We start from the raw sequence: 111,032 nt of genomic DNA, 5'->3' as shown, positions 1-111,032 counted from the left end.
TTATAATTATCATGAATAAATAGAATTTTATCAAGATTAGTGGGACATAAAGACGTCCTTTTTGCATTGAGTATTAATCCAGCAATGGAAAAAATTCTTTCGCTGGGTGTACTGGTTGCAGGTATACAAAGAACTTTCCTAGCTAAATTAGCAAGCCTAGGAAGTTCCAGTTGCTTTTTCTTCCAGAAGGTTAATGCATCCTCTTCTGGGATATTATTTTGGCTTAGCAAAATATGGCATTCTTGTTCTAAATTACTTATATTGTTATAATCACTGCCTGGAATGGAATGTTTACGAGCTATTTTGGCGATATAAGAACTGGAAGTTTCCCCATTATCTTCAACTTGGATTTCACTTTGTGCATTTTTATCATTTTCTAAAAGTTTTAAATGTCTTGTTAAAAATTGCAATGATATAGTAGAATTTGAATTTAAATATTCTGACACAATTTTCAGATTTTGAAATCTGGGATCAAGGAGAGTCGCTAATATCTAATGTTCAAAATATAATTTTATTAATAAAAATATAAAATAACTTGAAGTTCAGTAATGGGAAACCTATGGTCAAGCTTTTTTTGCATATTTTCTTTTAAACAAATAATATCTGAGGAATCAGATATATTGATCTGTATGTGGGTTTCTATTTCACGGCGAAATAATAACCCTAGATTTATAGTCGATCCCTTTTGGGAGGAAAGAAATTCCCGACTCTCAGAATGGAATTAATACGGCATAAAGCTCGTCAATCACATCCCATTCATTATTAAAAAGTTTTAAACATTGTTTTCCTATTTTATTCAAAACATTATTAATAGGATTTTTGTTCACGCTACGAACACTTTCTAGCATAATTAATATGCTATGCCAGCGGGTAGGGCAATTTAATTTTAACGTTTTTGTATTATATAGATTGGTTGGTGTAATGACATTTCTATTATCCTTCGTTATCAAAATGGTCATCAAGGTATGGATCAGAATCATCAATATCCAAGATATGACCTGTCTCATAAATTGACTGGAGACATTTACGATGCTCATCTTCAATTTCACATTCCAAATCAGCTACTCGATATCTGAGGGCTGAAATAATTTCTCTAATTTTTTTAAGGAGATTAACAATTCTGGCAACTTTTTTTATGCCATCAACTGTAACCAAATTATGTAGTCCATGGCCTAAGCATAAATGATGCTCATAATCCCCCAATCTGACGCTTCTTTTGACATTTGCCCCTGCATCAGTTACCATTTGTATTATTTTGGCTTTTAAATGAAACTCCTCTTCGATACCATCAATCTCCGATAATATGGTTTACCCAGTATGCTTTTGAGTCACATTTCGGGTTGCCAGGGTAAAATATTTTAAATCATAAATGTAATATAATTTCGTCGCTTTAAATGATCGGTCCATAAATCAAAAGTAATGGAACAGAATTTTGGACCAGCATCAATCAGGTTTAAAACATGTGCCTTTATAGAACAATAAACATCATCAAGTGCTCCCCGACTAATAGTTGTCCTATTAGGCAATTCTGATGAGGAATCAATTATCTTATATTTCTATTTTTTTAGTCAATTTATTTTTTAATAATAATTTTATTTAAATTTTAAACCTTTAGAAAATCTGTCATCCCATTATTGCTTATAGAATCAAATGGCAATAAATCTAAGCAGCACATCAAAACATAATTTCGCCCTATTAGAAAAAAGATATTTAAAAAAGAGAAACAAATAAAAAATTTGATTTAGTTTTGATAGTTTATTCATTAAAAAGATCTCAAAATAGAGCTGACAATAAACAAACTAAAAATTTAGTTGTTTTAAAATTTTACATAATTATTTTAATAAATTATATATTAAGTTTATACATTAAAAAGATCTCAAAATAGAGCTGACAATAAACAAACTAAAAATTTAGTTGTTTTAAAGTTTTACATAATTATTTTATTAATTTAAATTATACATAAGTTTATGCATTGGATCTCAAAATAGAACTGACAATAAACAAACTAAAAATTTAGTTGTTTTAAAGTTTTACATAATTATTTTAATAAATTATATATTAAGTTTGTACATTAAAAAGTTCTCAAAATAAGAGCTGACAAAACAAACTAAAAAATTTAGTTGTTTTGAACAAATAGAGCTTAATAAAATTAATTTAACAAACCAGTTAAAAATTTAAAATGAATATTAATAAACATTAATACTAACCTAAGAGCCATTTTTTATCTTTTATATTCTTGCTACATGTTGGCGTTGGCTTTAGAAACATTTTTAGAGTTTGAATGGATTTATTATTATTAGTTTTTTCTGATATTTATGCACATTAAGTAAGTGACGAGAAAGGTTACTCGTACTTATATTTTTGCTATAACATTTGATATCATAACTAAAATATAAATTATATATATATAAGTCTAAAATTAAAATAAATTACTCTGAAAATGGATTATTTTTATCCGAATCTTCCTCATCTTTTTTCCCCAATTTTAAACAAGGTTCACAATAAATATAATCAGGCATTATCGTGCTTTTCTTATTCTCATTCTTCAAAATAAGATTTCCAAAGTACTTCCACACATAACTTGATTTTTGATTAGTAGAGAGAGTTGGGTGGTTTAAAACGCGCAAATTCATAAAAATAATTAATATAGCCGAAATGAATATGGTGTATGAATGAATGTAAATGATATACACTATTCTCTTATATAAAGCAATAGAATACAATTCATGTTTTATTATATTAATTTTAATATTCAAATTTAAATAATAATAATTTAATATATAAACATAATTAAACAATATTCTAAGTATTATACACGCCACGCCGCCGCCATAAGAAAAATCGGCGGCTAGCCGGCTCACGCCGCTGATCTCAATCGGCGGCTGTTCCGGCGTGAATAAAATTGCCGGCGTGAGCCGGCTGCGCACAGGTCTACGTATAATACTATTCTATTTTTTACTAAAAATGTATTTTACTCATAATCAATCAAAATTTGATAATAAAATCTTTATTTATAAATAATTTTCAGAAAATATTTTATTTAATGTACATATATCAATTTTTCATTAAATAAAAAATTGAAATTAAATATCAAATAATTTGTAATTCTAATTTTACGTAATATTATTGGAAAAAAAATATATTTACTAGCTTATTACAAATCAAATTTTATTTTTCATTTTTAAAATTTAACAAATATAAATCCATATGAGGGCGTTAAATGCATAAATATGAAAATATATTCTTAGGAAACCAGAATAATTATTGGATAGCGCTTTTAATATATTTGGGTGTAAATACATGTGAAAAACCTAAAAAAAATTTTAAAAATATAGGTTTCTTTGACATTTAATGAGTAGGTTTAGAATCGAAAAATAATAGAAAATTTGTAAGGCACATATTGCTGGCGTTATTGATCAATACGTGTATATATATGTGTTAAGCATTATCCTGAAAAATATTTTGAAAATATTGTGATTGACCGAATGCCCGAGCTCAAAACCGACCACTTACTAAATATTCGAATTACCAAATTTGGTAGTAATATTAAATGGAAAATGTTCATTCTTGGTTTATATATCTATAAATACGTATAAAACATTATCCCAAAGAACATTTTAAAAATATCGTGATTTAACCGATAACCGATTTGAAACCGAAATACTGGATTGCTGGCGTTATCCATGGAAAATTTTTTATTTTTGGTTTATACATGTATATTAACGTGATAAGCATTATCCCAAAAAATATTTTGAAAATATTCTGATTTAACATAATGCCGAGTTCATAACCGACCACTTATTAAATATTCGATCGACCAAATTTTATAGTAATATTAATTGGAAAAAGTTCATTTTTGGTTTATTTATCTATAAATACATGTAAAACAATATCCCAAAAAATATTTTTAAATCGTGATTTGACCGATAACCGATTTGAAACCGGGCCAATGACTAAATACTTCATTGCTGGCGTTATCTATCAAAAATTATTCATTTTTGATTTATACGTGTACAACGTGTTAAGCATTCAAAAAATATTAAAAATATTATTTGACCGAATGCTGAGCTCAAAACCGACCATTATCAAATATTCTGGTAGTAATATTATTTGAAAAATTTTTGGTTTATTTATCTATAAATACGTGTAAAACATTATCCGATAAAATATTTAAAAATATCGTGATTTGACCGATAACCGATTTGAAACCGAAATACTACTTTGCTGGCGTTATTCATGAAAAATTCTTTATTTTTGGTTTATACATATGCCTATTATTTAATCGATATGTTGCATCGACACATATAACTTCAGAATATTTTTAAAAAATTTACTGCATTTGATGAGTTTGATAATATATACCAATTAGATTCCCATCTACAGTATATAATTCCATATTAGCATCATTATCTTCCTTAACTTTATCTATCATTGTAATTAAATCATTATCATAAGCTTTTTTTGTATTTTTGTCTATATTATGCAAATCTCTTAGGGTTATAAACATTCCTTCAGAAAATAGTTTATTTTTTATTTTGGATTTATTTCCTCCTGTAGTTATAGCTTCAACTACAAATTTATACTGTGCTTCATTAAGCTTTCTGTCTGGGTAATGATTGGTATAAATTTTCATCTAAAATTAGATAGTATTTTTATAATCAAAAAATTGATTTTTCATTTGTTTTAAAAACATTATTTCATACTTTTATCTTAAATATATTATCAAAATTTAATAAATTAACCCTATAAGCCTATCCATATCACTAAGTTAAATTATATATTTATCCTTATAATTTCAAGATTATGTGCCTTTACCATGGGGATGATTGTGATTTTCATGCATATTCTTGACAAATAATTTGTTTTTCATGAATGTAATTTGCAAATGGAATTGATATCCTTGTTTTATAGACATGGAATTGCTTGACCTATCCATTTTGTATTGTACTTTCCACCAAATATACAAAGAAATTTTATGCTTTTATATCTAAATTTTTCAAAAAGAAGTGATTTTAAAATTTTTGAATCTGATATATAGAGATTTATGTAATTTAAATTTTCATATTGCTTTATAGCATCTTGTAAATCTTTATAGGATAAAAATATATCTCCTTCTTTCATATTTAAAAGAAGAGTTTTTAAATCTATACGTTTATAAATTTGTCTATATCAACAATTTATCTTTGGTACGAACTACTAAATATTGGGAAATAAGTAAGGTATTACTATGGTAGTACTTTTTGGTGACATTCTAAAATCTGATATATAAAGATTTATACAATTTAAATTTTCATATTGCTTTATAGCATCTTGTAAATCTTTATAGGATAAAAATATAACTCCTTCTTTCATATTTAAAAGAAGAGTTTTTAAATCTATTAAAAAGGTTTATAAATTTGTCTAACAATTTACCTTTGGTATGAACTATTTTTGAGTCAACTAAATATTGGGAAATAAGTAAGGTATTACTATAGTACTTTTTGGTGACATTCTAAAATCTGGTATATAAAGATTTATGTATTTTAAATTTTCATATTGCTTTATAGTTTACTAAATTTCGTTCACGTTATTATTTATACATCCATTTTATTATAAATAAAAATTTTAAATAATTCGTTAAATTTTCGTAACTTTTTTATTGATTCGGAAAATGCGTATAAATAAGAAAAAATATAACTTTTATTTTTTGCTAATACGCCATTTGGCGTAAGTCTATCATCTCCATTTTTTTTATAGTTTATATAGTTAACCTACAGGAAACGTTAATATATTGGAATATTCAAGTCTTTTAAAATTGGCTTCAAAGAAATTTAAACTTCAAACTGGGTAGAATAAAGGAGAGTTTTAATGTCACAGTTTGTCTCTAGGAATTTAGGGGTAAAACAATTTTATTATCAAAACTATTTTTAAAATATACTTTGATAAACATTTGGAATATTTTAATTTTTTTAAAACTTAATTTTTTTTAAAACTTAAATGTGTCCAAAGTGTTGTTATTAATTTGGGAAAATTTTAAGGATTTTTTAAAACATTTTGGATGCAGCTTAACATAAAATTTTAGTTAATTATTATTCAATAAATTTTTTGGGCTTAAAGAAAAGTTATTTGGAGAATATAATAATATTTCTTAAAATAATAAAAATAAAATTTGGTATCTATTCTATCTCCAGTTTTAAAATAATAATAAAAATGACATGAATTTCATATAAAATCTACACTTATCATAAAAAATTATTTAAATGCTTTTAAGACCTTCATAAATACTCTTTTAAACAAAGACCTCCTATCATAGATTTAAATCAAATATAAGGTCAACCTGATTGTCTCACAAAAACTCTGTGGTGGTATCCATTGGCTATTTAGAAGATTATTGTCAAGGGTCAAAATCCAGGGTCTTAATTTATTAGGTATACATAGCAATTAAGATTGATTGTTAAGGGAGAAATTAAAAGAGTATTTATGAAGGTCTTAAAAGCATTTAAATAATTTTTTATGATAAATGAAAAGAACGAAGGATGCTATACCTGCGAGTATGTAAAAATATATTTTATTATTAACTAACTTCTTTTTCTCTTTATACACATGCTATATATATACTATATAAAATTATAATATATATGATTAAACAAAAAGTAAGGTTACGAAAAATAAAAAGTAATATAAGTTGAATTTGAATTCATAACAAAAGAATATACGTTATATAAATTAAAATATATTACTATTCAATAACCAATATTTTAATTTATTAATTCCTATAATGTAACATTCTCCCTCTTCTACAAGCCTTCCCATAATTTCATCTAAGAAGTCATAGAGAGTTTGTTGTTCAAATGGTTTATCGTTTTGGTTGTCAATGTTGCATAAGTCATTAATCGTTGCCTTGTCCAAATCGTTGGTTTGTTCGTTTTTGCACGTTTTTGTTTAAATCATGAGTTTGATATCCATATCAAATGTTGTCCTTACAAATCGTGACTTCATGTAGCTTGCTCGTAGTGCTCAGTTGTTATTATTATCATTTTTCAAAATCGTTATTATCAATAAGTTACGAATAATATTTTTTTTCGCGTTTTAGTGTTTAATTAATTTTTGCGTTTTAGTATTTAATTTATTTTTATTTAGTTTCAATCTCCGAGGTTAAGATATGCAAATAAAATATTATTTACATTTCCCTCTCTTTAAATAAAAAATTTAAATTTCACACCCTAGTTTTAATTCAAAAAGTGTTATTTTTAATAAAAATTCTTCATAAGAAAATTTTTAGAAAATGATCTCATCACATCATTTAAATATTTATCTAAAATGAAGATGTAACACTTGTCTTCAAAAGCTTTATTTCAAAAACATTTTTATCATATTAAGTATTACTTATAAGGGTTATTTAAATCAATCATGTGATTTAAACCTTTTAATTCATATGTTTTAATTACATTTTAATATATTTAAAATTAAAGTTTTATCTTCTTGTTTAGGATTTTTAACGGTTTATTTTTAATTATATCTAAGAATTCATCTTTAGGTTTAGTTAATTTACAACAATTGGTCATCATACAAGAAATCAAAAAATATCAATATTTCACTAAGAAATTAAGTAAATAATTTTTTAAAGGCTTTTTGTGTGTTCAAATATATCCATTATGATTTTACATTTAAGTTATTTTAATAAGTAAATTTACAATATGCCTTTATCTCGGCATAAAATTTTAATTTATAATAACTTTTCTTCTTACGTGGATTAGAATAATAAGTAATCATCATTGGTCTCACAATATAGAATTCATAACCTAACGTCCAACTTTCATATTGGTTCTTTCTAGGTTGTCACATTAGGTTAGGTGCTGATATATTCCAGTCCAACATCCAGAGCCAGGACACCATGAAGAAATAAGCTTTTTGCATGAAAGAACGTGCTAAGGTTTGATTCTTGGTCATCTCAATAGATTAGGCATTGGTCATATCAATAAATTAGGCAGTCATATCAATAGATAAGGTAGTCATCTCAATAGGTAGTCATCTCAATAGGTAGTCAACTCAATAGGTAGTCATCTCAATAGGTTAAGCAGTCATCAATAGATTAGGTATTGATCATGTCAATAAATTAGGTAGTCATCTCAATAGATTAGGCAGTCATATCAATAAATAAGGTAGTCATCTCAATAGGTTAAGCAGTCATCTCAATAGGTTAGGTAGTGATCTCATTCTAGTCCACCACCCAGAGCCAGGGCACCATGCAAAGAAAGAAGGAATGGCTATACCTGCGAGTATGTAAAAATATATTTTATTATTATTAACTAACTTCTTTTTCTCTTTATACACATGCTATATATATACTATATAAAATTATAATATATATGATTAAACAAAAAGTAAGGTTACGAAAAATAAAAAGTAATATAAGTTGAATTTGAATTCGTAACAAAAAATAAAAATATTATTTGAATAAATATAATGAATGTACGTTATATAAATTAAAATATATTACTATTCAATAACCAATATTTTAATTTATTAATTCCTATAATGTAACAATAAATGTAGGTTTTATAGGAAATTCATGTGTATATTTTTAATATTTCCTTTCTAAAATAATCATTTTTATTATTATTCCAAAACTGAAGATAGAATAGATACCAAATTTTATTTTTATAATTTAAGAAACATTATTCTATTCTCCAAATAACTTTTCTTTAAATCCAAAAAATTTATTGAATAATAATTAACTAAAATTTTATTCTAAGCTGCGTCCAAAATGTTTTAAAAAAAATCCTCAAAATTCACAAATTAATAACAACATTTTGGACACATTTAAGTTTTAAAAAAATTAAAATATTCAAAATATTTGATATGATTCAATTATTAGTTATTTATTAAAAGATATGTAAATATTTAATTGTATTTATTATTATATATTACCTTTCAGTTATTAATATATGAACTTATTATTTGATAATGGTTATTGTTGTAAATATTGTATCAATATTTAATAAACAGTTGGAAAACCAATAATAACTTTTATTTTGAAAGATAATTTTTCCATAAAATATATATAAATTATTATATTTGAGTTATATAATAAAATTATAATAGAAATGATATAATATCTTTTAAGAGTAGGAATAGGAATATTTTTATTAATAACTATAGGGTTTATTTTCTTTGTTGGCATTATCTTGATCTAGATATTATTCAATAATAAATAACAAATAATAGTAACATAATGTACAGTATCATTAGACATAGGGATAGCAATTTCATTAAGGTATGATGCAGTTAATTTTATATACATATATAAAATAATACTGTTCCGAGATGTCAATTTTTAGATTCCTAAAATAAAAAACTATTTTATATTTTTGCCTTTTAATATTTTACATTTGTCTGTCAATTTTAAAATTGACTCAGAATATTTGGTAATATCATCAATATTTTTTTTAACCATATATATTGTTTGACATATAGTAGATCCTTATTTTCCAGCACCTTTTAATGTTACGATCTGAGTTATTGTAATATATTTATTGTATGGTTTAAGAGATAAGATATTCCAAGAGAAATTGCAGAGATTATTAGCAGTGTAATATTTTGAAGAATAAAATAAAGAATTAAATAATTTTGTAAAAATTGTTCATTTACTAATATTTCAAATACCATTAAATAATTCAATCTATTATAATATAGTGTTGTATATTTTCTCATAACTTCATAATTGTAGAAAGAATGTATGTTATTCATAACTTATTATAAGATTTTTGATGAAATGTATAACATTTTTGATGAAATGTATAACATTTTTGATGAAATGTATAACATTTTTGATGAAATGTATAACATTTTTGATGAAATGTATAACATTTTTGATGAAATGTATAATATTTTTGATGAAATGTATAACATTTTTGATGAAATGTATAACATTTTTGATGAAATGTATAACATTTTTGATAAAATGTATAACATTTTTGATGAAATGTATAACATTTTTGATGAAATGTATAACATTATTGTTTTACTTATATATAATTTGACTACGATTGTAGTTAGCCTACTATTATTTGATAACTTAAAATATCTTTTTATTTTTTCTATTGTAATTTAATATCAATTTCTTAAATTAAATTTAATTTTATAATTTGTACAGCGTCTACATGACAGGATTTTCACTGGATGCAAACCCCCTTCAAAAACCTTTGCCTACCCCCCTAAAAAATCCCCGCCACCTTCGGCGGCGATGTCTCTTTATCATTATTTTTACCTATTTATTTATTGATACTCTTTTCAAATAATTTATAAAGGATAACTTAAATTAATCTATCTCTACTACTAACTATCGATATTTTGTGAATATAAAGAATTTATTTTTTAGATAATAAATTTAATTAAAATCTCCATTATTTACAATGAATTAATTATTATGGCATTATGAGCTTGCTGAAACATCTAAACCTTTTAAATTATATTTATAAGGATAGTTTATTTGGAAAACAATGTGTATGATTGTTTGCAATATATAGATTTGGTCGATTAATTGTATTACAATAATCAGAGACCTGCAGACCCGGCCCTAAGCCCGGCCCGGCCCGGGCAGGGCCGGGTCGTATTTTAAATTTTTTAAATATACCCGGGCCGGGCCTAAAATAATTTTTTTTAAACATATCCGGGCCGGGCGTAAAAAATTTTTTTTAAAATATATCCGGGCCGGGCCTAAGATTGTTAAACCCGGGCCGGGCCTTAATATTTTTTATAAAATTTTTTTACATTATGAGTTAATGGTTATAAGATTATATTATATTATAGTTATGATTTATATAATATTGGGTGATGGTTAACACTACCTAACAACCCACAGATCGATCTAATTATTAATTTCCTGCAAATTTATTTAAAGTATTAATATATTTTTTTTATAATTCATATCTAAATTTTTACAACATATTTTACCAAAACAATCAAATAAAGGAATATCTTAAATAAGCCCCAATATTCAAGTATTATTAATATATCTTTTTATAATTCATATCTAAATTTTTAGAATATATTTTACCAAAACAATCAAATAAAGGAATATCACTTCTTAAAGTTTGTAATACCTTTCAAAGAGAAAGGGAGAAATAAAATTGATTTTACTTAATATAAAGCATTTTTTAATTGAAAAATTTGTTTTACACAAGTATCATTTTATTTCTCTTTTTCTCTGTCCCAAATTCAAGCAATTACGTATGTAGTCAGGGACAGATCGCAAAATGACGGAAAACTATATAAAAGATTATATTAAATTACAAGAGGCTCAGGAAGTAAATGAAATACCATCGACCAGTCAAATTACGACTGTTGTTAAATAAACTGAATCGTTTTATGAATGGGGCGATGGTAATTCTGGTAATATGTCAATACCCGATGATGAATATTATAATTACATAAATAATAGATAAAACATTTAAGGTGGATAATTTGTTAAAGTGGTGGGCGGCTCATCAAAGCGAATTTCCAATTTTAGCAAAATTGGCAATTCCTGCTTTAAGTGCAATTTTCCACTACTGGGAGAATTCTTGAAGAAAGAAGAAGTAATCTTCAACCTGAAAAGGTAGATATGCTTCTCTTTCTTCATGATAATTTGTGAATTTTTAATATCTTTTTTGAGTATAGGGTTTCGTCAATCATGCTGGTTTTTTACTTTGCAAACTGTCAAATATTTATTGCATTTATTATATTTACCTTGAGTCATGAAAGTTTTTAATCCAACATTTTTCATTATTTTTTTTTACAATATTATATAATACAATTATATTCTTTTGTTAAAAATTTATATTAGAAAATAAATTATATTAACATTGTGCAATTAGATTATATTTCCAAAATACTATTTATTATACATGCATTTTTTTAAATAGCGATTTATTTTTATTTTATAAATTAAATAGTAAATTAAATACAATATATTATATTCTCAAAATATTTTCCATTTTTATAAATTAAATATTAGTTTTATTTTTTTTAAATGTAATATAAAATATAGTATATGACAAATATTATTACCATTTTTATGAATATTAGTTTTATTTTTATAAATGCAATATAAAATATAGTATATGCTCAAAATATCCATTTTTATAAATAACAGTTTTATAATTTTTATAAATTCAATATAATATTCTCATATTAGCTTTTTACATGTATTTTTTAAATAATAAGCGATAATACTCGCTGAAAAATATGGTAAAATACCTCATAGGTGAATTTTTGTATATACCAGGTCGAATATAATTTTAAAAAAATTCCTAGCCGGGCCTGAAATTTTTTTTTTAAAAAATATACGGGCCGGGTATTAAATTTTTAAATCCGGGCCGGGCCGTGCAAATGGTACCTCTGCAGGTCTCTGATAATAATACTATAATAAAATTATTAATTTTTACAGCAATAAATTTTGTCTTATTTCATCTCAAAATTTAATAGATAACCCCCCAAAAAAATTTATCCTACCCCCATTAGCAGCTTACCCCCTACCCCCTCAAAAAAATAGGATGCAAACTGTTCCTACCCCTCCCACTCATGTAGACGCTGAATTTGTAACTAAATAATAAATCATTCGGAAAGGTGGTGGTTTGTTTAAAATTTAAATTAGGATGAATGGTACTTTAATGTGTATTCGTGAATTTCATTAGGTAAATCAGATATTTCCTTTTCATTTAATGATAATTTTGAAAAATTTTCCCAATTAACATATACATATATTAGACAGATTTAATTTTTATAAACCCCTTACTATTTTTCAGGATCCAAGAAAAAAAATAATTATTCTGAATTTTCCTGGGTTTGGGAAATATTTTTCACAATTAATTTGGACTTGGACGTAGCTTGCTAAACATTTTTCAAAAAATTTTTTAATTTTAAATATGGGCTAGAAATTGGCCAAAAAATTTCTTTTGAAAACATGGCCAGACCTGATCAAAAACCAAGGCCCATGCAACTTTCATATTCTGATTGTATTTTTAAATGCATTGTGACTTTTTATATATTTTATTTCAGTTCTCAACTACCAAAATTATTATGGTCTTTGGCAGGTTTGAGAAAATTTTCCCAAGTGCGTGGACCTGGCTTGGGAATTTTTTTAATATTAGGCATAGGTGTAATATTTAACACAGAATATTTATATGGCCTTCAGGTAAAGGCTAATTTAAATATCAATAAAATAGTATTCACTCTTAGTCTAAATGGGTTGACCTTGGTCTGAAGTAGGGGTGAGCTGGGTTAAGATAGAATAAAAAATAGATATGGTTTTTAGAGATTTACCTATCTCCAGGTTTGGGAAAAATTTTGAAAATTACTATGGGTTGGCCAGGCTTGAGAAAAATTTTTATAAAATTATTATGAGTTGGACTGGGCTTGGAAAATATTTTTATAAATTATATTGGGCTGGGTTTGGGGAAAATTATGAGCTTGGACGTTTGATAATTTTTTTATTATTAACTATGGGTCAGACATTGGCCTAAAACAAGTTATTTTTCAGACCTGGGCTCGGCCTGATCAAATAAGCAAGGCCCATGAAAATCTGATTTTTATTGTATTTTTAAATTCATTATAATTATTTAAATGTTTTATTTCAATTCTTAACTACCAAAATTATAATGATCTTTCATTGGGCTTGGAAGAATTTTTTAAAATTATTATGGCTTTGTACTTTGCCTGGGAATTTTTTTTAATATTAAATATTAGGTATGAGTGATCAGTAATATTTAACAAATAATATTGGTATTGTCAAGTAAAAGCTTTTAATTTATTCTTACTCAAATCATAGTATTTAGTCTTAGTTTTAATGATTTCCGTGCCTATGATCGTATGGACACTTCATCGTAAAGTTTCGTCCAATTCTGTGATTGGTCCATTAAAGTGCGGGAAATACAAAAGTGTAAACATATTTTTAATTTTAATCATAATAATGGAAATTAAAACGGTGTCAAACAATATCAAACTTCTTCTTGAGAGAAGAATTAATCCCACTATAATTCAAAGTTAGCAATCTAATTATATATAAATAATTTAGTTTTAATTTTAGAAAACAAAATTACTAATAAAAAATCCAAAAGAGGACGTGATATTTTATGTTTTAATGATTTAGAATATACCATCCATAGAGTAATAAATGCCACATCGTATTACAGGTGTAGACAAAGGAGTTGCTTAGGACGGGATATTTTACAATCAGGTAGGTTCACAGAGATGCAGGATCAAACCATAGAACAGTGTAAATCACATATTGGTAAATATTTTTATAAATAAATCACTAAATCAATTTATTTTTAGGCAATATGTTTACTCCATGTCAACCCTTAGTAACACAGAACATGCAACCTGTTAATGCCATATCAAGTTTCACAAATTAAAATTTCTATAATCAATATAATTTTAGGCAATATATGTGCCCCATCTCAACTCTCTGTAGCAAACTACTATAACTAGTTTCATCAATTATTTTATTTTTATAAACAGTTTATTTTTAGGCAATATGTTTACTCCATGTCAACCCTTAGAATTTGCTGATAAAGCATCAGCTTATATTAAATTAATATATAATTCAAATTTATTTGATAATATATAATTTTTATTGTAAATAATTTATATTTGTTTTATACATGCTAAATAAATATTAGTTGTTTATATTTTTGTATTCGATTTATACATTTGAAATAATTAACATATGTCATATACATTATAAATTTGAATAATAAAATAAGCTTCTTAATTTGCTGTAAAAATTGTATCCTAGGTTGTTCTTTTGATATTGTATAAGAGCTAAGATAAATTGTTACCATTTGAAATCTGCTAAATATTCTATATTTGAATAATAATATATATTAAATTTTACCATTTTAAACCTATTAATCTTCTTAATTTGCTATAGAAATTATATCCTAGGTTGTTCTTTTGATATTGTGTAAGAGCTAAGATAAATTGTTACCATTTGAAATCTGCTAAATATTCTATATTTGAATAATAATATATATTAAATTTTACCATTTTAAACCTATTAATCTTCTTATTTGCTGTAGAAATTATATCCTAGGTTGTTCTTTTGATATTGTGTAAGAGCTAAGATAAATTGTTACCATTTGAAATCTGTAAAATTTTCTATATTTGAATAATAATATATATTAAATTTTACCATTTTAAACCTATTAATCTTCTTAATTTGTTATAGAAATTATATCCTAGGTTGTTCTTTTGATATTGTGTAAGAGCTAGTTACCATTTGAAATCTGCTAAATATTCTATATTTGAATAATAATATATATTAAATTTTACCATTTTAAACCTATTAATCTTCTTTATTTGCTATAGAAATTATATCCTAGGTTGTATTGTTACCATTTGAAACCTGCTAAATATTCTATATTTGAATAATAATATATATTAAATTTTACCATTTTAAACCTATTAATCTTCTTAATTATAAATTATATCCTAGGTTGTATTGTTACCATTTGAAACCTGCTAAATATTCTATATTTGAATAATAATATATATTAAATTTTACCATTTTAAACCTATTAATCTTCTTAATTTGCTGTAGCAATTATATTTTGCCATTTGAAACCTGCTAAATATTCTATATTTGAATAATATATATTAAATTTTACCATTCCAAAAGAAATATTAACATTCCAAAAGAATTATTAACATTTAACGTAAGATTATGGTAAAAAATTAAATTTTACCATTTCAAAATTATTAATCTCCATTTTGAACGAATTGGACGAGTTGGACGAAAAATACGATGAAGTGTCTTACGATCAAAGGCACCCCTGCCGTTTTAATAGATTGAACATGGCCTGAAGGGGGAGGGGGTAAAAAGAATAAAATTGGATATAATTTTCAAATAACAACATCTAGCATAAGAAGAAAATTCTCATTCCCTGTCATTTTTGACGGGCTATCTACTAGTAAAATAATATTCATTGCACATATATATATTATATTAGATTTATAACTATATTGCACAATAAAATCAAATCATACATCACATGTTAAATATAAAAAAATACATACTCAATATATCAAATCAATTAATTACACATATAAAATTATTGCAGTTATACAATATTACAGTGTATAAAATTGCTGCACTTTTAAATTCAGGCACCGATCATATTGTAAATAGATATTAATAAAATTCAAATAAAAGAATTAAGGAAATATATATAAATCTCTCATTAACTTTGAACCTTTACCCAAATATACAAGAATATCTTCTAGTTCAATCTGCGCTAATGGTTCTCATTCAACTGACATCATTAAAAACGTTTCTAATTTTTCTTGGTCAATATTAGTTCTCAGCTTAGTTTTAATTTACTAAATGTTTTCTCGCAATTAACCTGCGTAAATGACAAAGTTAAAATGCATTCATATGCCAAAAATAAATTAGTGTCACTTGTATGCATATTGCATCATTTAAAAATTTCATACACTCATATTAACTTGTTACATTTATTATGACACTCTGAGTTATTATCATATTATAATATTCCATCTTCATCATTTGACTCCTCACTTGTAACTACTATCACCGTCTGTTTCATTTAATTCTGCTACCAAATCTTTGAATACACTGGCAAATGAACATTATTCGTTACGTAATTTAACACTCAATATATATATCTTTACTATTTATTTCATCAAAATGTCTAGGATGTAAATATTGCACATTCAAAATAAGCTCTCAATTCGCAGAGAGCCGTTCCGACAAGCTGTTTATAATAGACGAAATACTCCGAACCTATAAAGATTAATCGATCCTTGAGGACCTTTATCTTGGCATTTGTCACTATATATTCTCTTCGCTCGTCCTATTCGAATTTTTGGCAGAGGATTCTGTATCCTGATACTCTCCGGGAGCTTAAATATTAAAGTGTTTCATTAAATTAGAAGCCATTTTATTGCTTTATTTTGAATCGATGTAATAATCGATGATACATAAGACTTAGCATCTTCTATCATTTTCCATGCTGAAAAAGTACCTATTTTTTTAGTTTGAAGATATGACAGTGGCCCAATTATTTCATAAATTTCCAAATATATTATAGCTCTACTTAGAGTCATAAATTTACATAAATTATCAAGTTTTTGTCTCAAATTAATTTATTATCTATTATAAATTGAAGTGTATTTATCGTTATTGGGAGCAAACTCTCTTTGCTATATATCCTCTAAGGGCTTTTTATGTGTCTGCCACCTTATCTAACCTATTTTTTGCAGATTTCTCAACTTATTTTGGCCAGATGAATTAATCTGTTTCACCCAAGCATCCATCCTTTTATCAGATTCACTGACCTGAATTTTATTTGATTTCAATGAATTAAGAACAAGAAATTTTGGCTATATTATTTCTACAATAAATCAATGTATAAAAATGTAATATAATAAATTAATCAAAACTTAGCTTTCACTCTACTCAAACGAAAGCGTTTTTACTTCATTTGGAAAAAAAACAAAGGAAAGAACGTGGTAATGATGTATAGCGTCAAGCGTGGTATTTTATGCATTAAATTATAGTAAACGACATGAAAATTGTCAAGGAATGTGATATTCAAATCATAGAGATATCATTAAAAATAAATAAATGATAAGAGACAGCATCTACATGGCAGAAAATTTGATTTAGAAAAACTCCTTCAAATTATACTCTTACCCCCTTAAAAAAATATTTGCCAATCCACGATGATATAGTGATATTAATAAAAAGAATCTTACAGTATTTGGTTATCAATTTTTAAATTTAAAATATCATATTGCAAGTCAAAAATTACCTTCCAAAAATCAATATATATCCCCCCAAAAATTAATACCTACCAATCTAAAATCAATATCTACCCCCCCCCCCCCAATTAATACCCACCCCTCAAAATGCCAATATATTTTGGAGGCATTTGTCTCCTACCCTACCCGGCCATGTAGACACTGATAAGAGAACGTAATGTGAACATAATAATATTTTTTTTTCTAATTGGCCTCTTTTTTGATATTTTCCTCTGATCGGCCTCAAAAATCGACATTTTCTCGCGGCCACGTGCGCAAAATGCCCAACTGTATGGTCAGTCCGCCCCTGGTCATACCGACCCTGAAACAGTATCTAACATTAATCGACTATATGGTGTTTAGATCTAGATGACATTATGAAGCTAGATAAGTAATCGAGAAAATTATTGTAAGATATTAAACTTCTAAATGACTACTTCCATTTTTAATGATACGACGTAATAGTTATTGCTCATTTAAATGATGCAATTATATGCTCTCATTAGAAGATGTAATAATCTTAAATTACATTTCCACACAATGCTGGTTAATTTGCAGTCATAATCATGACTATCACAATGTAAACTCATATCAGAATTTATTATATTAAATAAATTGCTAAAACAAAAGTAAAAATCTTTAGAAGAAATAATTTTGCAAATATATTAAAGCCTTGATTTATTTACAAGGCAAAGATGCCATATTAGAAATGAAACATTTTTTAACTATAAAATTAGGACCAGAGTGACATGATAGAAGCAATTAAGATTTTATATATTATTGTTGCGCACCTCTAGTTGGTTTATTATATCTTAAAATATAGTAGTTTGTACTAATATCAAAAATATACTCGTATTAAAAATTTAACTCAAAACTATTTTTCAAGGAAGAAAAAAAATAACTTTCCTAAAAAATATGTAAAAAAAAGAAGAGAAGAAAAGATATCTAATAAGATTACATTCATCGTGGGATGTATAATAAGTTGTATAATTTTTAGTAATATATTTTAATAAATAGATGTCGTAAAAGAATTGAATGCAAATTGTAACTTTAATTTATTATCAGAAGCATTTATTAGTAAAAGTTATTAAAATATTAACTGTAATATATTCTATAACGGCCAAATAAGTCTATAAAAGTGGCATTTTACCCAATATTTTATAACCAATTTTATATAATAGACAGTAGAGTCCCTAGAAAAATTTGAATAACCCTATGCGAAAATTTTTTTTTTCCGTATTGGCTCCTTAATATCCCTCTGAACTAAAAAAATATTTTTTGATAGCCCCCTGATCGATTTCTTTTATAATTTTATAAAGTATTTTATATAAATTTGATTATTATTTAAAAAATTAATTAGACTATCTAAATCGTTATTAAATGAGTGCTGTTTTAATTATTAGATTCCATTAATACATATAAATTATGTTTTATTATTTAAAAACTAATAAGACTATCTGATTTTATTAAATGAGTGGAATTTTATTTATTTGATTAGTAATATATATAAATTATATTCACTATGTCTGCTTGTAATCAAATTCTGTGTTAAAAATGGAATATCAATATCACTCATAATGTCTAGTTATTAATTTAACATTAACAGTGGAAGCTTAATTTATTTTCATTATTTAAATTGTAACCCTAATTAAATAAATATAATCATTTATTATTTGAAATAACAAATTAAATATTGTATAACCGAGTTCAAAACCACTAATCAACTATATTATTCATTTTAAATTTTATTACCATGCCTCCTCCTAAATATATTATATGGTCCAAATAAGGATATTTCATTATAGAAAGTAAGTAGACATATAGTTGACGATCTTCTTTTATATAAAATTTGTTATTATTTAAAATGCCACTTTTATAGACGTATTAGACAGTTATAATATATTTCAGTTAATATTTTAATAATATATACTTTTGATAATAAATATAAGTAACAATTTGCATTCAATTTAACGCGATTCATTTATTTAAAAATATAATTATAAATTTAACATCTTATTAGTCATCCTAAAATGAATGCAATTTTATTAGATATTTTTCTTCTCTTTTTTTCAATTTACGTGTTTAGGAAAACTATATTTTTCTTCTATGAAAAACAGTTTTGAGTTAAATTTTTAATACCAGTATATTTTTGACATTATTACAAACTACTACTATTTTACGATATAATATATCAATTAGAGGTTGTGCAACAATAATATATAAAATCTTAATTGCTTTCGTCATATAACTCAGGTCCTTATTATATAGTTACAAAATGTTTCATTTCTAATATTGTATCATTGTCGTGTAAATAACTCGAGATATTTGCATAATTATTTCTTCTAAAGATTTTTAGTGTCTTTGTTTTATCAATTTATATATCATAATAAATTCTGATATGAGTTTACATCGTGAATGTCATGGCTACTGTAAATTAACCAGCATCTATTATTTGTGTGGCAATTAAGATTATTACTCTTGCTGCTGAGAGCATTTTGCATAATTTTATTGAGCAATAACTGTCTAGTCGTTTATATATCATTAAAAATATAATCCTTTAGAAATATAATATCTCACAATAATTTTATCGATTACTTATCTAGCTTCATAATGTCATCTAGATCTAACCCAATGACATATAATAATACCTAGACTGACGATGCATTCATTAAAAGTGTACATCTATGAAAACAGCTGGGGACGCCATTTTGATTATCCATATCATTATTAAAAATTTTAAACGAGAGGCCAATTTATTCCTATGAGTATGACGCTAACTTTATTAAAGAATTGTCTGATCATCGCGATAATAAGGAAAAAAATTATCAATTTAATAGTAATTTTTTAACATAAAAATAATTACTATATGGGTTACCAAAATGGCCGGCCACTAATTTGCATTCAACGACGCTTTCAAATGCTTACTATGAATGCATCGTCAGTCAAGATATTATTATATGTCATTGGTCTAACCTCCGTATAGTCACCTCAAGGTAGTATCCATCAAATTTATATTTTGTTTATTTTTCATTTGGATAGGTACTACCAAATTTATTTATAATATATAATTGCATAAATCGTAATTTATGTTAAGCGTGTGTGGCCTAGTCGGCAAGATCGTCTTTTATCAATCTGATGGTTCTGGGTTCGAATCCCAATATAGATCATATTTTTTTTCTTATTCAAACTTGGTGGTTCCATCCTTTTGGGAATGAAATATAAGAGGCCGGATTCGATCACGTAAATTAAATAACAAGGGTCTTATTACATTTTAATAAATTTAGGTAGGTATTTAGAAAATTAGGTTGGTATTTAGAAAATTTATATACGTTGACTTAGCAGCAGTATCAATCATTAATCCACATAGTCTTAGGATTTGGATTAGTTGTTTATATTATATTCTATAAGAAATATTAATTTGGTTAGGCCTACAAATTTTTAGTAATTAGTTAATTCCATAAAACATTGTCTAAGATGATAACACATAATTATATTAGTTTAATGACCCTTTGTCAATGTAGGTTGTTAAGAATTATATCGTCATGTGTGGTTTTTAATAATACTATCAATTGAGGTTAACCTTTTTTATCATCTGTAATTCTTTTTTATATTCGCAATCGAAAAAATTTATATTTTTTATTAAATAATATATTTAGAAATGCCTTGTATTTTGTTAAGGTTGGCAGGGAGTAAAGCAAGATTTAACAAAAAGATTTAAAACTTTTATTAAATAAATATATTTTATAAATATTTCAACTGAAAAAATATAATAAATTTATTCTTTATATATACAAAAAATCTATTAAACAATTAAATGAAAAAGTTAAGTTAATATAAATGGTGTTAATTGAATGAATGTAACATATAAAAATTTGTGCACCATTATAATAAGATAATAATCCTTGTTTAACATATTGTTTTACCTTTATTATTTGTATGCTTAATAAAGGACAAAAGATGAATTGAGAATTGACGAGGATAGACATGTATGAATGATTTGTTATGCTGATAATGAGAATTTTTATATATTTATTGAATTAATTATTCACTGTTTCAAGATTGAATGATATTACTATAAGAAATATAAGTATTGTCTTTGTCCCATCCCAAGTTTAGTTTTTGCAAATTCTACCAGAAAGCCGAATCCAAAATTTTATTTTAAGGATATTTTATATGATCATTTAGGTGGGCCAATTTTTTTAAAAGTAAAATTTTGAAATTTCAAAAGGTATACATTCTTTGAATGTTGTTGCATATTATTGAAAAAATGAGAATGAGTCTAAATAAAAAATTTACATGGTAAATAGGGGAAAAATAAATTAGAATATAATTAAATTACTATACACAGACGAAGGGGATACAATTTAAATATATAATTTCAAACAAATCGTCCCCTCCCCATGCTAGAAGCCGTAGCTTTTGCATGCCAATATTTAGCCCTAAGAAATCTTTAATGTTGTTAAACGGCTAAATTTGAACAGATTTTTAAAAGGGCAAACTTAATTATTTGCCAGGAAAATATTGCCTAAACCTAGAGAATATTATTTAATAGATATCCACATCTTTGTGCCATTTAGGATAATTTTCAGGCTTATGTGATAATTTTATGGATAAAATATCGAGTTAACCATTTTAAAAAATAGACTAAAATTGAGCCGTTTAACTTTAATGTTAATTGATTATAGCTGTTTATTTTATATTTGACCATTATCCTACATATTACATAAACAAATTTTAAACTAATCACATTCTTATTATAATTATACAATTAGATGTGACTATGTGACACTATTATTTCTAATTTTTAAAATTAAAAATCTTCAATAAAATTATCATTTTAAATTAAAAGAATTATAAAATTTAGTTAATTTGTATAAATTTTTATCACATTTTTCCTTTTATATCAGCTAATACAACATTCGTTTCATGGATCCTGGAAGGTGTTTTTTAAAATTAAAAAAAAGATATATTTATATACTTTAATAGTGAAATTTTAGGAGGAATGGACAAAGAAACTGCAATTAAAGAAGTTATTAAAATAGCTCTAGCACATGATGGTGTTGTTAAAGGTATAAGAGAGGCCACTAAATATTTAGACAAGTATTTAACATATTTTAAATATTATAATAATTTACAGGAGAGCTGCTGAGTTATGTCTTTTATCTAAAAGTTGTGATGAACAAAGTTATGTCAAATTAATTAAAGCATTATGTAATGAACATGGGATTAAATTATTAGAAGTACATATATTTATATTGATCCTTTTTAAATTTCATATTATATATAAGGTGGAAGATAGTAAAACTCTAGGTGAAATGGCGGGACTTTGTAAAATTGATAAAGAAGGAAAACCAAGAAAGGTTGTTGGATGTAGTTGTGTTGTTATTAGGGTAAACATAATTTATTCTACCTGACTTATATATATTTATAGCATTTTGGAAGAGAAACTCAAGCTCATGACGTTTTAAGGCAATATTTAAAAATTAGATAAACAACTATATGTGAATATTAAATAAAATTAATTTATATCTAATTTTGAATATATACAAATTATATATAATAAATTTTTATGCTAGATAGAAAAATGTATGTTTGTAAAATGCATTAAGAATTTTTTCTTAACAGATTATAGATTTATTTATAAAACTTGACAAAATTCCTTTCAACAATTAAAATTAAATAGATATCCAAATAAATTTCAATTGATATCACTTATTTTTAATTTAATTACAAATAGTATTTATTTTGCCCTACACCTCACTTCGGTTTTCTAAATCCCATCAAAAAATTGGAGGCAAATTGTTCTTTCACCTCTCTTATGTAGGCACTGCCTGGCTTATCAAAATATTACAAAATAATAATTATATGGCTCCATAATTTTCTATGCACCAATTGCCTGGTCTAATTTCAATTTTTTTTAAAAAACATTTTCCACATCCTTAAATCACTTTTTCAAATTTTAATAGTTTATTTTTTTAAATTTAATTTTCAAATTAAATTGACTATGTTTTTATAGACAATAATAGCAATTTCTAAGTCAAAGATATAAAAATAAATTTCAATATATTTATTTATTTGAATCTTGTGAGATAACTAAAATCTATAAACTCACAAAACAAGCACAATTGATTTATTAATAGCATGGTAGAAACAAATATAGTTATAGAGGGGAGATATAATGGCCTTAATTGACATTGGGGAAAAATTGGATTTAAAGAAATATAGTAGCTGTAGGGATTCAAACAGAACCGGTATTATTTACAAACCGTGAACCTTTAAAAAATTGGTTACCTTTGAATCAAACCTCTAAAAACTCTTAACCAGGTTATCAGTATTTATTCAGATATTTTTCTATATTGATATTTGGTGACCCCAGCTATCCAAGTCACCATATAGAAGTGATCTCTACCAAAAAAATATTTTTGCTCCTTACATATATTGACAAGAGAATTCTTAAAAATATTTTTTGTGTATACAGCTCAAAATAATTTTTTAGGGGAATGACTAAAATACGCGTCCCCAAAAACTACGCGTCCCCGGTCAAAACGATTTATTTTTATTAATATTAATAGGAAATCTTATTAAGCTTTATAAGATGAGTTAGAAAATGTTTTTTTTAATTTAAAAAAAATACGGTAACTATATAAAATTTACAAAAATTTATTTTTTTAAAAAATAAACTACGCGTCCCTACAATACAGTTTTTTTTAAAAAATCAAAACGGATTCATATTTAGCTTATTAAAAGAATACAGAATATGTAAATATTATATTTTAAACTATTTTATAACTTAGTGATTTTTTCAAAAAACACTTTTTTTTTCAAAAACACTACGCGTCCCCGGTCAAAAAACCTTTTTTTTAAAAAAATAATAGCAGATTCATGTTTAACTTTTTAAGGAGATTCAGAAAATGGTATTAATAAAAAAAAAATTTAAAAAAAAATTTTTTCCAAAAAAATATTTTTTTGGCTAAACTACGCGTCCCTACGCGTCCCCGGTCAAAATACACTTTTTTTAAAAAAATCAAAACGGATTCATATTTAGCTCATTAAAAGAATACAGAATATGTAAATATTTTATTTTAAACTATTTTATAACTTAGTGATTTTTTCAAAAAACACTTTTTTTTTCAAAAACATTACGCGTCCCCGGTCAAAAAACCGTTTTTTTTAAAAAATAAAAGCAGATTCATGTTTAGCTTTTTAAGGAGATTCAGAAAATGGTATTAATAAAAAAAAATTTAAAAAGAAATTTTTTCCAAAAAAATTTTTTTTGGCTAAACTACGCGTCCCTATGCGTCCCCGGTCAAAATACAGTTTTTTTTAAAAAATCAAAAGGGATTCATATTTAGCTCATTAAAAGAATACAGAATATGTAAATAATATATATTAAACTATTTTATAACTTAGTGATTTTTTCAAAAAACACTTTTTTTTTCAAAAACACTAGTCCCCGGTCAAAAAACCGTTTTTTTTAAAAAATAAAAGCAGATTCATGTTTAGCTTTTTAAGGAGATTCAGAAAATGGTATTAATAAAAAAAATTTAAAAAAAAAAATTTTTTTTTGGCTAAACTACGCGTCCCCGGCCAAAATACAGTTTTTTTAAAAAAATCAAAACGGATTCATATTTAGCTCATTAAAAGAATACAGAATATGTAAATATTATATATTAAACTATTTTATAACTTAGTGATTTTTTCAAAAAACACTTTTTTTTTCAAAAACACTACGCGTCCCCGGTCAAAAAACCTTTTTTTTAAAAAAATAAAAGCAGATTCATGTTTAGCTTTTCAAGGAGATTCAGAATAATTTTGGTAGTTGAGAATTCAAATAAAATATTTAAAAAGCCAATGTCTAGCCCATATTTAAAATTAAAAAATTTTCAAGGATATCTATTTTAAATTTTACCCAAGTTGATATCATAAATGTAAATTATGATATTTCTAATACCCTTACATTGCAACATTTTTACCTCTTTTTCTCCTAAATATTAATATTTTTATGAAATATATTAATAAAGCATATTTAGTATCGTATACACCTAACTAATTAGTAATTACCCATCAACCCCGTCATTCTGATTAAATTAAATTAATTTTATAAAAAAATTTTTTAATATATATATATACAAATATATCAAAATATAAAATTGACGGGGGGGCTCAATGGTTATAATGTATGCCTTCCGAACGATAAGTTGCGAGTTCGAATCCCGTTTTGCCATAAAAAATTTAAAATAAATGTAATCAAGAAATGAACGTTTTCGTATTTTTTTTCTATCAACTTTGATATTTTCTTAACGTTAATTTCACTTTCCTATCTCCTAATGTTAAAATTTTTTTTTTCTATCAACTTTCCTATCATCTTAATGTTAAATAAATCGAGAGCTATTATTATCACGCTAATGTTAAAAATTTTTTTTTTAAATTTTTTATGGCAATACTGGATTCGAACTCGCAACTTATCGTTCGGAAGGCATACGTTCTAACCATTGAGCCCCCCCCGTCAATTTTATATTTTGATATATTTGTATATATATATATATTAAAAATTTTTTTTATAAAATTAATTTAATTTAATCAGAATGACGGGGTTGATGGGTAATTACTAATTAGTTAGGTGTATACGATACTAAATATGCTTTATTAATATATTTCATAAAAATATTAATATTTAGGAGAAAAAGAGGTAAAAATGTTGCAATGTAAGGGTATTAGAAATATCATAATTTACATTTATGATAGAAATCAACTTGGGTAAAATTTAAAATAGATATCCTTGAAAATTTTTTAATTTTAAATATGGGCTAGACATTGGCTTTTTTAAATATTTTATTTGAATTCTCAACTACCAAAATTATTCTGAATCTTCTTGAAAAGCTAAACATGAATCTGCTTTTATTTTTAAAAAAAAACAGTTTTTTGACCGGGGACGCGTAGTGTTTTTGAAAAAAAAGTGTTTTTGAAAAAAAAGTGTTTTTTGAAAAAATCACTAAGTTATAAAATAGTTTAATATATAATATTTACATATTCTGTATTCTTTTAATGAGCTAAATATGAATCCGTTTTGATTTTTTAAAAAAAACTGTATTTTGGCCGGGGACGCGTAGTTTAGCCAAAAAAAATATTTTGGAAAAATTTTTTTTTTTTAAATTTTTTTTATTAATACCATTTTCTGAATCTCCTTGAAAAGCTAAACATGAATCTGCTATTATTTTTTAAAAAAAAAGGTTTTTTGACCGGGGACGCGTAGTGTTTTTGAAAAAAAAAGTGTTTTTTGAAAAAATCACTAAGTTATAAAATAGTTTAATATATAATATTTACATATTCTGTATTCTTTTAATGAGCTAAATATGAATCCGTTTTGATTTTTTTTAAAAAAGTGTATTTTGACCGGGGACGCGTAGGGACGCGTAGTTTAGCCAAAAAAAAATTTTTTTGGAAAAAATTTTTTTTAAATTTTTTTTTAATTAATACCATTTTCTGAATCTCCTTAAAAAGTTAAACATGAATCTGCTATTATTTTTTTAAAAAAAAGGTTTTTTGACCGGGGACGCGTAGTGTTTTTGAAAAAAAAAGTGTTTTTTGAAAAAATCACTAAGTTATAAAATAGTTTAAAATATAATATTTACATATTCTGTATTCTTTTAATAAGCTAAATATGAATCCGTTTTGATTTTTTAAAAAAAACTGTATTTTGACCGGGGACGCGTAGGGACGCGTAGTTTATTTTTTAAAAAAATAAATTTTTGTAAATTTTATATAGTTACCGTATTTTTTTTAAATTAAAAAAAACATTTTCTAACTCATCTTATAAAGCTTAATAAGATTTCCTATTAATAATAATAAAAATAAGTCGTTTTGACCGGGGACGCGTAGGGACGCGTAGTTTTCGGGGACGCGTATTTTAGTCATCCCCATTTTTTAGTAAATAGTAGTAATGTCAACATTTCTAAAAAAAATAGAATGTGTTCACTATCATTAATAAATTTTTTTAAAATTTGCATTAACACAATCTATTATTACCCAATTAATAGTTATTGAAAAAAAAAATTTTTGTTTATTAAAATATAATTTTATTATTTTTAATATATAAAAACTTGTATATATCATAAAATTTCAACTATTAAAATATAAAACCCTTGATAAAAACTTAAAAATAATAGTGAAATACTAAAAATCAATAAATTCTAAAAAATATTAAATATTTTATATCTATGTGATTATTATGTATCTATTATTATAATTTTAAACCTATGAAATATAACTAAAACAAATTATTAACAAATACTTATAATCATATTATCTAAAATCGTATATATTACAATCAGTTTTCTTTTTAAATTAGAACTTGAAACTGATATTTTACTTTTTGGGAACATTTTACATTTGGGAAGGATAGAATTAATTCATTGAATTTATTATGTTACTGTAAAGTAATTAGTTTATTTGGCTTATGGTTATGTTAATTCACCTGATTCTGAGTTTACAGAATCAGATGACGATGAAATACCATCTATGCTTATGCTAATCTATTAAATATTAATATTCAAATTAATAATCTATACTAGGACAATTATAGAGGCAGGTTAAAAATCAAATGTAGCTGATTAAAAAGTAATCATTTTTTCTTAAAAAATACGGATTTTTTAATTTTCAAATGAATAAAAATAAGATATTCTAAAATCAACAAACGTAAAAATTCGTCAAAAAAAGGATCGCGTTCATGTTTCGTCAAAAATATAAGGAATTTCGTTCATTTTTTCAAAAAAGGTAGCTTCGTTACAACATTAGTAAATCTTAATAGTGAAAAAGTTTGGATTTTATATCTTGAAACAAAACTGATATAATTTTTACAAATAGAACACAAGCATTGAACCTTTATTTTTATCTAAATCTGAACCGAATATCCTTACGGTTTGGATTCCTGATAAAATTCGTAAAAAAAAAATTACAGACTCAGTAACTTTTCATAAATTTTAATGAATCTGGTCAAATTTTTATATAAAACAGAGTTGTTAAAGGATCTAGATACAAGTATCTAGATATAAAAATGTTGTATCTACTAAAATATCTGCATCTAGATATTATTTTAGACCATGTATCTGTATCTCGATCCATTTTAAAAGTATCTTTCAACAACTCTTAAAAATATAATGAACTAGGGGGGGGGGGGTAAAATTTTTTAACATATTACCAAATAGGTGATTTATAATACATTAAAAACGTAGATTGTTGTAGCGCCATTTTATGGCTGGAAATGATATCATTGGTGCTACAGCTGACTCCTTTGTATGTACACTTTTGATTAATGAATTGGCAATCATAGTTATGAACGTAAAAATAAATTTATTCAGTTAATGAATTTGGAGTAATATAACGAAAACCAAATCTTTAGGTATATTATCCAAAAACATGGAATACATGCAAAAAGATTGAATTTCCATATATAACAACCATTAATTGTTAAAAATTATATAATATTCTATTCTATATTCAAAAAAAATATTTGGAATCCAATGGCTAATATGGTGTTAATTTGGCATATCAAACAATTTTTAAAATATAGAATGAACGCGGTCCGTTTTTTTGCAACATTAACGTATCCGATTATTGTTAATGAAGAACAATAGTGAAATAATTCTTTTTTTTTCCAAAAATATTTATAGCACCACAAATATTACCAATTTCATAATCCATGTTGCTTATTCACTACCATTTGCAACGAAGGTCTTTATTTATAGTTTTTTAAGATTAGGTAAATTAGGGTATTTATGGACCTCTGAATTCATTTTCGCCCTGGGCCGTCAAAAGTCGTAGCATTACCTTGCAAATAAGCCATAATGTTGCATTTATATACTAGGTTTTATAGCATAATATTAAATAATAATTTTCATATTATTTTTTGAAACGTATATATCCCGAAATATTAGTATAGCGCAATCGATTTGAGAAAAAATGTCGAGTGATAATACGGAAAATATAAGGTAAAAAGTGATGCTGTTCAAAGATTTGAGAGGTAAATTCTTGATATGATTATTTTATTTGTAGAGAATTCTATAATTTTGAAAACCTTTGTATTGTTCAAGTTCAAGATGAGATAATAAGTCTCTTGGTTATGTGCAAAAATCTATAATTCAATTATAATTTATAAAAATTCTTATAAATATTCCTGACCCTAAACCTAGGATTCATAAAATTTACTAAACAAACCGTAATTAATTCTTAATTTTTTTGCCTTAACGGATTCACAAGTTTGATCCTCTATAATACATTTTTGGCGACGTCCACATTAAAAAAAATGTAGATAACATGCCTCAGATTTACCCGCTAACCCCCCCCCCCCTCAAACCAATTTTTTTTAAATGGAGGCAAATAGTTCATATCCTCTTTTATGCAGATACTAATCTATCATAAACAAAAACTAATAAAATTTCACCTACTTTAGATGGTGAAATAAATAACAATAATATTTTTTAAAAAGAACTTATAAAAGAAAAATTATCAGCTAACATAAAGTAGTTTTGATTTTAAATTAATTTGAAAGTCTCAAGTATCTAACCAATGTAGAAAAATAAGACATATTTATTATCATGTTACAAAATATTGAATGATTTAAAAATCTAGAATACCCATCAAATAACTCTTATAAATTTTCCAATTCATCACGCACATTTAAAAAATCACATATTCATATTAAACGCTTAGAGAATTCTTGAATGATTATTTGAAGCGTATTATTCTTTTAAGAAATGTCAGGATAAACTTATAAAAGTCATCGATTAAAAATGAATAACAAACAATATATAATCCTCCTTTTTAAAATAGGTTCCAATAGAGATTTAGTAAAGATTATTTTCTATAGCCAATGGTTGAGGGAAAATGAACAAAACTAAAATTTAAAAAAATATATCGACATTTTTCTTTTAAATAATTAGTTTGATTTATAAATGTGAGTATGGTAGTAAATTCTTATATCTTAATTTCTAGAAAATGTATCAAACAATGTTATAATTTTTTAAATTATGAAAATAAAGAAGGTAGAATTATAGTTGAATAAAAAGTGAAAGGTCATATATAATAAATTAAAAAGTGTAAAAATATTAATTAAAATAATTCTTAAATTTAGAAAAGTCAATTCTTATTTAAAAAAAATAGTCTATGATGAATTTTTTGGGCAGTATTTTGTCTTTCGTGAATGGGCAGGTCAGGTTAAAAATTTAAGGGTTGTGAATTTTTTGCTAGCTTGAGTGGAAGGGTCGTTATTATAATATAACAGGCCCACGCACATACCATATCTAATTAAATTCAACAGCTTCATTTTTAATGCTCAAAAAAGGGTTTAAATATAAGGAATATATAAGCAAAGTATTATTAACGTATAGGGAATAAATGCTGTAGAATAGAATTGCTAATTTTATTAAAAAATAAAACTCGTCGCATAATATTATGAATTTTTTTAATCAAATGTATACATATTTTATCAATAAAGACAAATAAGTCAGAGTTAGTATATAACTAAGACTGTCTTAATATCGGAGTTTTAATAGTGATTCAAAAAAAATAAAATGCAATTCAAAATACTCTTGCAATTTATGATTTTACGATCATTATATATAGAAGTAAAAGAATTAAAATCAATCTATAATTTCGAAGCGGATTATATCTTTTGATTTTGATATAGCAGCCTAACTTTAATGTGATCTATAATTGTAATTTAAAAAAAACATTGGTACTTACTTAACACCCTCGAGGAATTTTTTTAGCTATAGCTCTGATCGCTATACTGTCTAACCTTTTTTTAAAATGAAGCTTTAATGATAACCCTCGTCTTCTCTATCTATATTTTTTTTGGAGATTATTTTTAAATTTTATGGCTGCATTCAAAGTGGAGACGGATCCGTTTTTTACATCTGTTCCGTCAAAAGTCAATCTCATTAAAAATGATATATATGTTCTTAGTGCATCCATTCCGATATCTTCCGTCTTAAAAATGGATCTGACAAATTTTATAGTCAAAATATTTTGACTTTTCGGCATATTTTAAGTGCGTTATAAAGTTACTTATAATTTTTTAAAAATGAAAATCAATATATATCATTTTTAATGAGATTGACTTTTGACGGAACGGATGTAAAAAACGATTCCGTCTCCACTTTGAATGCAGCCTAATTCTAATTGTACAATATAATACAAATATCTATATATTTTTTATGTTCCTCTTAAAAAGTCTAAATAGAACATAACTAGACTAACCTTATATGTAAAAATGTGTATTCTCTCGCAATGAAGAAATCTTATGTTTATCCCAATTTACAAAAATAAATATAATCTTGTACAATAATTCTCACAAACCTTGAATGGAGAATATAAATTGGACATTAATTTAACGAATTTTCCATCAAAAATACATTTGCTTCTAACATGTCTCAATGTTATCAGCGTCAAATTATGTCATCGCGTGATAATAAATAGAAACAAATTTTATTATAACAAATTTTCCCGATTCAAATCAATTAAAATAATAAATATTAAAAACAAAAAATAATATTTGTCTTAAATTGACATATCTATTTCGTGATTTCATAAAATTATAGTTTAAGAAGGTCCTAGCATTTTTTTGGGATCTACCCAAGTATCGTATTGTTGAGGGGTAAGATAAGACAATACATCGACAGCCGCCTCCTTAAGAGTTATACCTTTACTATGAGCAATTTTCGCTATTTTTGCAGCTTTATCGTAACCTATATGAGGATTTAGAGCGGTGACTAACATTAAAGATTCCTTTAAATACTTTTCTACCCTTTCCTTTAATATTTTTTTCCGTATTTGATATATTATTATGGGAGAAGAATATTAAAACATGAGTTATTTGATATATTATTATGGGAGAAAAATATTAAAACTTGAGTTATTTGATAGTTAAAATAATCAATATTAAATTATAGAACTATTAATATTTTTTTCTGTAATAATAAATACAGCGAAATAAGCTCAGAGTATATTAAAAATTAATAATCGACCTTATCACTTATTAGGGTAATAAAAAAAACTGTATAGGGGTAAATCTAGATCTCACTACTTTCAATTATAAATAAAATAACAGCTTATTGTGCGATTGCAAAATAACTTACTTTATTAACTTTGAGTCCAGTCAAACAATGGGTAGTAAAGGTAAAAGCGGAATCTGATAGAAGTCTAGAGGATCTTAGAGCGTTGCTTATAATTAAGGGCTTAAAAACATTCAATTCAAAATGACCGTTAGAAGCGCCTACAGTTAGGGCTATGTGGTTGCCCATAATTTGACAAGCAATCATGGTCATCGATTCACATTGTGTCGGGTTCACTTTGCCTTGCATTTGATTTTAAAAAAAAATTCCTGTAAATAAAAATATTTTTGGATAAATAAATTATAGAAGTCATTTATAAAAAAGTATTTGCTATTTTAACTATAAATAGTATATTTAATTAATAAAAAAGATTTTTATATTAATTATATTCCAAAAAGTATGCAATCTTATTTTCAAATTTATCCCATGTAACAACTAAAAAATAAAGATAAATAATATTATAAGAGTTATTAATAAATGGAAGATCTAACATTGATTTTTGAATTATTATAAGGTTCTAGACTCCATTTCGATCTTCTTAGGAAGGGAAGTATTTTTTTTTATAAATTAGGAAAAGTCGTAATAAAAAAATTTAAAAATATTTATTTTTTAAAAAATTAAGTAAATAGAAGAAGATTCAGAAAGATTATTTTTTCGACTCAAAGCGAAGTTATAAGAGAAACTAATAATAAAGTATTGATATATTAATATGCACAAACCAGGCATTATACTGCTTCCAGGTTCATTTTCGGGTAAAATTAGTTCGGCGAAGCCGCACCTGGGACCGGAACCCAAAAATCTCAAATCATTCGCTATTTTCATGAAGCTACAAGCTAAGACATTTAGGGCGCCGCTGACTTCAACGACCGTGTCATTACAGGCAAGGGCTTCGAATTTATTTGGTGCAGTTTTGAAAGGTAGACCTATTTTTTAAAAAATATAAAATAAGTATTTTTCTTCTTATTTTGACCCCAAGTTGATGTAACCACTCTTGAGTGGTCATTCTATGGTAGTTTAACCGTATATTATTAAATGATGAAATGTTAAATCGGTAGGTTATTTGTAAGGATAAAGGAACGACATAAAATATTGTAGTTTGATTGTGATGCTCAATTATAATTTTTAAAATAATTTGTTACAAAAACACCAAAGCAGAGGTTATGCCTTATAAGTGTTGTTATAATAATAAGTTTTGTTAATGCGGATTGTATAATGATATGTTTTATACATTCGTGTAATGTTATATTATCAGATATATTTCATTATTTTAATGATTGGCTCAATCAGGAGAGTCATTGTGAATTGCGTTTCCTTTTGGGATTATTATATTGATTTTATTGCGATTATAAATTATAGATTTATTTTATGTATTTTCATTAAAATACCTATCATTGTACAATGCCCGTAAAAAAACTAATGAATATAACAAGAGTAATGAAGTTATGAAATATTTTTTCATCTCTGGTCCGAACCAGATTTTTTTTATCCGACTAATCAAGACTATAATTTTAAGCAACCGAGTTCGATCTGAAATCATATTTTAAAAATATTTTTTATCCGGTTCGATATAGAATTATCGGCGTCCAATTTGAAATAAAAATATTAGTACCGGGGGTAAAAGAAATGGTGTTATTCTTGAAAATAATATTTTTAAATGTATTTGGAAAACAAAATAATTTAAAATGTTGATGAGGTCCATGTCCGGCCCGAAGTTTAAGAAAATTTTGTTCAAATACCATCCGGTGTGAATGAATTTTTTAATCAATGTTTGGCTGGATCTAAATCGAAAAAATATTCGTCCGATCAATGGAGAGGAAATCGGTGTAGGCTAAATGAAGCCATTGTTTTATATATAAGTAATTAATGACCTGTGATATTGGAGATTTCCTTGGTTACTTTTTCGGCGAAACCAATTTTAGTATTCAATCCTGTCCCAACAGCTGTTCCTCCTATAAATAATTTAAGTTTATTGTTACTTTTACTTTCATATCTAGACACTTTGATTAATTATACTATATTATAATAATTTATATATAAAAATATAAAATAGGTTATTCTAAATAAAATAAAAGGCTAAGCAAATAATAATAGCATATAATTATTAATCTTTTAACCAGGGGTGCTTGAAGGCGTGGTTCTTTTTTAAAAAAAAAACCAAATTTAGTTCAAATTCACATAATATTTTATAAATGTAATGGAATGTGGAAGATTCACGAGGATATGAAATCTCTCGATTTTAAATTATTTACTGAGACAATTCTTAAATTGTGAAAATCTGTTTTGACCGGAAATGCACTCAAGCTATTTCAAACAATTTTGGACATAAACTATTGTGTAATATTTAGTTTATATGAAAAACCTATAAATTGGCAAAATTGCTTGAAATTCAGTGTTGAAACTCTATAAATGCTGGAATACACTTCTTATCATTTTCACCCTTATGAATTGTCATCAGTAAATAATCTAAGCCCGAGATTCCGAATCCCCATGGATTCCATTTCCCAATATGATATACACTAAATTTAGTATCATTATGCCAATGAAATCCTCTTTATATTTAAAAAACGAAATATAAATGTGTTATATTTTTATTAAACTAGTGATAGAAATGATTTAATCCAATAAAAACTGTCACTTTACATTTATGGGAACAAATGAAAGTTGTGACATTACAAAAAAAAGTGATTTGCATGAAATTCTATATTAATTAAATAATCAACCTGCTGCTAAGAGGTATAAATGAGGCAGTGTATTTTTAATTCTTTCTATGCCGAAGGAAATTTGAGCTTCGTAAGCACTAAATTCTTGTCCAATGGTTAGAGGAACGGCGTCCTAAAAATAACAAAGGATAAATTGTATGTCAAATTAAGAATTTTATTCGCTTTAAGAATTGTTAAGAATCTTTGATATTAAATGAAAACTATTTTTAAATAATTGAAAACATTATGGTAAAAAAAGGTACTTTACCAAAGGACGCCGCCTAAGTTTTTGATGGGAAGGGAACAGGAAATCGAATGCAAGGGCATCATTTTAATTTTTCTGGAAAAATAGAGATGGGGTGAATAAGTGCTTATTTCTAGATAGGCTAATTTTTATCTGATCATTTTCGACATATAACCTGGACTAGCTTTATACGTGTTATCAAAAGAACAAGGTAATTTCAGTCTCTTTATTCTTTACTGGGTTTAACTTTAATAGATAATATTATATTGATAAAATTTAACAGAAACTATCCTTTAATGAACCAATTAAAAAAATATTGATTTCAATCCCTGTTCGATTCATTTATACGGATATTAATTTGAACGAATAATACTCGAATAATTTTAAAAAAAACTTTAAGCCAATGATAAATATTTTGAATTAACACTAGAATGGAAAAAAGCATACATCAAAAATAAGTACATAAAATTAAGTATAAAAACAAATTGCGCCTATGATCTGAGTTAGGAACCTTTGTGATTTTATAGAATTACTAGCTGATAGCCCATCAAGAATGAAGGGATCAGAATTTTCATGGATATAATAAATTTTCTTTATTTGAGATGAATGAATCAGAATAGTCCGTATTCATACTTCCAAGATTTCGATAAATTTTTAGAGAAGTCATATATATTATGGAAAATATGGAATAAAAAAAATATGATTTGTGGGTTATGATATTTATCAATTATTTTAACAAATTTTCCACATCCAGACGCAATGGTTTTTGCCCTCTCACTTCGTATAAAATCTACATTCATCTCAAAGAATCATTTAAATGCTCATCATAGATTCGAATCCATTATAGGAGCAAACCTTCACAAACACTGTGGTGGTATCCACCCCATTGCAATGGGCTATTTAGAAGATTATTAGCAAAAATAATTGCCACGGGTCAAAACCCAGGGTCTTAACTTATTAAGTATACTTATCAATTAAGATTTGGTGTTAAGGGAGAAGACAAAATAACTTCACATGCCATTTGTATTATATCCAAAATATGCTATTATCAAAGTACACTTTAAAAATGCTTTTAATAGCAAATTCGTGAACAATTCATAAATTGTTTTTATCCCAAATTTCCTGTTTATACAAAATCTGTAAAGATTTACTGTAACATAACTCCTTTATTCAGCCCACATGTCATAGATTGACGAAAGAATCCAGCAGGGGGCCCACGTCCTCATTTATTTTACATGGTATTCATTATCTCACCCATTATACTAAACCTAAATTTGATTTGGATATAAATATTTGGTATCTTGATGATAAAACAATCTGTGGTGCTCTTCCTAAAATAATTTGTTTTCAATTTCTTGAAGCAAATTATAAAAGACTCATTCTGAATAAGTCCAAATCCAAAATATGTTTCCATGATAACTGTCATCGTTGGGCTTATTTTATAAATAATTATATACATATATATATATAAAATGTCAATCCATTGTTTAAGATTATGTGATTTGAAGAAAAGAAAGAAAATTTTATTATTAAATAATTAAACGCCAATCATTTTTTTTGTTAAACTTTTTTCATTTTTTTTACACAACATATTATTAATATTTTTTTTGAAAATTATTTGGGAAAAAATTATTCTTTTTTTGAAAAATTAACTTTGTAAACTTCAATTTTTAAAAAAGACATACTTTGTTTTTACCAATAAAAATATTTGAAGATTATTAATTTTTTTTACTCTTTGAAAAATTATATCTTTAAAATAAAAACTTTAAAATTTGATTATTCTGGCTATAAATATTATATTATTCAATTTTTTGAAGAAAATAAAATATTTTAAAATCCAATAAAGATGTCATTTTTAAAGTATCCATATTGGAAAGTGATTGAGTTAACTATATTTCAGAGGAAGTTCTAGGCCTTTGTTAGTAAGTATCAGTTTTTTTAATAACAATATACAAAACCCTCATCTAGCAAGATTAATTTTTTTATTGAGTACATAAATAATAAAAATTAAAAAAAAAAAAGGAAATTAATATTAAAAAAAGTGTATTCAAACCTGTTTCAAATAATTGTTCATATTGAATGCAATAGGTATATATATATTTCATTAACATATTATAAGAATAGGAAAATTATGGAATTAACTCTCATCAAAATAAGGTCTGATTCACACCTCATATCAGGGGCGGACTGGCGACGCTACGGCCTCGTGAGAGCGGCCTCATTTTTTATGGGGGCTTCGCCTCCATACCCCCAATTTTGTTTTGCCCGGCCTTCGGCCGGGTTTCCTTAAATGGCTTCTGAATTATATGATTTTTATAACTACTTATTTTTAAAAATAGGTACAAACGATGTACATTTAAAAAAAAAAGAAGAATAATGACATGATACTCATATATATTTTATTTCATAAAATTGCACATCTAAAATCATATTTATTGAACATATATTTTATATTAGATATACAACAATAGTGCACTATAAAATTAAATCATACATCACATGTTAAATATAAAATAATATATAAAATCAATTAATTTTACATAAAAAATCATTGCAATTATACAATATTGCACAGAAAATAAAATTGCTACCGCCGATCATATTGTAAATAGATATAAATAAGATTTAAATAAAAGAATTAATATAAATTTTTAAATAAATCTCTCATTAACTTTGAACCTTTGCACAAATAAACAAGAATATCTTTTAGTTCAATCTGCGCTAAAAGTTCCCGTTCAACTGACATCATTAAAAATGCTTCTAATTTTTCTTGTCCTATATTTGGTCTCAGCCTATTTTTTATAATTTTTAATTTACTAAATGTTCTCTCACAATTGACTTGCGTAAATTATTCATAAGCTAAAAATAAATTAGTGTAAGCACTTGTATGCATATTGTATCTTTTAATAATTTCGTACACACATATTAAACACTTGTTACATCTATTATCAAATTTTGAGTTATTATTTTGTAATATTTCATCTTCTTCATAAGAATCCTCACTTATACATACGATATCATTGTCCGTTTCATTTAATTCTTCCACTAAATCTTTAAATACACTGGCAAATGAACATAATTCGTTACGTAATTTAACACTCGATATATTTGCCAATTGTGCCAGTTTTTCTAAGGCCTTTTCAGAAATACCTTTACTATTTATACCCTCAAAATGCCTTGGATGCAAATATTGCACATTCAAAATAAGCTTTTTATTCGCAGAAAACCGTTCCGACAAGCTGTTTATAATTTGATCAATTATATGACGAAATACTTCGACCCTATAAAGGTCAATCGATTCTTGAGGACGTTCATCTTGGCCTTCGTCACTATATATTCTCTTTACTCGTCCTATTCGATTTTTTGGCAGAGCAGTTTGTACCCAGATTCTCTCTGGGAGCTTTAAATATGAAAGTGTTCCATTTAAATTAGAAGCCATTTTTGTCGCTTTATTTTGAATTGAAGTAATAGTTATAGATACCACAGAAGACTTGGCATCTTATCATTTTCCACGCTGATAAAATATCTAAATTCTTAGTTTGAAGATATAATGACAATGGCCCCATTATTTCAAAAATTTCTAAATATATTATAGAAGTACGAGTCTTAAATTTACATAAATTATCAATGAAAGACTGCTTCTGGTGAGGGTTTTGCCTCAAATGATTTATTATCAATTATAAATTGTAAGGCACTTATCGTTATTGGAAGTAGGCTCTCTTTGCCATATATCCATCTAAGGGCTTTTTCATGTGGCCACCACCTTGTCTCTCCTATTTTTTGCAGTCTTCTCAACTTATTTTGGCCAGATGAGTTATTCTGTTTCACCCAAGCATCCATTCTTTTATATGATTCACCAAAGAAAGTTGCTAGTCTGTTCAACAATCCAAATAAATTTTTGCCTTAAACATTATGGCATGAATCACATATACATAGATTTAATATGTGACTATAACACCAAATATACAAACTACTTGGAGCCTCTTGTCTAATAAGAGCTAGCAACCCAACTAATTCACCCCGCATATTTGCCACACCATCAAATAATTCTCCAATTATATTTCTCATTTGAATTCCATGTTTTAAAAAGCATTCACTCAAGATATCAAAAAATCCTTTTCCAGAAGAGTTTGTAACTTTTGTAAGTGAAAGCCTTTCTGTTATTTTGCCATTATATATGTATCGTAGGCAAATAGTTGCTTGATCATAAACACTAATGTCTTGAGTACTATCCATTTGCAAACTAAAACGTTTGTTACCAATCTCCTTTTTTATTAAATTCCTGATCTGATCAAGAACAACATCTATAACTTTGTTAACAGTTGTTTTCGACAACAAGGTTATGAGAGAACCTCTTCCCTTTGATTTTTCAGAGAGTTTAAGCTTTTCTTTTCTACGTTTGCTCTTTAAAATAGCCTTCTCTAAATGATCTCTTAATATTTGATCATTTTTTGATATACTACGAATCATTTCCAGGAAATTCCCATGATTCAAATTATCATTTAAAAGTGGCTAAGTGTTTCAGTAACATTTGATCCTCTATAGGGTAAGTTTTGTTTGCCTAAAAACTTTATTATTTCAAATATTTGTTTTATTATGTGGACATTGCTATAAATTTGTCGATTTTTTTCATTTAATATTTTAATACTAATTGAATTATCAAATGACTTATTTTTTGATGATCTGAGGTAGGCCTCGACAGCACTAATATGTACTTTTGTTTCATGTATTTTAATTACTGAATGCATATGACGAAAATTTGTTGAGCCTGTTGTAAAAGTGTTTTCACATACTGCAAATGCCAGGCAGATTGTGCAGTAACAGCTTTGGCTTTATTGCACATTAGTTCTATTGTAATCCATTTTCTAGGTATTTTTTCATTCATTACCATTCGATAATATAATTTATCATATTTACTATTTATTGGTTGTATGTTGCATTAAGAATGCAAGTTTTTGTGGTATAGTAGCTGTTAATTGCAGCTTAAAATTTTCATGTTTATGCATATCCAATTCTGATAATCCACTTTGTGAAATATCTAAAGGCAGTATTGATGTAGTTGCTTCTGACAAGTGTGAGGATAATAAAGATGGAATTGCTGTAATTGTAGATAATGTATTTTCAGGGTGTGTGAATGATTTATCTGCTGTAATGGTTGGTAATATAGTTATAGGTGGGTGTGGCAATGATTGAACTGATGCAATAATAAAAGAAGATGTTGCAGATAATGTAGTTGTTTCAGGTAGATGTGAATGGGAGGTAGTTGCTGATATTCCTAAAATAATAGATTTTTTAATATGAAGTACTAGTATTATAAATACTTGGTACTGATTTATCAAAGAAAGATAATTTAAGTTGTTTTGGATCAGCACCAGCTGCTTTGAGACAAGCAACATCTTTTTCTCCACCCTTAAATTTCCTTTTGGCATTTCTATGTATGATAATATAAAAAATTTATTATTATTAATTTATAATTTAAGGCTAAAAAAAATATTACAAGATGTGAACTGGAAATTCAAATAATTTTATAAAAATCTGATGAACCAGCCAGTAATAATAAAAAAACATTAATTACTATCTATGGGTTATGAAATATAAATAAGTTGTTTACTTTTGACTTTTTACATACATTTCAAAAAATAGCTATATAAATATTAAATTAGATTTGTTTGCAAATGATTAGTAAATTGTTGCAATCAAAATATTAGGTGAGATTTTAACAATCTGTGTTCGTTGAGTTAAGCTTAGTTAGTAATAATATAATAAAATAACAATAAATTGATATTAAAAGAAACTTTAGAAAAATTGATCAAAAATTTATTTATTAAAATTATTATTATACCTGGGTTTTATTTAATTTCTTTTCTTGAATTAAGAACAATACAATAACAAAAGTTTGCTATATTATTTCTACAATAAATTAATGTATAAAAATATAATATAATAAATTAATTAAAACTTAATTTACCCTCTACTCGTAGTCAAGCTCAAAAGGAAGCGATTCACTTCATTCGAAAAAAAACAAGGAAAAGCACGTGATAATGATGTATAGCGTCAAGCGACGTTATTAATATTTTATGCATTCATATATAGTAAATTACATGATAATTCTCAAGGAATGCGATATTAAAAATAAATAAATGATAAGAGAAAATATTATGGACATAATATTTTTTTTTTCTAATCGGCCTCTTTTTTTATATTTTCCTCCGATCGGCCTCAAAATCGACATTTTCTCGCGGCCTTGTGGGCAAAATGCCCACCGGGTCTTATGGCCAGTCCGCCCCTGCCTCATATAGGCTTATTTCTGATTTATCCATCATCAAATTAAGGAGAATACAAATTCCTTATCATTCTTGTGGGACATCAGCTAGTAATCATAGGAAAAATGCAAATATTTATTAGATTGTGGGAATGGATCCTTCCTTAACGATTTTTTTATTAACAATGGAGTCACAAAGTACTCCTTGGTAAATAGTTATCCACAGAGTTTTGAATAGGTTTGCATCTATTCATGACATGGATCCATTCTTCAAGATGATCATTTTTATAAGAAAATATATTTTGATACAGGTACAGGGGTTAGGCTATATTTTAATTTTTTTAAATATACCATTGCTGGGCCTAAAAATTTTAAAGATACCCAGGTCGGGCCGTATATTTTAAATAGCCAATATTATATATAAAAATTGAAAATAAATATAAGATATTTTAAAAAAATTCAGACCGGGTCATGCCAAAAATTAAAAAATAAATCCGGGGAGGCTATGCAAATGGATGGTATATTCAGGTCTCTGATATATTTATTCAATATAAATATCAGAGACCTGAAGAAGTACCATTTGTACGGCCCCAGACCGGATTTATTTTTAAAAAATTTTTTCGACCGGGCCCGGATTTATTTTTTGAAAATTATTTTCGGCCCGGCCCGGATTATTTTAAAATATATTTTATTTATTTTTGATTTTTATAGCTAATAATGGCGATTTAAAATATTTGGTTTTAAAATATACGGCCCAGCCTGGCCCGAATATTTTTTTTAAAAAAAATTTTCAGGCCCGGCCTGGGTATATTTAAAAAATTAAAATACAGCCCGGACCGGGCCTGCTCTGATAAATATATGGAACATTTGAATTTTCATTATATTAAATCTGTAAAAATTATATTTATGTGCTCAATAAAAAAATATTCCTAAATGAATGTTATACATTCATTTTCAATTTAAAACCTAAAAAATTTATTCTTGCTAGATGAAAGTTTAACTCAAACTCGCCTATCTTGTGGATAAACCGAAAGATATTGGGTTGGTGAGTGGGAGGGTTAAATATATTTTTAAAACAATGGGTAGATGAATTTGAAATATATTTCAGGCAAAATGAGCAACTGACTTCTATTTATTAATAGATATCATTTTTATTTAATAATTTATAAGTTTACGTAAAATCATTAAAATAATACATAAAGAGCCAAATCAAAAATATTTTTTTTTAGCTTTCACCTTTTCTGGTGGTAAGCTCCTTCAATATCTCTCTCCATTTTATGTTATTCATGCTATCTCATTTATCAATTTATATTTCTTCATATTGGCTCTTACTTTATGGCCCCATTGTAGTTTTGGCCTTCCTCTTTTACGTTTGCCCATCACTTCCAAACTCTCCCTTATTTCCTATATAGTTCATAGGCCTTCTCAGTGTGTGCCCATACCACCTAAGTCTGTTCACCATTATCATATTAATAGACAATACCTTTAAAATTCCTAGTATTCTTGCACTTCGCACCTTATCCTTTCTTAATACTCCAGCAATATCCTCAGCATTCTCATTTCCATAGTTTGTAGGTTGGCCATGTATCCGAATTATATAAAATAGTTGGTTGCACTATGGAACTGTAAATTTTTCCCTTCAATTTGTGCGGGATTCTTTTGTCAAAGAGCACTTCAGATAAAGATCTCCACTTTAACCACCCTTGATTAAACTCTTTATCTCTTTCTCTATTGTGCAGTTTGTTTGTACAGTGGAGCCCAAATATTTGCAGCTTTCAATTGCCGATATCTGCCATTCATTTATATCAATGCTCTCTGTTTCATCTCCTCCTATCACCATATACTCCGTCTTTTCTCTATTTACTTTTGTCCGTGCTTTTCTAGGATATTTATCCAACTCACTAATCTTTCTTTCATCCTTGGATTCGGCAAGTATCACAATATCATCTGCAAATATCATATTCCACGGAACTGTTTGTGGTTTAGACTGTGCTAATACATTTATTACTGTTATGAAGAGAAGTGGGCTGAGAGCCGACTCTTGATGAACTCCCTCGGCTATTGTGAAGCTTGCTGAAGTACCAGTTGTGCTATGGACCATTGTTGTATGGCCCATATACATATCCTGTATTATTCTTATATATTTTTCGGGAACCTTTTTGTGGCGTAGCGCCCACCAGATAAGTTTTCTTGGGATTTTATCGAAGGCCTTTTCCTTTTCTAGATCGAGAAAGACCATCTGTAGCTTTTTGTTCTTTTCCCTGTATTTTTCACTCATTTGCCTAATTGCGTGGATTGCATCAGTTGTTGATCATCCAGGCATAAAGCCAAACTGAATTTCTCCTATATCGATTATGTCTCTTAACCTTGTTTCTATGATTTTTTCGTAAAGTTAAAGACAGTGCGAAATTAGTTTTATGCCCCTGTAATTTTGACAATTGTGTGGATCCCCTTTATATTTGAAAAGAACTAGATAGCTCTGCCTCCATTTTTGAGGAATCTCTTCGTTTCCAAGTATTTTATTGTACAGATTTGTGAGGAAATGTATTCCATCATCTCCTAGTGCTTTAAGGCTTTCTATTGGAATATCATCTGGACCCCTAGCTTTGTTGTTTTTCATATGCTTGAAGCATGTGATTATTTCTTGTTCTGTTATTGGTTGTATAAGGTTTTGATGGGGAGTGTTGATCTAGATGTAGTATGTGGGGATTAAAGTTGAGAAGCTCCTGAAAATATTCTTTCCATCTATTCATTATTTCTTTTTCCTTTATTATCAATTTCCCATCTTTATTTTTGATTACTTACGGAGCTCCATTTATATCCCTAGAATTCTTTTTTCGCTGTTTGTATTTTGCCCTTCTTTGGTATGTAGTTCTTCATACATGTCATCGTATGCCATAGCTATGGCCCTAGCCACCGCCTTTGTAGCTATTCTCTTGGATTTTTTTGTATCTTGTCTTGTCATCAGGGTTTTTTAATTTGTACCATATTTTACATAGAGCTTTTTTCTCCTGTATAGTGGTTTGTACCTCTTTATTCCAACACCATAGTTCTTTGTATGATTTGTTGCCTCCCCTTGTCAAGCCTAGTTTATTGCACAATCCTTAGCACCAGGCTGTTCAAGCCTGTCGGTGACTGGGGTGTCATCTCTAAGCTCCGAAATTCATTTACCATATGTCTTTACACATCAGTCATCGAAGAAAAAAATGAAAATTTTTACGGTTCCTTGCCAGGATTGAACCTGGGACCTTCTGATTCCAAGCATACATCATAACCCACTAGGCCACTCCGGCGACAAATCAACCAATATAATAATTTTTAAACATTGGACAGGCAAGTTACAAAATTTTTAAATGAGCAGGCAGGTGCACCAAAACTTGCCCATTGCAGACCTTTAAAGGATGAGATCGGAAACAGCAGATCATAATGGTTTTTACTTCTGCCAAAGAATTCATTTATAAATGATATGCGTCTGCCACTTTTATTTTCCCATGCATTTACCACCAGAGGTCTGCAAATGACAACATTTTCAGGCCCAATGGAAATTTAATTAAGGCCCATCCCAGGTTTTGCTTGGCTCAATTTCAATTTTTTTTAAAGACTTTAACAAAGATATATAATTGTATAAAATGCAAATATTTATAATGGAAAGCAAAGCACTCCTTTTACAATGTTCTCCAGAGTTTTGAGATTTTATTTATCTAAATAAAATTTATTTAAAATTATACTTTTGAAAAATGAATATTCCACCTGCACCTAATTTGTCATTTTTTGCAGTAGGAAGAAAAATTGTCAAATTTATGAATTTAGTGATCTGCATCGGGCCTAATTTTTCAATCCTGGCCCGGCCCGAAATTTTTTTAAAAAAAGTTTTGCAGGCCCGGCCCGAACCTGAAATTTTTCTAAAAAGTTTTGCCAGCCCGGCCCGAACCCAAAATTTATTTTTAAAAAATTTACCAGCCCGGCCAGGCCCGAATTTATGTAAATATAGAAATTAATTTTTATAATTACTTAAAATAAAAGATATATGTTATATAGCGTTTAGTTTCAATAAATTAACTCAAAAATTTGTATTTTACATAAAAAATTCAATATAAAATTGATAAATTTAGATGTATTTAATAAAATTTCCAAGGTCCGACCCGACCCGGCCCGAAATTTTTTTCAAAATATTAGACCCGGCCCGAACCCGATCATTTTAAATAAAACTAGTCGGGCCGGGCCTAACTTTACAGATCTCTAATAAAATTATTATTTTAATAATTCATATTTTGTAAAATAATTAAGGAGAAAATTCTAATTCCCTTATAAATGCAAATATTTATTTATATAAAGAAATTCATGATAAAATAATTCATAAAGATTGTCTTTTAAATATGTTCAGAAATTTAAAGATTGTAACAAAGATATATATAATAGTATAATGTAAATATTAATTAGATTGTGGGAATATTTATAATGAAAGGCACAAAGCACCCTGTTCAATGTTCTCCAGAGTTTTGAAATTTTATTTATTTAAAAAAATTAGTTAATTATAATACTTTTGAAAAATGAATATTTCATCTGTAAGAGTAAAAATTAGGTTAATCATAGATATTACTAAATCAACCAAGAGAAATTTTCTAAATACCAACCAAAATTTATTAAAATGTAATAAGACCCTTATTATTTAACATAAATTATAACGGAATCACGTGGTCTAGTCTGGCCTCCTATATATCATCTCTTCAAGGAAGGAACCACCAAGTTGGATTAGGAAAAAAATGATCTTTTCTGGGATTCGAATCTAAAGCCATCGAATTTGTAAGCGATGCTCTTGCCGATTAGGTCACAGACGGTTTTCAAAATTCACGATTTTTTAAATATATATTATAAATAAATTTGTTCAAATGAAAAATAAACTAAATACAAATTTGTTAGGTACTACCTTAAGGCAATACCTATCATTAACCTAAGAATTCTAGTATATATTTTATGGTAGCTTAAAAAAATGAATGTTTGATATGGTATGATATTATCATTGGACCGAATAAGCTATGGTGATTTTTATTGGAAGCATATTTTTTAAAAGAATACTATTGGCTATTACGTTACACGGCTTTTATCTATATTATAGATATATTTTTGAGGTTCTTGTTGCAGAACCGGTTCCAAAATAATTCTAGATTTATCCCAATTTATTTAATTTAATTCTAGATTTAATTTTTTTCTATTGACTAAATAGATATATTCATAAAAATAAAACAAATTAAAATTTCCACTACATCAAAATATCTTAAGGTATTTGCAGATTATTTGTGTTTTTAGAGACTATAAAATATATGAAAGCAATGAGAATGTCCTTTCATTACTTACCCAGTAATGTTTCAGGGAGGATATATTTGGGCAGGGTGTGCCCTTTCAACGAATAAAAATTTTAAAACATATGATATGATAGCATCATATTAACATTTATGAAATATTAAATTAGTTTAATCAAAAATATATTTGTTTTTAAGTAATTTTCCAAAAAGTACCAAATTTTGTATGTTTTGCCCACAAAGCTGCCACATCCAACATCAAGCAAGAAAATATTGCTCTATAATACAACGATAAAGATCGTGGCGCAGTACTGATAAACAAGCCAAATTTATATTCAATACTGCCTTAGAAATCCTGGATATGGGGAGACAATAAAGCACTAAATATTGGCATAGGTTTGAAAAAATTTGTAAATTGTTCCTCATGTTGGATTCGGCTTATCTGGTTTGTAAATTAAGCCCTAAATATTAATACAGGCTTTATAAGTGCCTCAATTCGTGTCAGTAACTAGCAAGATAGAAATATGCATTCATTTGGAGGATGTTAAAATAAAATATAGCTTTTAAAAATATCCCCACAGAGGCGACGCCCAATATTTAAAACTTACATGTTAAAAAATTACTTAATTAATAATGCTAATTAATTCAATCAATGCATGTATTTATAGTTTATGTCTTATTTATAATTTTTTTTAATTAAATGTTATCTAAAGAATAAGTATATTATGCAAATAACTTGGGCGTGCGTACGTCCAATTTTAATGATATCTTTAAATTCCTCTTTTTTGCTAGTAAGTGCCTCTTTAAGTATTTGTAAATTAGGAAGGAGATACATATTTAAATCGATGGCAAGGGCGACATGCATAGCAGTAGGGAAAGTATCATTGGAACTCTTATTATGATAAAAAAAATATATAAAAAATATCAATTTTTCGGCTTTGTCAGCTCAACTATAAAGTTTCAATTTCCAGTAATATAATATACTTAATTTATATTTCTAAATATTATTAAATCCAAACCAAGTCCATATTAGTATAATACCCTCTAATTTTTATTAATGGTTATTTTTTTCATTTAAAATACTCTCAAACAATATCATTTTTTAAAAATATAATATCGAAAAGGGGGGGGGGGGAGTAATCATAACAAAAGTAAAAAAATATATGGAGTTAGAAACAAATAATTTGACTGGGATATCTCTAACCAATGTTTTGGCGGAGATAAAAATATACTTGGAAGTCACTGAAACTTTTTTTGCCAGTAGAGTTCCAAAATGTATATTGCATAGGAAACACATAGAGCTACCAAGTAAGTCTCGGAGTTCTACGACGATGATTTCGTAATATTATAAGTTTGAAGAATTTGGATATTAAAATCTTGATAAAAAATAGTACTTGTGATCCCAAAACTATTTACAAGCGTTTTCCATACACTTTATTCATTTTCTCAACTATAAAAAGGTTTAAAGCACTTATTAAAGAAATAACACAGGTAAACCCGATTAAATGGATAAGCCCCATTAAATATATATAAGATTATTTTATGTAAAATTTAATCCTAGTAGAATATGTAAGATTTCAGAGAGAGAAATTATCTTTTTGAATTCAAATCGGTCGTTTACTATAAATCTGCAGGCATTTCTTGTGTTATTAACATTTTAGTCTCTACTAGCAAAAAAAATAGAAATATGATATATAAACCTTACCTTTAATTGAACTAAAAATGTTTCAATAAGAGGAATAAAAATATTAATCTTGCAACAATCTTCGACCGTCAATGCATCAATATTTAAGCTATTCGATTATCAAGGTATTATACTTCTTATTTTTTTTCTCGCTTTATACAGTTTCCGTTCTTTATACAGTTTTTTTATATTTGTTTTTTTTAAATTTTTTTTATATATTTTGTATTTGTATATTCCATTTTAATAACTCTATTTTTATATATAAGAGTGGGCACAAATTGAGCGTTTCAAAAGCTGCGTTGCAAATGCAAATAATGCATTTCAAAATGGCATCGAGCAAATTGGTAAAATTATCGTTTGGGTTAGCAACCATTTAAAAATATGCAAATAGATTTACTTTTTAGTTTAAATTTTTTTTACTTATATCTTAAATGAAAATATTTAGAAATTTATGAAATATAAAATGTAGACGATAATATAATTTTTAAGAAACAAATTCTTTTTTAGAGCTTATTTTGAATCGGAGATATTAAATAAAAATGCAATCTCAATTTAAACAATGGATGCGTTAAGTTTTTTATTTTTAATGAAAAAAGGTATGACAAAACGCAATCGCTCAATATAAGGATGTGACAAAAGTAATGATCTGCATCGGGCCTAATTTTTCAAGCCCGACCTGGCCCGAAATTATTTATGAAAAAATTTACCGGCCCGGCCCGAATTTATTATAAATATAGAAATTAATTTTTATAAATAACTCAAAATAAACGATATATATTATATAGCGTCTCTGTTTCTATAAATAAAATCAAATATTTTTATTTTACATAAAAAATTGATAAATTTAGATATATTTAAAAAAATCTAAGGCCCGAATTTTCTTAAAAAATATTAGGCCCGACCCAGCCCGAAGCCCGTTCGGGCAGGGCCTACTTTTGCAGATCTCTAGTCCAAAGTTTAAAAAATTTAAATAAATAAATTTTGAAGAAAAAAATAACATAAACCATTTTTAATTTAAAAATAAAATAGTGTTCTCAATAATTTTTCGTCATTTACAAAATTTATTTATTTGGGTAATTTTTAAGAACAAACTAGTAAGATATTAAAATATATGATGGGTTATTTTCCTTATTTTATTCTCGTTTTTTTGTATTTGGTTATGCTTTTTTTGTTTTTCTTTATTTTAGTTTTTACAATACTTTAAAAAAAATAGTGGGAGATTTCGGACATGTTACAAAATTTTATTAATTTGCGATAATTTATAAATTTTGATGTTTTTTTTCAAAACATTTTGGACACAATAAAATATTATTGTGCCTTCTATGAACAAAATCTTCAGGCTTGCGTAATATTTCTGAAGATATATATTGAGATAGCCGTTTATAAAAATCAGTTCGAAAGGAGCCCTTTTACAAAATACATTAAAATTAATATATCAAAATTGTAATGTACTTATAAATAAACTAAAAAAAATTGAGCAGACCCAGCGAATCGACTAAGTGAGCCGATTTTTTCGTCCCAAAATTTGGCTCCAAACACTAGCTAAAATAAAATCTAATTTTAAAAAATATTTATATTTTTTTACTAAATTCAATTTTATAAATTTATGTCTGACAGTGAATAATATCACCGGTATGGAAGAGATTTCCAGCTTAAATATTCAATGTTTATTGAAACTAGTGATGGGCGCGGGCCCTAAAAATACGACAGGTTGGGTCACGGCATGAGTGTGAATAAACTTTAAATTATTAGGCGCGACGTGCTTTCTCAAAATCTTTGCCGGGCGTGATTAGGCGTGAACATAAATTTCTCGCGAATCACGGAAATTTTAATTTTTAAAATTGTTTTTTTTATGAACAAATTTAGAATTTTATAATAATATATATTTTCGAATGTAATTTAGTTCTTTTTAAAACAAAAAAACTTCGCATTTTATAAACTTAAAATTTTTTTTTCCGTCTTATAAAATTTCAATTGAATGAAAAAAAATTTCTCAACTCTCGTTCAGCAATAGAAATTTGGGAATAATAAATTTAATTTAAATATGTTTTATTTACATTTATCTTTACTAAATATATACTAATCATTTGCACTTAAATTATAATCAGTCAAAATTTATAGGAAGATTCAACATCTTATACTTAGATGATTGTAGAGTCTTATGCACATACTTAAAATTATATCAATATTCAAAGAATGCTCGGTTTCTCACTAAAGGAAAGATTTATTATGCAGCTACTACATAAGGTAGGCTTAATTCTAGATTCGAATTTCAAAAGCCTTAAGTTTTTAATAGACGTAGAAAAGGAAGATATATAAATATATACATATATATAACAACCTTAAAAATGCTAAATGATATAAATTAGATGATATGTTTAAGTCAAAGACAACTATCACTTAAAACTTTTTGATTCATCCTACACACTTAAAAAACGGTATATTCGAAATAAAACATTTAGAGAATTTCAGATGATTCTGATGAAGCATCAACATCTAAAGAAGAAGGTAGATTCATCGCTCATAAAACAAATAATAATATGTTGCAGTTTTGGATACAAGAAAATTCATTCCCTTTTTTGAGAAAATCAGCAATTAAAATTTTGTAATCCCTGGCAAGTTAGGCTTCTAGTGAAAGATTATTTTCTATAGCCAATCGCTTATTGGAGGAAAGGCGAACATAATTGGAAGAAAAAACAAGGACTTTCTTTAAATAAAAATTTTTGATTTAGAAATTGTAATTATTTTGTGTTATTAATATGGAATTGAAGAAATAAAAACTATTATAGAATAAATTAAAAAAAGCGCAAAAATACAGCAATTAAGTTTTAAGAAATTTAAAAACACTGTGGATTTTCGGGCGTGATCAAAATATTGTTTTTCGTGAGGGGCAGGTCAGGTCAAATTTTTTTTAACAGTAAGCGATAAATGGCGTGATTTTTTTTATTGCCACTGTGAGGGGGCGGGCAGTGTATAAAAAATTAGGCCCAAGCTAACCTATAATTGAAACTCCTTTTATAAATTATAAAAAATACTGTCTTACCCAATTAATATTAAATTTAGGCTCGAGTCGCAGCTAAGTCGACTCGTCTTAGTCATTTAACAATGTTATACAATAAGGTATTATAAATTTCCTTAAAGATATGGCTCGGAAAGACTAAGTGAGTCTATTAATCTATTCAGCGATCGAATAATGCGGTTCATTTAGTCGAAACGAGTAGGAATAGTTAATACTTTAACTTGCTAAATGAAATTTTAAAAATAACATCATTTATCAGAGACTTGAAGAGGTATCATTTGCATGACCTTACCTTTATTTATTTTAAAAAAAATTTTAAGACCTGACCTGGATTTTTTTATAATATGTTACATTTATTTTTGATTTTTACCTAATAATAGCAATTTAAAATATACAGCTAGGCTAAGGTGTCTTTTAAAAAAAAACATGAAAATGCTGAAGATTTTAATGAAGGAGGGGGATCTCTGTGAATGAGTAGAAAATTTCGGATTCTTCTACTGATGAGGGGGGGGGCTGACAACCCTAGACATGAGAGACATTATAATTTATTACTATTTAGAAATTGATTTAGGTTCAAGAATAGATGCAAATAATCAATTTTTAAAATATAAATATGTATGTTATTAATATTATATATTTTCTTGATTTAAATATTAGCATGATAAAAATTTTCAGGCATACTGATATGGGTTTCAATTTGTAGATTAAGAGTTGAAGAATATATATATATACACACTTTAAAGATAAACCTGGCTTTTGTTAACATGGTCATTAGGATGAACAGGTGTCTTAGAGCCCATTTTCCCTCCCAACATTTCAATAGCCCTATTACTAATGACTTCATTGACATTCATATTAGTTTGAGTTCCTGAACCAGTTTGCCATATAGTCAATGGAAAATTAGTATCCAACTTTCCCTGAATAATCTAGATGAATTATATTAATACAATTAAGGAATATAATTAGGGATCCAATTATAATAGTGCGCACAAATTGAACGTTGCAACGCAGCGTTTCAAAACGCAAACAATGCATTTTAAATGCATTCGTTCAAATTGAGAACATTTCCATTTTTCATTTTAAATTATTTTTTAAAAGACAAACTTGCTTGCGTTTTTCAAAACTTTTTAAATTTTGAAGTGATAAAATTCTTCTAAATTGTAAGAATAATAATTCTTAAATGATATAATGAAGAGAATCATGATAATGGTGCGAGTAAGTAAAAATATAATTTATTATTATTTATTTATTTTATCTTCGTACACACACTATATATATTATCTAAAAATATAAATTAGAATACATATAATCAAAACGAAAAACAAAAAGTAATACTAAGTAAGGTTACAAAAATTAGATTAAAAATATAATTCAATTTTGAATATATAACATTCTCCTTCTTCTAAAAAGCCTTCACACTTTAATTATGTTATCGTAGTTAGTTTGTTCATCAAGTTGTTTCACCAGTCATCATATCGTTGGCTTGTCCCAATTGTTGGTTTGTTTAAATCGCAAGCTTGATATCCTTATCGTAAGTTGTCTCCATAAATCATGATTTTGTCATATAGCTTGTTTGGTAGTACTCAGTTGTTATTATTATCATCAGTAAGTTGCGAATAATAAGAAATAATAGTTCATCAAATTGGATATTAAGAATAAACGAAGAATGATAAATCAATAAGATTGTTATATAATATTTTCAGCGTTTTAATTTTTTGCGTTTTAGTGTAAGCGTTTTAATATTTAATTTACTTTATGCAATTTAATATTTTTTTATATTTTAAGTTATGTAGTCTTTTAAATAAACAGGTTTTTGTTTAATTCGCACAGGTCTAGAAATAGGTGTTATATCGTTATTATCAGTAATTTTTATATTTTTGTCAACACTTCCATCCTTGAAAGAATCCTTAGAGTCATAGTTAACAATTGTGTTAAAACAGTTTCTAATTCTTATTTGATATAAATGTCTCCTCAAAATACCTTTCTTTGTCTTAATTTGGAACATCATGTCACTTTCTTTATGTGTGATCATACCTTTGCACCATTTATCATCACCTTGTACTTTGTACCAAACAAAATCTCCTACGTTAAAGGTTCTATTACGTGGTAAAGTAACGTTTATTTTATTATTCTTCTCCTCCAACGGTTTTAATAAGTCCCATTTAATTCGAATATCTCGATTAAACATTTTCTGAGATGGTGTAACTCCTGTAGTATCATTACGCGTATTTCTGTAATTAAATAAAAATTTGCCAAGTGCGATATCTAGGTCAACCATAATATTCCTTTTCATATGTGTTTTGAACGTTCTCACCATGCGTTCTACCTGGCCATTGGATTGCTGGTGATACACAGATGTGAGCACATGTTTGATACCGAAATTGTTGCAAAATTTTTCAAAATCGTTACTATAGTTTCAGGTATTCTATATAGCGAAATAGTTTTAAAGATTTCTTTTAAAGTAACATCAGTCGTAATATTTTTAACAGGAATAATAATTGGAAATTTGCTGTAGGCATCGACTATTATCAATCAATTTTTTGTGAAAAACGGACCCGCATAATCTATGTGTATCCTTTCAAACGGTTTGGTTGCCGAAGCCCATGGTTTTTGTATCTTTATAGGATTATCATGATATATGTTACAATCGTCACAACTTTTCACTTCCATTACTATGTCATTATTTATACCAGGCCACCACATGTAATCTTTGGCTAAGGATTTGATTTTTCCTGCTCCCAAGTGACCTTCATGTAATGAATGTAGTATATTTTTTCTCATAGAAGACGGAATTATGATTCTGTTGCTTTTGTAAAGACAATCCTTAATTATACTTAATTCCAATTCAATGTTTTTATAAATATTATTCATTATAGGCCTGTTGTTTTTAATATCATGACTTGTTTTAATTCCATATCTTTCAAAGTTTCATCACGAATTTGATTAAAATTAATAGGTAAATCCCCATATTCATTTATTATAGTGATATTTTCAATAGTCTCATCATGACATTCTTGTGGTAATCTCAAGAGACAATCAGAAACAACATTATATTAACCGGCTTTATACTTTATATTAAAATCATATCCTCCTAATGTAATATTCCACTTCTGGAGTCTTAAGGACATGGTGCTATTATCCTTAAGACCCTTGGTAAAGATGTGAACTAGAAGTTTATGGTCAGTAATAATGGTAAATTTTGTGCCGATTAAGTATTCCTGGAACCTTCTTATAGCGAACATAATAGCGAGAGGCTCACGCTCAATATTGGTATAATTTATTTCGGATTTTAATAAAGTTCTTGAAGCGAAAGCTATAGGTTTTTCTTTACCATCTTTTTCAGTATGAAATAATACAGCTCCTAAACCACATTTCGATGCGTCAGTGGTTATTCCTATAGGTAATTCAGGGTTAAAATATGTCAAAGCAGGTGGAAGACTAATCAACTTCTTAAGATCCTTAAAACTTTTAGAGTGTTCAAGGTTCCAAGCCCATTTTTCTTTGTTGACAATCTTATATAGAGGATCGGCAATTTCTGCAAAATTGTTCAAAAATTTTCTATAGTAGCCAACCATTCCCAGAAATGTTGATAATTCAGCAGCTGATTTTGGTTCTGGCATATTAATTATTGCTTCAATTTTGTCGTGATTAGCATGAATTCCCTTAGCGTCAATATCATGACCCAGACCTCACTTTGTTTTTAAAGAACACACTTTTATTGAAGTTAGGTATCAGCCCAAACGATGATATTCTATCAAACACTTTTTTATGTTATTAAGGTGGGCTTCATCGTTTTTTTCAGTTATAAGTAAATCATCAATATAAAATATGACATCATCCATATCACCGAAGATTTGATCCATGATCTGTTGAAAAATTGCAGATGAGGTCTTAAGCCCAAAAGGAATTCTAGTAAATTGGTAATATCCCTTGTGTAGATATGGTTAAAATATATCTGCAACTTTTATCAATTGATATCTGTAAGAAAGCATTTTTAAAGTCAATCTTCGTAAATTTCTTTCCTTCTGAAAGTTTAGCTATGATCATAGATTCGTGGTAGAGGGTATCTGAAATCTTCTAGAGCTGGGTTTACAGTGTCCTTAAAATAAGCACAAGGCCTAATGCTCCCATCATCTTTGTAGACAGCGGTAACAGGACTTGCCCATCGGACATCATTCACCGGCTCAATTATTTTATCATGTATCCATTTTTTTAAGTTCATTACTAACAAGATCAATTTTTGAATAAGGGATACGTCTAGGCGGTATAATTTTAGGTTGGGCATCACTTCTTAAATGTAACTTGACACTTGCTTTGTTGATTGGCCCATTAGTTAATTTCGATTCACACTCTTTAATCAATTTTTTTATTTCATCTTCATAATTAGTGTCAACATTTGCTATAAATTTATTTAAAATGTTTTTGAAAGCATTGATCCATGTACGTCCCAACAAGGTATTTTTTCTTGATTCAACGACTACCGCTTGTAAATATTTTGAGATACCATCATAAATCACTTTAACTTGAGTGATGCCGATGATCTTGATTAAATTTCCGTCATAAGCGGTAAGTTGTAACTCGGATTTCTTAACATCTCTAAACCAAGTTTTTTAGCCAGACCATGAGGTATAATAGTATGTTTTGAGCCTGTATCGACTTGCATACATGTAACAATATCGTTCACTTTTAAAGTAGTCATAAATGCATTATCTTTGTCATTGAGCATGTCACCAGATAAGTTGTTACATTGAAATCGTTATCATTTTTGTTCTTTGTAGAGTCAACTTTCTCTTCAATAATTTCTTCAATATTCATATTGTAATCATTGTTGTATTGTATTTGCTTTGTATTATTGTTGTCGCTACCTCTATAATTATTTGAGTTGTTGTTATCTTGTATTTGCTTTCTCTGATTATTATCACTACCTCTATAATTATTTGAATTGTTGTAATAAGATTGGTAATTGTTACGATTTCCATCACCGAATTCGATCTGTTTTCTTTGATTATTATCATGCCATACGATAATTAGATTGATTATTATTTTTGTAGCGATAGTTATAGTAGTTATAGTTGTTATAATTATCGTGGTATCTCGAATTATTATTACCGTAATTCCTATCATTGTATCTAAAATTATTATTGTAATTCCCTTTTCTATCTCTATTATCATAATTATTTCTAAAATTATTATCAGGTCTAAAATAATTATTGTTGTCGTTTCTATTTCTATTGTAAAAGTTTTTATCTTTATCGGACTTTTTATCGTTATTCATATAACTTATATTATTAACATCTGACTTATCGCTGATGCTGTCTAATTTAATTCCTAGCTCAACCATCTCATTTAAGGTTAAATTAATATTTTTACAAAATTTATATTTTATTTTGTCTTTTAAGGTAGATGTACGTAATTTTTCTTTTAATCTACTGTCGGCCGAAAAATTATATTTTTTATGCAGTTTCGTTACTCTTATGTACCATTGCATGAAATTCTCACTCGAGTTCTGCTGTAATAAGTTAAATTTATTTATTAAAATTTTATCTTGCACAGGTAAAAGGTAAGTTAACTTTTTAGTCACAATTTTAAGATCTAATATGTCGGTATCGGAACAAATTGATTTAATGTTGTCAAAGACCTCGGCTGATAAATTAGTAAGTAAAGTATTTATTTTAATAGATTCCGATAATGTGCTGGTCGAAAAATAACTTAATATTCTGTCTAAGTAAATCTCAGTAAGTGGTCCAACCAATTTTGGAATTTTGTATATTAATTCAGGTTTTATTTCCATATTTTATTAATAAATCATATATATTGGAAATTATAACATTTCATATTTTAACAAAAATGCAATGTAAATGGATAAACTCTGACTCCTTATATACGTAATATTTGCCTATGGAACGATAAAATAAGCAAAAGATTTGGAGAAATCCTGGACTACCATAAAAAAAGTTTCATTGTTATGGAACATTTATCAGTTATTGTTTCCAGGTATAAATATATAAGAATGTTAAATATAATAATATAATTAGATTAGCATTGGAATTGACAAACTTCAAGGATAAGCTGAATAAGGAGAAAATAGGAAATCCTACTTATTATTTATTTTATTGGTAAGTTGATAATAACTACTTAGAAAATAAAGAGTAGGGCTGTGCCAACCCTCAAATTTTGTTCTGATATTACTACAAAGCCTATACAATCCTGATCCAAAATTTATATTGATTTTATTTACCATCTATATTTGAATAAATCCCACAAAATATTTTACTATTCATAAAAAATTATAAGTGTATTTTGTTTCTTTATTCTCAAAAAGTTAATTTTAAAATATTTGAAATGTTAATTTTCACGTGAAACCTAAAGTACTAAATGCTAATAAGTTAATAAATTTTGGAAGAAAAGCCATCTGGGATGCAGTAAAGCTAATTTTTATATTTTATTTAGACTTTTTATGAATAGCCTTGTAGAGTCTAGAAAACCAAGTGCTGTTTAAAACTCAGGTTTTAAAATTTCTACACTATCTGAAGACAAATGGTACCTTACCAACACTTACAAATGAATCTGCATTGACATATTTAATAGCATTATATAAATTATTTATTTATTATAAAAATATATTATATATTTTATATTAATTTTTATATTGACATTAGATTCTTCTAATAAAACTTTTATATATTATATTTGTCTCTATTTTCATATTTCAATTTAATTTTTCTTAACATTCAAATTATATTAGTGTTCAAATTAACATTTAATAGAAATTAAGAGATATATCAATATAATTTTTCTTAATATTCAATTAATTTAGTTATATCATTTAATTACTATGGTTGATATTGAGAATCTATTTATAGAAGCAACAAATAAATCTTATTTAGGTATAGTTTTCACACTATAAAATAATTAAATTATATGTCTTAAATTCTATGAAAATTTCAATTGTATCGTAAAAGAATAGAATTAATATTATTTTAAGTTTGAGGTTCATTCCCAAGCTTTAAAATAGCTCAATGGGCTACATCTTGAATAGTGTCCAAATTAACATGCAATAGAAATTAAGGGATATATCAAATAAATTTAACTTTCAATTAATTTAGTTATATCATTTAATTACTTTGGTTGATATTGAAAAATTATTTATAGAAGCAACAGATAAATCTCATTTAGAAATAGTTTTTACACTATAAAATAATTAAATTATTCTTAAATTCTATGAAAATTTTAATTGTATCAAAGAGAATACAATTAATATAATTTTAAGTTTGAGGTTCATTTCCTAAGCTTTAAAATAGCTCAATGGGCTACATCTAGAATAGTGTCCAAATTTACATGCAAAAGAAATTAAGGGATATATCAAATAAATTTTACTTAATATTCAATTAATTTAGTTATATCATTTAATTACTATGGTTGATATTGAAAAACTATTTATAGAAGCAACAGATAAATCTCATTTAGATATAGTTTTTACACTATAAAATAATTAAATTATTCTTAAATTCTATGAAAATTTTAATTGTATCAAAGAGAATACAATAATATTATTTTAAGCTTGTGGTACATTCCCCAAACTTTAAAATAGCTCAATGGGCTACATCTAGAATCATGTCCAAATTAACATGCAAGAAATTAAGGGATATATCAAATAAATTTTTCTTAATATTCAATTAATTTATATCATTTTAGAGATTAATGGATATATCAATTAAATTTTTCTTAATATTCAATTTATTTATATCATTTAATAACATAATGTCTATAAAAATTAAATATGTAAACATAATTTAATATAAAATATTTTCAAAAATAAATTTTATACAATAATAAATATTTAATAATTTATAAATTTGTCTCTAAGAATTTTTGATTCTATTGAATAAGATTTATTTTCCCTGCTAGGTAAGAAAGGTCTTGTAGTGATTATTTATTTTAAATTTAAATGCTTATTATTGAAAAAATAAAGCTTAACACATCAATTTAAACATGGACATTTTTTTATGTGTTTTGAAACGCTGCGTTGCAACGTTCAATTTGTGCACACTATAAGCCTATATTGAAAATAAATTTGTTATCTCATGCAATTTATTAGGGTTCAATATATAATATCATTCATATATAATATTAAATATCAAGAAAATTATTTCAAAATTGCAATAATTAAATTATTATCAAATATTTTTATAAGTTACTTCATCTGCTGCATTTTGAATTCCTTTTGAAATTTTGGGATCAAGTCCATAATCAATATTAACAATAGCAGCTGCTTTTTTAAGTATTGCCATGGCTCTTATAACCTTAATAGGCATAATTTCGGAAGTTCCCCCAATAGGAAAATTTTGCAAGGATCTAGCAGTTTGTGCCCCATAATATTTATCAAAAGGTACTTTCATTTCTCCCATGGTATCCTTTTCAATCCTATATTTTTGAGATTCATAATCTTGCTTCTTTTCGTTTTTTTCCATCTAAGATTTTTTAGACATATGAAAATAATAAAGTATATTTTATTAATTCGTAATGTCATACAATATATGAAGTATGCAAAGATATTTGTGGTCTTATGAAAATTGAAAAGTATTTTCGCAATTTTGTGCTCATATTGTATTCACAAATTTAACATACACTTGGAATGAAGAATATTTTAAATAAATTTAATCAGCTATTATGTAAAGTAAGAAGTATTTAAAATGTATTTGAGGAATTTAACATTAATAAAATAATACAATATTGTATTTTTGGATTTCTTATTAAATTTTTATCTTGAGCATTTATATAACATTTTAATCTTGATCATTTTATGATTATATCATTTATTACCTATCGTATGATTGTATTTTATAAACTTAATGCTTTAAACGAAATTAATATAAACTAACTTACTTTGTAACCCAATGATATATATAAATCATTGTTGTAACCGCATTAAATATTTTCTAAAATAGATCAGCTGATTGCTAATGATTTTGTCGCAATGCACACCATGGTAACTAAACGGAAAAATCTTAAATCTAATATAATCTCAAAAGCCTCCCCAGAGCTGACTCAGAAAATAGAGTTAATTAAAAAATTTATTTATATAAATACTTATTTAAAACATAGACAATATTATAATACTGAAAACACCAACATATGGATTTTATCTCCTATCAGTGCCTTTAAATTATTGCTATCAGTTAGATTAGTATCAGCATTATGGTCGAATATCTCAGACTGTGATGAAACTTATAATTATTGGGAACCTGTAAAAAATTATATGAAAGCATAAATTTAATTAATTGTAGACTCATTTTTTATTGTATAATTATGGCTTTGAAACCTGGGAATACTCTCCTTCTTATGCTCTCAGGTCCTATTTATATTTGTGGATTCATATGGCTCCTGTAAAGTTATATAAGTATTTCCAAAATAATAAGGTGAAATTAAAAATATCACCTAGATGTTTTTATATTTATATAGATTCTGATATTTTATACAATCCGTTGTTTCTTATCTTTTTTTGGTGCATATTCAGAATTAAATTTTTATATGTAACAATATTAATTATTTTGACCATTAAATAATTATATTTCCTAATCATTTAGTGGCTTGCTTAAAAGATTTCAGTCAAAGAAACATATCCCCTCTATGTATCTTTGGATTACATTATTTTCTGCTGGAATGTTTATATCTAGTTCTGCCTATTTGCCATCCACATTTGCTTTACATTTAATCACTTGCAGTTATGGTTTATTTTGGCAACAAGATACTATCAAAAAATTTAATCAATCTCAGAGCCATGAGTTAGGTGGTGAAAAAGATTATGTGAAAAAGGGACTAATGCAATATATATCTTTAAAGATGACAACTGTAAGTAATTACAAAATAACAGACTATTAATATTTTTTTGTTTTATTACATCTAGATCAAATATTCATTCGCAATATCTCTGATGGCCATGGCTGCCATTATTGGTTGGCCTTTTGCACTAATTTTAGGGTTATAAAATTTTTAATTTTATAGGCTGAAATTTCTAATAAAATTTATTTGAACCACTAGATACTATACAAAATTATAAAATCGATATTATTCATATTGTATTTGTGTTTTTATTTTCAAAAATAAAAAATCTTCAAAATTTTTATGAATAAATCTTTCAATATTTTTATCTTTAAATAATTTATGATTTCATCTTGAAAGATTTTTTATGCATGAAAATTATAAAATATTTACTAATAAAAGAGCATATTTAGAATTCTAGGCAAAATTTTATCAAAAATTTTTCTTCTTTATTTGAATATTAAAATTTAAAAAGATATTTATAGATGTAAAAAAAATAAAATGTTCCATAAAAATGTCTAAATAATTTTAAATATTTATGAATAAGTATTAATATTTACATTAGAGATATGCAATGGACAGATTTTTAGCCCACAAGCCAACCCATCCAATATTTTAAAAAATATACCTGCCCACCTGCCTATTAGTCTAAAAATTTATCCATAAAAAAATTTGACTCACACCATCTGTATAAAATTTAAATAGGCTCATTCTTTCAATTTTTTAAGCATCTAATAAAAAAAAAAGATTTATTTTCAGTCCTACAAAAAAGTTTTATAATTTAGGAAATTGCTATATTAAGCATATATCAATTTAAATTACAGATAAGTAATTTATTTGATCTAATGAAATATTTATGTAATAATATAAAATTAATATTTATTGATAGTTAAAACCTTCCAGTAATTCTAATTCCTCGTTCAGAAGAAGCACTGATTGGAATTGCCAATATTTTTCTAGCTAATCTTAATAGCTTTGATAAAACATTTTCTTGTCATTTCCATCAAAATGGGAAATTCGTTTCTAGTATATCCCTATTCAAGTCATATATTTATAAAAAGTGAAGCCAATAATATTAAACGCTTGGGATTATACATATATAGATCGTTTTACCAGATCTTTTCTGTCAACTCCACCACGGAAACTGAAAATACAAAAACAAATAAATATCGCCACCTTAATAATCTTTTGTTTATTCCAGTAGTCTCAGACACCTGTGGATCATCTGTACCCCAAGCCCTAAAATTATTCTAAACAATAGGGCAAAGGTTACGTTTAATCACAGGTGATCAAAAAGAAGGCTTCTACCTAACAAAGAATATCAATCGAAATTTGTAGATCCAACTATATATCTATACAATGGTCATTAAGCCCCGCCGACCAAACATAAATATATTATTTATTTATTTTTTTTAAATTCTCTTCCTTTAATAAAAAAAATGTAATTTAAACTAATTGTTTATAAATTATAAACTTAAACTAAACTAAGTAGCCTAAAATCTTGCTATAGTATAAAAAACGTTACCTTAAGATTTAAATATTTTGATATGGCATTAGGTAATGCTCTCCTCTGTAACAGTCACATCTTTCCGGTTTTAATTTTGACGTGGATGCTATATATTTCAAACATTGCATTTATAATTTAATAATCTTTAATTGAATTCTCTTTGCTTTTGGGGAAACAGGTAAAATCAGATTTTCACGTTGTTGTTATATTCTTCCATGCTAATCAAATCCAACATGCTTTCGAAAAAATATATTTTTCAAGCCAGGGCCAGATATTTTATTTATGATACTACCATCAGTCCTATCTGCAGGTCACATATGAACTGGTCTGATGGGCCAACACTTTAGGACTTCATTAAAATTTATATTATGGTTATGTGAGCACAGAAGAAAATTTTTTTGGAAACTTTAGGAAAAATAGATCCTTTTTTATTGAAAAATAATAACGTGAACTTTTTTTAAAATATTACATGAAATAACGAAGAATTAAAAAATTTTGAAAACATTGTCTCAATAATAACAACTTTTCAATAATACTCAAAAATCAGTTGAATATCTAATATTAGTAATGTTTTTTCCCTAAAATTTCTGGTATATTTTTTTTCTGTGCACAATCTATAATAAATTCCCAAAACATTTTAATTCTTGTTTCTTCAAAGCTAGGATCTACATATTTGGTGATTATTATTTTTTCATGAAATTATAAGTTGTGTTGTTACGTCATTTAGGCATATTAAAAAATAAATTATTTTGATATAATCAGCTCAATTTTATTCTCTTTTAAATGTTGCTCATTATAAATAATTATACTAACTTAATTTATAAAAAAAATATAAAATTCAGAGTTGTTAAGGAGCCGCTACACTTTTTCAAAAACACCTGGAGCACCCCTCCTTTTAAAATAAGGAGCGGGAATTAGCTCCTTTTAGGGCTGGATTGGAGGAGCGCCGCTCTATTGCTCTTTTAAATTTAATGTATAAATTAAATTATTTTTAAATATTAATAAATCTATTTATTTATTAATTAAAATTCAACAAAAATGAAATTTTATTTAAATTTATGCAATATTAAATGTTGAGCCGAGTTTTATATTGGTTTTTCATCTAATCAGTTAAAATATTAAACATCAAGTTTTTCTTTCTTTTTATATTGGAAATTTCGTGAAAAATTTTGCAAGCCATATTAATATTCATTTTATAGATATTTGATAAAAAATAGTTTTTGATATTATGGATTCAGATATCTTAGAAGAAGAAATCGAAATAAAAAATTAATTATCTATTTAAATAACTTTCTTGCATATTTTCAAATGTTTATAATGATGAAAATATCATTGCTGCTATTATCCTACCTGCATTCAAATTAAATTGGGAATGAATAAAATGTGCACAAAATATGTAACTAAATTACAATTAATTTTTTAAGAAAAATAACTATTAGTTCACGGGAACCCTGCAATGATTTGGAAATTTTTTTTTGGATTCTATGAAATTGATCATCAGAAGATAATATTGGATAAATATTTTTAAATAATGATATCAAAATCACCATTTTTGTTAAATTTTCTGAAATTAAATTTTTTATAAAATACAATACCCCGCTTCCCTCTAGTGCTCCTGTTGAGCGCCTGTATAGTATTGCTAAACAGGTTTTAGGGTAGAAGCGTGGAAGTTTGTTAGATTCAAATTTAAAAATTTTATTACTTTTGCTAATAAAAGATTAGAAATATTTTGATATATCATTTTATATAAATAAAACTTTTTGATAAAAAAATATGATTTTGTTTCGTGTACATTCTAAAAAAATGAAAATCAAAGGAGCGGCTATGGATGCACTTCATTACTTGGAGCGGGTGCTAGCTCCTTTTGAGAAGGTGGGAGCGGGAGCTAGCTACTTTTAAAAAGGAGCGTTAATACCTCTGGAATTTTTAAATATTATCATATTTAATTATTTATAACAAAATTTATTTAATATACTTTATTCATAAATTATATTAAATAGAATACCAATGGCTTTTGAAATGCTCATATTAAATAGAACGTATGCTCAATTCATTAAATGGAGTTTGATATCATTGTTTGGAACCTTGGTTTGTGAATAGATTAATTACAACGAAACCTTCAAACTTGGCCCAATAATTTTCTTATATTGCTATAACATGATCTTAGTCAAACTCTTAAAATTAAAGATGATCATAATGTTGACTGATAATGCCCTTGACTACTAATCACTATAGTTGGGTAATGGCTAAATATAGGTTAATTCGGCTCAATCTTCAGGCACCTGCCAAGAAAAACGTTAACATTAAGTTTATATTAATTTCTTCCAAATTTGAGTTGATATCTTTTTAAGAAAAACACCGAGCCAGAGTGACAGTTTTCGTTTAAACACTTTGTTTAGCCTATTTTTAGCCGACTAAAATTGGCTTAAACAGTTAAAAATTTAGTAATTATCCAAATATATTAATTACTTTATGGAGGTTTCGCTGTATTCAATATATTTTATTAGGGATGTACCGATATTTTTTATCGGATCTGGCCGATATTTCATCTTTTTGTGATATCAATTCTCGGCCAATAAAATAAAATTTTCCTATCCGATAAAATGGCCTCTTAATTTAAAAAATTCCAAATTTCATAATATATTTGATAAATATATTTGTTACTTATTATGTAAATAGATTAATGTTACTATAAAATTTTTTAATATACTTTTAGATTCATGAATATAAACTATAACTAAACATTATAATATATTAAAATGACTTATGTTATGGCATAGTTAAATTATAGATTTTATACTATATTAAAAAGTATATGAGTGAGTAAATTTATGTAGTGATGCAAAATCGCTCCATATGAGCCGATTTTTAAAAGCGGCTAACTATTCTTGCCAAAAATATTGCCTAAGTCTCGAAATTTTGCCAATATATGTCCAAACCTTTGTGCCATCTATGAGCAAAATTTTTAGGCTTGCGTGATATTTTTCTGGGTAGAATGGTGAGTTAGTTGTTTTAAAAATCGACTCAAATAGAACGATTTTCCAATACTAGATGCTTGCATTAAAAATTAAAACGTTTCAGAATACAAAATAATATCGGATCGGTAATCGGTCGATATCAATTTAATATCGGGTCGGATTCCAAAAAGTGGTATCGGTACACACCAATATTTTATTTTTTTTATCTTATTAAAAAAAATTTAAAACTTTTTTTAGATCCCTACCATTATTGTCGATTCTTTTTATTATGGGAAATTTGTATTAGCACCATTTAATTTGGTCGTCTACAATATATTCAGCAGTAAAGGACCCGAATTATATGGTTTGCATAAAAAATTTTATTTTCCAAATATCAATCTTTATCATAGAGGTTTAACAAGCGCCCTTTTCTTAATCGTGAAAGAACTGATCTTACCGGAATCGTATTCCAACATATATGAAGTACCTATCCTCTAAATTTCGGATATTAACCGTAAACTTTTGATCTACTTATAATTAAATAATTTTTCATAAAAAAAAATACTGTGTTGCTAAATGGTTGGATTGGAGCCTATTTTTAAAACGGCTAAGTCAATATTTTAGCAGAAAAATTTTGCATAAGCCTCGAGATTTTGCTATAATGTCTAAACCTTTGTGTCATTTATGAGCAAAATCCTTAGACTTGGGTAATATTTTTTTTGGATAAAATATTGAGTTGGCCATTCTTAGAAATCGGCTTTAATCGAACCCTTTAACAACATTATTTCATACATTCATGGTGAAATTGTCTGAAATTAACAGGGTAGATACTCTATACATGCATGAATACGATTCTGGTAAAATCCCTTAAAATTAGAAGCATATGCTGTATTAATTTGCTAAAAAAAAAACTAGGTCACTAAATCATAGCCCCAAATTTATTAAATCCTTACAACATATAGAGTATAACTTCCCAAAGTAGTAGACTTAAAAAATTAATTTCATAGTTATATTTTTCACCAAAATTGTAAAATAAAAAAGTGCTTGTAGTAAAATATGGTTTAAAAAACTTAATCACTATTTTATAAGAAAATTCCTGAAATATGACCAGTTATTCAGTTTTGTCTTTTTTAATAATATAATATTATATTAAAACGTGAGCCGTAAAATATATTAGTCCACAAGGAAAAGACAATATAAAAGTCATTATTATTTAAAAAATACAGACTTTAAATGAAAAATTTTCTAATCTGCTTTACCGGTTTAATCTGGATTCCCCAGACCGGACTCAAATATGACCGCGAAGAGCTCTATTCCTCCAAATGCACTTGTAAAAAATGATTTTGAACTATACGCACAATGCGTACTTGCTTTGGTAGAGCCAGGCCTGATGACAGGTGTTCTATATCGCACATATAGACTAGAAGCGGTACCATTCATTAGAATAAAAAACACTAATACCACTGTCCAAAATTCTTATCACTGACCATTTTAAACGCTTAAAAGCGGGAAAATGTTATATAATAGCGGGTTATAAACTGTAATTGGATCTTTCATTTTAAAAAATTATATTTTGTTAGCATTGAGATTTGTTCATTAAAATGAACGTCTATTTATGTATTGTAACATGAGGCAAAGTAAATGTAATATTTTATTTTACAGGGGTGGAGCCATGGCATTTCTATTTCGTAAATTTGTTCCTAAACTTCAATCTTGCCTTCTTAGCTGCCCTTTTAACACTGCCATTATTAGTATAATACTTTATATATTATGCACACTTTTTTATCGGGTTAAATAGATATACCTATATAAACATAGCAAAAAAGTTCTACTATACATTTAATTTTGATTTTATTACGTGTCCCTCGATATTAATTTTGATTTAAAATATCTGTCGAATTTTGATTATTTTTAATTATTAATGAGGCTTAGATACATAGGTCCGAATCCGGATCATGTATGGGGTGGACCACCCAAAATAGGTCTAATACAGGATTCTAATAATCCTGCTCAATTTTTATAGATAGGGCACTCTGTTCAGGGTTTAAAGGGTAATACAGTCTGTCTGAATATATAGTACCCTTATCTCATTTAAAGGGTTATTTCAAAAAAAATAGTTACGCCAGGGATTAAGCTTGGCCCCCCTGCCATCTTGTTCACGAATTTCAATAGAGCCAATTTATATTTTAATAAAAAATGTTAAAGAATGCTTGATTGTCTGTTATTTGTATTGTGAAATTTATTGTATTTTAAAATTTTATTTAAATGATTGTGAAAATAAAAAATTTGAAAAAAAAATAAATATTATAGCAATAAAATCTTTTTTAAAAAACCCAAAAATAAATACGGGGTTTTTCATCCCTAGTCCCCCCCCCCATCACTATATTATTCTGTTCTATATTAATTTCTAACAATTATATTAAAGCTCTTACTCATCGTTGTTCAATATTTCGTTAAAAGTAAACCATGCGAGGAAAAAAAACCGAAAAGTATAACCACTATTCAATTTAATTTACTATTTTATGCTCAAAACTAGTAAAGGCCACGGTTTGGTCTTATCTGGACTATGATCCTAATTTAAATATCCAGCGGAACCGCCATCTTTAATTCAAAGACCGGAAACAGGACCAAGGTCCGGACCGATTTATTTTCTAAAATATTTCTATACATATATGTTTCTCAAATAATTTTTTCGAATAATATTTACCTAGTTTCAATTATAAATAGTGTTGGATAGATTTTTTTTAAAGAAGATAAATTTCTTAAATAGATATTACATTTTTGATGTTGATTATGGTGAGGGTTTTTAGTGATCTGCATTGGGCCTAATTTTTCAAACCCGGCCCGAAACTTTTTTAAAAATAATTTATCCTGCCTAGCCCGATCCCGAGCGAATTTTTTTTTATTTGTCCCAAAAAGCCCGACCCAAAATAAAAATTATTTGTCCGCCCTGCCCGAATTTATTTAACTATAGAAAATTTAATTTTTTTGATTGTAAAAAAATATTTTACAAATAAAAAATATTAGCACCTTGTTTCTTGCAGGAATTTTTAAAATATATCAATTTATTTGACATAGTGTAATGATATCATATAACCCGGCCCAAAATTTTTTAAAACAGCCCGTACCGATGTTTTTTTAAAAAAAAATTAACCCGGCCATGATTTGCAGATTTCTAATGGTTATATTTGTTATTGTATCCTGATATTGATTTCAGATCGTCAAATGAGTGTTATATAGTGTTCTATTTCCATTTTTTTACAAAATGTTTTTTTATAAATAAATTCTTCAGTACTATATTCTTATGTATCCAATACAAGGAATACTTTTAAAAAATGCTCTCCTGAAAAATTATAAAAAATAAATGTAGAACACTATAATACTCAGCCGACGAAATACATTTAAAAAAAATAATGGGAGGAAAGAGATCTCTTTTTGTGAATACAAATAATTTCAATATTTTTAAAAAAAAATTACATTAACTTTTTATCAAACAAAATTTAACTTTTTCGATTTGAGATCGAATTTAAATTTGAGATTCATAACGTTTTTTTTAAATATTTTAAATCGAATACTAATTATAATAATAAAAACTACCCCCCAAAATCCTACCTTCAGCCTCATCGTGGCGGGGGAGTGGCAACGCCTTTTGGCGGCTAATGGAGGTCATAAAGATTCTCTATGGTCTGGGTCTTGAATAGGATCACCGTCTCCTCGACGGGGTGTAAGAACCATAAAGGGGTTGATGTCAGAAAGGGCATCCGAATGTAAAAACCTTGCTACAAAATTTCCTAATGATTAAATCAGAGGGAAAACTGGCCAACCTGGGTAATCCTGGAAATCGCCATTAAACGGGAGAAGAAAAAGAATAGACTATATTATTTTTAGCCCAATAAAAACTTAAATGCTCAGAATTTTTTCCCTTTAATTACTTAGAATTAAAAATAAACTTAAAACTCGTTTTTACTCAATTTCACATATATTTTTCTTGAAATCCAAGGCTATTTTCTACGCGTTTTATATATTTTTCTGAGCGATTAATTTCTTTTCAGTTTTATACCTGAACCCATTTAGTATTTTTTTTTGGCAATTAAGCTTTTTTTTATCTGATCGTTAAAAAGTATTCAATATTTATTCTGAGTGTTTGTGTCTGGTTCAACCTATTACTAAACAGCTGCCTATTTAGTATCGACTAAAGAGTCTAAAAGCCAAAAATAATTTTTTAAATAAAAATCAAAAATACTAAAAAAAAGGAAAAATTAACAATGCCACCAAATACTTAAAACAAACCAAAATAGGGTGTCCTAGTTCAAAAGCTGTTTAGTCTAGGCTGAACAGCAATTAAGTATAAAAATTAAGTCGAAACAGGACATTTTTTCTGAGCATTTTAGTTTTAATTGTGAGCAATTAGGAGCTAATAAATATATTTAATCGGTCTAAATGAAGGACTGATAGATATCGAACTTGACCGTTGGCCTTCACTACTCAGTCAAAACTATAAAAAATACTGTCTAAATCTTATGATTAATTGAAGTCCTTGTTGGGCATTGTTTTTCTTAAATATAAAATTTTCATATGTCTCGTTCAATAAAAGAAAAATCTTTTTAGATATAACATTTCTGGTTTTACAATGTCTATAAGTTACTAATTTAAGATAATATACTATTTTAGATTTAAAATATTATTTTAAAAAAGTTGAAATATCAAAACATTTGCTCATATTGACGCCTTTTTATTTATGGGCCTTGGTTTTCTTCACTCAACCCCACAAGGTATATTATATTAATTAAATATTTTCGATATATTTATTTTTGAACTTTTATATAGTAGAGTAAGTACAAACGTTATATTACGTAATATAACGGTCAAAAAAGAATTGCTTGAAATATATGCTTATAATTAATTTTTAAGAAAAATGTTACCATGATTATATATATTTATATAAATATTTATTTTCGCAATCTTAGCAATTGAAAATACCAAATAATTATGTATAACATATAATAATTGTATCCACAAAAAAAAATTAAAATAGGAGGAACGGTTTATATTCCCATGCTATTCTTTCATCATTTTAAACGCCGCGTTATTTTTCGACTATTTTTCGGTAATTAATATTTCATTGACGGTTATTTTGTCTTCTAAAATAAAAATATTAATTTTTTTATGGGATACACTTATCTTAACATTACATATTTTTTATATTGGCAAATAAGGTATTTTTATTACCGTTAAATACAAATATTGTTATGATCGAAGCTTCCTTTTTTCAATTTCACATTAAACAGATCTTTATTCTAAAATATTTACAGAAAGAAAAGAAGAAAGGGAAGGAAGCTAAAATAAACATTTCCCAAGCAAGCTCGGATTTATTTTGATTTAATTCTTGGGAAAATTAATTATATATAATGAGATGTAACTTTTTTGTGGGTTAGTGTTTAAAAATTTTAGGTTATCCTCTTATTGCGATTCTCAGGGGACTAGAAATTTAAAACGACTTAAAAAGTGGAAAACACTAAAATCCAGAGATATCTTTTAAATTATAAGATTTCTTTTCTGAGACCCCTTATAAAATGGGTGTATTTGCATTTATCATTCTCAATCATCAATTTTAATCAATTAGGAAATTATCTCTTGGCTTACCACCGCAACCTCAAAAAGAGTTTATTTCTACTCGGTGATTATATTTTTTAGTCTTTTCCTGCCATTATCCTTGTCACGCTCTATGGCTCTAGTCAAAAGTATAAGATAATTTATTTTTTTAAATGAATTGAATAATTCGAATTATTTTGAATAAAACATGTCTAAAATTATTCGCAAGAATTTATGATGAAACTTTTTTTAAAAAAATATAACAACTTTATATCATATTCGCTGATACAAAGTTAATTAATATTATTCGAACCATCGGTAGAAAATGCAGTAAATTAACTTAATCTTTTTACCTAACATTAAACCAATATTTCCTCACATAAGACTATCATTCAACCATCGACATATATGCCCATATATATTCGAGAAACGAAGAATTATTCGAATACAGTTCCAAAATTGATATCACGCATTACTCTTCGCATATTATTAAGCCACGCATCGTGTGTACTGGTAAGGATTGGTATCGATTTCCTAGTCATTTCTTTTTACCTGAAAAGTAAATAGATATAATATTTATTTATTTTTAAATAAATATGGTTTTATTTTGTGGGTTATAATGAGTCTATTTAAGAAAAGAATTCTACTAAGTGCTATTTGTACCAAACCCAAAATTGGATGAATCAAGATTTTGGATCCAAATTTCCAAAGAATAAGCAATTAACAATACTTTTTTTTATATTCGGCATTTTGCATGATATTTAATTTAATATATTGCTTAACTATTCTCAACAAACCAACATATTTATAATAATGTTTGTATTCTTTTTTTATATGCCATTCATTTTTCATATTATGCGAACATATAGTTGGACGTTACATTTTTTGAAGTCCGAATTTAGGGCTCAATTACCAAAACATTACAATACTAGCGATCGATATGCTACTCGGAAAATTCCAGAAAATATTAATGATCTCAACAGGGAAGAACTAACTAGATATGTTAGATATATATTTATATTTAAAAATAATTAAAACGAATACAGTTTAACCTGAGGTTTATAAAGAGTTATAAATATGGAGAGTTGAAAAGAGGTCTCATTCCATCTAAATAGACTCCCCCTCCCCCCTCTTTTTCCAACTTGATTTCTGAAAGATTCTAGAATAAACAACTATTAAATTTACATATTTGATTAGTTAATATAATTTTAAAAACTGAAATAATCCATAGATATATTAATGTTATGTAACATAATTTTTTTATTAAAATATAACTCTGCAAGGCAGATATATTTTAGTAATGTAGTTTTTATTTTTTGTCATAAAGTAATTAAAAATAACTTGCAAACTATGTATTAAAAAACATATAAGAAATATAATTTAAAATACATATTAAAAATATTTTTTTTGAAACAAACATTAAAAAAAAGAGCTATCTACACCTGGCGACGGCTAGGAATCTTTGTATAATTTAACATTATAACGTTTGTTGTTTGAAAAAATCCCTCGAAATTGTTGTTTTATGGCACTTTTTTTGTTCTGTTTACCGAATAAACAATTTGTTGAAACCACGATTGGTATGAATATATTGTTTTCGTGTGAATATTTTAGTGATATTCTTATCTCGGCAATACTTAATGGATCATGATTATTATTTGAGGATGCAAAAATATCTATCTCCCAGGGAATTAAAGTATGTATATCAGGCCGTGAACCATTGAGTAGTAATGTACACTACATGTATAATTGCATTATAATACATGATAATATCGATATAATAGAAATATATGTATGAATGTATGTATTATATTATTTATATATTATGAATTAGTGTATTCGTTAATTATATGTTTTATAATGATTATATATGTATAATTGATTATATATGTATAATATCGAGTGGTAATGTTTAACTGCCTAATATAATTAGAATGTAGAAACTTCTATTATATCTGGATTTATGTTATGTTTTTATTGTTATATCTATGAATGGTCATGGTTGTATAAATAAATGAATTTGTTATGAATTATCCTATGTTTTCTGACATGTGAAATTATCCCATTTATTATATTGATAACTGAAGTATTTCGCTGTTCTAGATGTGACGGAACTTCACCTTTAAATAATAAATTTTGGATTATTTTTTAATTTTTTCATGCCTCATGTATTGTATCTATTAAAAAGACAATGGAGAGGATATCCTTCATTTACTTTTTATAGGGTTGAGATATTTTTCCCCCGAACCTGACTGTCACTGCAAAACTAAATTCGACGTTTGTAATAAGTGATCTTGTATTTTTGTTTGGATAGGCCTCTATCCATTCATAGCCGGAATTGTTCATAACCACTGAACAGAGGTCAAGCTGTTTTTAGTAATTGCTCGAAGTAAATAATCTACATAGCGTGACACGATAGTTACATCCCAATCCTTTTGTGAGATTATTTATTCTTTTTTTAAAAAGAAATAATATGAGGTACTTAGGATCTTTTTTTTTTTTTTTTTTTTTCTCTTTAGCTTTCACCTTTTCTGGTGGTAAGCTCCTTCAACATCTCTCTCCACTTTATGTTATTCGTACAATCTCTTTTATCTATTTTATACTTCTTTATATTGGCTCTAACTTTATGGCCCCATTGAAGTTTTGGCCTTCCTCTTTTACGTTTGCCTATCACTTCCAATCTTTCAACTTTATTTCCTATGTAGTTCATAGGCCTTCTCATTGTGTGCCCATACCACCTAAGTCTGTTTACCATTAACTTAGTCTTAATGGACACTACCTTTAAACTATTTAGTATTCTTGTACTGCGCACCTTATCCTTTCTTGTTACCCCAGCAATCATCCTCAGCATTCTCATCTCCATAGTTTGTAGACTTCTCTCGTCTGATTCTTTGGTTGGCCATGTTTCCGAACTATATAGAATAGTTGGTTGTACTATGGAACTGTAAATTTTTCCCTTTAATTTGTGTGGGATTCTTTTGTCAAATAGCACTCCAGATAAAGATCTCCACTTTAACCACCCTTGATTAATCTTATTCTTTATCTCTTTTTCTATTGTGCCGTTTGTTTGTATAGTGGAGCCCAAATATTTGCAGCTTTCAATTGCGGATATCTGCCAATCATTTATATCAATACTCTCCGTTTCATCTCCTCCTATCACCATATACTCCGTCTTTTCTCTATTTACTTTTAATCCGTGCGTTTCTAGGATATTTATCCAATTCACTAACCTTTCTTTCATTTCATCCTTGGATTCGGCAAGTATCACAATATCATCTGCAAATATCATATTCCACGGGACTGTTTGAGGTATAGACTGTGCTAATACATCTATTACTGTAATGAAGAGAAGTGGGCTGAGAGCCGACCCTTGATGAACTCCTTCGGCTATTGTAAAGCCTGCTGAAGTACCTGTTGTGCTACGGACCATTGTTGTATGTCCCATATACATATCCTCTATTATTCTTATATATTTTTCTGGAACTTTTTTGTGGCGTAGCGCCCACCAGATAAGTTTTCTTGGGATTCTATCAAAGGCCTTTTCTAGATCGAGAAAGACCATGTGTAGCTTTTTGTTCTTTTCCCTGTATTTTTCACTCATTTGCCTAATTGCATGGATAGCATCGGTTGTTGATCTTCCAGGCATAAAGCCAAACTGTGTCTCTCCTATTTCGATTATATCTCTTAATCTTTTTTCTATTATTTTTTCGTATAGTTTTAGACAGTGTGACATTAGTTTTATGCCCCTGTAATTTTGACAATTGTGTGGATCCCCTTTATTTTTGAAGATAGGAACTAGATAGCTCTGCCTCCATTTTTGGGGGACCTCTTCATTTCCAAGTATTTTATTGTACAGATTTGTGAGGAGATGTATTCCATCATCTCCTAGTGCTTTAAGGCTTTCTATTGGAATATCGTCTGGACCCCTAGCTTTGTTGTTTTTCATATGCTTGAGGCATGTGATTATTTCTTGTTCTGTTATAGGTTGTACAAGGTTCTGACAAGGGGAGTGTTCGTCGAGATGCAATATGTGGGAATTAAAGTTGAGAAGCTCCTGAAAATATTCTTTCCATCTATTCATTATTTCTTTTTCCTTTATTATCAATTTCCCATCTTTATTTTTGATTACTTTCGGAGCTCCGTTTATATCCCTAGAGTTCTTTTCTCGCTGTTTGGCTAATCTGTATATTTTATTTTGCCCTTCTTTGGTATGTAGATCTTCGTACATGTCATCGTATGCCATAGATTTGGCCCTAGCCAACGCCTTTGTAGCTAATCTCTTGGATTTTTTGTATCTTGACTTGTCATCTGCATTTTTGGATTTGTACCATATTTTATAAAGGGCTTTTTTCTCCTGTATAGTGGTTTGTACCTCTTGATTCCACCACCATAGTTCTTTGTGTGATTTGTTGCCTCCTCTTGTCAAGCCTAGCGTCGATTTTGCAGTGTCTATTAATCTGGATGAAAGGTCTGTCCATATTTTTTCACTGACTTGTGAGCAATTTATTGTTTCGTTTGCATTGATTGCAAAGACATCTGTCATTGTTTTTAATTTGCCCCATTTGATGCATGGTTCCGGTTTTATCTTATTTTGAGTGGATTTATTTGAGATTTGTAAATCCATGATTAGTAGCTTGTGTTGCGCGGCGATATCTTCTCCTGGGATGACTTTGCAGTCTATTACATCTTTTAATCTTCTGCGAGAGATTAGCATGTAATCTATCTGTGTTTTCCTAGTACCACTTTCATATGTTATTAAATGACTATCTTTTTTCCTATAGTAGGTGTTGGTTAAGGCAAGGTCGAAGGCTTGCGCAAATTTCAGTACGTGCTCTCCTTCATCATTTCTTTCTCCGTATCCAAAACCACCATGATGCCTTTTGTAGCTATCTCTTGCTTTCCCCACATGCGCATTTAAGTCACCACCAATTATGACTAGGTCATCCTTAGGGATTTCCATTACGGCTTCATCAAGGATAGCTCTAAAGTCATCTTTCTCTTCTTCCTTGCAACCCGTTTGAGGAGCATATACTGATAGGATGTGTAGTATTGATTGACCAATGCAGAGTATAAATCAGTTTTTTTAATTAGAACATTACCATTATAAAAATAATTCGAAACAATAATTTTCTTTATTCGATCAATTAAATCCTCGTAAGAATTCCCGTCCGTAATATGGAGAAGATAAATATAATAATGAATAATTTATTCATTTTTTTACGCGTCATATTTTCTAAAATAATTTTTTTTAAAAAAATAAATTAATAATATTGATTTTACAAAAAAAATACCAGAGTTGTTAACGCTCCTTTTTAAAAGTAGCTAGCTCCCGCTCCCGCTCTTACCTTCTCAAAAGGAGCTAGCTCCCGCTCCAAGTAATGGAGTGCCACTCCATAACCGCTCCTTTGATTTTCATTTTTTAGAGGGTATACGAAATAAAATCTTATTTTTTTTTATCAAAAAGCTTTATTTATATTAAATTATCTATCAAAATATTTATAATCTTTTATTAGCTTTTAAAAGTAATAAATTTTAAATTAGAATCTATCAAACATCCACGCCTCTCCCCTAAGACCTGTTTTGCAATACTAAATAGGCACTCCACAGGAGCACTAGAGGCAGGGTTTAGAACCGTTTAGTATAACGGTTCGGTTCGTTCCGGTTTTTAGTTTAAAATTTTATAAAGGTTTTGTTCCATTTCGGTTTTTATCATATCGGTTCGGTTCGGTTTATAATTTATAACGGTTCTTTTTGGTTTGTTCCGGTTTTTATAAATTTAATTTTAAAAAAAATTAATCATTAACCATGTATATATTAATTTTAGAGAAAAATCTTTTTAGTTTATAATTTCTTATTTAATTTATCCATGATAATCTAATAGATATTTTTATTAAATTTAGGAAATATAAGTTAGACAAATTAGTTTTTTTTTATTTCATAAATAAATAAGATAAAAACAAACATGCGTAAATACAATAATGAATAAAATAATATGTATACTATACTATTTAGGTTTAAAAAGAGAATTCGAACGGATAACTAAAATATTTTCTAATATTTCAGGATTTAATTTAGTTCTCTGCGCAGAGAGTATAAACTTGAAGCTTGAAAATGCTCTTTCTATGGAGACCTGCGTAGCTGGAACTGCTACAGTTATAGCTAACTTATAAAGTTCTGGCATACTATTCCAATAATTCAAAAGATTAGTATCTTTTTCTAATCTCTCTATATTATCAAATGACCGAATTATATATTCTATTTCTATACATTTATTATAATTTTCGATGCCCTGAGAATTATTCTTATTAAGACTTTCATGCGACTTTAATAAATCTTCAAAATCATCATCTAAATTATCCTTCGAATACGAACACGTAGGTATAGTATTTAGAATTTCAATATTCTGATTATTTAGATTTTGTATCAAGTTCCAAGTTTTACAAAGATGTTTTCTGGCGATCTCTCTTTCTTCAAAAGTTAAAAATACATTATATCTAGGGTCGAGATAAATAGCAGAGCAAAAAACTTCATTTTTGAAATTTATTTCTCGTGCTTTCATCGTAGAAACTAAAAGTCTGGCAAATGGAGTGTCTACTTTACTCGTTTGCATGAGACACTTGATCCATGCAGCATAAAAATCGCCCATTGTCAATTGTTCACTTTGTAAATATTTTGTCAAAACATAAGCTGGATATAAAGCTTTTAATATGTCACTAATTATTTTCCATTCATTCTCTGATTAACATTTTTCGCGATCGCTTTGGAGCGATATTTCTTGGCAAAAGCTTTTTAACTCTAGTAATCTCTCCAACATTAAATAGATAGAGTTCCATCTTGTGCAACAATCTATTAGTAGTTTTTTCAAATTTAATTTTGAGAGAATAGCCATTGTTGTCTGATTTCTTATTTTTTTGCAGATGTTTCTTGCTTTATTTATAATGACAATTTCATTTGAATTTTTAATGCAATCATTAATTGCTAATTGAAATGTATGTGAATCACATCTAATACCTATTAATATGGATCTGGCATTTGATGCAAGATTAATATTTTCAATATTAAAAGGTTCTTTATTTTCATCATGAATTATATCATTATTATTTAAATCATCATTATCTATATCATTATTATTTAAATCATCATTAATTAAATAATCGTTAAGGTCATCATCTTCTTCATCGTGTAGTATTAATAGCTTAATTAACTTAATCATATTTGCTGCATTATCGGTGATTGTGTAAATCTGCTCAATTTTTATTTCATATTCTTTTAGAACATCTAGAATAATTTTTTTAAGATATTCTGTGTGTCGTTCTTTAATCACTTTCATGCATAGAGTCCTTAATTTTATTTTTCCGTTATTTATAAATTGAATATTGATCCCTATCATATCTAGTTGGTATATCTAATTTTAACGAAATAAGTTTTTGATATACTTCCTTTTTTATATTTTCCGAAAAATCTAACGCCATTTTTTTAATATTATTGCTTATATTTTCCGAATTGATAGTTAAATTTCCACCCAATCCTATAATTATTGGATCTATAATATTTCGAAATGCTTTGTCGTCACTTGATTTTATTGGCCTACCGTGAACTGTTATTAGCTCGGTGCTGGAGCGGATTAAAGTTTCTTTATTTATATTGATTTGTATTGTAGTAGTGTTGGACTTAAAAGCATCTTGGATTGTATTATACTGGTTTGCAGTTTTCGTTATTTGAATTTTTTTAATAGTCAAATTTTCTTTCTTTTTTCTTAATAATTTGAATTCCCTATTGTGGAATCTTTCTATATGTCGTTCAAGATTTGCAGCATGGTCCCCAGTTAAGACTTTACCACAATCTTCTATTTTACAAATAGATTGATTTTTTATGATATCTAATTTAAAATAGGAACCCACAGGATTTGACTTTTCCCGAACCATTTAATAGATAACTAAAAAGCTATATGATGATAAATGAAAATCTTTTATTATATAAATAGAATAAATAAAAAAGCTTAATAGAAACAATTTTACCTTCATTTTTATTTTTTTAAATAACTTGGATTATAGAATTTAAATGACAATAAATAAAATGGTCATCAATAAATATTTTAATGATATAATAATTTTTTAATTATAAAAATCATATTTTTTTTTAAATTCAGAATTCTAATATTTATTATTAAAATAATATGTTAGTTAGCATTTACCATTATCATATATGCAAAATAAAAAAAAATATGATTAAAGAATGGCATTTGTAATGAATATTTTTCTAAATCTGTATATTTAAATAATAAAAATCTTACTATAAATCTTCAGTTTAAATAAGTTAACTAACATTGCATTAAATTATTTTATACTTTTATTTATTTGTGTTTTATATTAAATAGACTTACATTTAAAAATAGGAATTACATTTTGATGTTAAACTAAATATAACTAGTATAGTTTAATTCAAATTACCCACTCTGATATATTCTATATAAACTAAGATAAACTTTTTTTGAATATATCAATTAATAAGAAATTATTGTAAAACAATATTATATAAAAATTGGTCAGCACTTTATTTCTATTAGATGTTAATATAATATGACAGAATAGGTAATTTAAGTTAAACTATAGTATTTATATTTTTAATATCAAAATGTAATTCCTACTTTTAATTCACTGTAAGTTTATTTAAATATAAAACACATTAATAAATAAATAAAAGTATAAAAATAATTTAATGCAATGTTAATTAACTTATTTAAACAGAAGATTTATAGTAAGATTTTTATTATTTAAAAATACAGATTTAGAAAAATATTCATTACAAATGCCATTCTTTAATCATATATTTTTATTTTGCATATATGATAATGGTAAATGCTAACTAACATATTATAATAATAAATAATTTATAATATTAGAATTCTGAATTTAAAAAAGACAATGATTATAAATAAAAAATTATTATATCATTAAAATATTGCTGTCTATTTTATTTATTGTCATTTAAATTCTATGATTCAAGTTTTTATAATGAGATAAAAAATAAACCATATAATATAAAAATGAATGTAAAAGGTACTTGATTTCGTTATTTATTAATAATAGAATTATATAATTTTTTCCTAATTATTAGCAGGTATTATTCTAAAAGCTTATTAATATCTTATATATAAATTTGTTAATTTAGCCAAGAATAATTATGTCTGATTTTAAGATATCTTATCTAATTAACAGATAAATTGTCTAATCTCTAACAAATCTGGTATTATTTGATATATAATGTTGATAATATAAAAATATTTAATTTGATATATAATGTTGATAATATAGAAATATTTAATTTGATAAGAAATCACCAATTTAAAAAATGCCCCCAAGGAAAATTAAAATTTTAAATTTAGGTTAATAATTTAAAATTAATTATTTTTAAAACCGTTTTGAACCGGTTAACGGTTTGGTTCGCTCTTTTAATATTTTCTTCATAACGGTTCGGTTAAGGTTACGGTTCAGAAAATCATAACGGTTCATTCCGGTTTTGCGGTTCGGTTCGAACCCCTGACTAGAGGGAAGCAGGGTATTGTATTTTATAAAGATATTTTTTAATTCAGGGAATTGATCAAAAATAGTAATTTTGGTATCATTATTTAAAAAATATTTGTTCAATATATTATCTTTCTGATGATCAATTTCATGGAATCCAAAAAAATCTTCCAAATTAATTAGTATTTAAAAAAAAGATTTTTTACTTTTAGATGCTTTTTTAGATTGAAGCTGCTCACTTTTGAAAATTAAATAGTTTTATTTAAACGTTTGATCATTTGGATCAACATCTTTTAAAAGTTTAAAATATTTTTTGTATGATGGAAATGGAAATTCGATTTATTCATCTATGATATCTAAATCCATAATATCTAAAACTATTTTTTATTATATATCTATAAAACGAATATTAATATGACTCCAAAAAATTTTCAATATAAAAAGGAAAACTTGATGTTTAATATTTAAAATGATTAGATGAAAAACCAATATAAAACTCGGTTTAACTTTAATAATGGTTAAATTTAAAATAAATAAAATTTCATTTTTATTAAATTTAATTAATAAATATTATTAATATTTAAAAAATAATTTAATTTATACATTAAATTTAAAGGAGGGGTGGAGCGGCGCTCCTCCACTTCAGCCCTAAAAGGAGCTAGCTCCCGCTCCCGCTCCCCAATTTTGTTTTTGAAAATTGTAGAGAAATACTATAAATAAAAAAATATATAAATTTATTAATTCTAGTAATAAAAAAATACTGATCAAAATAACTGATTCTATACAACAATATTAAATACCTAATATTACTTCTTTTTTTAAAAACGATAAATATAAACTACAGTACTAAAATATATACGCAGCCGCCTAGCACAATAATATGTATATGTATTTTTATTAAAATTATATAACATATTTTTTAACATATATCATACTTGTATATTTATATACTTTATTATAAAAAATTATATAATAATTTTTAACTATAAAATTAGATTGAAATTAGCTACTGTGAGATATTAATAGACATGGAAAATTCAAAAGAAACCTTCCTAGAGCCAAAATATAGCGCTAACACATCGAAATGGTATATCGAATCCAGTTTTCCTTTCTTAGATTCTGCGAGGTTTTCCTTATTTTTAATCATTGTTAAGATTAGGCTTGAATTTTGAATACATTTAAGTTAAATATCTTTTAGCTATTTGAGCTGAGACCTGCAATGATTTAAAAAATTTTTTTTATCTTTTAAAGTCGATAACAATTATTATATTTCTAAAATTATAAGTTAAAAATGATTGGAAAGGTAAATTTGCTCGTAAAAAAAATCACTGCCCTCCCTCAGCCTCAATGTAACGTATTATATTTTTTATACTATACCTTATATGGCAAATTTGATTATTTGAATAAAAAAATTTAAAAAAAAGCCTTTCCAGTAAAAAATAACTAAATATAATCTCGATTTTTTAACATAAAGTATAGAAGTAATAACCTAATTATTTTTTAATAATTGTATTTAGATCACATCCCTTTTTCAGAGCGTTTTATTTGCCATACATTAGCCATAAATTTTTGGTTTACAACAAATACAATGTTTTAATTGATAAAGCTAAAATGAATCAAGTATGAGAGATAAATAAATTATACCTTTCAAAAATTGTGGGTAATATAATTGTGGATATCATGTAATTTATTGTAATTGTATAATAATATATTATATTGCATAATAAAGGTATAATGTAAATTATGTGTTTTAATTTTTTGATCAATTGAAATTAATATGTTAGATTTTGTCATAAAATTTTAAGTAATAAAAACGAAACGCAAGCACCATTCTCTTCACGTTTTCGAAATTAATAACCTTAATGTGATATTTAAAAAAACATGCAACATAATATTACCGCGTTGGTAATCTTATTTCAACATTTTTTTCTACAGTTTAAAATCATTTCTGATTTTAATGATATTATGACAAAGATTTTAATTTTTTTGATAAATAATTAAATGCTTTCATATTTCAATACCTAATTTACATTCAATGAAAATAGTAAGTGTCATTCAAAGAATGTCAGTTTGAAATTGACTCTTATGAATATTATATGATGATTGATGCGTTTAGAGCCCTGCACGGGCTATCTAAAACCCTGCTCGAGCCTCAGGCTGGGACCAAGACTTCTCAGGATCGGGTCAGTCTATAAGAGGCAGCCTGACCCAGGCCTTAATAATCATTTTGTTTCATCGATATGTTAATAGAATCTCATATCATTTCTCATTGAACATTAACTTATTCATTTGCCTCATTTCCATTTCTCAAATTAACAATTTTCTATGATTGTGGTTTTTATTATGACTAGTTAAAACTCTGTTACTTACTTACATCATATTCTATCAAGTTAAATAAAATACACATTATATACTTTAGCCAACATAAAATCTAGAATATTAATCTGTTATAACAGTTATATTTTCATTTGATAATTTTTGTTTTATCTAAGATCTATTCAATTAAATAGCCTTAATTTTTACATTTATAAAATTGTTTAAAGAATGGATCCAAATTTAAAAATAACTTCGGAAAAGATTAGAACTCAAGAATTTGAGACAAAGAAAATATAAATGGAAATTATGGAAGAAATTCCTACTGATGTTTTATAAACAAGGTGAAAAATTGCAAAATATATGTAGTCGTGCTCACATGCTGGAACAAAAAAATTTGTACTCGGACCGTGAAAAAATCACCTTGTAGGGCTCTATATGCTTTGTTATTATTTTATTTATTATAGTTTATGTTTTGCTATTTCATTGGTTAAACTTATTGTATAATAATAGTTTTAACCAAATTTTTTATATAGTATCATTTAGCACTAATAAAAATTCTTATAAAGGTTCCCATAAATTTTTTTATAAATTGAAAGAAAAAAATTTATATAAATATCAAATTTAGCATATTACTCCATAAAATTAAGTTAAAACCTAAAGCTAAAATGTTTAATAATAAATTAAGATGGCCTATAATTTATACAGTATAAGGATGCAACTTAATAATTTAATCGATCTTAATGCTAGTAACATGGAAAGCTTTAACCTAAAAAACTTCTAATAGTATTATTCATAAATTTTAATAAAATTATAATTGTTAACTTACAATTTACTCAACTCAAATTTAAGAGAGATTGAAAAATATCAATAACACTGTGTGACAAAAAAAATGGGAGAAGAAAATAAAAACAAGTTTTTGTGCAGAATTTGACGCTGAGTTCGAATCCGTTTTCCAAATTTTCCCTACACGTCAAGTTTTAAAAATATTACCGTATAAAGACAACTTTTCGAAATCTCAAAAATGGTAAAATTTAGGTCTTTATATGGATATATTTTAAAAAGTATCGAATAAAAATCCCTGAAAATTGGTGATAGTGTTAAACTTATATTTCTTTATAAATTTACTAATTTTTATAATTTTTTATCGATTGGTTTTTGAGAAAAATGGTAAAGAATTTCGTTTTGGGGGTCTTAAGTTTTTAATTTAAATTACTATTAAAATTATTAACTTTAGAAGTAAATTTTATATAATTTTCCTTCAAATATGCTCAAGATTATATATTAATTCTAATTATGTTTCAAAAGTACTCTATGCCATGAAAATTCAACCAAAATCTATAAATTAAAAAAGTCGGTACAGATATTTTCAAACCTTTTAATTTGTACACTTTTATTGAATTTTCTCTGCATAAAGCATTTTTAAAGCAAAATTAAGGTAATATTTATCTTTTTTAGTTGTATTTAGTAATATTTTATGCATTTATGATCAATTTATATCAAAATCAGATATCTGTACCCACTTTTTTAATTTGTACTCTTTTTGAATTGAGCATTTTTGAAGCAAAATTCATTTAAAATGCAATAATTAGTAATTTTTGCATATTTTTTATTAACATTTATCTTTTTTAGGTGTATTTAAGAATATTTGCTTTTTTAATAAATTTATATCAAAATATATGATTTTCCAATGGAGAACCTTGAACCCATGGTATGGGCAATAAATAATAATGCCAAATAACGAGTAGGAAGAAAGGAGAAGAATTATTTTTTTTCGCGCTTAATTTTTCATAAACATTTAATTTCTTTCATTAATTTTTTTTAAATTGGATTTTAAATATTATTCAAATTCCCTCCTTATATAATATTCTACAAAAAATTAATGCCGAGGTCCTCTTGTTTAAAGCGTGTCTCTAAATTTTGTTACATCTGTGCGGGCTATATATTGCCCGCACAAAATCATTCAAAGGATTTATGAAATTTATTACAATATTCCACTCTGCGATTTGGATAAACCATTTGCCCCTAATTACATATGTAAAACATGTTATAATTCTTTTAATTCATGGGTTAATGGAAAACGGTCATATTTGCCTTATTCGAAACCTGCATTTTGGCACGTAGCAAGAAATCATTCGTGGGATTGTTATTTTTGCTCGATTAGTATATTTGGGTTTAACAAAAAAAAATAAGAATAAAATTTGTTATCCTGAAATTTCGTCGGTTGTTTATCCGGTAAAATATAATATGCATACAACAGTTCCGTTCCTTTTTTTAATAGTTCGCAGCTGGAAAAATTACGTTGCCAGGACAATGACAATATTGATCTTGAGTATCATCCCGAAGAGGATTCGCCATTTATGTCACAAGAGCAACTAAATGACATAACCAGAAATTTACAACTTTCAAAAAGAAAGTCCGAATTTTTAGCCTCAAGGCTTAATGATTTTAAAATTTAAAAAAATGGAGTTCGAACTTCATACCGATTCCGTGGAGCATCTTTTAAAAATTTAATCTCTTACGAAATTTTTTTATACTATTCCAACAATCTAGGTCAACTTTTTTTTCAACTTAATTGAATTGGTGCCCGATGAATGGCGCTTGTTCATCGATTCAAGCAAAAACAGCCTGAAAGCAGTTTTGCTTCATAACGGAAATTCTAAGCCATCAATTCCCATCGCCTATTCCAACCAGTTAAATGAATCATATGAAAATATGAAATATTTATTGTCAAAAATAAATTATTCCATTTACGAATTTAAGATATGCTGCGATCTCAAAATGATCGCAATCCTGACGGGCCTTCAGTTAGGCTACACCAAGCATTCGTGTTTTCTTTGTCTCTGGAATTCCAGAGAAACTCTAAAACATTATACAGTATCTGAATGGGAGGATCGTCCCAAACGTTCTTGAAAAAAATCGCATAAATATCCCGCTTGTTTTTAAAAATAAGATTTTGTTGCCTCCGTTGCACATAAAATTAGGACTAATCAAAAATTTTATCAAAAAATTGTCCGAGGGCCCCACGATACACCTTAGAAATTTTTTCCCCAAGCTTTCCCAAGCAAAAATAAAAGAGGGGATTTTAGTGGGCCCCCAAATAAGAAAACTCATGAAGGACAGTTTTTTTGAAGATGTTACTCATTGAATTAAAAGCATGGGAATCTTTTAAATGGATATGCAGATCGTTCCTTGGCAATCATAAATCAGCCGACTATCGTGAGAAAATTGATGACATATTAACAAATTATAAGGAACTGGGATGCCGAATGTCCATCAAAATCCATTTTCTTCATTCCCATAAAGATTTTTTTCCTGAAAACTTAGGTGCTGTGCCAGAAGAAATGGGGGAGCGGTTCCATCAACAGATAGAAAATCTCGAAAAGTTTTATCACGGCAAGATATAAATATGTTAGCGGACTACTGCCGGAGTATCTTTTATGAAGATAAATCATCAACTTCATATTCGCGGAAATATATTTAGATTTACCATTAAATGTTTTTAAATTGGATAAATTTTATGTTATTGTTTAATTTGTTTTAAATTCAATAGATTTATTGTATATTACAAGTTAAATTCTATATAATAATGAAGGAGGAGGTGGGACAATGGACCGATAAAAAGTTTATTAAAAGTAAAATATGAGATAGGTTAGCTTAGCATAATATATTTATTTAAATATGAGAAATATAACTATTTCATTTAAAATAAATTGTTTGGGAATCGTACCTTGTGCAGTGTAGCGAAGAGAACGAAAGCCACAATAAATAAATATATTAAATGTAAGCTATATTAAAAAAGATTTTATAAATAAAGGTAAATTTAAAAAATATAGTTTGTTTAAAAATTGAGTAAGGATATTATAAAAAAGAAGGTTCCACGTCAATTCGGTGCGGCGACAATTCAGCGCACGACAATTCGGCGCGGCGAAAATTCAGCGCAACGTCAATTCGGCGCGGCGACAATTCAGCGCAGCGTCAATTCGGTGCGGCTACAATTCAGCGCAGCGTCAATTCGGTGCGGCGACAATTCAGCGCGTATCTATTACAGTTGCAATTAATTATATATTACTTAGTATAAAAAAATAAGGATGATTAAATAGAAATCATTTTGAATGTTGGTCCTTGTGGTAAATTAGTCAGGTATAAATATTGGTTGTTAATTTTTTTTGATATTACACATTTAGTAAATAAAATTGAGATTTTTGTAAAAATAAATATGGAGAAATAATTAATAGGACCAAAATTCAAAATGATTTCTATTTAATCATCCTTATTTTTTTATACTAAGTAATATATAATAAATTGCAACTGTAATAGATATGCGCTGTGTCGCTGCGCCGAATTGACGTGATACCAAAAAAAAAATATGTAATAATAATAAGGAAGGTTTGCTGCAAAAATTAATATATTTTTTTAGTTTTAGGGATCATTAGAACCGAAGTTATAAACCTTCAAAAAGTGCTAAAAATGATCTTTTTGGCCACTTTAACCTAAAATAAATAAAAAACCTGACGTGCTAGAAAAAAACTGACAGCGGATTTAGAATTTGCATAAAAAACTGTCTTAAAACATGTTTATTTTATTTTCTCCCAAAAAATTAAGTCGAAATTTGTCACACAGTGTAATTTTGTTCCAATTTATCAAATTTAATTTAAATCAAATTGATTAATTCTCAAAATCAGGCTCAAATGTTTTTCAAAAATTGGCAGATAAAGTCACAACTCATAATTAATTTTATAATTGATACATTCAACCTATTTCCTTAATCCATAATCCCTCATATATCAATCTGATTTAAATAAACATTTTTGATAATTTTTTTTATATTAAAAATATGTTTCTAAAATTAAATACCGTTGCCCTCAAGTGCTAGTATTGAGCCATTATTTAGTAAGGCAAAGCTTATACTTATCGCCGTTGTAGACCTGGGGATAATAATAGACATTTTTACTAAAATGTAACAGAAATAAAGAAAGTATATACATATTTTAGTCATATTTTTATATCAATATTTTTTACGTTTGAAATTGAAATGTTAATTTATGGGCATAGACTTTGATATATGTTTTTTTTAAAAAAAATTAGCAATAGCTGTTAACAACTATTTTTTGCCAAGTAGTGTTAGTACACTATTTTCAAAAGAGGTCTTCAATAACGCTATAAATGTCATATAATTGTTAAAACGAATAGAAAAAAAACTCATGTAGAATTCATTGAGAATGATGGATATTTTATTCTAAATTTAGGAGTATCGCCGCTGATGAAGATATCCTTTAAATAATTTGCTATGATACTCTTTATTTTTTTAAAATATTTAAACATAAAAAGTTCACGAAAAATAAAGTAAATAATCTATCTTTACAATTTCTTTTAAACGTAATAAATATAATCAATCTGCTATTTCTAAATTAATTCTGATTATATAGTAGAAAATGATAATTAAGTTAATCTGAAAAAAAACTCTGCGAAAGATAACGAAATATTTTTTCTTGTATGAACCAATCAAAATATCATAGAATTTAATTATGTGCATTTATGAACGTATTTTATTATTCATCACATGTGGTATTATACCATATTTAGCGATAAATATAAGTTTGACATTTGGATAGTGTATTATCATTTGAATGCAATCATAAGCTTTTCATTCTGGTTTTTTTAGAATAATTAAAATCTCAGATTATATAGGGTTGAATATATAGGAAAATATATGAAGGTTACACTTTATAGATGGGGCTACAAATTCAAGAAAATATCTATTCTATATTTTATTAGACCATTGATTCTATCAATCGACACCTTTCTCTTGATAAAAACATTGTATTCCTATAAATAGAAACTCAATTCAAATAGTTAATAACAATATTAATAATATCGTCCCCTGAGAATTAGGTTATTAGGGGAGACCGGGGATGGTTGGGACATTTTTCTTTCAAACCTTAATAATTTTAATATTAATAGACTAATCTGAATAATTAAAACATCTTCTGAATCCCAGAAGTATAGGCTATTTGAAATAATTAATATATATTTTATGAAGATTATATTTTTTTATAAAATTGAATTTAAAAAAAATTTATTTTTTGTCCCAACCATGACAGACTCTGTGTGCGTTGGGACACACATGTGATAGTTGGGACACTCGTGAAATAGAGGTCTAAATAAATTTAAAAATTTTAAATCAGCAATCCAGTAAGATTAGAGACTATGACACATATGATTTTATTGATAATATTGTAATTCATAATTAACAACTATATAAAAAAATTTTAGCAAAATTTAGGAAATTTATTTTGGGAAAAAAAAAATTGTAAAGAAAAAAATGTAAAAAAATATTTTTTTTAATCATAAACATAGTGAAAGAGAAGTATTTAATTATTCATTATTCACAATACTAAATTAATAATAAAATAATAAAATTGTTTATAAAATGAGCTAAAATGGCGTGTCCCAACTATACTATGACCAACTATGACCGAGCTCACTAACTTTATAAATATCATCCAAAATCATATTAATTCATGTTTATAGATTCTGAAAGTTTGCCAGATTGGAAAATAGGGTTTAAGCTTTCCTAAAATTTATTTATTATGATTTTTGAAGCTTTATTTATAAATATAAACGATAAAGTTTGCAAATATTTTTTATTACTTTTGGTATGCCAAAACACATTTTCTTCTGTAAAAATTAAAATACTAAATATTTTTCAAATTTTTTTTAGCCAATCATGTATGACGAAATTATCTATGATAGGCTCAAATTTCCAGTCTTATAAAATAATAGCTCAAATTATAATTAGAGTGTCCTAACGTTCCCCTGTACTCAATGTACCCCGGTCACCCCTACAGGCGCGTAATCAGCAGTTTGAAAAAATATAGAGTTCAGTTTTAAAGATAGCATGGGATATTAAATGCGTTGAACATAAATACTAAAGTTTATTAACAGCAAGAATTAGGAGAATAGTCATTCTTTATAAATATTGATAATATATATGTTTAGTAGCAAGTTATATATAATATGCAATGAATTACATTTATCTCACATAAAGATATTGGTATTTTATGTTCTGATTCTGATCTGTATTTTTAGGCACTGCTTTAAGAAAAATTATTCGAACTGAACTATCACATTCATCTTCACTCCCCCTCCCCATAGCAAAAATTATGAAAGGGCTTCATGAATTGTGAATTGCAAAGTATTCTATTTCTAATAGGTTATATTTTATTCTAAATATTAGCAAATATTTAATATAATTATTTTTTCTTTTATATTAATATTTTATCTCACTTAAAATTAAAATTAATTTAAATATTTATTTCTTACATAGTAATATTTTATCTCATGAATATTTAAAGTTTATTTTCTTACATTTTTTAAACCTTAGACACTGATGGATATAAAAAATTTTATCAACGAAAATAATTTATATTTAATTTATCTCTATTAATAATTATGATCAGAAAATTTCTAGAGTGTATGAAATGTTCAGATACCCAAATTATACCTAAAAAGAATTATTTGTTATTCGATTTGATTCGATTCGTATTTTACGAATACGAATAACACAATTATTCGAATCGAATTCGAATAAGGAAAATATATTATTCGTCGAATAATTTTTTTATCTATTATTCGATTAAAATAATTTATATTAATAAATATCAAAAAATAATCATATATTATTAGTAGGAATTATTTGCAATTATTCCTATTTAATAAAATTTCCTAGTGGAATAATGTAGAAACATTTTATATTTCTAAATATTATTAACGGCTGTTTATTCGAATAATTCATAATACAAAATTAACTTCCGAAAATTGTTTTATGATGGACGAAGAAAGTATTTATTTATATGTAATTTATAACACTATAAATACCTAGTAGACATCCCGTCAAGAATGACGGGCGAACTAGAGATTTCTCCTTTGTTTGATGATGGAGAAATCATAAATTTGACTTTTTGCAAAAACTGTATTTAAAAAATTTGTTGTTGCTATATTTATCTTCTACATGATATGAATATTATATTGATTTTTCTACATTATATATAAATATACTATATATGGATCTATATTATCTTACTAATAAAATTTGTTTGTCTTTTATCCATAGTTAAATTTTACAAAATAAATTTAATATGCTATCTTTTTTAATTTACGGTTAAATAAAATTATCGAATATTCGACGAATCGAATCGAATAATCATTTTATTATTCTTACGAATACGAATAATAAATTATTCGATAAAAACAGAATTTTCTAAATATATAATTATTTCTGAGACTTCTTGTGCTACAGGGAAAAAGAAACTTCAAAAAGCCTGAGATTTCGACATCAAGCTGTTACAGTATTTTTGAATCCAGAAGAGCCTATTTTGTATGCTCTTAGAGAAATTTAAGAATCACTGAAACATATTTCATTTGAAGTTGTTACATTATTAGATTTAATAGAATTGCCGATTTTTTTCAATGGAATGTATTAATAAATTATTTATTACACAACAATTTTATGCAATATTTTTCAAAAAAATGGAGTTGATTGAAGTTATGAAAATCGTGAATTATATTACAACTTAGAAGACCAAGAAGAGATAATATCGACCAGAAATTTCTCGAAATTTATGTGATTGTTGTGGTGAAAGCGAAATTATATGATTTTGAGATTCATCAAGTCTTCACTATACCGACAAACAAATCATTCCAATATTAATAGGAACTCAATTGAGGATCATTTATAAAATAACCGTTTTTATTCCACTTTTGGATCTAATTTTGATTCAAATCAATGAAAGATTTGTGATTTATAAAATGGCTCTATCCAATTTACAAATACTATAACTCATAACTTCCTTTGATCTACGGATGTATCAAATCTTGATATTGAAAAATTAAATATTTAACTAAATTTTATTCAGAGGAATGTAATTGAAGGCCAATTAATTTCAGAATTTAATGGTATGATTCATTTTTGTAGATAATCCCCCAGAAAATACAATGAAAGCATTGCATACTTTAAAATATATTTTATAAGTTTTCCAAATATATTAAAACTGTATATTTTGGCAATGATACCAATTCGTACAAGCACAAATGAGAGGACCTTTTCTTCATTACAGTGAATAAAATCCAACATCAAAAGTATGGCATCTTAAAATTTATTGAATAGACTAGCTTTAGTCATCGAGATTTAATCCCCAACACAAAACAAATTATTAAAAATGGACGCAATCGCAAAGAAAATAAATTTTCATTTATGAACGATATTTTGGATAACTTTTTAAATCATTATAAAATGTTTAATTTTATATTTTATTGAGATTCACATACCGATTTATATAGCTATAATGTTTTTTCACCGTATTATATTCGTTCTTAAAATTTTGTATTTACCCAAATTTTTTTATTTCTGTTTGAAATTATCATATTTTCAGATATGATTGGTTTTAGATCTTAGACTAAAAGTGCAATTTTTTGAACATTGCCTGCCTCATGTAGCATAGATACAACAAATCTATTATAAAAATTTAAGTGTATATATAATGAGTACAAAGTAAAATATAATATTGATACAACAACAGTTAATCCAATAGTAAAATCAAATATGGATAGAATTTTTAAACAAATTATCATCTCATCAATATGTGAGGTTAAAACATATCTTAATGAATTAAGAATCAATTTAATTAAGAGCCGCTAGAATGATGGAGATTGCATGGGGATTGCTTTCCCGTGTTGTCAAAAATGGCAACTGATATATTGTCCATTCAGGGATCTTTGGCTTCATGTGAAAGTTTATTCTCAATAGGGACAAATATGATAATGAAGAATAGAATTTCTTTGAAGGAGGAAACCATTAGAAAGACTTTATGCTTGAAAAACTGGTTATTGTCAAATTCGGATCTAGCATAATTATATTTTTTCTGTATTATATTTTGATGTTTATATAATGAAATCATTGTACATTTTTTGAAAATTTTTAATAAAATTTGAATATTAGATTGAAGAAATAATTTAGATATTTTTATAAGCAATTCTAAAAATCGAGTGTTTTTGATGCTAATGACAATTAGTTTAGAGAATCCTTAAAAGTGTCATTTTTTATGAGCTTCAGAAAAATTTTGACCGAATAATGATTTTATTATTTGTATGAATATAAATAATAAATTATTCTATCCGTTTTATAGGCCTAATCTTATGTAGTATATAAATATAGTTTACAAGAAAAAAGGTGATAGATTTTTTAAATAACATATTTTATAACAAAATATAAATATAATATAATGTATAAAAAATAATTCATTGGAAGTAGAAATATTATAAAAGTAGCATGTGCTTATCTATGAGGATTCAAACAAATTGAACCTACCCCCTCCCCATCTTATACTATTGTCACTGATATTTATAAGAAAATTACTAGAAGTATAGGACGACGACCGCTAACAACAACTAATCAAAAATAATAACTACTGAAAGTAAAAATATTATAGAATATCAAAGTTATTTTTAAAAATAATATCTATTGCAATATTACAAATATACAATTTTTTGACTAGAATCATTTATTTTTTTCGCATCAAAGAAATCATAGAACGAAATATGTATCTTCTTCTATTGATTAGAGATTCGTTTTCAAAAATCTTGCCAACGAAAATTGGAATTTCATTGAAATAATCTCTTGATTTATTTTAAGGATAAATTTCTTATAGTTTATTTGTTTGCCTCTATAAATTCAAGAAGAAATCTGTAATCAGGGACTTTTACAAGCCCCTAAGTAAATGACGATATTTCTCCCTTCGAAGTGCCCCCTCCCCACTCCTCTCCTACATAATCTCAAAAATTTAATTTACCCCCGATTCCCTCCTAGTGAATCATAGCAAAAAAGGAAATAAAATTTACTCCCATCCTCCAATTTTATTCTAATAACAATAGTGCCACTCTCCTCCAATTTCAATGGAAATCTGGCAAAGGCAGTCTTAGCGGTGTATTGCTTAAAAATTTGGCAGAAAGGTGGCTACTATTTTTATGTATTATCAAAAATTAATATATATAAAAGAAATAAAGTTATATAATATAAAAATTAAAATATATATAAATATAAATATGGATTAAAAAAAATTTCACAAATCTTTCATTTATTCGCTTTCTTTGGTATATTTTGGAAAGGATCTCATTTGCCCGTGATATATCCTTTACATTTTGATAATATGGATCCAATCCACTCTGATTTCGAAGGTCCATTAATATTTATGAGGACTAAATTTTACAAATTAGTTACTCTTGCTTGATGTCTACCACGATCAAATACATAATATAAAAACCCCTTTCACAAACAGTATTACTGCAGGATAAAGTATTCACGCATCTAAGAAATTTTTCATTACAAATATCTTAATCGATATACTGTCGACGCCCAGCAATCCTTTCATATTTATTTAATTTTAATCTTTGGCCGATTCTTTTCATTTGATTTTCGCCAAGTTACTCAAAGTTCTTGGGCCAATTTTATTTTTGAATAAAAAATATATTGGAAAGAATTTCTAAAATAAAATAGTAGTTTTATATAATTCAAGTAATTTAATTTTGTTTTTAAAGCTCTAAATTAGACGGCAGCATAATGCTTTGAAAAATTATTTAAGAGTCGACTCAAGAACTTCTAAAAATGGAGCTATTTTTCATCACCGGGTGCCGAACCTCACTCTACTTTAAATAAAGCAGAATTGGAGGCGACTTATAAAAATTTATATGTGGGTTATAAATTTTATAAATATTTATATAAATTTATCAAAAGAAAATTTTATATTTAAATAACATTATCCAATAATATCTATTTTATAGAGTAATTTAATGGACTGAGAGTTAGTGTTGTTAAACGGCTCGTTTTGAGCCGATTTTTAATAACGTCTAACTCAATATTTTAGCCAGAAAAATACTACCTAAGCCTCAAGATTTTGAAAATATATGTCTATAACATTATTCTTTTTATGAGTAAAATCTTCAGGCTTGCGTAATATTTTTAAGTTAGCCGTTTTTAAAAATCGGCTTAAAACGAACCGTTTAACAACACTACCGAGAGTCTCACGGTCATAAGCGTAGCCAGGATTTTCCTAAGGGGGGGGAATTAAAAAATTAATAGGGGCTTCGTTCCCAGACCCCATTTGGGGTGTGCCTTCGGCCCGCTTTTGCTCGTCTTTCGGCCGGGTTATCTTAGTCTATATAAAGTCATAAAATATCTTTACAAGATAGGAGGTTAATTTTAATAAAAAAAATAAGCCTAGAACAAATATGAAATAAAATTTTATTAGTTTATATAAAATATATTTTTATTAGTTTATATAAAATATATTTTTATTAGTTTATATAAAATATATTCTTATTAAGAGAAATTATAGGCTTGAAGATTTAATCTAGAACGGTTATTAGGATGGTCGCACAGGATAAAAATTAGACAGAAAAAAGACACTTTATTAAATTCAATCGAAGAAAAATGATAGTCTTTATTGATTATATTATTAGAATATTGACGTTGATATAATGTCTTTTTATTTTATAATATGGTTATACAAAAAAAGGCAAGTGGTAAAAGAAAATGAAAATATATATCAATATATATATATATTTAATCGCCTTGAGATGTATTTATATACATGTTAATTTCATTGAATTAAAAGATAATATGAACATATTTAAATATACAATTACAACAAATTGAATTAGCGAAATATTTAAATATACAATGAATTACAACAAATTACATGCACCACCTCCCAAAAAAAAATATATAAAAAAAATTTAAATCTTGAAAACACGACATGGTACAAAAAATGGGGAAGGAAAGAACTCGTTTGGCATGCGGGAGGTAACTCTTATAATGTTAAATGAGTAATAGGGTTAATATTTAATGTTACAATAATGGTTTCATTATTAAAATAATACCCAATACTTACATTAAGATTAACAAGGAATTATATAAAAAATAATATATATATGGGGATAGTAGGAACTACAAGGGAAGGGGAATTATTGTCATTATTTCCTTATATTGGAATATAATAAACAATTACAATTGGAAAGGGGAATTATTGTCATTATTTCCTTATCTTGGAATATAATAAACAATTACAATTGGGAAGGGGGAATTATTGTCATTATTTCCTTTTTTTTCTCTTTTTTTTTGGAATATAATAAACAATTACATTTGGGAGGGGAATTATTGTCATTATTTCCTTTTTTTTCTTTTTTTTTCTTTTTTTTTGAAATATAATAAACAATTGCATTTGGGAGGGGAATTATTTCCTTATTTTGGAATATAATAAACAATTACAATTGGGAAGGGGGAATTATTGTCATTATTTCCTTTCTTTTTTTTGGAATATAATAAACAATTACATTTGGTAGGGGGAATTATTGTCATTATTAACAATGTAACTTATTAATCATAATTATAATAACTAGGAAAAATGGAATATGTATGATGTTTTAATATTTGTAACCAACAATATATAAGTAAAAAAATATAATGCAATATATTCCTATTGATAATTTCTAATGTGATCAATATGAACAAAGAGAAACTTATCATCTACCTGAATTTCCCAAATGACGTTACTAATTCTCCCAACGACTATCCCCACACGCCATTCTTGATTGGAGCCCACTTTAATAAAGACAGTTGCCTAATGTTAATTCTCTGAAATTTATTCTTTTTACATTGGGTCTATTATCACAGTCATCGTCTTTTAAAAAACTCCATTTCCATCTTAACTCCCTTCCGAATAATCTAAAAGAAGGTGATGACTTAGTAACCGCATGTTTCGTGTTGCTATAATTTAACAACACATCTTCCAAAATGTCATCCCAGCCTCCTAATTTATATATCATATTTTTTGCTGATCGCACAGCTCTTTCAGCCATACCATTTGACGCAGGATGGTATGCAGGAGTATATATATGTAGAATTCCCTTTTCTTTTAAAAAGTTATTAAAATCAACAGACCTAAAAGCTGGTCCATTATCTGATACCAATTCTACTGGATACCCAAATCTGGAATAAATATTATTTAATACCATAATGGTGGTAGTCGCATTAAAGTTTTTCACCTTAATAATCTCTAACCAGCGAGAGTACCCATCAATAATTACTAATCCGTAAAAATTTTTAATAGGTCCAAAAAAATCAATATAGACAGTACCAGGGTTTGTTAGGTTGTACCCAATAATTTTGTTTAACTTTTGGTAGTTTAGGCGAATTGATCATGCACATATTACATCTAAAAATCATTTCTTTAATATCTTTATTGACTCCTGGCCACCAAAAATACCTTTCCATAGTATCTAACATCCTACACAACCCAATATGTCCCTCATGTAACACACTAAGAAACTTTTTTCTTATAATAACTTGTTCGCCCTTAAAAATACAATCATTCTTAATATTCAACAACTTACCGAATGCCTTGTAACCTTTAATCAGCGTATCATTTTTACCTTTTTCCAACACAAATTTTTTAACTTGGATTAATTCTGAATCTAAAAAGGTTTCTCCTTTAATCAATTCTAAATTGTTAATTATTCTTACATCCTTCATATCATTATTAACATTAACAAAACAAATGATATCTTCCTTAATTAACCTTGATAATCCATCAGGAATGATTTGATCCTTACCCCTCATATAATTAATGTCAAAATCAAAACCGGATAAACAAAAAGCCCATTTCTGTAATCTTGGAGACATATTATAAAGCTTAACAGGATCTACTCCAACCAAATTCACCAGTGGTTTATGGTCCGAAAAAATTTTTAATTTCCTACCTACTACATATTCTTTCCATTTTTTTACTGCCAAAACAACAGACAATCCTTCTTTTTCATTAATTGAATATCTTTTTTCAGCTCCAGCCCATGCCTTAAACATAAACTCAAAATCAAAACCGGATAAACAAAAAGCCCATTTCTGTAATCTTGGAGACATATTATAAAGCTTAACAGGATCTACTCCAACCAAATTCACCAGTGGTTTATGGTCCGAAAAAATTTTAAATTTCCTACCTACTACATATTCTTTCCATTTTTTTACTGCCAAAACAACAGACAATCCTTCTTTTTCAATAATTGAATATCTTTTTTCAGCTCAAGCCCATGCCTTAAACATAAACTCAATTAGCCTTTCTAAATTATCTTCTTCTATCTGAAATAAGACTGCACCCATGCCTTTATTGGACGCATCCGTTGAAATAAACAATTCCTTATTTCTATCATAATGTGCAAGAATTGGTGCATTACACAATTTTTCTCTAATTTCGTAAAAACTAGTTCTTTCATTGATTCTCCAACAAAATTTATTACCCCTTTTAAGTAAATCATATAAATTAGCTGCTAATTTAGAAAAATCTCTTATAAATCTAGAATAATAATTCATAAGACCCAACCAAGAATGTAATTCATCCTTATTCTTAGGTTCGGTCATTGTACTTATAGGATCAATTTTTTCTTTGATTGGCAGTATGCCTTTGTCACTTATTAAATTACCTAAATATTTTATACTCTCTTTGTAAAACTCACTTTTTTTATATTTCCAATCAGCCCAAATTCCAACATTCTTTCAAACACTCTTTTCAATTTATAAAAATGGTCTAACTTATCCTTACCAAAAATTAACAAATCATCTAAATAATAAATGACCCCCTTAATATCAGCAAATATTTTGTCCATAGTCTTCTGGAAATAAGCAGTTGATACTGTAAGCCCAAAAGGTAGTCTATTAAATTGAAAAAGACCCTTGTGGGTGGAGACGGTCAGAAATTTGGAAGTTTCTTTAGATGCAGGAATCTGCAGATACGCCGATGAGAAATCTATTTTTGAAAAAAACTTTCCATTACCTACTTTAGCAATTATGTCATTAATCCTTGGAAGCGGATATTCGAACCTTTCTAATTGTGGGTTTACAGTAACTCTAAAGTCAGCACAAACGTATTATCTTTTTTTTAACTAACACTAATGGAGTGGCCCACTGTGAAAATCTGACAGGCTTAATTACTCCCTGCTGGCCCCATTGCTCTATAGTGTTTTCTAATTCTTCTTCTAACTCGAAGAACACTCTCCTGGCCTTCACAAATTTTGGCTTAAAGTCATTTTTTAATAAAATATCTATTTCCAAATTTTTGACTTTTCAAATTCTATCATTAAAAACACAATCAAATTTCTTAATTAGTTTGTTGATATCACAACTCTCTTCAAAATACCCTTTTTTAGTAAATAACTATTGAATGACATAATTTTTTTTATAAAATTTATCAGTATTTGAAAGGATTGTTAAAAGTTAAAAAATTTACCATATCTCCTATCTCATTCTTATTAATAGTGTTTACATCAACGTTGAATATGATTATGTCAAATTCTTTAATCCAGTCTTGACCACATAGCGGTGATCCCTCCCCATCCAATACATACAAATTTAAATATTTAATTGTATTCAAATATTTAACCTTAATATTTGAGACCTGACCCACGACTGTGATAGGAGAACCCTCATAAGAGAATAATTTTTTAGAACAATTTTCCAACTCAAATTCTTCATAATTCTCCAATTTTTCAAAATCTTTAAAGGGTAAGGATGTCACCGAAGAACTCGTATCTATCAAAAAAGAAAAATTTAGATTATTAAGTTGCATATTAATCATAAAATCATTAATAAAATTTATCTTATTCCTTGGCCTCAAATTATATGGCGTTTGTATCATTTCTTGTTTTTTTGAAATTGTTGTTGGTGTTGACCTTAAAACTGCTTGTTCTCTTTCCAAGACGAATAGCCTTGCCAATCGGCTCTATCCTCTCTTCTCCAAGAATCTTTCTCTACATATGTTTTATTATTATTAATCTCCAACGATTGAAATTTGACAACAATGTCCTCTATAATATTAAGCTCTGTAGTATTTTCTTCTATCAACCTTGTTTTTAGCTTTTCATTACCACAATTCTGCATAAATTGCACCGACAAAAATTCAGGATTGAGCCCCGAACCATACCCTTTCAGTCTATCGAGATAATCTCTGGAAAACTCAAGTCTGTCCGGTTTTTTATTGAATAATTCAAATATGCGCGTAATCTTGTTTTTTTCAACTTTTTTTTGTATTAAATCTTTCATCTGTTGATACGATAAGTTATCTATGTTGTCCATAATACTAACAGCCATATCTTTGTCAAATGTTTCGAAAAGTTTGTATTTCTTAGTTGCCTCATCAACATTATTTTCGGCTAATTCAGATCCAATGTTTTCAATAGAACTTTGATTTTGATATGATTCCTATCCTCCACCATGATAAAAACAAAAAAGAGAAATTATAGGCTTGAAGATTTAATCTAGAACGGTTATTAGGATGGTCGCCCAGGATAAAAATTAGACAGAAAAAAGACACTTTATTAAATTCAATCGAAGATAAATGATAGTCTTTATTGATTATATTATTAGAATATTGACGTTGATGTAATGTCTTTTTATTTTATAATATGGTTATACAAAAAAAGGCAAGTGGTAAAAGAAAATGAAAATATATATCAATATATATATATTTAATCGCCTTGAGATGTATTTATATACATGTTAATTTCATTGAATAAAAAGATAATATGAACATATTTAAATATACAATTACAACAAATTGAATAAGCGAAATATTTAAAAAGTATTTAAATATACAATGAATTACAACAAATTAAGCGAACAGGTAACATAAAAAATATATTTTTATTAGTTTATATAAAATATAATAAATTACTTGTATATACATTAATATAAAAGCATGGTAATAATTTATTCTAAACAAGTATAAGAAATTTATTTATAAAAGCTAGTAGACATATAGTTGATATTTTTCTATTATATAGAATTAGTTACAAAATACTAGGTAAAATTTTACTTTTACAGACATATTTGACAGTTATAGAATATATTACAGTTAATATTTTAACAAATTTTACTAATCAATGCTCTTGACAATAAATATAGCAACAATTTGTATTCAATTATATATCGCCATCTTTTATTTTAAATAAAAAATGATATTAAAAATTAATCTTCATATTATTTATCCCACGATGTCTTTAAAAGAATGTATCTGATATCCTTATCAATATTTTATAGTTTTCTGTAAAATATATTGTGATGTGGGGCGATATTAAGTTATAATGTGGTCATTAGAAGGAGTTATTATAGTTGGTTATTTTAAAATAGGATTAGTATAATTTAATATATGATTGTTATTATTATTATTTCAATTTAGATATTATATTATTTCGCGAATAGATTATTATTAAACTTTGACGGAATATTATTATTGTTATTATTATTCTTTTAATTTCGATATTATATTATTTCGCGAATAGATTATTATTAGACTTTGATGGCATATTATTATTATTGTTATTTATTATTATTTTTTTAAATTTTGTGTAGTTAATATAAAGAAAAAAAAAATAATAAAAAGTTAGTTATCGGGTTTTTGAAAATTTTTTCGTTGTTGATTTTTGGAAGAAAATTCGTTGTTAATTTTTTTTGTTGTTTAGGAGAAATTTAGTTATTAAAAAAGAAAAAATTGAGTGTGTTTTAAAAAAAAAGAAGAAGAATTTCAAGTAAGATAAAAATACAATAAATATATTTGTTTGTAAAGATTAAAATAAAAATAAAATAAGTGCAACCGAACCATTTCATCAGAACTATTTCTATTACAAGTAGAAATATAAAAGTGGTGGCCAAGACAAGTCTTGTTATTTTTGAAAATTTATTTAGGTTATACCCGTGGACAGTATAAATTACCTGTGGACGGAAGATATTTGGAAAATTTATTTAGGTTATACCCGTGGACAGTATAAATTACCTGTGGACGGAAGATATTTGGGAAATTTATTTAGGTTATACCCGTGGACAGTATAAATTATCTGTGGACAGAAGTTATTTTTGAAAATTAGTTAGGTATACCCGTAGACAGTATAAATTATCTGTGGACGGAAGTTATTTTTGAAAATTAGTTAGGTATACCTGTGGACAGTATAAATTACCTGTGGACGGAAGTTATTTTGAAGAATTTGTTAGGTTATACCGTAGGACAGAAGTTTAATTGGAATAATTAATTACCTGTTAGGCGGACGTTTACTATTACCTAGTTGTTAAGTTGAGACTTTGGCTTATCAGAAATTTTACCAAAAGCATCTATTACATGGAAATGCTGCCCAAATTTTGGCATAGATAAATCTATTAGTCAAAATTCGCGCAAATTTTTAAAGTAATAAGCGGTTACACGGGAGTGCTGCCCAAAAATTTAGTTGATATAAAACTGTTACAAGAAATTTATACAGATTTTGTCAAATATTAGCATATAAAGTGTGCATGTATATGTGCATAATTGGCTTATTTACGCTATTAATAATATCCTATTTGCTAACATTACAGATAACTAAGATTTTTATCCTGAAATTAATTTTTTGTAACGCCGGAATGAAAAGTTTAAAATTTATTAAATACTGGGAGATACAATATAACATTTTGGGAGTGCTGGTTATAATATTAATATATGTGTAGTCTAGTCTGGGGCAGGAGATTGAGAAGGAGTCGCAGCGTAAGAATAAGGGGACAAACATTAACAATTCTGGGGAATAATGGGGAGGAGGATATGATGGGTAAAGTTACGTGGCTACCTGTTCAGGAATTAATTAAGGGATGGACGGATAGTGATGTTTGTAGAGATTTATATAGTTCTGATAAACGTTATTTCGAAAGTAATCAAGAGTTACGACCGTATAGAGAGCCCAGAGAGAATTCTCGGGGAAGAAGATTAGAAATAAGACAAAATTTTGTGCCGCGTGAAAGGGGAGTAATGAGTTGTTATAATTGTGGCAAACCAGGTCATATGCTCAGAGAATGCCGCGAGGCAAAATGTTTTGGGTGTGGGAAGTTAGGACATATAGCTCCGTATTGTCCAAATAAGCAAGAGAGATTAAGATGCGCGGGTTGTGGTCGATTTGGGCATAATAAAGGGGAGTGCAATACGAGCAATTACAATAATAAAAGCGGTTTTCCACAAAGAGAAGTTGGTTCCAGTGCTTCAAATGTGAGGACAATTGAGCGGGAAAAAACGGAGGGGGTTAGGGTAGTAAATATCGAAAATGTGGAGGAAAAAAATATGGAATGTTTTTGGTGCCGACAGAATGGACATGTGGCGATGGACTGTAAAAATTTGTGACTATATGATGGCAAATAATCGGCAGGACCGGTCGAGGCGCAGAGGTTAAAATGGACAGAGGAGCAGGATAATCAGGAAGAAATAAATGGGGAGGGGTGTGTAAATATGTTACAAGAGGGTCTAGTACATGATCCCTGTCCAAGAGTGATGATAAATTGGGGGGGGGGAAGAATGGTACCCATGTTGTTTGATACTGGAGCCGTCATTTCGGTAATTGGATATAATGGATATCAGAGTATTTGGCCTGGGGAAATGATAGAGAATGAGGGGTTAAGAATAAGACAATTTGATGGGACCCTGTTGAATGCGATGGGTAGGGTAGAGATTATAGCAACATTGGAGGAAAGAATTGAAATATTATATTTATGGGTTATCAATCGGAATATAGAGGCGGTGTTGGGATGGGATTGGATAACTAGGATTGGTCCATGGTATAGTTTTTGGGGAGTATTTTCATGGTGGGGCATATTTGTACCAATAACGAGTGAGGAGTATGCTGTTATGACATTGAGAGAGAATGTGTTGCCGGGAATTGAGACCATGTGTAATGAGGAAACCAGAGGAAATAATTCTAGGAGCGAAACAAGGAGCGATAATTTAAGGAGCGAAACAAATAAAAATAAAACAAGGAGCGAGAATTTAAGGTGCGAAGCAAATAAAAATAATTCAGGGGGCGGTAATTTAAGGAGAGGAACCAGGAGCGATGAGAGCGAAACCAAGTGCGAAATAAGGAAAAACCCTTCCAGGAGCGTAACAAAGAGCGATGGGGGTGGAACTGGGAGCGATAATTCAAGGAGCGAAAAGAAGAGAAATAACCCAAGGAGCGTAACAAGAGAAAACCCAAGGAGCGAAACGAAGGGAAATAACTCAAGGAGCGTAACAAGAGAAAACCCAGGGAGCGAAACGAGAAGAAGTAACCCAGGGAACGTAATTAGGGAAGACCTGTCAAGGAGCGAAATAGACCAGTCAAGGAGTGAAACAAGGGAGACGCCTCCAGAAAATCGAAAGGTGGTGAAGCTTGCATCACGGCACAGTGAAGAGGATTTGCTAGTTAATGAAAAGGAAGGAAGGAGATTGGAAATGAACAAAGTGCAAGAGGGAGTTCGGAGATTAGTCCAAAGTTATCAGGAGATTTTTGATGAAGATTTGGGTTGCCTCCAGGATTATGAAGTTGATATTAAATTAAAGGATGGTTATATTCCAAAATTTTGTGCGTTGCGACGGATACCATTTGAATGGAGAAGGGAAGTAGAAATGGAGTTGGATCAATGGGTAAGGAAGGGTATTGTATGTCCCGTGGAATACAGTGAATGGGCGACTCCATTAGTACCAGTGAAGAAAGCGAATGGAAAACTTCGTCTATGCGCTGATTTTCAAGTCACGCTGAATCCGTGGGTTGTGGAGGTCAAATATCTGTTGCCGCGGATTGAGGAAATATTAGCCAGTTTAAGGGGAAGTATTTATTTTTCAAAAGTTGATTTCTGCAATGCGTATTTACAGCTGCGTGTAAAACCAGATGCAAGGGAATTATTGACCATTACTATGCCTAAGGGATTGTTCGCGTTTTGTAAATTACCCTTTGGACTTAGTGTCTCCGCGCCTATTTTTCAACGAACCATGGCTGCTGTGTTCCAGGGAATGGAGGGAGTCTTCTACTATATGGATGATGTATTAGTGACGGGGAAAAATCCCGAGCAACATGAATGGAGATTGGAAGAAGTGTTTAGAAGAATCAAGGAGAAGGGATTAAGGGCCAGTGCGGAAAAAAGTGTGTTGGGGGTCACGGAAGTGACATATCTGGGGCACAAAATTGCACAAAATTACAGGAAAGGAGGTGAGCCCTTTGGATAAGAACATGATGGGAATTAATAATATGATAAGACCTAGTAATAAAGCGGAAGTGCAAGCCTTTTTTGGGAATGGTCAATTATTACCATCGGTTTGTGGAGGGATTTGCTCAGATAGCCGCGCCGTTGTATCAATTGCTAAGGAAAGGAGGGAAATTTGAATGGACAGATGAACAGGAGATGGCCGTTAAGGAGCTGAAATGCAGAATTGGAAGAGAACCCATTTTAGTGTGCTTCAACAACGAATTGGAGGTATTTGTGGCGGTAGACGCGTCGAATAAAGGGGTAGGAGGAGCTCTATTACATTGTATTGATGGGTTGGAAAGGCCCGTGTTATTTTTCTTAAGGATATTTAAGGCAGCAGAGACTAGGTATTCATAGATTGAGCAAGAAGCCCTAGCCGTAATTTTCGGGTTGACGAAATGCCGAGAGTATTTAATTGGGCGCAGGTTTGTTATTTACATGGACCATAAGCCATTGGTACATCCATTTAAGAAAGATAATAAGGAGCTGATGTTGTCGCCTCGCTTGCAAAGATGGCTATTGCTTGTAGGCAGCTTTGACGTACAAGTGAGGTATCGTCGGGGAAAAGAAAACTACTTACAGGACATTTTATCTCGGTGTGAAGCGGGAGAGGATTTTGGTGAGAAAGAACAGGAGGAGCGACATGAGTAAAATGAGCAAATACTGATTAAACGATGGCTGGGATATCCAGTGGTGGGCCAGTGACATGGAAGGCAATTAAAAAGGAAACCTTAAAGGATCGAGAATTAAGACGAGTCAAAGCATGCCTAAAGGGACGGAAAACCTGGCAAGACGTGGATAAAACGTTCAAATATATAGAGAAGGAATTGGCCATTATAGATGAATGTCTAGTGCGAGGGAGTCGGAGTGTTATACCGTTCAAGTTAAGGGAAGCCGTGATGGCAATGATTCATGCGGGGCATCAAGGAATGGAGAGAATGAAACAGTGGGAACGGGAGTATGTTTGGTGGCCAGGAATGAACAAAGACATTGAAAACATCAGTCGAGCTTGTGTGAGGTGTAATTCATGAGCTCCTATGCCTAGAAGGGACAGAGAAAGTGTATGGCCGAAAGCTACCCAGCCTTGGGACCGCATTCACTTGGATTTCTTTGATTTCGAAAATAAGATATATATTGGTGGTAGATACTTTTTCGAAATGGGTAGAGTATGAGGAAGTGAAAGGGTTAACCACTAAAGTAGTCGTAAAAGTGTTGAAAAATTTATGGGCTAAATTTGGGGTCGCTAAGACAGTGGTGTCAGATGGGGGTCCGGCATTTATAAGTAACCAATTTAAAGTATTTTGTGCGGAAACGGGAGCGAAGCACGTTTTAACGCTGCCGTACCACCCAAGTTCCAATGGACAGGCGGAAAGGATGGTAGCGGTCGTAAAGAATTGGTTAAGAAAATCGAAGGATGTGGGCGGAGAGATATGGGTAGCTGTGGCGTATTATAACAACAGTAAAAAAGGAGATGAGCCGTCACCGGCGGAAATGTTTTTAGGACGGAGAACGCGAATTTGGTTGGATTCATTGAGGCCGGTGAATCAAGAAAATGAACGAGTAGATACGGGAAATGAAGCGGAATTTACGATGGGGCAAGCGGTATGGGCAAGAATATTTGGAAATAAAAAGAAATGGGAGCCCGGGGTGATTGTGGAAAATATGGGAGACCACGTAAATAAAGTCGAATTTGCTGACGGGAGAGAGGGAGTTAGGCACAGGGATCAACTACGGAGACGGATCGATCCCGAAACCTTGAGAGGAAAGATCTGTAAAGGAGCAAGAGTCCAAGGAGACAAGAGGGAGGGAAATGTATAAAAGGGGGAAAAACCAGAATACGTATATATGCATATATTATGGTTAAAGTATAGAGTGTGTTTAAAAAAAGAAAAAAATATATATATATAAATTATGGGGCAAGAAGGAGCCATTAAGCGGTAGTTCTCCTTTCAATAGTTTGATAAGCGTTTCAATGGATATATGGAATGATGGAATAAATAAAAAATATAATAATAGAAAAAAAAATAAATAAGAAAATAGGAAGTGTATATATGTAAGAATAGGAAAATATATAGGGAATTCGTGGGGTGAGAATGAGTCTATTAAGCGGTAGTTTACCTTTCAATATTTCAATAAGATTATCAATGGGTATATTTAATTAAGGAATATAGGAAAAGGAAAGATAATAGTAAGTGTATATAGGGGAAAAGAATAGGGAAAATATATATAGGTAAATTGGGGGGTAGGGAGGACCCCATTAAGTGTCATATAGGGTTTTTGGGATTGGAAGTTGTCGAAAGATTGGTTTTTTTTGGTCTGTGGTATTTAATTTGGGTAGTAGGAAGATAAGCAGCGAAAAAAAAAAAGGTCTCCGTTGAGAAAGAAAGTTTTTGTGTTGCTTATTAAATAATTTTAATTTTAACAAGGTTATAGTGTGAATAATAATTTGGGGTAGTGGAGAAAAATAATTGAAATGGGTTTGAGATTTTTAAAACAGGTGCAGAAGGAAAAAGTTAAAGAATTTTTATAGTAAAATAAAGTTGGCAGTCGTTTCGAATTAAATACAAAATGTGTGAATAAAAAAAAAGGAATTATATAAATTTGGCAAGATAAGTAAGTAATTAATTAGGAAAGGGGGGAGGGAAAAGTTGTCAAAAGAGTGAATTTAGTTGGGTAATAAATCGTAAAGTGAGAAATAGTATATAATTAGATTGATGTTAAGGAAAGAACGTGACAGTGAAATTTATGATGATAAAATATATCATTTTAATTAAGGCTTGTAAAAGCGGAGATTCTGCAAATTTAGGTAAAATAATTTTTCATGTATGTAAATTGTATATTGGGTCTGTAAAATCAGAGATTAGGGAATTAAGGTAAAAAATTTTTTGAGGTAGTTAAAAGGGAATATTTTTGTTGAGTTTTGTTTGTTTAAAAAAAAAAAAATTTTTTTATGAAAGAGTTTAAATTTACGTAAATAAAAAGGGGGAGAGCGTAGTGTTTTTTTAAAAAAAAAATATTATTAAGTAATTAGTAAAAAAAAAGGGAGAGCGTAGTTTTTTTTTTTTAAAAAGAAAAAAAATATTAGTAAAAATAAAAATATATATATAAAGGTTGTAATAAAAGAAAAGGGGGAGGTAAGTAAAGGGCCAGAGATAAAATGGATGTTTGTTTAAATAATGTATAAAATTAATTGTGTTAGGGCAAAGTAAGAGGAAGTGAGAGAGTTAGAAGGGGAAGAGTGAGGGCAATAAATATTATGTTATAATATACCTAAAAGGAAAAAGAATAGCTGACATGAGACGGAGTTGGATATTTGAGGATTACGAAGTACATCTAATTATAATTCCCAGGTGCGCGGGATTACAGGGATTTGTTCAGTGGAGAGAACGACAACACTGGAGAAATGAAAGAAGGCGATTCCCGTGGAGGGAGCAGGAGGCATGGAGGGGACAAGGAACGAGATCGGGGAACGACATAAGGAATGTTCGGCGGATGCAGGTGGATCTGAGACGGTGCTACAATTGCGGAGAGCTAGGGTACCTACGAGCTCAGTGTGCGCGTAGCGGAAGGAGATCGAGAAGAACACGGACATCGAGAAGAGTACGGATGAGGAGATCTGAACTCGCGGGGGAAATTACAGCGGGTCAAAGGGAAGAACCGTATGGGAGTTTGGAGAAGCAGGTGGAGTCGAGGATGGAGGAACATCGGGTGGCAAGTGTGCAAACGACGCGTGACCGATGATCTGACTTCGGAGAAGAGGAGAGTGCAGAGGGGTGGAGGTTAACGGAGAACAGGAACAACTGGCGCTGGAGCAGATGAGGGGAGCGGTGGTGGAAACCGTACAAGATCCGGATGAAACCATGGCGTGGGAGGAGCTCATGCGGCTGGGAGAGATCGGAGTAGGAGAAAGAAATGGAATGACCATGGAGGACTGGGAGCTGGATCACCTGTTGGAGTTCATCCTGTCGGAGGATGAGGATGACGTCGACTCTGGTTTCATGTAGAGGGAGAGGTCTGATGTGGGGCGATATTAAGTTATAATGTGGTCATTAGAAGGAGTTATTATAGTTGGTTATTTTAAAATAGGATTAGTATAATTTAATATATGATTGTTATTATTATTCTTTCAATTTAGATATTATATTATTTCGCGAATAGATTATTATTAGACTTTGACGGAATATTATTATTATTATTGTTATTATTATTCTTTTAATTTCGATATTATATTATTTCGCGAATAGATTATTAATAGACTTTGATGGCATATTATTATTATTGTTATTTATTATTATTTTTTTAAATTTTGTGTAATGAATATAAAGAAGAAAAAAATAATAAAAAGTTAGTTATCGGGTTTTTGAAAATTTTTTCGTTGTTGATTTTTGGAAGAATTGGTTGTTAATTTTTTTTGTTGTTTTGGAGAAATTTAGTTATTAAAAAAGAAAAGATTGGAGTATGTTTTAAAAAAAAAGAAGAATTTCAAGTAAGACAAAAATACAATAAATATATTTGTTTGTAAAGATTAAAATAAAAATAAAATAAATGCAACCGAACCATTTCATCAGAACTATTTCTATTACAAGTAGAAATATAAAATTTCATATTATTTATCCCACAATGTCTTTAAAAGATATTTTCTGATATCCTTATCAATATTTTATAGTTTTCTGTAAAATATATAATTCGCTATATTGGTAAAATATACTTGATTGTCATATTATAATTGATAAAATTAGATATACTGTAAATCTACGACATATAATATTCCACTATTTGTATTGTGCTTTAATTTTTTTATTTAATTTATAATTTAATTTTATCAATAGTTTTATAATTATGTTTTACTTTTATTAAGATAAATAAATTAAAATTACTCACTTTATAAAAAATTATATCTGATATATTATATTATTTAGTAATTTTATGGATCGATTATTAATAAATATAATTCATTTCACTTTTGTCTTATCTTTGGCTTATATTCCATTTCTTAAATAACATTTTTGGTTCACTTTTTTTTATATATAAATGTTTTTTTTACAAAAATGTATAAATTATGATGAATAGTTTTATAAATATCAACTTTTACTTTCTTTTTCAAATTATT

The 111,032-nt window shown here is 27.4% G+C and overlaps 4 protein-coding genes and 1 long non-coding RNA gene across 10 annotated transcripts; 3 read left to right on the top strand and 2 right to left on the bottom strand.

Moving 5' to 3' along the window:
- Positions 1-13,805: 13,805 nt before the first annotated feature.
- On the top strand, positions 13,806-14,628 carry LOC135924992 (uncharacterized). Of its 3 annotated transcripts, none has more exons than XR_010571482.1 (5): positions 13,806-14,003; positions 14,079-14,251; positions 14,296-14,361; positions 14,402-14,450; positions 14,493-14,620. XR_010571482.1 is itself a non-coding variant. In XM_065460123.1 (5 exons), coding segments are annotated over exons 1-5 (516 nt in total). In that variant the 5' UTR covers positions 13,806-13,807; the 3' UTR covers positions 14,494-14,628. The 3 variants fall into 3 exon arrangements, 2 of the variants coding, with proteins under 2 accessions (XP_065316195.1, XP_065316196.1); XM_065460123.1 differs by having other exon boundaries at positions 14,048-14,251; positions 14,493-14,628; XM_065460124.1 differs by having other exon boundaries at positions 14,111-14,251; positions 14,493-14,621.
- Positions 14,629-15,015: 387 nt separating this feature from the next.
- Positions 15,016-15,694, bottom strand: LOC135925180 (uncharacterized). Its single transcript, XR_010571567.1, has 6 exons — positions 15,630-15,694; positions 15,527-15,589; positions 15,414-15,483; positions 15,295-15,370; positions 15,155-15,248; positions 15,016-15,108 (listed from the first exon to the last, which is right to left on the bottom strand). It is a non-coding gene; the product is annotated as an uncharacterized LOC135925180 (long non-coding RNA).
- Positions 15,695-22,614: 6,920 nt separating this feature from the next.
- LOC135923571 (small ribosomal subunit protein eS12-like) lies at positions 22,615-23,434 on the top strand. The gene is made up of 5 exons (XM_065458396.1): positions 22,615-22,724; positions 22,771-22,884; positions 22,922-23,024; positions 23,073-23,174; positions 23,216-23,434. The coding sequence occupies exons 1-5, from the start codon at positions 22,711-22,713 to the stop codon at positions 23,273-23,275; spliced, it is 393 nt and encodes a 130-aa protein (XP_065314468.1). The 5' UTR covers positions 22,615-22,710; the 3' UTR covers positions 23,276-23,434.
- Positions 23,435-32,252: 8,818 nt separating this feature from the next.
- Positions 32,253-60,728, bottom strand: LOC135925575 (fumarate hydratase, mitochondrial-like). 2 transcript variants are annotated; one of them, XM_065460974.1, is made up of 9 exons: positions 60,635-60,728; positions 60,301-60,573; positions 52,852-53,028; positions 48,136-48,291; positions 35,615-35,726; positions 34,763-34,843; positions 33,614-33,817; positions 32,919-33,136; positions 32,253-32,592 (listed from the first exon to the last, which is right to left on the bottom strand). In XM_065460974.1, exons 1-9 carry the CDS (start codon positions 60,704-60,706, stop codon positions 32,383-32,385), a joined length of 1,503 nt encoding a protein of 500 aa, XP_065317046.1. In that variant the 5' UTR covers positions 60,707-60,728; the 3' UTR covers positions 32,253-32,382. The 2 variants fall into 2 exon arrangements, with proteins under 2 accessions (XP_065317046.1, XP_065317047.1); XM_065460975.1 differs by lacking the exon at positions 48,136-48,291.
- A 499-nt stretch (positions 60,729-61,227) lies between these two features.
- LOC135923107 (alpha-1,2-mannosyltransferase ALG9-like) lies at positions 61,228-83,170 on the top strand. Of its 3 annotated transcripts, XM_065457681.1 has the most exons (16): positions 61,228-61,349; positions 61,390-61,521; positions 61,565-61,635; positions 61,690-61,954; positions 62,010-62,083; positions 65,432-65,519; positions 66,647-66,752; positions 68,051-68,139; positions 68,814-68,877; positions 71,084-71,160; positions 71,424-71,495; positions 72,012-72,129; positions 72,365-72,539; positions 72,850-72,982; positions 82,497-82,627; positions 83,019-83,170. In XM_065457681.1, the coding sequence occupies exons 2-16, from the start codon at positions 61,480-61,482 to the stop codon at positions 83,125-83,127; spliced, it is 1,614 nt and encodes a 537-aa protein (XP_065313753.1). In that variant the 5' UTR covers positions 61,228-61,349; positions 61,390-61,479; the 3' UTR covers positions 83,128-83,170. The 3 variants fall into 3 exon arrangements, with proteins under 3 accessions (XP_065313753.1, XP_065313755.1, XP_065313754.1); XM_065457683.1 differs by lacking the exons at positions 82,497-82,627; positions 83,019-83,170 and adding an exon at positions 73,411-73,507; XM_065457682.1 differs by lacking the exons at positions 61,228-61,349; positions 61,565-61,635 and having other exon boundaries at positions 61,413-61,521.
- The last annotated feature ends 27,862 nt before the right edge of the window (positions 83,171-111,032 follow it).

The sequence above is a fragment of the Gordionus sp. m RMFG-2023 genome, chromosome 2 (assembly GCF_954871325.1).
Source record: "Gordionus sp. m RMFG-2023 chromosome 2, tfGorSpeb1-WG-v2, whole genome shotgun sequence".
Taxonomy (NCBI): Eukaryota; Metazoa; Nematomorpha; class Gordioida; order Chordodea; family Parachordodidae; genus Gordionus; species Gordionus sp. m RMFG-2023.
The sequence above is the reverse complement of the archived record's forward strand: the minus strand, read 5'-3'. Positions and strand labels throughout refer to the sequence as shown.

Bases quoted from the DNA above. Each gene is read 5' to 3' on its own strand.
- LOC135923107 (XM_065457681.1), top strand. From the start codon at position 61,480: ATGGCTCCTGTAAAGTTATATAAGTATTTCCAAAATAATAAG. The intron at 62,084-65,431 runs GTTATAAAATTT...TATATTAAATAG, and splicing joins CCTTTTGCACTAATTTTAGG to AATACCAATGGCTTTTGAAA. The intron at 65,520-66,646 runs GTTTGTGAATAG...AACTTTTTTTAG, and splicing joins TATCATTGTTTGGAACCTTG to ATCCCTACCATTATTGTCGA.
- LOC135924992 (XM_065460123.1), top strand. From the start codon at position 13,808: ATGATTTCCGTGCCTATGATCGTATGGACACTTCATCGTAAAGTTTCG. The intron at 14,004-14,047 runs GTTAGCAATCTA...TTTTAATTTTAG, and splicing joins TAATCCCACTATAATTCAAA to AAAACAAAATTACTAATAAA. The intron at 14,362-14,401 runs GTTTCACAAATT...ATATAATTTTAG, and splicing joins ACCTGTTAATGCCATATCAA to GCAATATATGTGCCCCATCT.
- LOC135925575 (XM_065460974.1), bottom strand. From the start codon at position 60,706: ATGAGCACAAAATTGCGAAAATACTTTTCAATTTTCATAAGACCACAA. The intron at 60,574-60,634 runs GTATGACATTAC...AAAAAATCTTAG, and splicing joins CTTTGCATACTTCATATATT to ATGGAAAAAAACGAAAAGAA. The intron at 33,137-33,613 runs GTTTGTGCATAT...ATCAAATGCAAG, and splicing joins TGGAAGCAGTATAATGCCTG to GCAAAGTGAACCCGACACAA.
- LOC135923571 (XM_065458396.1), top strand. The intron at 22,885-22,921 runs GTATTTAACATA...AATAATTTACAG, and splicing joins GCCACTAAATATTTAGACAA to GAGAGCTGCTGAGTTATGTC. The intron at 23,025-23,072 runs GTACATATATTT...ATTATATATAAG, and splicing joins ATGGGATTAAATTATTAGAA to GTGGAAGATAGTAAAACTCT.